Raw genomic sequence first — 121,295 nt, 5'->3', positions numbered from 1 at the left:
CAAACCACACATCCAACTACTTTAAAGATAAATAAAACCCTTTATTCAGCCTCTGACTACCTAATAGAAGACTGAAAAATAGCTGCAGTGTATATGCACAGGTGGTGCTCCACACAGCATACCTTGAAAGCACTTGCACAGTTAGTACAGGTAACCTCGTACTGCTCGAAATCTCCATCAGCGCGGTCCCAGGAGACCTGTATGGAAGTTTCAGTGACATCACCCTCTCGAACATTCAGGGGAGCTGCCAGACCTACAGATGAACAAAAAACACCTCTTTGTTCAATCCCAGGCATTGATCAATCTAATATTTTTCATATCTCCTGGGGAGACGTGAAAGTGGAGATAATCAGTAACAGACTAATAGAGGGCAAAATCTGATCTCAGGCATGCAGGCACACAGCAATTCCAAAATAGAGAAGGAAAAATATAGAGAAAGAAAAAAGATATAGTAATGCCTCTATTTAAGAAAAATTGCTTGTGTTTTTAATCTTAAAATTACTTGAGGTTGAAATCACATTTCTTCCTGAGGACAGAGCAGCCACTCCTAGATGGGAAAGTTCTCTAGAATGAAGTTAATCCCTCCAATAGCACTACCATAGAGGTAAGAATGCACCTAAATTTTGTCAAAAGGCTCATCAAAACTGGGTGGATCAGGCAAGACACATAAAATTAATCCCTTATTTATATAGTCTTGTATGTACAATTCAGATCACGTTACAGGAGAATTTCCACTCTCCTATAGATCTTTTCCATCCCCATCACAGTAATTTCTGTCTGGAATACACCAAAATTTACACTTTTTCTATGGGAAAGCTGTATACATGTGAGGTGTCAAGATTTTTATTTCTTCCAAATTTTTGAGGCCCCAGAAGAGTCAGAACAAGACTAGGTTTTTTAAGGCAGTTTCCCACTAAATTTAGGAAATTCTGTCAGAAGATTGATTAAACCCCAAGCTTTTATTAAAACTGTGTTTTAAGAAATATCAGCTTTCAAGGCTTGCTTTATTTGGGGATAATTTTTTCTGTCTTGCCCTCATTTTCCTCTTCTTTCTTCCTTATTTCTTTAGATCCGATCTTAACTTTTCTTTTTATAACATTTCTATTCTGAAAGAAAGAGATCAGAAAAATAATTTCAAAGGAAAATGATATAATGGAAAAATAAAAACATGTGGAAATATAAATAAAATAGAAAATAGGAAAGTAAACCCACAGAACTTCAGCAGGTATTTTTAAACATTTTTTAGGTTTCTGTTAAAATTCTGTTTCTAAAGGCCTTGCTAGAAGGTGTCCTGTCCACTACAATTCTTTTAATATCCTCGTGAATTAATTTATTACCTTGGAGAACCTGTACACATTTATTATTTGCTTAAAGATGCACAAGGAGGAATAAACTCAATTATTTCAAGGGACAGAAGTAACCCCATTGATACTCATCTACTTGTCCAAAATAAGTGATCAAAATGTGTCTTGTTTCCCACAAGGACAGTAATTCAACCTAAATTCCTGAAATGCTTGCCAGACGTTTTATACACAATACAAAAAACACAATTTAGTAAGTCAAGAAATTATGAGGGATTCTTATAGTTTTGTTTAAAAACCAATTAGTACAACTGCAAATTGCTTACATAAATATATCAAGATGATTTTTGAATAGCAGGTCTTTTCTATGCAGGTCTTTTCTATGCCACTGAAATAAAAATAAAGTTTAAAAGGTTTTATATTGTGCAATTTTATAAGAGCTTAAAACACTCACATGTTTTTACACCATTTATATGGTAAGAGGTGCTCAACATTTTTCCACTTTTTGTAGAGACACAGAAATCATATTGTCTTCCTGCAGTAAGGTTCTCAATTGTTATTTTACCATCACTTTTTAAAGTGAATGTTGCATTAGGTCCTTCTTTACTTGTGACATATATGCCATCAAACACTCCGAGGTCAGGCATGCGCACAAACAGTACCACAGCATTGCTGTGGAGCTCATAAGGAACTACAATTTGAACAGGCTTGGGCTCTAGAAGAAAAAAAAATATTGCCACATGTTTAACCAGCTGAAAATAAATTAAGTGAAAGCCACATAATCTGAAGTTGCATCTGAAGCAACTGCCCTGAGAAATACTCTTGCCAAATGCAAACAGCTAGCATAGCATGTCATTCCTCCGAAATAATAAACAACCTGATTTTTTAACTATTTATTACTGGAATTTCCTTCTCAACCACAACTGCACCAAGATAACTGGAAAACTATACAGAAATGTAGATGTGGACAGGGAGATAACCATGGAGAATGAGATGCATTTGATGGATACAACATTGACACGTTTAGTCTTCTTCCCTTACAGTTGGCTCTGACAGCTATGAAATATCCCATCTAGAATTTTGTCATCTGTGCCATGAATGAGGTATTAAATCTAATCCTATTTTAAAAAATCTGGAAAATAATTAAGACTGTTACCCTCCAAAATACTGTAATCATTTAGAAAGAAATGACAATGCAGCATTTCATGAATCTAATAACCTGACAGCTGCAGCCTTTACATATTACATGTATAAGTGAATCCTGCCCACTCCTTTCACATATGCAAAAAATTTAGACTGCACCAAAAGCATTTCAACATTTTGGTCAAGTAAGACCCTTCAATAAACCCTCCTCTATCAACGGGAAGGATGCTTTGAGAAACAATGCAAAGCTATTATTACTTCTAATTATTTCTTAGCAGCCTCTCACTAATGGTAGGGCAATTCTTTCTCACAGCTCTCAGAAAAAACTAAAGTATCTCCAAAAATCAATTCTCTGTTTCAACCATTCCAATATTTTTCTATTTCAGTGCAAATCAATGATTCACCCAGCTTCTTCTGCCAGTGGGAACAGGATTTCCAGCCGTGGTCCCCATCTCAACTGTTGCTACAACCAATATGCTTTCCAAGTCTGCATTGTCATTGCAAAAATTGTTAACTTTGTTGTTAAAGTTAGGATTGGATCTCTACACTTCATATTTAAGTTTTGATGCTTGGATGTTTAGCAAATTTACTTGATCTACAAACTTTATTAGATGACAGCAACAATGGTGAGACTAACATATTATTAACATATTATAGTCTGTAGTTTCCACCATAAATAATGTCTTACTTAAAGTGCATTGAATGGTCTTCAGTTCACTCAGAGTTCCATTTTTCACACTTGCCACTGCTATTTCATAAGCCATTCCAGGAGTTAGGTCATCAACCTTTAATTCTTCTTTATTACTTAATAAAAACTTTTTAGTTTCACCGATGCCTGCATGAGGTTTCACTTGAATGTAAGATTCCTGACACTCTTGTGGCAGCTTCCAGTGAAGGATCACACTCTCTTCTTCTACATCCTCTGGGTGAATATAAACAGCTGTAGGTGGACTGACAGCTTGATCAAAGAAAAAAATGTCAGTATAAAACCACACATCAAACTTACTATCACTTTACAGTCACTTTCCAATAATGTCTCTTGGCTTACTTTTTCTTCTAAAATGTCATGACTTTAAACCTACTGTTTCATTTATTTATTTCTTTAAATAATTTGCAGGCATCTAGCTATTAAAGGCAGACTCTATTTTCTGTTTACTCATAACAAATAAGGACTCATTTTGCAAGCATACTCCATTCCACTGGATATATATGGGGTAAAAAGATAACACAGTCTTCCCTAAAAAATTTGAGATATTATGGTAATGTTTTAACTTTGCTAAAATTAGAGATTTAAACTATAAATCAGAATTTCTCAAGCAGAGTATCACTTCTTTAGTTCATACTAATGTGCTGTAAGTAGGCAAATGAATAAATAAATAAATAAATAAAGGGATTAGTACTTTCAAAATTTTGGAAGGTTCTGAAGAATATCCCAACAGCCACAATCTGACATGGCTTTAAAAATACCTTTATGCCTTGTATTTTCATTTTAGACTCTGTCTAGTGAAATAAAACAACTAGAAAATGGCTAGATCACCTGTTGTAATCAATATAGGCTTCTCGTGGCAGCTTCGAGTTCCTTTCTCTGCTACATTCTGCAAATATAACTGATACTGATGATAAGGTTTTCTATTTTGTATGACTATTGAAGTATTGCTTTTATCAACTGGTAACTGTTCCCAGATGTTGGTTTCAGTATCCAATATGTTGACCAGGTAGTGATGAAAAGAAATGCTGTATGAATGCTGTGGAGGTTTCCATTGTAAATGTATTTCTGTAGATGAAACATATGTAGCCTCTAACTTCTGGGAGTGCAAGGGCCCTGTTGAATAAGGAACAGAAATAAGAGAATTGTTTCTCATTCCTTTCATCAATAACTGTGGGGTGCTTTATTGCATATTTTTCTTTGTTTTTTGTTTGTTTGAAATAGAGTCTGAAAACCTAACAATGCACACTTACATGCAGGCTAAATACTATTAGAGCAAATCTAACAAAGCAGCCTTGACAGTGTATCAGTGACAGTGAATATTGATAAACAGAGAATACAGGAAGCAGTGCAATTAAAGAGAAAATACAAAATATATATGGTTATCTGGTTTTTACTGCTATATATTTGTGTAACTTACTTGTTTCTACCTTCAGAACTGGACTTAAGCTAGTCTGTGCTCCTTCTGGGTTCCTTGCTACTAATAAGAAACTATAGTGAAGGCCTGGAGACAGCTGCCCAATTTTTGTTTGAGTTGTATTCACAGGCAAGTTCAAAATGTATGGTTTCCTCTGATCAAAGTAGTACTTAAGTGAAAGTGCAAAGCCTGATTTAAGCCACATCCCCATTCTGCTCCACACAAACACAGCTTCGGTCGTCTTGACATCATGAACATCAAACATGAAGTTTTCTGGTACCACAGGTACTGAAAAAAAAGCATCAAAAATGAAAAAAAATCTTTGAAAACCATTAAAACCCTTTTATTTTGAGATTTGCATTTTAAAATATAAATTTAATCAGGGCAAGGCTTTTAAGAATAAATGCAAAAGATTGAAAAGATATAGTTACATTCATATTCACAAATATATGGTAGCTGGACATAGCAGAAAAATCCTGTGAAGAAATAATCTGGGCCAGTGGGATCTCTCTGAAGGGCATAGCAGTCAGTTTGATTTTCTGGTATCATTGACAGAGATGAGATACCATCTTTTAGAAGATAAGAAGATCCATCTGTCCACACAAGCTGACCTTCTTCCTAGGTTGAAATAAATGAAATTAAAACCCAGACATTTTTAGATGATATTTATAAATTATTATGGTTTCCCTCATTGCAAGTGTTTTCCTAAATATCCAAAAATTATGTGTAAGTTAATTATATAGGTCTATTTTTAATAAAGGTTCCAATCTGAAACTCCACCCCTTCTATCACAAAAGATTACAAGATAATAATACACAGCATAATATAATATAATATAATATAATATAATATAATATAATATAATATAATAATAATATAATATAATATAATATAATATATATAATATAATATAATATAATATAATATCATATAATATAATATAATATAATCTAATATAACTATCTAATATAATATAATATCAATCTACTATAATATATCTAATATATCTATAATATAATATAATATACTATAATATATATATAATATAAGCCACATGAGTATGCTTTATCTTTACAAACAAGACTTTAAAAATAATTATTACTCTAATAACTTAATAATCTTGTATGGATAGTTTTCTAAAAAGGGTATTCACTTAAAAAATCACTACATCAAAAATACTCATAAATTGAGTCTGAAAACAAAAATATTTAGCTGAAAAACCATGGCTAGATTCACAATCAGATGAGGAAATGCTATCTATCTTTCCCCCTTCTCCTGTTTGCTGGTTTCTCAGCTGTTAGGACACTCACTCACACCTCACTCCAGCTTTGTAACCTTTGTGGTACTTTCTGTTTTTCCAGCAGAGCTCTATAAGCACTAGGGTGGCACAACATGACATTTTGGAGGAAAGATGCTTGAGGAACCTGCTTACAGCATCTCAAGGCAGAGCCCTCCAGCGGGACATGGGCTTCAATCTGCACTAACTTACATATTCTAACATCTACAGGGGATGAATAGAAACCCCAGAACATTTAGGCACTGGGGCACTGTCCAGAGCTAAAAGAGCATGAGTGCTTTCAGACATAGCAAGTCTGTGGTCCTATGGGCTAAGTGAAGGCCTTAAGTACTCCAATGGAGAAAAGGTGAGGTAACACCATGATTTTAAGACTTCTGTTGTTTATTCTTTTATTAAAGATGTTCAGAAGAGGTTGAGAGAGGAAAAAACCAATCTTTTAAATTTCTCTGAGCAAATGAAAAGTCATATTTGTTGAGAATAATGCTGTTTTTCAATTAATTTGTTGTGATGAAAAAATGAAATAACATGTTGTGATATTTTTCACTTCCCGAGAGAGCAAAGAACATCTTCAATGATATGAAATATTTGAACTTGTCTTTCAGGAGGAAAGACAAGTTGTGCACATAGTCTGCCACTTCAAAAATGCTACACAGATCAATGTCTATCTTTTTTCCTTTTTTATGTACTGGTCTTCCTAGACACTAGAGTTAATGACAAGCACAGGAAACCACAAACCTCTGCAGCAAGGCTTGCAAGAGAAAGCAAAGCAAACAGTCTTTGGCTGCCTTTTGCACTTCCTAACTGAAGAACTGCACCATGTCTGGACAGACATGAGCGTGTCACCAAAGCACTCCATTCATTCATGCACTAACCTACACCTCCAGGGCCTCTGCTGCATTCCACAGAGTGACCACCCTCATCACAGAGGGTTTGAATTCAGATACAGATCAGAGTAGCGTTAAAGAAGGAGAAACTGTGAGACAACAAATGCTACAGAACTAATCCTGCTCACAGGGCTGCTATTTTTATCACAGGGCTTGGCAGTTTTTCTAAGGCTGCTGAAATCTTCTGAGTAGGTTATAGCCCCAGCTTCTTTTCAGCAAGTATTTTAAGTTCTGGGGCTCTTGGTGAAAAAAAATAGAAATTTTGGTGGGGTTTTTTTGTTTGTTTTTGTCTTTTTTTTTTTAACAGAGATTTATCTTCCTGAGTCTTCAAATACAAATGAGAAAGCAAAAATAATTGAATTTGCAACTCAAATCTCAGATTTTAAAGAAATCCTGCAACTTTTACTGTATGTCCCATGATATTTGAACTCCAGATATAAGTGCAATTTGGTGCAAGTACAATTCAGAGTTCTCATAGGATAAGAACAGATGACAACAATGACATTTCAGATTGAAACATGTTCAGACAGCACTTGAACACACTAATTAAGTACAAATATTTAGGAAAGAAGTTCTTGTAAAACAAGCATTTTATTATTAGACCTTGTTATTCTTAAAACATGGTTCTCATCTAGTTCATTTAACTGACTGACTCCCACAAGCATAAAAATGCATGCAATGATTAAACAGTTGGCTAGCAGTCAAATTTCAAACTGACCATGGACTCTTTCCTGTGTAATCAGAGTTTAAAAAACCGATTTTCTAGTACTCCTTCCAGCTTGAAAACTTATAATGCTTCAGACAGCCTCTTACAAATATTACCTTATTTCTAAAATATCCAGGTGGTTACAAAGAATATCACTATGGTATAAAACTCACAGCAATTTGAGAAGTGACTTTGGAGTCATTTACAAAATATTATTACATGTAAAGTGCATTTATTCCTGGTGCTTTACTAACCAGGATGGTTACAGTGCTTCTCTAACCTAGACAGAATTGTGTTTCCTCAGTCTGCATGCTATCCCACTCTGACTTCTTTGTGTAGCCCAATATTTAACCAAGTCTGCAAAAAGGAGTTTTTCTATCTCTGTGACATGTGACATGACACTTACCACTCCTATCCTTACACATAAAGTTTGCTTTGGTTTTACTATTTTCACAGTGAATGATTTAAAAATAAGTTCACCAAAACAACATTAAAATTAAATTTCAGGTGGCAGATATTTTAAAACAAAACCCACTAGCTTTCTTTCAACATTCTACACTTAGCAGAAAGTTTTCACTTAACCAAATCACAGAAGCTTGGGTCCCACATTTCTGGCACTGTGCCTCCATCTTTCCAAGAGCTTTCCCAATACTTTCATTTGTGTCTGTACTTCCTCCCAAACCATACACTGAATAATTTTGTAACAGCAGATGTGGCATTAGGAACTTTCAAGGAACAGGAAATATTTTACAGGAACCACCTTGCTCCATCTATACTGGACAGACTTCACTAAGCTCAACACTCAACAGTTCAGACCTGCATCAAAACTGAGAAAGCCAACCCCAGATTTCAATATCCGTGATCACAGGCGTGTAGACTGAGATCTGAAATCTGGTAATGCAGCACCACCTGCAGGCAAAAAAATATCCCCAGGAAATACACACACACACACACAAACACACACACAGAGACACACACAATATTACAGGTTAAGCATACACAATGGGGCTGGTTTCCCCCCAGCTATGGCCTCCTAAATATTTTCAGTATTTATAAATAGGAAGAAACAATAATTCATTGTCTAATTGCAAATAACTATATAACCATTGTACTGTTTAGTGATTTTTATTCCAAAGGATTGGCTCCTCTCTTTCAAAATGCTCCTGCTGCCATATCTGTAATAACAAAGATGATAAAATATACTGACCTTTAGGTCATTTAGACCTGTCCATAACATGATTATTCGACTATTTTTCTGGAGATATGACAACGCAAACCCATGTTCTTCTTCACTCCCTATGTCAAGAAGATGTGCCCCTTGTGAGGAGGTTTCACAGGTTTGTTGTGCCACTTTCCATGGCTTGCTCTCCTTACCCATTTGGTAGCAGCTGCTCTGGAATGCCACCCACCCTTGGGAACAGGCACCTATAGGCAAAAAAGGACAGGATTTTAAAGATATGTTGTATTACTCATGGAAGGGGTGCTGATATCTTATAATTAAACGGACATTTTGAGGACAATAGCCTTTAATTAAGTCATTATTTCAACCCCCAAAACATTCAGTGATTATAAACCAATAGTCCTTCAAAGTTTTGAGTGTTTAAAAGAAAACTGACTGAATTAAAAGCTATAACTGCAACCCAGTGAAAAAAAAAATAAAAATGAAGAGATCCACTAATCAATGTCATACTCTAGAAAAGAAATTAATTTTTAAGTTTAGTTTCTGATTACTCAATTTTGTTAATTATAAAATTTAATATAACAAAGAATTTGCTTTTAATATCTTCTTGCATTTAGGAAAATAATTTTCCTTGAATTTGATTATATATAATTCCTTCTCTTGTGTATCTACTTGTAAAGATTCTAGGTTGCATTATGAGAGTAGCACATTTAAAGGAATGAGGATACACAACCATGCTATAGCATCCTCAGAATCTTGGCTCCCTCACAGCACTTCTAACAAAGCAGCACAGCTAAGCTTGCCACTCAACAATAAAAATCCCATCATTTTGAATGCTTCAGAAAGTGTTCCAAATTCTTAAAAAACTCAGGATTTTCTCTGCCTTTTCACTGAAACTACATAGCAAATTCAACCCATACACTCCAATAATTCACAAGGCTTAACTTCAACATTGACTTCACTCTATTTTAGACTGCAAAAATAAAGTTAAAATATTTGCACATGCAAATTCGAATTCTTGCACTTACAATACTAAGAAGTATTGACTAGAAATAACCTTCCTATGTCATTAATATTCAATTTACTTCCTCTTTCCAGAAATAACATCCATAGTTACTAAAGTACATTACATGGAATACAGGATTTTACAATTTACTCTTAACCCTCCTAGAAAACATGCAGTACTAACTTGCACTCACTGTGACTACAAGAAACTCTAATATATACCTGTTTCAGCTTGAATATCCAGTGACTGAGAGACATTTACAAATTCAGGATTTAATTGCTCAAATATAAACCTAAATGTATAAATGGTTGCAGGTGTCAAATTTCTCCATACAAAGAATCCACTGGGTCTTTTTATAATCTGAGAAGTACCATTCAGGGAAAGAGAAACTGAATATTCTTTGGTCATCATACTCCAATTAAAAGACACTGTCGTAGCTGTCACAAAGGTTTTGATGTCATTTTCTGAAATTCCACCTGGTAGACAATGAAAAAATAAATACTGTGTTTGCCACAAAGAAAAAACTCAAAGTTTTATTTTATCAATATTATTACTTTTTTCTTTTGAGAAGGGATGAGGGATAACCCCAAAAGATAAGGAAATGTAGCATAATTTAAGAAAGTCATGTTTTCCTTTATCTTCATGGTATGTTAACTTATGTTTGAAGCAAGCAGAGATAAAAGTGCACACTTTCAGGAGTGTTTTAACTGTAAAACTACATATTTGGATAGAATAACAGTTAAGAAATAGATGCTAAGTGCAGTAACACATTAGCAGCATAACCATGTTTTGTAGCTTGCTGAATGTTCTTTCATCCATTGATGGCTCCTGCAGTGTTTTTACTATTTTTTCCCCAACTATGTTGTTTCAATTCAGATATAAAGCTGTTTTCCAAAGATATGCAATAGTATGAGCTTGCAATGTGTACAAAGGTAATGTTATAAACTATTCTCATTGACGAAGTTAAGATTGGAAAGCCCTTATATTCTAGTAACCAGTGGGACTTGTGGTCCTGAACAGATTTACAGCTATAAATGATGTTTTTTATAAATTCAGTGGCTAAACTCATGCAATCTAGTACTGAAAGTCTGTTCCCAGTTAGTCACAACGCTAAGATCTTCAAGATACTTATTAACCCTTTTTAAGGAGAGACTGTTATAAAGTTAGAATTTTTTTTTAATTTATAAAAGAAAATCACCCTATGTTCTTATGAAATTGCCAGGCTTTAAGTAACTTTTTCCATGGTCCTCTTTTATAAATTTCTTCTTCTAGAATTATTGTAGTATACCAAAACCTGTAATATTTAAAAATCTCACAAACTTTTACATCAGTCTCATATTTTAATATTTTTACATGAACCAAACACATCATATAGAATTATTCCTTCAACACTTCATGGTTGAAAACATACATCAATGCAAAGTTTCTAAATACATCCATAACTTTGGGATCTGAACCCCTACTTTTTAATTTTCAGTGTTAGACAAACTATAAAGATATCAAAAATTTTTGGTGCTATTCGACTTACGTGTTTTAAATGATTTTACACTTAAGACTTGGCTATTCTTCAGGGATTCTATTGTAATATCATACTTCCTATTTTCCTCAAGCAGAACTGCAGTACTGACAGGTTTCCGTTCAACTTTGGAGATGTTTCTTACATTCTGAAAGTTAGAAGTAATTCTGAATATAGTGAGAGTAATAAAAATACAGTTTATAAGTGATCTATGAAGCTTTTAGAATGAGAGCTTATATTGCTGCCCATCAAACTGGAGGCTGCAGTTACACTGCAAAATATCCATTGTATTTGAAACAAAGCCTTTTAGAAATCACAGAAATAACAAACACCTCCATATTAAAATCCCTATATTTTCTTTCAATTCCAGGACATCCTGCACTCAAAATAAGAATAATGTCTTCCCACTGAGATCTAGGGGTAGCATCTGTGCATCTCCAGGAGAAGTTAAACTCCTCCTTCAAACCACAGCACCTTGAAGAACTTGCATATTCTTAACTTTGAGCATACAACTATCCAACAGGATACCCAAGGGTCATTTGAGTCCCACTGGCTTCAGTAGGACTCTGTAAGAGTACATATAAATGACATGAATTAAAAAATCCAATACATTTTTCCAAACTTTCTTTTTATGTGCTATTTTTCTTTTTTCTTTAATTAGAAAAGAACACCAAACCAAACAAAGACACTAGTAATTACTGCTACCTACAACTTAAATAACATGGAACAACTTATTGCTTAGATTGATAAAATATACTTTTTGACTGAAAGTATCTGCTTGCTGGTATGTCAGAATATAATAGTCTGGATCCTCTTCTTTGGGCAGTTCAGTCCACTCCATCAAAACTATTCTAGGAGGCTTTTTCACTTGGTCACAGTATACACACTGTGCACCCTGTAACACAAACATACATGAATGCAACTTAGTGGAAAATACAGCAAACATACCTCTAACTAAATCATTAAATTCTGTTAATTTTAACTAATTTTACCTAGAACTTGTCAGCTAGCAACAGTTTTTACATGGACCAGTATCACCAGCTCTACTGTGTGACACACAGAGACTTCCTAATAATTTACAAGTTCTGAAGGTACAGATTCTCATTTTCTTTCTCTCTCCAGAGGTGGAAAAATCATATCAGCTGACCCAAATATGACAGAAATCTGTCATCATTTTATATTAGAAACAATGTCAGAGATTTCACTTGCAATGTTCATAGTGCAACCACAGTTACAGGCAGTCAGGAACTGGAGATCTCAGTCCGTCTTACATTGCATGTTAAAAACTTTAGTGGCTTCACTTTCAAAATTTTCTACTAATTCAGAATAATAAACAATCACTTTCAAGAGGTAAAGAAAGAATTTATTAAACACCTCCCTAGAATTTATTAAACACCTCCCTAGCAATGGAATTTAGCCATGGCAATGCAAATTTCATTCAGCACTTCAGCTTCTTGCAGAAGGGAGCTCATTCTAGACACAAGTCTTCTGCATTTTTGACAGTACTTTTTTGACCTGCCTTCGAAGGACTTGGGCTTAAAATTTCAGAGAAGCAGCTTCCTTCTCTGAATTTCATTTTGAACCAGAAACTTATAGGTTGCTATGATCTAATTTAAGATAAACCTGAATCACATGTAACATTCAAAGAAATTAATGTGTGTGATGCCCATCCTTATCAGAAAACATTTATAAAATGTTACAGTTCTGTCTTTTGTGGTCCATTTTTGCTTTCTTAATGAACTGAGATAACAAACAAATGCCATCTTGGTAATGAACTTAAAATCTAGTTTAAAAGAGTAAATCAAAATAAAAATCAAATACGAATCCTTAGGAGACTAAAATAAAAGTTAGGAGTTGTATTATTATATTGCTTTGTGTTGTCCTGTAAAGCAATCTACCATGCAAAAAAAACCCCAAAAAAACTAAACCAAAAAACCAAAACCAAAACAAACAAACAAAAATCCAAACCATAAAAAGTAAAACACTCACTTGTTTATATTTTTTAAGTATATCTTACTCTGGAATTTAGTTTGGCTTAACATAACTTCCTTTAACTAATGAATAACTAACATCAGTCTATCAATATCTCAATGTTCAGGGTTTAGATTATACATTGTGAAGTATAAACTTTGTAAATCTTTTAAAGCCTTTAAAGTCTCTAAATCCTTTACAAGAGAGTATATACTGCCTCTGGAATTAACTGACACAATGGACTTATAGTACTGATGGCATACACAAAAGTGTTTAAGGAATATTTTTCCAGGAAAATTTAAGATTTTTAATTCAGTGTATTACGTGTATAGCTGGCTTGCATTCCCTGAAAACACAATCTGTCTAGCCCAGACAATTCAAAGGGTAGGAAAATCTGATTTTGAAGATAAAAATATATATTTGGCAATAATTGAATTACCCATTTTTGATAATTTTCCACCAGCAGCAATTGTGTGCCTTTTTACCATACATAAATACATCCTACTTAGACCTAAAAAACAAGAAATGCATTTTCAAGTGCACACAAAAATTGTCCCATACTTATACCTAATGAGAGGGATTTAGAATGTTCCTTTTTGTTGCCAGCACCTTGCCATCACATTTTAGGCCCTTATCTAAAGACTGAAACAATTTTAAAAATAAGAACAAAATTATTAAGTTGACCAAAAAGACTTAAGGTTCAAATCTATCTTCAGGCTAGCTACACAGGAACCAGGAGACCTAAACAACAAACAACAACTTATTGACTTCTGCTATCAGCTGTGTCTCAACATAAGACTCAAGGAGGCTTCTCAGTCTGAAAAAAAGGCACTTGAGGGGAAATACAGCAGAGATCAATAAAATCTTAAGTAGCCAAAAGTGTGCAGAGATTGATTTTCATCTTCTCTTCAAGTACAAGCACTGTGATGGATGAAACACAACTGGCATGCTCCGGATTTAAAGAAGAGGGGAAAAAAGACAGTTATTGACAAAATCAGAAGTTTATCTGAGAAGAGTACTAAAGTGAGTGCTAAAAGTTTCAGGGGATGTCAGAGGAGGCCCATTCATGTTTGCAGAAGTTCAAGTTCACAGAAGAAACTACAATGAAGTAGTAGTGGCACTACACAAACAGCACTACAAATACACCCATCTCAAGAAGTCCTTAAGCTGCAAATGGTGAAAAACTGACACAATATAGGTAATTTTCCTATGGTATTCTTACAGTCCTCTCCAAGGGTCTGCTTTTGACCACTGTCAGAGGTATGATAAGGAACTCATTAAAGCTTTTAATTCATACCATGCCTGTCTAAGAGGTGACCTAAAGATGCTGGGATCTCTTAGTTCTGGGGAACAACATTAAACCCAAAGCATCAGGCAATAAAGCAGATTAAAGATCTCAAAAGAGCTTCCAATTACTTAAGTAGAAAGAAGACTGGGAACATTCAGTAGCACTAAATGAGAGCTCCCTGTGAACAGAGAGCTAGAACAGTGGGGAAAAAAAACAGTCTGAATCACAAACCATCAACTTTGACTAGTTATCCACCCCCAAAAAAACAGAGTATTTTCCTTACCTTAAATAAATATTTTAATAAAAGCAGAAGAAGAATTGGTTGATCCATAGAGAAAGAAATTTTATACTCCCAGCATCTCTTAAGTGCTTGCATCACCACAGCTTCAAAGCAAAATCATGTCAGAATATCCTAAGGGAAAAACTAGTACACACATTTATACTTGACATGGACACAGAGGCAGCCAATGGTGCACCCAAGATGTGTGTCTTTGCCCTGGCCCTGCCTCTCCCCAAGACTCATATCAAGTTTCCTGAGATCCTTACATTTCAGTGAACTGTGAATGTGCCTGTTGTTCACTCGTTATTTAAAGATCCCTCAGTATAAAAAATTATTTTTAATTTCTGTGCAATTACCAGATCAAAATTCATTACAATCAGTGCTACCCTTCACTTATTTCCCTTTAGACTTTGGTTGTTATCTACAGTACACCTTTCTATCCAGATGTTCTGTGCTCAGTGTACAAAATAAGCCTGAAAACACATTTCTGCAGAACTACTAAGCACTAAGCACAGCTGCAGAACCATTGGTATGTCTTATGACCTTACAGAGGTCCCACACAAAGTCACCAGTATAAGCAACTATAAATAAAGAATAGACAAGAATTCATAGAAATAAGACCACTGAACTATTTCCCAAAGGCTGCTGAGCAAGAACTTGGCTCAGAAAAAATGTACTGGGTGACATTCATCTTTGGACACATCTGAAGCAACAATTTCACAGTAGAACTTACCTCAATATAATTCCCAGTGCCCTAATCTTTCCCCAAACAACATTTTTAATAAAAAACTTATTTTTCACTGTGTTCTTTAAAATTAAATCAGTTTAATAAGCTGATAAAAATTGTTGACTGATTATAAAATAAATTTAAAAATCAATGCCATGGTATACATGTACCATAAAAAAGAGTAACAATCATGTAATATACTTTGTATTTTCTTAGGTGCTATCATCACACCATAATTCTGTCTTGAGCTACTACCTTGGTTTTCAGTGGGCTGTTCCTAATTTTTCCTAAAACCTGTATCCCACTGAACTGTGAATTGTGAAATAAGGAATAAAATTAATAACTAAAGCTTTATTTAGAAATTGTAGTAAACAAGGCAGGCTTACTTTCACAAAAAATACAATTTTGTGTTATCCAGACTCAAAGACACATGAAGTAAAACAAAAGCTGCTGCAATGAAACCCTGGATCTCAAAACACTGAGTCAATCCCCCTGTCAGAGCAGCAGAGCACATGGGTCTAATCAACTGAATGTTATTTTAGCTATCAATGACAAAAGTAAGCTACTGCCTATTCAGCTGTTTTGCACACACATGTTCTTTTTTTTTTTTTTTTTACAGAGCAATTTGTAATTATCAGGCACACAGGGAGACTTTATTAACAAAGTGATTTTCAAAACACTAGCAGGAGCCCTCTCTGTGTTAACCCTGATAAATTAAATGTGCATGGCACATTCCACCTTAATCAAAAGAACACTCCCCAAAACATAAATACATTCCTTTTATTCAGCATTTCTAGTGATAAGCCATGACACCATTCACTACTGCTTTTCTCCAGAGTGTGGAGTACATCAGTACAGAAGCAGCTCTTCAAGCTCCCCCATAAAAAAAGTACTCGTAAAACTAGAAGATTCATATAGAAGACATTTTTTCAGACTATCTCCTTGAAGCAAGACTCTCAAATCTCTGATCTTAGGGAATCATTTACAACTGATTCCAGCTAAGGAAGGGACCACCTAGTTGGTTTATATGTAGAATTTTTTTTCCAAATAGACAAAAATGGCAGTTCCTAAATGATCAGTACCTTGCTGCTAAGATCTAGTCAATGTATCTTATTTGCTACAGTCCATTGTCCTTCAGCTCTGAAAATATGTTTCCTCCCTAAAATCTGGTGACCTGTTAATGAAGAGGTAATTTTTTTAAGTGTTTTTATTCTGTAGACAGGTTGCACATTCCACTTGGCATTTCAAGAAAGTTTAGACAAAATTTAGTACACACTATTATGCACAAACCATCTCCACCATAACCTTTTCTCAATAAAACCTTTTTTTCTCTTGCATTAATGTGCTGAAGTCTACCCTTCTAAAGATTTTTTAATTACATGTTGTGAATTTTTTTTTGAAAATATATTCCAGAGAATTGTTGGGTGTGTGTAACTGTACAAATTTTCTGCTAATGTTCTGGCCTTCATGCTTTCCTCCAGGGACAAAGCTATGGTCACATTTGACAACTCATTCATGTTTGGTCCCCTGGAAAACACTCCTATGGGATTTTTCTTTTGTACATATACCCAGCAGCATCTCAGGGTAACATCTGAAAAAGGCTTTGATGAGACAGAACTTGAAAAAATGAGTTCAAGTCAATGTTTTCCATTGCCACAGCATTCCCAAGCGGCATCTACATGTTTATTTGTTTAGTAAGTTTTCACACAAAGGTGAAGCTCTGTATTTTATGGAAATTGAGTTTGTCCTTTACATTCTTGTAAAAGGCAAGATGGAAGAAAAAGAGATGGGAAGAATCATACAGAACTAATGAATAGTAATAAAATAATTATTAAAAATAACTACGATTGCTGTAAGCTAAGTTTTTCAGCAGGGCAGCAGTTCAAGAGAAAAAAATGAGTGTCAGGAAAAATGGATTGTGAAAGAAGGGGGAAAGGAGCCACATATGAAACAGAATTTTGTCACTACTGAGGCACTGTAAAAAACTCAGTGACCATTTGTAATCCCAGACTGGGTTGCTGTAAATGCCTCTGCCTCTCAGTACATTGTGTGGCTTGTAACTGTGCTTGTAACTGTGTTCAAACACCAAACCTCAGGCCTGATCCTGCCCTAAAATTTCACCAATTTACAGGTGCATGTGCTTGGGAAGAACTCTGTCTGCAATGTGGAAATAAATCATGCAAATGAATTATGTTTTACCCTTTCTTTTTAGTATACAGATTTGGCTAGCTAAAAATGGGAATATTAGCTGCCTTTATAGCTGTACTCTCAGATTTTATTAATGAAAATACACAGTGAGTGCCTTATACCTAATATTAAAAGCTGTGCTTCAAACTCTAATTGTATATTGGGGCTTAATTGTATATATTAGTCTTAACAAATGACCTGGTAAAAAGGCAATGGAATTATAAAAGTCTAAAATAAATAACATGGCAGAGACTTACCATTTTATATGAGCACATTCAGTTACAATCTGATTCTAACTGTAGAAATACTTCTATGTTAATCCCTAAAATACCTGCATAGTTTTATGGCCAAGACTTTATACTGTATGAATCCTTTCAAGCACAGGTAGGAGAACAGAACAGTGGCAATGTGGGAGCAAAAGGCCACTGGAAGCAGTTACAAATGGGACAAATGACAAGGCATGGTGGGACTGCAGCACAAGGCCTCCAATGCATCGTGCACAGCTCCTTGCGTTTTTCAATGGCAGTGTGGGAGCTTCAGGAGCATGCCTTCCCAACCTTCCTTTTAGGGCAGTAGAAATTATGCAAGCCTTAGTTTCAGAGCAGGTAGAAGGGAGAGGACTCTGTGGGTGTTAAAGCTCTTTTGGTCAATAATAAACAGACTAATTAATTTTGGTATTTAACTCAATAAGATTTGAGTTGGATCAGCTTTCCAAAGCAGCCCACAAGACACCTGTGCAGACAGAGTTACACAAAATTTGAGGATAGGTCTTGAGGCAGGAATTCAGAATTGAAGAGACATAAGAAAGCCAAGACAGAACCATAACCTGCATATGTGGTTACATGTAGGCTGCAGACAGAGGAAATGTGGAGCAGAGCTGTCCTGCCACACTGCAGGCTCATTCAAACCTCGCTGCTGCAAGGCCTGAGAGGGCTCATTCACATTACACAAAACACATCACATTCTGCCAGTGGCACCTTCCTGGAGGCAGAAGGGGTGGGTGACCCTCCAGGAAATGCTTCCTGGCTTTTAACAGATGTTTGCTTTCTGACAAAGCCAAAGCAGCCCAAGTTTGGAGTTTAACTGTAAAATGAAAGACAATCTTAGAGCCACCCTATCCAGCTCCACTGAAGATGTAAGATTTTGCTCTAGGCTCCAGGGACAGACAATCCTGACACAGTCCCTACTGATTGTTGCATTTAAAAAAACAAATTATCTAAATGGGAAAAAAAGAGTTTAATAGCATTTATCTTATTGCAGGTTTTCATGAAGTTAATTTTAAACATAACTGCTTTTATAATTTCCAGGTTTCCTCAGGTTTTGCATTAGCATTCATCTTAGTGGCAAAGCTTAATTAATTGCATCAACACTGATTTATTATTACCCAGCAAAATAATGTTTATTAAATTATTTTCAATTACAAACACAGTTCTAAATCTTAGAAAAGCAAATGGCTTACATGGCTTATAAAAGGCCACAGCTGTTCAATGAAAGTGTTTGATGATGATATTGAAAAGGTCTATATTTTGACAGCTTTCTTTTTAGCAAATACTAAATTCATTAAGTAGATTTGGGCCAAAATCTCTTAATACAAGTATTGGTACCCACTTCTACCTCAAAAAATCAAAAGTGTGTTGTTAGTTTTTTAAAGTTGTTCTTTAATATGCTGTACAAGTACACCAACATTACAGCTATGACTATGATTAACTTTTATTTCTTGCCTGCATGGAAAGTTTCTATGCACAAATTTTAGTAGCAGTATCAGAGAATATTTTGGTTCTAGGCCCTGGTACATAATACAACTTGAAATATCTGCCTTACAAATATAAAAACATGCAGATGAAGCATAGGCTTTCTCAAAGTGTCCCTTTATTTTGGTCACTAATTAATCATTATTTCTTTATAATGGTTAAATGTTTTGCTGATATTTTACAATGGATTGTTATTTAATTTTTGAACCAAGTCACTATTTTTGAGGATAGGGATGAGTAGACAAGTCTTGTTAATAAGGACAGATTTCTCTGAATAAGCTATTTGTCTTTATTAGCCATCAAACTGAATGTAGCAAACAATTAAAATTTGTCACACAAAGTAGAAAAATAGCCTTGGATTTTAAGGTAGTTTTAATTGCTTATATTTCACTGTAATAATCCATGTGATAATCCAACTTTTTCATCATTAATTGATGACAGCTTGAAATCAAAACTGTCAGAAGATTTTCAAATTTATAGACAGAATTTCAATTCTGACACAATTAAAAGGAAAATTGATAAGGAAAATACTGTCATAATTATTATAATTTTCATTCAGTGAGTTTATGAAGCAAAGTAATCTTCTAAAAACAACTTTAAACTTGTATCCTTTATTTTTAAAAGTAGGTTGTGCAGTATGTTAAGTAAAAGGGAGATGATATTCACCTTAAAGTTCTGAATCATGGATATTTACAGCTTGATTGAGCATGAATAACTCACCTAAGTTCTTCAAAACATTTATTTTACCTGACCTTTTTTCCAGGACTCAAAAATTCAGGCAATAGTCTAAATAGTTGTATTGAAGAAAAAAATTTAAAAATATATTGAACATGAATCTTCAGAGTGGAAAACAAAGACAAAACCCATTATGAATATTTAAAATGTGCAGTATTTTGGGTTTTTTAATAAATATATATACATATAATCTTGTTCTATACTAGCAAACAGCCAAATTCTTTTCTGTGAAAAGTGAAAAAATGGATATGAAATGGAAACCTTCATAGCAGAAATGGCTTTCACATATTTGTAACACACAAAAGGTATCACTCTTCAGCCTTTGCCTAGTCATGCTTCATATTTATAATATACATAAAAATTAAATATGTCTAAGATTTTAAGATGTTATGATTCTGCTATATACTCTGGAGACTTCCTGCAAGTACTTACAGATCACAGTTGTGTTGTTTCTCAGTGGCTTACAGTGTAAGCAGAATCCAATAATTGATAACAGCTTATTGGACATAAGATAGATTTTTGAGCAAAGTAAAAATGTTACAGTTGAACCCACTATTTTTAAAATAAATTAATTCAGTCATTTTCAAAATCCTAATATGCTTCTTTCCCATTTAAACATAGGACTGGTGATGGTTTTCAGCTGGAGGCCTCTAAGTAAATGAACCACTGAGAAATGGTTTGAGAAATTCTCAGCTTTGATAGGTAGCCACAATCCAAAATTTTACAATACTGGAAATACTAACAAGCTTTTTTCACCAGCTCATCAGAAAGCCACTGAGTAGAAACAAATGATGGATAAGCTACACCTTGCTCAACAGGATTTACGTTTTTCTTTCTATTCTTGCCAATATTTTCAAAGACAATTCGAAGAACAAATAACATCTTTGCTAAATTTGGGGGAAGTTACATTATAAAGCATAACTGATGCCTTTTCCATTTCCCTGCAGAGTACTATACCCATCCATGACCAACCAACTGTGTCTGGTGAAAGCCAGATGATGTCCCCAGCAAGGTTCAGTTCCACTGGCACGAGCAGTCTATGGGCTCTTGAATGACGTACATAATTTCCGTGCCGTTTCCTGAGCAGCGCAAGGGCACAGTCACGACTCGTGTTCCAATTTCTCGACAACATTTACAGAATCTTAGATGGTTATCAATATTGACATTGAAAATTGTTGCAGATGGGCATTTTCCATCACAAGAAGCCACATTTACCTATGAGTAAAATAAAAGAAAATAAGAATTAAAACTAGAAATCTCAAATTTGATTATAAAAGTAATACATTTCAAACTTCTTTTTGATTAAAATCCATTTTTACATTTGAAAGGGACTCTGGACTTAAAAATTATTTTATCTTCTAAAATTAATTCATTCTAAGTTTAGCAACATTTAAAATATTCTTAATTAAACTTTTCTTTATTGTTTAATCATGTGTTTTGTTTCAACCTTGTGCTATGGATACCAAAATTTAATCCCCATTTACAAATTAATAACTTTGGAACAGCACAGCTGAATCTATGTCCTTTTCATGTTTACTGATTATAAAGTTAAATTCTTCTAAGTAAAATGAAGGGAAGTTTATCTTCCTCCTTGAAAGAGCAAAAGCATATCAGTGCAAAAGCTCTTCCCTTTCTTATTTATACTGTTTGTGACTGAAGGCTGTGTTATCACTCAAAGAAATACCTCCAAAAAGTACATGCAGTTACAAACCAGCTAGGGCACAAGCTATCTAGAAAATTATTTGTGCTCTAGACTTGAGCAGAGCAAAGCTTTGTCTCACTGTTACATTATGTGAAGAATTTTCTTAGCTAATATGTGCTGACAGAAAAAAAAATACAACTTTTAATTAAACTTAAGCAGAGTTCAAATGCTGGGAAATCAAGGATGGCTGTACAAGGTCTAGTTCTCTTTGTGACAGACTTAAATCTGATTTCTTCTGCAAGTGTGGCATATGAAAGATGCTTTGAACTACTCCCTTCCAAGCCTGTGATGAAACATCCCATACCCATACAAATTAGAATAAAAGATTACTCTTATAACTTTGAAGTTTCCTGAGATTTGGCAGTAGTGAAAAAAAGACCTTTTCCTAAGCACTAGCAATCTCAGTTACTAATTTAAAAATATAATCATGCTCAGCCCTATCCAAAGTTTGACAGCAGTAATCTGGCCAAGAACACATATGTAGTTTCTGGCCAGTCACAGCAGATATGCCCATTTGATGGGCCAAAATCACATGATGAAAAACGAGTGCCAGTGGGGGGAGCTGGAGAGGAGAGGAAGGGGAGTTTAGGGTATGAGGACATGAAAATCTGGAGGTACTTCTGTGGGAAGGGTAAGGGAATCTTGACTGTGTGAAGGATGTGCAGCTACCAAGGAAATTGGAAACAAGGAGATAATGGGAAAAGGGGACTCTAATAAAGGTGGGATGGTGGCAGGTGTTTTTGGAAGGTGGGTAGAGAGGGAAGAAAAGATAAAAGAGTTTACAACAGAAAGGTGAAAAGGAAGGCTTCATTTGATGAACCATTTGAGACATGACTTGGCCAACATTCTTGTTGCTCCTCTCTGAATACTTTAGTTCTGCAGCAATGTAGAGGGACCACAGCTGAACAGAGCCTTCTCTCATACTTTTATTCATAAAAGACAATTGAATGAGCTTGTTTCTACTGCCTATCCATTTGCTTAAATGCCATAGCTTTTAGCCTTTTTGTCTGCAGCTGAGCAGAGCTTGTCATAGAACTGGAAGAAAGTGCAAGGATCTTTTCACCTGGCTTAAAAATCCATGAGGCTTGACTAAATCTTTCAATTTAATATTCTTTATTTAGTCAATACCATATATTCATTTTGTTGTATTACTGTCTCTTGCCCTAGGCTGTTCAAGTAACACTGAAGCTCTCCAGACTCATCTCTAAACTACGGCAAATTACTGTAATTTCATCTATTTATACTTCCTCATTATCAATCCTTCTAAAACTAAATAAATATGCCATGCACTCCTACAATTAAAATCTGAACATGTCACTGCTGACCTTCTATCAGGATGGCTTTTAACATGTGATGACATTTGGCCTCTTCCCTAATGTCTGCTTAGGCTCTCCAATGGAATCTTGCCAGAGGCCTCTTGGAAGTCTTGAGATACTTAGTCAATTGCTTTCCTTCCAAGTGCTACATGAGGAGCACATTTGCTGCTCAGAAATTTCCTGGGGTCTGTAGATGGGGCCACACCAAAGCTAAGAAATAAGGTGTCTTCAGCAGACCCATGAATAAATGACATTATGAATTTATGATATGGAAGGAAACCCATGCTATGTGAGGGAAGACAGACAACACAAAGGTCTTCAAAGAGGAATGCAGCAGTTTCATCACATTTTAAGTTGGAACATTTCTGCTCCTCTTTTAGAGCAGGATATTATTTCATGCTAAAGAGTTCAGTGCCTCCATTAGTTAAAGTAATTATAGCCATTATTTTTCATCTGAAGCCAGGTGCTCCTCCAGGTGGGAGGGCTCAGTTTTCAGTAATAGAAAGAGCTAGTTTTACTCCCTTTATGGTAGGATAACATTCCTAGAATCAAGAGTCTGCTTTTGAGGAGAAAGCAGCATTTTTGTTGCTTGTTGTTAGCTATAACCAACTTTCTAATGCTTGGTTTGGCATGCCATAGGCCCAGCATTGAAATTTTATGCTTACCGGGCTTTGACTTATACAGTCATTTTTTCTTATGGTTGTCCTGATTGTCATTTTTTGGCAAATCCTTTCTTCCTTTTTGCCTGATAAAATACAAAAAGCCATATTGAATCAATACATCTTCTGTAATATATTTGCTTCTTAAAAAATTAAAGATATTAACATAATTTAAATAGTTATACTTTGTTTTCAATAATGTACACACAGAAATTATTACTTCCATAATTTTCTTTTCAAACATAATATATTAATACATAGGTGCTGTGCAGTATTACCCATTTTTAGGTGGCACATATGAGCATCAAATACCCCAAATAAGCTATACAAATTTTTTAAAATTAAACTATGAATATGCTCCATAGTTTATAAAACTATAAGCTATAAACTATTAAACTATGAATATTTTTTTAATTGCACATATGGCAAGAGAAATATAAGCAATTAGAAAAAGTGTATTGAGTAATTTTTAATAGTATTAGAATTAATTCTGTTTTATTGGAAATGTTGAATGCAAATAGAATTTTAATCCTGCCTTTTAAAAAATGATCAAAACTTAATAATTAAGAAGGTGTGAATGTGATTACAATCTTCATGCTATTTTTCATGACTAAAAATTAAATATAATTATATTATTTCAATATATTTTTGAGAAATATGTCCTTTTGGGAAGCTTGAAAGAAAGACCTGCATTTCTTTGCTACATATGGTGTAGTTTTTGTCATCAGATCTGAAGCATTAGGCACATGAGGTCAGCATACAGATCTAGGACAAGAGAAAAACTGAATTTTTATATTCAGTCTTGGAGATATTGATAGGAGTGTTTTGGGGCTTTTTTATTTGAAAAATAAAGCTGTACAGTGAAAAGCCATTTTTTAACATAGTCAAAGTCATAATACAATACTGAAACAATTAAACATAATTTTTCATGCTTTACTCTGTATCATACCATGATTACTATCTGTTTAACATCAGTTATTTAGATCTCCTTATCCACTACCCATCAAAATGATCTGTTAGTTTTGCTGTGTAACCATTCTGGACATACAGCATAAAAAATAATAAGCACTATTCAGTAGTTTCTTGACCTTCCTTCAAGGTTGAGGGTACAGAAAAACAACTCTTTTGTTCCCCAGAAGCTTGAGAGCATTTTTATAAGATAAATGATCTCTGAGTAACCAAAATATTCTGCAGGCACAGCTCCATTAAGTACTGAAAATTAAGCTGACTGCAGAGTACAGCTAGATTTTAACAGGTGCATTAAAGAATCAAATAAAATTCTATTACTGAGCTAGCAGATCACTGTAGGAGAGAAGTTGTTAGACTATAGCATCTCACTTTTCCTCCCTCAGAAACACTTAAAAAATTTCTGTGATGTTTCAATCTGAAAGTGTTTGCCAGCTTATATGAAGACAGTGCAATCCTTGTACTGCTACAAGTCATATAGAGATGTATATCTAACATTTCAGCATGAGAATGTCTTACAAAAGCTCTGCTGCTATACTTTCCTCTCTCCAGCCTTGAACTGTAAAGATCTGCATTTCAATATCAGATGTGCTTTTTTACTCACTCCTTATTAGAGGAAGGAGTTTTTGTGACTCATCTATCCTAAAAAGCAAAGAATTTTGAGTGTACTGCAACAGTTCTGTAACATCCTGTAATTTCTGGTATAAAAAGTCTGTATTGCCATGGGGTTGTAATTGGATGTGTCGTGTCACTCTCCCCACCCTGGCCTCAATATTTTTGTAACTCTGTAAAACATATTATTTGTGACAAAGAGGAAATACAGCATAGATCCATATCTGCAAGGTGAGACTGGACAATACACACATTCTTGCTCTATTTTAAGGCCAAAAGATTTCCATCATTAAACTTAGAGACCTGGGATCAGATTTAGAATCTCATGGTAACAGTATTCATAATTATGATCTTTTTTTAAGTAACATTTCTTATTAAAAGTATCCTGTAATGTAAGTTCATGTGATAGCACCAGTTTCAACAATGAGCAGCAGGAATAACCATCAACAGCATATACCAGAAATGGATGAGCCTAATTCTGACAGGTGCTGAGCAGTGAATCTTAACCAGGCTTTAGAAAACCACTGATTTGGGAGGCCAGCAGTGGATCAGCATCTCTCAGTATCAGGCCCAGAACCATTAACTGCATGATAATATCCAATAATGATGACAGCTATGACACATATATCAAGCAGTGCTTATATTATTTAGAAAAAAAAAAAAAAAGAAAGAAAATACATTATTAAAAATAATACCTGGTTCACAATTAATACTATCAGTAGGCACTACTGGACTAATGGCAAAGGGTAATAGACCCAATCCAGAACCTGGCAGAATCATTAGGAATAGAAGATTCTCATGAAATAAAAACATTTCTGTATAAATGATACTTCATTAATTCTTACACTGCCAACTGCAATTTTTCTTTTAGCAAAAAGTGATGAGCTTTCCTGTTAGTCTTCTACAATTTAGAAATTCTGCAGCTGCTTCAAGTCTCACTAAAGATGGCCTGACTTTATTATTCTCCTGGTTAACACAAAACTGGAATGCTTACTTTGAAACCAAACTTTTGGAATTAGTCTGTCTATGGCAAGGTAAGAATTAAATATATGCACCCACTTTGCATGCATTAAATCAAGCTCTTTCAGAAAAGTTATTTGCTCCCATTAAAATCCCAGTGTGCTGCAAGCTCTATTCATAAGTACTCTTATCTTAACTGCTTCACCACAGGGCACATGCTTTTAGTTAAAAATAAAAAAAAATAAAATAAAATAGCATATAATTGTATTAATGATATCTGGCAGTTTTAGCAGCCACCTCAGCAAGTATTTCTGAAGTATAACAATGCCTTTCCTGAGGCCACAGAATATGGCCAAAATTATAAATCTTCCTGGTCAACAGAGAACCAGTAGTCAATAATTTTAATAATTTTTAAGACTAATTTTCTAAATAATGATAACCTAATTTTTTTTTTTTTTAGTGGGGGGGGGGAACGACGACAGATTTTTTTCCACAGTTTATCTCATGAGATAAAGATTATTGATTATTAAGATTTTGATACAATTCTGTTGTGCTACTTCTCTATGGTGATTCTCAATAATAAAACATATTCTGTTGCATTAAAATACCTTTAATTTTCCATGTTTTGGTTGCAATGGAACAACAATATTTGCAGTTTCCTTTCTAAACCTCATATTGCTTGGAAACTTGGCATTGTTCTGTATTTTATAAATATCACTGCTTCCCCTTATTTCTCCAAATTATTTTCAAATTATACTGCACTTCTGTTTTACATAATAACAGTGCAATATATGGTTATAAGTCTGCAACTTGCTATTTAATTATATTATGTAAATGTTTGTATACAAAAATTCCAAAGACTAATTTGCTGTTATTCTAATGTTAAACACTAAAAAGGCCAAAACAGAGGGTTTAGATTTTCTGTCCTTTCTCTACAAAATTAGTTTTAAAAAACATAAACATATATATATACACACCCACACGCATAATTATATAAGTAGATAATAAAAATTTTTCTAGTCAAAATAACAGAGAAAACCAGTTAGTTCTCAATCTATTTTTAAAATTGCATAAATTGTGAAACCTTAATGTCATTTTGAGTCACATTTAATCATATTTTGAAGTTACACACAGAAAATGTGAATGTATTACCAGATATTAAAGGGCTGATTTTACATAAGCATTGCTATCATCAATATTTCTCTAATTTTTCCTCATTTGGGATTTAAGAAAAAAATTCCAATATTTTGGACCTAGAAAACACGTGTTAGGGATACAGAATAATTTGCTAAGTTTGAAGACGCATTGCAAAATGTCATTGAATCAAGAATCACTTTTAAGAGGGAAATTCTTGTCTTTTAAGGTGAAGATCATATAGCACTATTTGAGAGCCAAATTTAGAGAATTTTTTAATTGTTTTAATTGTTTTAATTTATATAGTTTTAATCTTCCATGGGTTATATTTGGAGAGATTTGATTATACTCCAGAACAATAATGTTAAAAATCACTAAGTCAGCAGCCAAATTAAGTAAGATCTTTTAAGAGTTGTTAGGTAACTACAACAATTTTATGAGATTTGTAGGGGGAACTGCATGCTTTTCCCCTCTTTATGTCCCAGCAACAGAGGTTAAAAAATAAGCCCTCCAAAACCAAAGCTAAGCTAGCACACATTGCAGCCTTCATCACTTACAGGTCTTGCAGCAGCCATCATTATACGTCTGCACAATTCCTCCATTCTAGGAAAATAAAAGCAGAATATAGCAAAAAGTCTGGGCCCAAAGCAAAGGGAAATTTTATCTCAAGATATTCCACATTTTAAAGATATCAAACTAATACAAAGTAGCACCACTGAAATCAACAGAATTACACAGACATGTATGTGCTGAAGGTTTGTTTCATGAATTCTTTACAGCCTGTGACACTGAAAATGAGCTCATCACTGATGAAAAGTTCAGTTGTGTTCAGATGACATCTAATCTAGTTTCCTTCAAAGAAGTCACTTAGTTTCTATCAGCATGGTTTTATATCATCTACTACCATCTCTTTCCCCACCAAGGAGTTTTACTAGGATAGTTTCAAAAATTCATGTGAGTAGCCCAGATCTGCATATCAAGCAGACTACAGAAGATAAATAGATGCTATCTATTGCTGATGTTATCTTAGGATAAGAACAGACAAAACACAAACATTTTTCAGCTTTTATCTTTTTATGCAAGCATATGATTTTTACCTTGCTACATTGAATAAGTTGTTCAAGAATTTCTTAAAAGAGCACTTAAACTCAGATATTCCTGAATTATCCTGAACTGCCTGTGAGAAAAGCTTTCTTCTCAGCTACTGGCTCAAGCCTATGCTCAGCGTCTCTCAAAAACAAGTCAGACTGATTAAGAAAGTTAATTTTAGGGATCCATTCTGTAAAATCTTAACCTAATAAAAGGTGTCAGAATGGTTCCAAGGAAGAAATTCAAGCATTAACTCAAAGTAGTACAGGCATTATTTTTAAATAGAATACTTTCTTCAGGACTGGAAGAAATAAGAACTTTTCTAATAAAGGGAAAGGATAAGTAGGACTAGTATTAAATGCATAATCTGTAGCCAAGGCAACAATGGTACTTATCCTTTCTACATATATATTTACTATTATTTATAGCTCATATTAAATATAAAATGTACTGCAAGTGAAAAATTTGACAAATATTATAAATTCAGAGAATTATTAAATTAGAAATTAAACTGTAAACAAATATGCAATCTTTGTGAAGAATACATGTTCCTCAAAGCAGTTTTTATGGATATGCCACCTTTATATTTTTAAATATATGATGTAAGTAGATACCCTGGATATTTTTTGTTGGCTTTCACAAATTTTAGTTTAAGAACTAATAAAGTTTATTTATACTCAATCTCCCTAATCATTGCACAACTTAAGGGCTTTTTAATATAGCTGACATTTATATGGAGCATTTTTTTGATTTATTGATATGATTTATTTTCTGTGTGTGTTCTATGAACTTGGCAAAGTATTATTCCAAAATAAGGGCAAGACATAGCGATTTTTTTATAGCGGTATGTCAAGCATGATTCCAGTTCTAAAAGCAGTCATCAACAATACCCAAGCCAAACTTTTTCACTCCTCACAGATACTTTATCAGTTGGAAAGAAAACAGGAGTATAGGAAATGACTGCAAATTTCTCATTTACATGTTTTTACTTACCACTTTTTTAATTTAAAGAAAGTGCATGAAGTTTGCCTGCATTGTGGAATGTAAGACAAACTCCAGAGCAATTATTGTCACTTACCTTACTCAAAGTACAAACCTTTGTGCACTCAGTGTCATTAAATGGGGGACAGACAACACTTGACCCCAGTACAATAGCCCCTGCAGCAGTCTTTACACATTTGTAGTTGGTACAGTTGGAGGTCCAGGTACTTCCTTCCTGAATGTATAAAACAAAGCCATTGTTAGGAATGCCAAGACACTTCAGCTTTATCTCCAACCTGAAATGCCTGTAAAAGTAGGGCCCTCATGCTGTAGCATCTACTGGAGTGGAAAGTACGCTGCAGACCACCTGTAGGTGGTAAAAAGGAAAGACCATCCTCTAATTACCAGAGTCTACTCCTTCCTGGAGCCATGGCTCTACTGCATGCTGAGCACACTGTTGAGCATGGGTGCCCTACTGCAGAATGAAAGGATTTTGTGCCAGTTCAGTCATTTCTTTTGCTCTGAAATCAATTGGAAGTATGAACCAAGTGATGGTCACATCTAAATTTCTGTGTATGTGGATGCTGGAGCACACCATCAAGATCCTGAACCCCGGAGCCTCAATTTGCACTTTTCCTTTCTGTAGTAACTAGCAGGAAGAGAAGAGTGGCCCTCATAAGAGGGGGACTAGAAGTCCTGATGTAGGCTTAGAAGCTCTCAAAACATCTAAATCACAGTACCTAACACAGAGTTACAATTTGAACCCTGCTCTGCAGTTAGAGCATATCCAGCCTTAAGTGATTACATTTGCAGATCTTTGCAGCAAATATTACAAGCTATGAGATATTTACATGTGTGAAATGGCAGGTTTTTAGATAAACACACTCATTTCCAATCATGCATCATAAATAGTCTCTAAGCATGTAACCAGCAATAAGGAGGTGTGAAGCTACAATGACAGCATGAGTTAACTCAGAAATGCGTGTCAGACTCCTGTCTATTGTATCATTACAGTTACTTCTTATCTCTGTTCAGAGGCACTTACCTCATACAAAATCAATGTTCCATTCTCTGCATGAAAAGAGCAGGACACATTTTGACACGTACCACAACAAGTATGGAGACTGAAGGAAGGAATATATACTTGATGCTGGAAAGAAAGGAAATGGAAATGGACAAGCTAGCACTTTTTAAACATCCATTATATGAAAATTTTTTGATTTCTGAAATTAAAAACACCAAGGAAAACAATGGATGCATGGATGGATGGATGGATGGATGGACAGACAGATTTGTTTACATAGGCTGCTAGAAACTGTTTCTCAAAATAATTGTGTAAACACATGATACACATCATTGCTGCTAAGTTCTCAGGTTCTTGCTGAGTAAACAGGACTAGTAAAAGTTTTCACTAAAACTTTTATCTTAGTTGTGCAGTTGTGTTCACAAATTGCATCATTCCTGTATGTTTAGAATACTCACAGCTTCACATTGCTGGGAGCAGTTCATCATTGTGAAATGCATGGCATTGTAGCCTGTGTTCTGATCTTTTTCTTGTAAACACTTTACAGTGTAACAAAGGTCTCCATCCAAGTACTGGATCACTGACTGTCCAGGATTCAGTACTGTGACCTCTTGGAAGATGCACACATCATCCTTCTCTAAAAGCAAAATAAATAGATGTTACCAGAGGGGGAAAAAAGAATCATGACACAAATAAACAGAACCACTGGTAAGACAGAAGTAGGGCAAAATCTTATTCAATGCAAAAGTATTCTATCTTTTAGACTTGATTGGTTTGTGGTTTTAATTACTAAACAAGAGCAGGAGGAATGATAATTTGGTTTTAGAAAATACAGCAAAATGCAAAATTGCCTAAAACCGACAGTGTTCCTACTATCGAAGTTAAAAAGTCTGTTGTTCTTATTTTAAATGTGTTCATATATTTAACATTCAGCTAGTCTGCAGATCACAAAATGTGGCTTTTCTGTCAATTAAACTACCCTGTCTGCAAATACCTGTGATCCAGTAATCTGCTCAAGCTGTACTGTAAATATGTGCATGGCTCCTGGAGGCAGCTCAGCCTGGGCTGCTGCCAGGACTGCACCTTGCCTCTGCAGCACCATGCAGTAGATTTCAGTGCAGCTGAAATCTACTCTACATGGGTAGCTGAGTGAGGAAAGGGAGTAAAGCTCTGACCTTGAGACTGGCTACCTCCTCTTGTGCTGGCTGAACAGGTCTGTTGCTCTGTGCAAGATCTCGTCTCATTTGTGTGGAAAGCAGACTAGAAGCAGCTGCCCTGCTCACACTCAGCTGCCATTCACAGCCTGTTTCCTACTTGTCTCTCACCAGAGAGACTGTACCTGACTCTGAAAGCATGGGCAGTCCTACAACACTGCCACACTCTGCCAGAGCAGACACAAAATGGATGGGATAGCAGGCAAAGCACCATATTCAGAAGAGACTATCATTGCATAACTAGATAGACACACATCAAATTAAGATAAAAGAGCATTTACATTTGAGAAGGTGACAATGACCTTAGTTCTGCTTTCTTTGCACACCCTTTTAGCTAAAAAACAAAACACAACAATGAGGAATATAAAAAGTTACCACAAATATAGTGAGTGCATCCACAAGCACTGGAAACACTGCTATCTATTTTTTTAACTTCTCCCTGAGTACAGAAAGATAAAAGTTTGCAAAATCATACACAATTAAATGCAGTGCTACACAGACAATTTTTCTCTAAAAATGTAAAATATTACTTTCATCACTTCCACCTTTGGTTTCCTAAAAGAGGAAAATTGCAATGTACTCAAGAAACAGAAGCATATTCAGAGTTATTCAGTGTAGTTATCTCTTAAAGCAGAAAACAACACTTCATTTTCTGTAGAGGTACATAGAATAGCAGAGTCAATAAACAGTATTTATTCCTGAGATACAAAGTTATTTCTATAATAAATATATTAGCAAAAGATTGCCTCCTAAGGATTTTCTTCCGAAAGATTGGTGAAAGCTATTTAAATCTAAAATTCTTCAATAGACTTTACATTATGCTGTCTTCACATGAGGAAAAAACTTCAGGCGTTGGATAAGGAAAATATGGTCACTATGGTATTGATGGGAGTTTGAACGTTCACTCATTTTTTTTAGTCCCTATTATGAAAAATTACATGAAGAGCAAAATATTCATGACTTCTCATATCAGCAAAATTCAACAAAGTTAAATAATTTTAATCAAAAGCATAAATTATTAACAAAATGACATATTTCTTCAGATGATACATATAATCATATAGCTCAAACCTCATTAATTATTTTTTAAATGTGAATTATTTATGTGGAAAGCCTTACTAGCATCGTTTCATGTCAACACTAAACAGGATAAAATTACCATTGCTTTTTTTCTTTTTCCACCTTACAACACACAAAGTGAAATTTCTCCAAGGAATGGTTGACAGAACTATGCAAACACTTGGAATTACATGCTTGAGCTGGGACTGCAGGTCAATCCCACCCTGTCCCTGTCCACTCTTTACAACTAACTGAAACAAGGAGTGTAAAAGAGAGGAGCAAGACAGCTCAACACCATTACCAACAGTATTTAAAAGACACCACTTACCAATTTACAGGTCAGCATGGTAGCATTTTCACAACTACATTCTGAGGAGATAAAGAAATCCGTGTTAATTAGCTAATTGTTAGTTTTGGTTAAGAGTTGACTAAGCAATAAAGCAGTAATTACCACAGTGCCATTCCGGACAACATTGCCCAAGTATTTTTTCCTTCACAGGTGTCATGTCATCTGTGCAAATCATAGGAGGCTCAGAACAAAGATTTTCATCACAAACTAAATGAGGGGAAAAGACATTTGAGAATTTATTCAACTTTCCTTCATGTTTTTCAGCTTACATTACTTTTGATAAATTATTTTTAAAATAATTTCATTTTATATAAATGTTAATGTGTTTCTTAAGTATCTGAACTATACTTGGAATGAAAAACAAAACACAAATTTTCAAAAGTGATTTTAGTTGTCTTAGAACATGTTTAAATTTTCAGAGAATATCAAACAGGAATCATTTAATATTCTTCCTACTTCAAAGTTGCTTTACTCAAGACAATAAACAGTACCAAAGACAACTAAAACCATAGTATTTAAGAAGCATGGACTTGAAATGTACTGCAAAGTGCACTCTGTAACATAACTCGAGGGAACTGCCCTCCAGGTATGATGCTAATAAGAAAATACTGCCTGTGAAAGAAGATCGTTCACTAAGATCTAATTTTCTCCCTGCCAGAAGTGGGAAAATAAATGCCAAAGGCCTTTGCAGAAAATTTTATCTGGGTAAAAGTGTTAGGAAAAGGAAAAGACCAAAGTACAGAAACAACTGAAGCAAAAATTACTAAACTCCAAACTTAGTGGAAGTCAATTTAATTATGTGAAATTGCCCTGAAAGACTGCAATAGGATGAAAGTTAATCTTAATTAAGCAGTTGTACTTTTAGATGTTACTTTAAAATGTATAGCAAAATGTATGTGTTTTATGAGACTAGGAAAAGGACTAGGTTATACTGCAAATATTTTTCTTGTGCCTGCTCATTATTTGAAGAGTTGTCTACCCAGCAGTATTTGAAACCCTTGATCTACTCCTTTCCCTAGGAGCTAAAAGCGCAAGGAAACTGCCTAAACATTAGTGAATTGTACAACAGAGGAAAACCAGCATGGAAGCTGTTTTATTAAATGTGTTTTAATATATGAAAAATTGTATATTCGTACTCCAAGGATGGGATTCAATGCCACATTAATATATTGGTATTTAAATCACTGTGGAAATAACCATATTTCTGTCTAGTGAACTGAATAACCTCTCCAGATTCCACTGACTAGGTTTGTTAGACCACTACTGGGCATACCAAGAACTTTGTGTCAAATCCAGCACCTCTACACCCTCATTTCAACCTCTCAGTCTATACCTGAAGCCCACTCTAATTGCCAAACCTAAACAAATCTCTGCACAGCCATGCACTGTCATTTTTACTGGATTTGGTGACAGATCAAACTCACAACAGTTGCACTCACCGCAGTAGTAATGAGGACAACAGTAGTGTATGGTATTAAGGTCTACAGTGAGAATCTCCCCTTCACGACACAAGGGAACAGGTTCAATACAGGATTCACAAACTAAATAAATTAAAAAAAAAAAAAAACAACAGATGTACAAAGTTTAAAATAATAAAAAGGTAGCACATGTGATTTCCATCTAATGAACTATATGAAAAGTAATACTGCATTTGTTATTCAGATAATAGAACTATTAAGGATTTTATGGATATTAAAGCTAAACAAAGTTCAAATATGATGTTCAAAATTATGTTGGAAAAAAAAAGATCCCCAAACACAAGAATAATTATGCTCCAGTCCATCAGATCTGTCTGAAGTCTCACTCTAAGAATTCCTGCCTAGAGTTATTCATTTTAGAATTATAGTCTGTTTTTGTAAATACTTGACTATTCCAAAAATATTAGAGGCATCTTACCACAGAGATGAGAGAAACAACAGGGATCTTCCTGTTTTGCCTCAACAACAAACTGATCTTCTCTGCAGTCAGGCTGGGAGGCATTAAAACAAACTGAAGGATCACATTCTGTAGGATGTGAAACAAGCACTGTTTTAAAAGGAGTCATTGACGGAATATGAAAAAGATAAATAAAATATATTCTTCATATGCTAAGTAAAATAAAATACCCCAAATTGACTGTAAATCAGAAGTAACACAAAAGACAAAGACAAAAAAAAATACTGGAGAATGTTAAAAAAAACCATACATCATTGCCTGGTGCTATTTACAGTGCCCCATTCTATTAACAATCAAGACAACTTGTAATGCAGATTTTGTTCTAACATATAATACAAGTATGGAAAACTTTCCTCTAACTGTGGTTTTGTATTTCCCTTACCACATCGGTACTGTGGGCAGCAGGACAGGGGCTGGTAGCCTACCACTAATTTTTCATTGGGTTTGCATGTTGGAATAATGGCATCACACAAAGACATGTTACATTCTGTGGGATAAAAAAACAATTTTGATGTCTTTAAACAGATACTAGCGCAAGTCCTATAGTTCAATCTATTTATACCATCTAATACAGAGATCCACAAAACAAGAGCAGGCCAAGAAAGATTAAAGTTCACTCCATACCATCATGTAGACTTTTGAGCTCCACCCAAGCAAGCAGTAATATCCCTCTTCAAACTGGTATTTACTTCCTCTGCTCCCTATGCATGAAGTCAGCTATAATGTCCCACTGATATTCCTTGAGCATATTGACAATACAGCATTGGTTACAGGCATCTAATAAGCAAAAGCACCACATCAACTGGACCATATGTTCTCATTTTCCTTGAATATGTTATGAAGAAATTAGTATATTTTGTTTAATGTTTTAGGAGCAATAAGCTTATTCTTTTTCTTAACAACCATGGCTCGGCAGAATATTAGTATTCAGTGATCAGCTCCCAGAAAACAGCTTCTGGGAAACAGCAGTAGATCAGAGGATGCTGCTCATCACACCAAAGCACTAGAAAAAAAGCAAGCAATCTCTGACGATATCTAAAATACTTTTATCACTGGATATAAATCAATTCATTGTTAAAGTCCACGCAAGAGCTTTAAAAATATTTTTAACAGAAGTTCTGTTTAACTGGTGTACTTCTAAGAAAAAAATTATTTCAGTGAATAATTCTTATAAAGAATAGAAGCCTCAGTTGCTGGCCCAACCCGCCACAAGTACTTGAAAATTAGTTCTAAAAAATGTTACCTTGAATCTAAAGTTTGTCAGCTGCCTGTGAATGTGAAGCACTTGCTTTATACTTCTGTTACAGAAAACAAGTGTGGTACATACCACAAACTTTCTTGGGACAGCAAGCTCTCTCTTCAATGACATGGAGTAGAACTTCCCCTTCTCTTTCACAGACTGGTGGTGGATCCTCACTGCACTCAGGCTCTACAGCAATAATGCTTCCATTTTCTAGACAGCCATACATGCAGCACCCTGTCATGGACCCATTCCAGATCTCCCCAGCAGAGCGGGGTTGTCCTTTATTATCTGTACATGCTGGAAGAGAAAAGGAACCCATTCTATCCCTTCAACAAGCAGACAGCTCCCATTTCCTGCAAGTAGCTCAGGTAGCTATGACTTGCATAAAATTATTGCATAAAATAATATGGCTGCAGAACATCACTATAAAAGAATCCAAGAACGGCTGATGACCTTAAAAGCCCCAAAGGAATAAATACTTTTCTGTGGGTGAAAATGGGTGAAGGCAAAGGACAGAACCTGCCCATGTTATTCCTTCCTAAGTTCTCAAGAGAGGAAAGCCTGGGAGCTATAGAAGAATGGCCATCCCTTTTCCCCCAGCAGAGGTATACATCAGCCCTGGCTCTTAAAGCCAAGTTAAATGAAAGCACAAACTGCTAAACTTGAGAAAAAGTTAGGTTCTGTTGAAGAGACCTTTACCAGATTCACATTCACTGAGGATTTACACAGAGCTTAAGCTTATCTCTTACCATGAACTGTTGATATGACTGTAGTTAATATCATCATAAGTGCAAAACTACTTTGTCACTAACATGTTTTATGAAAAATCTTTTTTTTAGGGTTTTTTTCTTCTCAAGAAGCTGAGAAGCCTCAAGAACGAAATGTAAACAATAATTATCTGCTCCTGTAAAATGCAACAAGTAGATCTGTGATTAGTCTTTTATAGTTGTTTCTAATTAATAACTAATTACAGTCCGACTATCTAAACTGTCTCGGTCAGGGACAAACTTTTGTTATTTATTCTTTTTCTATTCTTAACTAACTTTCTAATGAAGTCCTTTCTTCTATTCTTTTAGTATAATTTTTAATATAATAAATATCATAATAGATCAAGCCTTCTGAAACATAGAATCAACTTTATCATCTCTTCCCTCATCCTGAGACTCCTGCGAATACCGTCACACTACTCTGTCCTACTGTACTTACTACATTTTTCTTCTGGTATACAGAGGTCTGAGTCTGTTCTATGCAGAATGGTGCCGTTTTTACACACACAGTCTTCCCTTAAATAGGAACAGGGAGAATATTCATAGAACCATTTATTCAAGCATGTCTTGGCTTCACAAGGTTGCACACAAGGCTGGTATTCCTTGCCCTCAGGACAGCTCAATGCTGCAAGGAATAAAAAAGGATATTGAATGCTTCTGTATTCTTTCAGCATTTCTTTGGTTAAATAGGCAGTAATAACAAGTGAGCACAGAAAGCACACATTTATACTTTAAACAGTACTTTAGGTAAGCAACTAATTCAATGGAGATTAAAATTTATTCATGACTAAATGATGTATTCTCATCTTAAGAACTTGTACCCTGATTTAACAATACTGTGATACAATGAGATGTTACTTACAAGAATAATAGAAAGAAATATAAATTTAACTTATCACTAAACAATTACTAAAAAACGTCATCACTAAAGCCATGTAAGGGTACAGAATATGGCTGTCTGCTTACAACAGTAATCAGGTGTCCTCCATTTAATGCAGATGTTGTGCTTGTTGCATAAAGCCACATATGCAGAAAGTGCATCACACTCATAGTCCCAAAAATTAGTACTGTTGACCCACATCTTCTCACAAAATTCCTTTGGTGACACCTAGGAACATATTGAAATTGAGAATTAACAAGTATAAGGACTTCCTGTAACTAAAATAAATTGGCAATGAAGAGAAGCAATACAGCCACAAGGGGGAAAAATCGCTAACAGTGTCTAAATTTAAAAATATCTTTTTTGTCAGAACACTCATTCTGCAAAACTTAGACTGTCAGAATTTTTTATGCTGATCAGTCATGTGACAATCTCATTAGGACTGCATTCTCTGTCTACTGATCAGCATAAAAAAGTACTGATCAGTACTTAGAAGAACTTTTCAGCATGGCCCTGTCAACTAAAAGTGAACAATCTCAGCTAAACATTGCTGCTATACCTTCAATACAGTCCTGCTGTGAATGAATTACTTCTTACTCTGTTTCTGTGCCTGTAGGACCTGATAACCTATTTCACACATCTATCTCTCAGAAAGAAAGGGCCCCTTGAGTAATTAATCCTTTTTATTTTTAATTAAGTCAGAAAAGTCAGTTAGACCTCAGAGATTTGGAGCTTCCTCATTTACTGTTCTGGAAAGCAGCTGTGCTGCACTACCCATCTCTAGTGACCTATAGAGGTCTACCCACCTCTATAGCTGCATGATACAGCCACATCCCCATTAGAAAGTACAATCCCCATTACAAAGTAGAAGCAAATGATAATGATTTCTATAAGAAATGCTATAAAATTGTCAGCATAATATTGACTATGTCAAAATATTTTAACTGGAAATCTCTTTAGTCCAATAAGCCTGCAACTGCATGAATTGCCATTTTGTGGAGCAGAAGCATTAAGCTTTCTGTTCTAGTGATCCTCATCAAGCATTTAATAAAAATAACATCTCTGGAATGTGTTTATCTTGACATGATGATCCAGTGTGTTCCCTTTGTGAAATGCCCATTAAGTAATTTCAAAAACAAGCATAATAGCTCAGGGATCAATATAGATGTGTGTTTTCAATGGACAACACAGCAGGGATGTTAAAGACACCCATTCCATTGTCAAATCATAAAAATAAGCAAAACATTAAAAATGTGCATGTAGCAGTCACTCTTTTCTTAATTATACAACTATTATATGATTTGGTGCTGCAAATTTTCTGATCCTCATACTCACTTTCTTGTGACAAGGGATGAAAATGCTTCTGTTCAACAGCTCCATACAGTATGTGCAGTTATCTTCAATGCAGTTTCTTACTGGCCTCCTGGTTGTTACATCAAGTGATTTCTCAATTTCCCAGCTCTTAATGAACATTTCAATTTCCTCCATATTTGTAATTATGGTCATGTTTTGCATTTTCAGGTCATCACTAGGATCTCCATTACACACCCCTGGGGACAGAGCATCATATTCAAAGCACACACAAACATTCCTTCATTTAGGAAAGAAAAGCGACCTGATAAGTTTTGATCAACACTGCATCAGGGTGACCTGTGAAACTCAGTCACCTGAGCAAATAAATTAAAGCAGCTATATGTCCACTGTAGTTCCAACCTCCTGCATGTGATTTTAGTTCTCAGCTCAATGGCTTGGTAAAACAAGAAGATCATACAATAGAACCCATTGTACCTTTCACAATTAACTTTTGAGAAAAACTGCTACCAAGATGTGCTGTTGAATGTATCAAATTCACTGTCATGGTGCTAAATTCTGATCTCATTCTACTGAATGGCAGTCAGCTCCTTGGGAGTAATAGTAGATGGTTTTGAGATTAATTGCTCACCACCAATGATTTCACACTGTATTTAGATTTAATTGAACAGTCTAAGTGCAAGGAGATATTAAAAGAATTTTTGATTAACAAATTGCTTTATCTAGAGAAAATATTGTCCTTATTCAAGTTATTAATACAAAACCACTGTAAAAAACTACCTTCCCAGACCCCTGGCATTCATTGTCTACCTGAATTCATTATTTTATTGATAAATAAATTAAAATACATGATCTCTTTAAGCACATAACAAGTGAGTAATGCCAAGACTTTAATCTTCATACTAGTTTTACATCTCAGGAACTGATCAGGCAAATTCCTCTCTTGTTTCCACTTTCCATCTGCACTGTTAAACACACTCTAAGCCCTTGCCCTCATTTTCAGCCCTGCTCTCCAGGGTCCCTTGCTACAACTGGACTAGCTTGGTGTGGCAGGCTATTATTCATTCAGGCAGCATGGAGAAATACAGAAGATAGCATTTAAATGAGAAGTGGTTTACAGTAGCACCACTTTCCAATATTCTTAGCACTTCTGCTTCTTGCTGAAGATCACAAACTGCTGGCACTAGAATTTGTAAGGCCATACTACAGAACTGCAGAACCAGTATAGCTTTAAAAATGAAGCAAATTTACCACATAGTCCCACAGCTTTTTCTGGTATGAGAGGAAGAGGATTGCACAATCCCAAACAGAGGACAGGAAAGAAGCACTAAAGAAAACTTCTGACTTTACTGCAAAATATCAGATAGTGCAACATTTTAAGCTAAATTTGGATTTGTCTGCATAGTCTTCCTCTTTTTGTATTCTCATAACACAAAGAGGAACTATTCTATAATTCTTTCTAGATTTGCCCTCGTCTTGTCCCATTCATTCAGCATGCATAGAGAAGATAGCATGATACTGGGAAAATATGCAGGGCTAGCCTTCACCTTCTCTCAGTAGATTTAGGAGAACTTTCCTTTTGTTCAAGCAGAAGACAGCAACTGATTTTAAAGACTTTATTTGTTTATGCTTACACATAAAGCATATCTGAATTACTTTGCTTGCTTTTAAAACTAAAATCAGTTTAAAAGACTTTAAGTTAATTTTCCTTTTCAATATGAAGTAGATTATGTAAAATTACAAACTACTAGAAAGTGAAAATTTATGATGAAATTACACCTCAGTATTGAACCCTAGACTCAGCCTCAAAAGGTCCAAAATCAGATTCTTAATTTACTGTCCTCACAAGACTTGGACCCTTCCCAAGATAGAACTTTTGTCAGTATTTTCATAGCAATAAGCTGCAACTGCTAACATCAGATTTTTCTCCATATTCACTGAAATATACTATCACTACCTGAATTTCTTTAGCATCCACTTCTTCACTAAAAATTGTCTTTTTATTTATTTGGCTTCAGCAAAACACTTAAAACAGGCAGAAATAAGTAAAAGAAATTAGTAATTATTTTAAAAGTTATTTAGATACAATGTGCTGATCACTAGCTGTTCTGGAAAGCACTTTATTAGCACACAGTGCTTTCAAACAAAATGATTAATTTATTATTAATTAATGAATAGTATTTCACAGGCTCTTACATAGGAATGTCAGCAGAGTTAATGAGGGTCACAACAAGAGCTATAGGGACAGCTGGTCACAGACACAAAAGGGGGTTGCAAATTTCAATTGGGAAGTTATTGAATGAGAAAAAAATTGCCACAATGGCCTCACCACAAAGTCCTTCTGTCTTCCTCGTTGTGTTAGAGTGCAATCCATACTGTATATCTATGATGCCTGTAATATGAGCCCACTTGATGCTAATCCCAGCTGGGGTATCAACCACATACATTGCACCAGTATCCTGAATACTCAGTCCTTCTCTTGAAAATGGCAATGGTTGAATTTCAGAATCCACAACTACCTAAAAGAAACCAAACACATTTTAGAGACAAAGCCAGACTGAAATGATGCATTTTATAGGCATTTCTATTTTATAACAAAAGACTACTTTAACAGCCTCTGCACACATATGACAGTCACAGCCCTTAGAGAGCTTCCCACTTGTGCCACTTCCAAAAACTGCAAATGAAGTAGGCATGTGGAAAAAAAAATCTTTTTTAATTAGGGAAAGAATAAATCTTATCACATATCATATGATGAAACAAAACCTCATTCCAATAATTGAAAGTCATCTGTTGTGACTTCTTACTGACTAGCAAGAAAAGTATCTCAAGCATTTATCACTTCTAGGTTTTCTGGAAATATAGTCTCAGGCATAACTGATTTTGTAGCTTCATTAAAATCTCAAAAGAACTTTAAAGTGACATGGAAAAATGGCATTTAAGTGAAGCATGTTACCAGAAATGTAAATTGTTTGTTTTGCCTCTAATATACCATGAATTATTGGGAAACTAATCTGCAAAAGTAATCCTAATCCTGTAGTGTTTTGTTTTAAATCTGATTTATCACATTTTACAACAGAACAGCTCTCCAGCTATCTTTAAGAGTACACATGCTGTTGATATATACTTACTTTTCTTGCTAAACGATTGATAAGTATTTGACAAGTGTGTGTTGTGACATTTAATTTCTTAAAACAGAGCCCTGAAGTGTTTGCAGGTGGCACCTTGAAAGAAAAGTGACAAGGAAATTTAGTTACTATTATTTTTCTAATTCAGTGCCAGTGCTATTGGAATTTTCTATATTAATTAATTTTTTTTATATTAATGCATTTTAAAATCAGCAAAATAAGCAAGTACTTACTAGTTTTCTTATTGAATTTGCACTCTGGAAAACATTAAAAATAAATTAGAAGTTCAATAATAATCAGCAGCATTTTTATTTAGCAAAAATAAGTTACCATTTTCTTTGTCTTTAACGTTCTTCTACAATCATCTAAATAATTAAACTAATATATTTTATTACAAGTGATAAAAAATACACACTTTCCAGATCATTTAGTGCATATGCTGAAAGGACCTTTCAAATTATATTTCTTAAAGAACCAAAGTTAGAACTAAAACTACAGACTTCTAAAACTCATCTGCATATGTGTTCTGCATTCCCACCTCTGGACTGCAACCTGGAAATGAGAGCAATTTAATAGAAAACATCTAAAACAATGCAAGACTGTTGCCTTTAACTGTTGCCTCCTGAAAGGAGACATGCATATTGAGAAGTAACCTCACCTCTGATAATTTAAAAGGAGTCTACATTTGAATTTCCTTATAACACAACAATTATTATTTATCTCAAGATATAATTCTTTTATCTAGACAGCATTATTAAACATGCTTCTGGAAAATTAAATAACTGGGTATTTTTCACTGAGTGTGGCTTTTATGTATAAGTTTTAATTGACATATTTTTGCATAATTTCAAACCTATAACACAAAAAAATTCAAGGAACAATTATAAATGCAAGAACCTTACCTGATTAGCAGGACATTTTTCAATATGAGCAACAATTATTTCTCCTGGTAACTTGACTAAAACATAGGAAGCCATATTGCAGAGGGCTATGTTGTTTCCATCAAATGTAATAACACTCAGTTCAGACAGTACAGAACACTGACCTAAAAAAGAACTGTTATTTAATGAGGTTACCACAAAACTGAACACAGGGCATTTCTAAAAACTTTCAGTTCTAGCATTATTTGCTTTTGCAGATACATTCATAGATAGACAGATAGATGACCTTGTTCTGCAGACAACATACTGAGCCAGAAGCCTAATTAAGTGTTTAGGTTAATCAGTCGAAATTCCTTAACCTGCTTCTGTGTGCCCAGGGTAGGGAAAAATGTTTAAATTGGTGAACATTTTTACTTAAGTCAATGTCTTACAGGCAAGGTTAATGAACCTGCACAATGTGAGATAAAATATATGCATTAAAATATCTATATTTTTGAGATACTGACAAGGGACTTGTCTGTCTTATCTTGAAAAAAAATATTAAGTGCAATATTGGTTTCATTGATGCTGCAAGGTTTTAAATATTACTTTTCTTTAGCCTTTTTGTTCCCTTGGCAGGCTTATCCACCAGTTTCTGCAGTGTCTAAGCATGAATAAAAACTGAGCTAAATGAAATATGGGGTTCTGTCTTTCAGAAAAGCTTGTATTTAATTTACTTTTCTTCATAAAATGTTGAAATCTTAACATTTCTACTGATAAAAATTCTGAAAAGTCTCAGCTGAAAAATACTGGTGTTCATGCTGGAGATGTCATTTCAATGTTTTCATTAAAAAAGAAAAATATTTTCATTCTCCAGGACATCAATTCAAAGGTACCAAAATGTTCCGTATATTTCATTCTGCTTTGCTGATGAATACCTCTTTTTAATTCATTCCAATATTTAACCTCATATTCCCATTGTAATAACCCTTTAATTTATTACTTGACATTTACAGATCAAGGCTCTATACTTTATTTAAAAATAAAAGAGAGACTTACAGGGACATTCCCACTCTGGACAACAGCTGTCAGTGTTAACTTGAACAGGCATTCCTCGAAAACCACAATCTGGCTTCTGCACATCCTTAGGGCAGTTCCTTGAAAGATTGTATAACATCCAAGCTGTATTCACACATACATACTGGCTACATTTGTCAACAGGTTCCAGGTATCTTGGCTGTCATATAAAGAAAAAACAACCAGAGTCAACTTTAACTTCATTGGCCTTATGAAGTCCAAGCCATTACTTGTCCACCCCCCAGCTCTGAGAGAGAATCAGCAGATCTTCCAGCCCCTCATCAGTTATTTTGGAATGACTTGCATTTGTGTGGTTGCAACCAGTGACAATGGTGCATGTCCATTCACCCACACCATTCCTTTTCCATCCAGATTCAGTGGAATACCCTATGTAAAGCATTATGCATTGAGGGTACATATTATAATCAGTTATAATCTGAAGCATTTAAAGAAACATGCATAAAATCATGCATTCCCATAATTCTAAACTCTATGACAAAGAAACAATTGGAAGAAGGAAAGACAGGGTAAGATTACTCAGAAACATCAAAGTTCCAAGGATTATGGCTTTTTCAGCACCTCAGAAATATATTTAGCTATGCAGAAAACTCATTTTTTTAAGAGCAATGCATCCAAGTTGCAGAATATACCAGGGCAGTGTAAGAACAGTAACAAAACTATCCTCTAAGAACAACTGAGAATTTTAAAACAGGTAAATTAAAGAGAAAATATGAACTATTTTAAATCTCGGGTATTACATATGTAGAATAACAGAATAGACTGAAAAATATATATGTTAACATAGAGGGGAAAGTAAGACTGATCATACCACACACTCAGAAGATGTAGATATCAGTGTATGCATCATCGTGCCGAAGTAAGCCTTGTCAGCTACAGCCATGGTTTCTGATGAGGATGGCAGAGCCATTCCACCACTAGAAAGAGACAAATCTATTATAGCTCTGGTTTGCAGCTCTGTGGCCTCTGTTACACTAAAATAAGGTGTAATGGGCTCCTGTGTTGGTATTTTGGATCTTTCTGTTGTCGTTACATCCAGGACTCCAGAAATAGAGATGTTTTTGACTGAGGTTGTATTCCTTGAAAAAAGTAGACTCTGAAGTGCAGTTACTGGCAAATAAGACAGGGAAGATTTGTCAGTTGTGTTTGTCTTTGTCTTGGTAGCATTTTTTTGCTCATGTGACATCTGACCATTTTCTGAAATATCCACAGTTTTTTCAAATGAAGTTGTGTATTTAACTTCTGATGCCATGTATGAGGTACTCTTCATCTGTGATAATGGATTCATAGTACCAGTTGTTTTCATTACATTAATCTTTGGAGTTTCTCTAGTGCTCTGTGAAGCTTGAGTTACTGCAGTTGTAAATAGAGATTTGTGTGTTTCTATGGTGGTAGGAACTGAAGCTGAAGCCATATAAAAATCCAAATTTACAACAAAAGAATCAGCAGTTTTTGTCGTAATCCTAGAGGCTACGGTGGTGGTGCCTGAAGTAACTAATAAACTGGCTGAAGAGCTAGGTTGCATTTTTGCATAAATATAAGGTGCTTTTGAGGATGTAGCATTCACTGTTGTGGTCCTGATCATTGGCGTAGTGGATTGAGTGATGATTCCAGCTGGTATGGCTGATATTGCTCCATCTTCTTCTGAAGAACTTATCGAAGAACTCTGTTTTCCTAGAGAAACATTAGAGATATGAGTGGTCTTAGGAGGAGGTGAAGGCATAGAGGGCTGGCTTTCTAAACTGATCTCAGAGGTGTTAAGTGTTAGTAAAGAGGGCATTACAATGGATGTTTTTAGTGCTGCTGAAAAGTTGGTAGAGAGAGTTATTTTTAAAGTGCATTTAGAAAAATCCACAGAAGTTGCAAGGTCTATAATTGGAATTTTTGAAGTTCCTTGTGTATCTAGAGCTGAAACTGATGCTTGGGTAGCACTTATATTTTGTGTTAGTGGTGATGTGCTACTGACTATGGGAATCAATGAAGAACTTGAAGTCTGAGGTGTCACATAAGATGGTTCTGATGTTGATAACAAGGTTGTAAATAAAGATGATGACCTTGTAAAAGAAGGATTTTTGGAAATGGAAGTACCTGAACTTTGAGCCACAGGGTCAGTTTTCAATTCTACATCTGAACTTTTTGTGTACTCTGTAAGTTCTGAAGCAGTTATTGATGTAGAATTTAGAGGTAATACCAATGTCCTGAGAGGGAAGGCTGTAGATGTCACAGATTTCTTTGGCTTTTTAGAAATGAATGACAATGAAAAGAAATCAGTGCGCATTATTTGCTTATTTTTTGTTGAGGCTTTACTTATTATAAACCTATCAAAGATTGTTGAATTGATTAGAGGAGTGGAGGCACTAGAAGGCACTGTATAAAAACTTTTGGAGGCAACAGTGGCACCTGCCATAGCTTTGGGCTTCAGGGAGGTATACAGAGAATGCACTGGTGTAGAGACTGTGCATGTTGCAGCACTTGAAATATTTTTAGGGATTTGAGAAACAACTTCAGGTGAAGATGTAGTCATTATTGGCAGAGCAGCAGAAATACTGCCCTTTTTTAATGGAGATGTCTGCTCGGGAACAGTCGTTGAAGATGAAAGTGGCTTTGGAGAAAAACATCTTGAAGAGCTCACATTTAATGATATCAGAGAAGTTTTAGACAAGGGTTTTGCTGTTTTGAAATATGAAACTGGGATTAATTGAGGAACACTTGTCTCAGAGCTAGAAAATCTAGTAGTCATAGGAATTTGAGGAGCGGCTGAAGTCAGTGCAGAACTGGGTGTTGGGTACACTGCAGTTCGACTAATGCCAGACCTAGTTCTAACAGACAAAGCAGATATAGGAGAAGTAGATGTGCTTAATGTCAGTCGTGGATCTAGAAGAAATACAGATCTTGTGAAAGTTTCTCTGTCAGCCCTTGAGGCAGACAAAGACACTTCAGAGTATATTTCTGCTACCTTAGAATGACTTACTGAAGGACTCCTACTCTTCCCAATCCCTGCAGGCAGCTCAGAAGTGACCAAAGATATCTTGGAGGCTAAAGCTGTTAGTGCTGAGGAAGGTCGAACTGTTCCTAGCTGAGTGGTTGATGTTTCAAGTGAAAATGGAACTACCATTAGGGAAGTGGGTGTTAATAATGCAGAATGTGTTGGAATAGGACTTGCACTGAGCAGGGATGTTGCAGTTGTTATTGTAATGGGTAAAGTTATAGATGCATTAGAGCGGGCAGTACGTGATGTGACTGCTGAGGCTTGAAAAAGAATTGGAAAATCTGTTGAAGGGATGGGTTTGGAAAGGACAGTAGGGCTGGCTGTTCTGTGAAGTACATCAGAAGGCTCCACTGTACTTGGTAATGAAAATGTTGAATAGGTGGCGGCATTAGAAGCTTCCAATGAATAAAAGTCTGTAATGGACTGTGCCGACATATTCATTCCCCTTGAAGCTGTGTTTGCATTTATGGTTATTTTGTCTGTCACACCGATGAGAGTTGATTTATTCCTTGAAGTAACAAATACAGGGAGTGTCTGAGGAAATCTCTCTGTGGTAGGACCCATGTGAGAGATTAACAGTGAAGGCTTCAGTCCAATGTCTGATTCTGTAGGTGTCACAGGTATGCCTAAAAGGAAAAATGTGTGTTTAATTGTCTTTTATGGATTATTAGTATAGAAAAATAGCAAATGAATCTCTACTCAAATCTCATTTAAATATTAGCAAATCAGATCTTGCCAATGGTTCCAGGTTGTCTGATGACTTTAGGGAACTCAGCTGACTCAAAATGTTTTCTAATTTTCTCTGCAAACAAAGTAGTTAATTTTTTTTATTGGTGAAAATCTTTATTTTGCAGAGCAACAAGGCAATTCCATACAAAATTCAGTAAATCCAAAATAGTAAAATGTTGAAATAAGTACATTACATCCTTAGAAGGTATTATATGAGATATCTTTGTACCAGAAAATATCAAGCATAACATATTTAATTCAAAATTTGTACAATAAGATACAGTATTAAAACTAAATCTGAATGTTAATATAACTCTTTATCCTACAGAATGAGGAAATATGGTATCTTTGCACACCAGAAATTACAAAATAGGGGAGCTGAATTTGTTAGTGGTGTGTCATCCTCTGAAAAGACTGAACATTTTGCTACAGCTGTATTTTTTCATTTGGAATACCTCCCTTATAGATGTGTAATATACTGGCATTATATAATCAAATATAGTTACTCTGAGTATAGCATAATCACAAAAGGTTATATATAACCCACTATTTGAGAAATATGAGAATTCAATGTAAAATAGAACTTTTTGAATGCAGAAGCTGTAGTTTGGATGACTGAGAATGGAGCCTATGTCCAAGAGAAACAATCTTCAGCAGAAATATGTTCTGAGAAAGCATTTAACTTTAAAAAAATTACATTTGATTAATCCTTTCCTAGGATCTTGGAGTAATTTATAACAGTAGATCAACATAATAAAGTATACTCACAGTCTTCTGGATAAACACATCTAAGTGTGACCTCATCAAGGATCATGTTTTTGGGACAGTATGGCATGCATCCTTCAACCCTTTAAAATATTGTATAATCAATTCTAGAGCCACAGTAGAAGTATAAGTTAATTTTAAATTGTTTTACTTTCTCTAAATAAACCATTAGAATGCCTTATCAGAGTTCTGAGAACTTTCCAATGAAATTATGAACATAGCATTTTGAGGCATTTCAAGGACACAAAGTTATTGAGCAGCATAATTCTATTTCTAAACTGTTAATAATTATTTGCATAGGCTGATGAATATGATAGCTTTGGACCATTTATCTTCCACAACCAGATGTAAGTTTAGATCCCTAAACAGAAAGGATTTTCACAGAATTATGAACTTGTCTACAAGACTTTTGTTTTATCCAAATATGCTCATTTGAGACATTAAAATATATAGATTGACTCCATAAAGCCTTTCTCTTGCATCCTTTCAACACAGGAGAATCAGACAAATCACTATATTCCCATGTCTTTTTCATTCTGGGGGACTTTTCAATAAGAAAATCATGACATTAACAACGAGTGTTCCCATAAGGAAAAAGCTAAGAATACCAAGAGAGAAAATTAGTCATATTAGTAGTATTACTAATCATAAATTGCATATGCCTAGAAAATCTGAAATCTAAAATATCCTCTATTTTCCCCCATAATGTGCCTTGAGCTTTTAGGCATTTTTCCTTTTAGTTTGCTGTGGTTGTTTAGAGGCCAGGGGAGAACCACTGAGATAGGAAATCTGTGTACTAAATCCCAAGCTACCATCACCCCTCTGAAATCCCTCCCTTCATGCCAGTGGGCATCAGCCAGTATAAAAGTTCCCTCTTCTTGCAGGAGAGGGCGTATTCCTCCCTTACTATTCCTACAATTTTTGATCTCTGTCATATAAACACAGAAAGATGTAGTTGTTTTAACATCATGGTGTGCTGGTTTAGGATGCAACTATAAATCCACAGAAGGAAATAGCCTTCATTTAATTTAACAGCTTTCTACTTAACCACTACCAGAAGCTAATCCTCTGGGCTAAATACAAACCCTCTTACTCTTGTGTTGGAAAGCACATCTAAATGGGAATACAAACTGTGGGAAATGGGAGGCTTAGAACAAATGTTTTCACATGACTTTTGAGAGTTTCTCATAAGGATGATATTGAAATCTGGATAGTAAAACTAAATGGAAATTGCAGCAGCAGTGATTTTAAGAAAGCATATGGTATGCTTATTACAAAAAACAATACAGTAGTAATATGAGATTAATTTTACTTACAGAGGAAGAAATTTGCATGCTATTCCTTCAGGATCACTGCATGTCTTAAAACAAGGATTAGCACAAGATTCATATCTCCATTCACACATCCTTCTGTAAGGCACAGAAGCACTGAGTTCTGAGAAGGAAAGAAAGGGGTTTTTAATTGATTCAATAGTCAATAAACAATTTAAAAGTACAACCTTTTCTATAACACACATTGGGATCTTTAGATAAATGAAAAAATGAAAACCAAACAGACAAATTTTTCAGAACTTTCTAATAGGTGAGATTTTGTTCAGTTTCAAGTATTTTAAATTTGTTCATGTTAAAAGAAACTTCAAGATTTGACAATAAAAACAGCTATTCATTTTTACAATATACTCTGTTCCGAAACCTAAAAGATCAATTAAACATATTGAAGATACTGTTAGTTGCAGATGCAATACAATTACCCAATTCATTTAAAAGAATAGATATCTATAGATTACTAATGAGATATTAACATACATCTTTTTGTGATATGCCACTTTCATTTTGAAAAAGCAAGCCAATGAAAATGTAGTTCAACAATAAGGTGACCATCCTATCTGCAAAAGTTAGAAAATAATAGCATTTTTAGATAGAGTGGAAGACAGAGAGAAATTAAAAATAGGAAAAAATATTTCTTACTATTGCTGATGAAATACAAGAAAGAAAATGCTCTGAAGGCAAACAGAAAAAGAATGTTTATCCCTGAGGATTATGTAAAATTTACCTTCAATACTAAAGCTACTGAAATGTTTGAATTCTTCTGAACCATCATACTTTTCCACTTTAACACTGGATGAAGTGAGAATGATGAAAAAGCCTTTTTTACTGTGCAGCTCGAAGGCACTGAGCCCTGGACTCCAGAGACCCTGGTGGTGGAAGAAGGTGGCTCGTCTCTGAAAGGAGGCATTTGCCTGCCACTGCTCCAACCCGATGGTTTCATTGTCATGTACATACAGAAAGTAGTTTGGTCTTTCAGCAGATTCAAGGGAAACAAGAGACAGAGCTTCCACATAAGAAAAAAAAATAATTAAAATGGTGAGATTTTCACAGAAAACAACTTATAATTGAGATTAAATCCTATATATTGGCTGTTAAGTGGCTCCTTTTAAAAACTGTCTTTTCACCAAAAAAAAAAAAAAAAAAAAAGAAAAATCAGCTTTATGTTGCACAAAAGAGAGCTAGAAACGGAGTGCAAGGTCTAAAAGAGACTCCAAATGATCATATAATCCAGAACCACCAAGGAACTTCAGTTAGACCAAAATTGCATTCAGCCAACTGCTACTAACTTTCAAAAATAATTCCTAAGCAGTCTCAGACTGGAACTTGCATATCTTGGGAGTTTTTCTCAAGTTTGGACAAAAGTCTGACAGCTTAGCAGGGCCAAAATTTCATTAGTAAATAATATCACATGGTAAGAACATTGAGGTCAGACTTTTTTTTATATGCAGTCATGTCCTGAAATACTGTAAGAAAATCTATGGCCAAATAAGAGACCTGACCTCTATTTGCTCTACCCATGTCACAAATCAAAAGTGATAAAGTTCTATGAAAATGTGAGGCTTTATAAGAAGACTGACTTCATACTTGATTTTCAACTTTCAAGAATACTGTCTTGAAGTTCTTTAATCAAGAGGAATATAATCTCATTCCTCATTTCCATATGTGTACTGCACAGATATAATGAATTATTTACTTCCACTTTACATAGGGATTTGACAACTCTGAATTGATTCTTCTGTTGTATGTATTTTTCATTTTCAAAATCACATCTAAAAACCTAATTTTCCCATGGCAACAAACATTCAAATGTTTGTAAACTTAGTTTGAAATTTTTCTGTGGAAAAATTTTCTTTATGTTGATTTTTGAGGGTTTGTGATTTTTTTCAACACATTTAATTATTTGAGAAAGCAATGACAAAATCTTTATTGATTTAATTGGCACAATCCTCACATATGTGAAGAAAGAACAATATATGTGAAGGAAAAATATTTAAACAGGTTTATTTTTGTTGTATAGTTAGGGTAAATCTCTGATAAGTAAAAAATAGAGCTTAGGATTAGCTCTTCACCTTCTATGTTGCACAGAGATGCTGCTTGTTAACAATACAGAAATAGATTGATCATTCTGAGATGCACATTTTCTAGGTCAGGAAAAGTAACAAATAATGTGGAAACACAAGGTAGAACCAATTTTACTGGAGACAAAAATATCCTGCATTGACCTTCAGTGTTGATATTTGCTAGACACTTGTGAAAAATTCACCAGTTTCCAGTTGTACAAACTAATTGGATTTTTTCACAAAGTTACTCTATTCACTTGTATTTTGCAATACTTCTAAAATAATTTTTGAAAATTCAGCTTTAAAGCTGGAAGTGAGGTTTTTCTAATATTAAAAAAATTAAAATTTAAATCCCTCCTTCATTTTGAAATTGGCCACTTATTCCAAAACCTAAAAATATCTAGCCTACTTTAGGACATTTAGAAGATGCAGCAAAAATCATTCACACAGTTTGATATATATATCTCACCATTAGCAAAACTGCTGAGAGCACTTACATAAATCTTTATCTTTGAAAAGACCTGGAGTTATCATGAAACTGAAAATTACATTTCCATGTGCTCCAGTTCTAGGCAAGGGAAATATCTTTCTGCTGGATACATTAGCCCCTATAATTGTGTCATTCACTCCAAAACTTGCCAAAATATAGGGTCCTTCACCAAGACCTACGGGAAGAAAAATTTTTATTGCATAATATACAAAACTTAAGTCTTGATTTTCCACTTGGTTCCACTTGGTAGTGGAAACATGCATAATTCTGTCCTGGACTTTAACCCTGGCAAGCAGCTAAGCACCACACACCTGGTCACTCACCACACACCTCACAAAAGAACCAGAGGGGAAGAACTGAAAAAAAACTCAGGGGTGGAGATAAAGACAGTTAAATAGTGGTTTGGTTTGAGTTTTGTCTATAGAGAAATAAGGAAAAAGAAAAGGAAACCAAAGAAAACAATTGCAAAAAAAACCCCAAAGAAAAGTGATGAAATAGCCAAAATTCTTTACCATCAGCTGACCAACATCTGGATGAACCCTAAGCAATGCCAGTCCCAGAAAACTTCCCCTCCAATTTCTATTGCTGAACTCAACATAATGTGTTCTACAACATCCCTCTTGTCAGCTGGGGTCATTTGTCCCAACTCTGTCCCCTCTAACCTCCTGTGCAGCCCCAGCTTGCCTACTGGTGGATCAGCATGAGAACTGGGAAAAGCCTTGATCTATGTAAGCAGTAGCTAAAAGACCACTGTCATTACAAATACAAAATATATTATTAAATTCGTGTTAACTATGAAGAAAATTAGCCAAAACCAGTACTCCTTCCTACTTTTTCATACAATGATTAAGGTCAGAAAAGACCTTTAAGACGCCTGCCATGATGTTCACCATTAAAGCCATGTCCTCGAACCTTTTTGAGAAAGATAAAATTCCCTATTACAAAGTAATTGTGGGAAGTGAGCTATACCTAGCAAGATGTACATGCTACTACTGTGGTAGGCCAGACTGAAGGAGAAAAAAAATTTCTATAATGATCCTCATTATAAGATGCAAGTCATCCTTGTCATCAAAAAGACACATTAAAATTCAGATTCATTCATTCATGGCAATTAGTCAAGCTTCCCTTTTCAGTATCTATTGCTCCCTATAAAGTATCTGCACAGTATCCAAATATTGGATGACACAGGAATTCATTCTGTGAAATGAATACCACCCTCATTCTAAGGTACTGTTCTTTTTACAGTACAGTATTGTGAGACTTGTGCACAAAATCCCATAACCCATCAATGTCCAATTATTGTCGGTCCCAGCTCTGAAATTTACAGTACAAACTCAAGGAAATATCCTTCTAGAGCTTCTCCCTGACTGCTACCATATGTTGTAGGATGATGGATCAATCCACCCCCCCCCACATTGAGCATTATGAACCTATAATGGAGGCACTAGGGATTACTAGGATCATTCAACACAGCAGGGCCACTAATCTTCACTCATTAAAAATAAAAGTAATGTTAAAACTACATACATCAAGTCAAAAACCCCATAAATTAATCGAGTTTTTTAAACAAGAATACAAAATAGTACATACCCTGGTTGTAATATTCACAATCATAAGCTAAAAGAAAAAGAAAACAAGCATATTATTATTATTACTATTATAATTATTATTAGTAGTAACAAGAGAATCTATGTATTTCTGCACCCTAAAAATATAAAGCTCACTTTCAGGAGAGGAAGTTTCATGTCCCACAAGTTATTTCAGCCAATGACTTTATTTTCTTAGACTTTTGTCCAGTGACAACAGAACTGAAGCAGGAATTATTTTATTGCTAAGAACCCTTCTTGCTGTCAAAGAAAAGAACAGACTGGGTCTCTTTGGAGCCCTACACAGAAAAATTGACAGCCAGCAGTGCCTTTCCCACAGTCTCTGCACTAACACACCCTAAGCACAGCCAGCCCTTTTCAGCAAGACAGTGAATTTGGGTGTATAAGGATGACACAGCTAATACAGAGACAGCTTGAGAGATGTGAACCATGTTTATCATCCACTTAATTCTGTCATATTTGTATAATTGGGCAGGAAAAAGCCAGAGATGCCTTTGAGATGAGCTCTGGAGCATGGCCAGCCCAGGTACATACCACAGAGCAGAGGAGATCGCCAGTGAATCGCTGCTCCTTGCTGGCAGCACTTGTGGGCATAAGCTGCAATACTGGTACACAGACACTCACAGTCCCCACCAAGATTGCAGTTGCATGTATCTGTGTGACAATTTTTGATAAAAGAAGTCACATCAATCTGGGAGAGGAAAGAACAAAAACAGCTTGCTTAATTGCATGAGCTGTACAAATTCCAGTTGCAGTAGGAGTTTTACTTCTGGACTGACTGAAAGAATTAAACTGACTGAAAAATAATGTGTTTTCCAAGTTTGGGCATATTCCTACACACTTAAATATAAACTTCAAATGAACAGCTTATTACTAAGTTAAAGGTCAAAAGAAAAATTCAATCAGTGATTACAAACAAACATGCTTGTCCACACACTTGCTGTTCATCAATTTTAAAGAATTATTGAAGCTGGCAGTTCTGCTTTTATAAGGCAAATACTGCCATCTGTAGTCATCCTATCAGTTTTGCATGAACAACAAAATCAGAGCTGTGACTCCTGATTACCAAGTTATTAAAGTAATAATTTATAGAGGGGAGATTCCCCAAGGGAAGAAACCTTGGGACCACTGGTGATATTGTGCAGAAAAAAAATAATATTTCTGCACTTATCAAGATTTTAATACAATTTGCCCACAAAACTTCATTAGATCAGAAATCCACATTCTCTAAAATCCTATCACAATATTTCATGATTTTACATGATACACTATTTCTTGAGTTTAAATCATCTTTTTTTGTAATGTTGAGCAACATTTCCAAAACAGTGTTCTTACTCAACACATGGAATGTTTAAAGCAATGCTTCTCTTCAGTTTAGTCTCTGGTCTAGCTCAGCTGTAAAGCACTCAAATGGCACATGTCAGATTACAGAAATACCACCCTAGTAACAAAGCACTACTTATCTAAGACGAAGACAGCTTTTCAGCTGGCAGTTGCTAGAAGCTGGCAGGGACTGGATCAAGGGCAGAGAGATGTTATTGTGCTTTCATTCTTTTTCTTGTTTTGAAAACAGGGATACCACTGGGGATGTGGGGGGCACACATGAGAACTAGCTCCATTGAAAGTGACAGTAGTAGCTTTGTAGAAATCACCTAACAGCAAACTGGCTCCAAATATCTCAATCTGTCTCTCATGCCTGCAGAACAGCATCTCTCCATGGGTCAGCAATATCCTACTCTTGTGACAAACTGGGAGCCTTTGGCCAAAGTTCCTGCTGAGGTCAGGAATTAGGAGGAAGGCCCTTTTTTCTCCTTCCACAGACCCTGCTGAATTCAGTACTTATTCGGGCAACTATAATCCATCAGTTGCTGCCAGGCAGAGATGCAAGATTTTGTCTCCCTGCAAAGTGGTATTGCAGCCTGAGCTGAGCTGCAAGGCTGCCTGTCCCCCAGACAGGAGCTTGCCTGCATGCACTGCAGGATCTTCCACCCACACACCAGGAGCAACAATAAGCGTGTTGGAAACCCCCATCCATGTTTTCTGTTCTTTCCCTGCCCCCAGTGTCAGTCTCTACTCGAGCTTTTTTCTTGGCACTCTGTTCCCCACCCAGCAGTCAGCTGCACATGCCCTTGATAGGAGGTCACTCTACATTACATTTGCAGGAGCTGTACTTTCACATGCTGATTAATGGGTTCTAAAAACACATGAAAGATGTTTGCTTTACAGACTCTCCCATACAAGATAGATGCATACATGCAGAAATACTTGACTACTAGTTAAATCACATGTTTTGCACCTGGCATAGATTTTTTTACATAATTATGCTAAAGTTCTGGCATAATATTTGCAAATTCTAATCACAACATGGATAAGATATATAAAATGAATGTTCAAGAGAAAAGATCTTTCCAAGTTGTTATAATAATACAGTTTCTTAAAGACTCTCAAAAGTTCCATTTTTATTTATTATTTGCCACTTTGAAAATACACTCATCACTGCGTTCTCAGGCACATGCTCAAAAAATTCTTTACATAGTAACTTAAGTCAACATTAATAAATCTCTTGGGTTAAGCTACTGCAACCTCCTTCACAGGCAAATTCCTAACCATGTTGATATCCAGCTTCAGTCCTGAAAGTCAGGAGGTTCAGCTGAGACAGGTAATGATCTCATTTGGTATTAATAATCATGAAGAAATTAAGAGACTGAGACGAAATGTCATAGTGGTTCTTGCTTGTTCAGGTGTAAAGAAGCACTTAAATACCATTGAGAGGCTAAAATCAGAAATAGGGAAAATGTATAAAGCATGTCTTGCATTGATAATGGGTGAATTAAAATGGAATAAAAGGTTACCACACAAAATAGTATTGTCCCCATCTTGTCTAGACTGAACTGAAGGACATTCTTGTAACTCTTTCATACTCAGCCACGTGTTGGGAAAACAAAGATACCAAACCTCAGAGTTTTGATAAAACCAGACGATAAGCTGCCAAACAATTAAAAATACCAATAGTTCAAAAGCAGAAATCTTGTTCTCTCATTATTCTTTCTATACAAAGCAGGACACAACAAAATAAAACCATTTTAAGTGAGCTGTAGGTGCATTACACATACACTTACTTTAGAATCCCTCAATTTTACAAATTTACAATTTGTAAAACTCAGCTACCTATATAGATAAAAGGTATAAATAAAAGCTAAAGAGGCTAGAACTTTGATTATTCAGTAGAATAACTCACAACTCTGTTACCACTTTTATGTTTAGATTCCAGTCTTGAGAGGAACAAGGAGCTCTGCACAAATACAGCCCACCCACAAGGAGATACTTGTAGGGCTTTACTCTGTATCCTCACATTCAGACTGAGGACACTCTCCAGAAGAAATTAATTACTGGAATTTTATTATTTTCATGAGAGCAATCTTGGATATTTAATAAACTTACCACATTGCGACAAGGTGCAAAAAGATCACTGTATAAGATTGAGCATTCCTTTTTTGCATAAGGGAACTTGCTCTGATGTACTTCACATGGTCTCAGTGTTTCATTTGGGCTCTTACACTTGAAAACAAACACAAAACCCACAAATATTTTATAGGTAGGTGTGTTTATCACAGACTCAGGTACACCATAGTATCATATAATTCAATGCTTTCATAATCAGAAAATAAAAAAAATCAATTCTATCTTCTTCATCTTCTTTCCTTGATTTGTTTTTGTAATTGAAAATATTTGCACCAAAAAAGAATCTTTTTGTTTTTTTCTAAAGCACTAAAATGTTCCTGCTGTCTGCTCAGTGCATAAAGACAAAATGTTTTCTTTGTGACACATTATAATCATTACCAGAGCAACCAAGTGTAACATCACAAACAAATACGTGGTCCAAATCCATCCTGGGTGGTTTTCACTGACTTTAAATGGAGTCATACTACAGATGGCTTTAGCCCTGTAAGTTCAAATAAAGAAGCAGCGGTAGGAAGGGAACAACTCATTAAAATATAAAGTCAAAGATCATCATGATAAGTCAAAAATGGGTGAGATACAACTATATCTTCTAGGATCTCTGAAAATGAAAAAAAAGAACAGAAAAATATAGGAAAGGGACACTCAGATCAGAAAACATGAGTTCATCTGAAATAATGATGTGTTGTTGCAGCAGGCAAGGTGGGTGTAATGCACCAGGAGGGTGTGACAATGAATGCACAGGCATTGTTGGGGTGTCCCACAGCAGCCTCAGCTGCAGTGCAGCCACCCATCTATGCTGCCCTCCTGTGCAGGTGCTCAGACACTACTGAGGATATGTGCTGCCACCCCAAGGAAGGAGGATCCCTGGAAGCATCTCCTGCTTCACAGTGCTAACACAAGCACATTCCCCAGTAGCAGAGCTGGGTTCTAGGCCTCCAGCTATCAAATACTCCTTTACAGTATTTTGATTTTTCAGAAATGGTGACCAGGATACATCTTTACAATAGACCAAAGGTCCTTTCTGAAAAAATCCTGAAGGCTTACTGCAGGGGCAGATAAGAGCCAAGTCTGAGCACATCCAACCAGCAAGAACAAGGCTGAACTTAGATCCTGAGGGCTCTACAGACATAGAGATCAGGAGATTACATGAGATTTTACAGATAGGTATCTCCACCAAAAAGTAAGGTGCAAATCTGAGATGCATAAGCAAAAGTTATAACATCCTACAAGTCAATGTGCTATGCAAACACCATACAGCTTTTTAAGGGAGCTGCTGAATCAATGAAAAAGAGAAAATCATTAACTTGATATAAAGTATTCACACATTTGTTTATGTAGGACCTTCAAGATGAGCAGTATAACTCTACACACTTGCCTTGCTTGCTTATGAAATATAAATTTTTTATGTAGAATAAAATATATCTGAAGGGAGATATTGAAGGGAGATATTGAGGCAAAGAAGCCTCAAAATCTTTATTGCAAAGCATTCTTCCATGAGGTGAGAGGTATTTGGTCAATTTCCTGCTGTGTCAAGGAGAGAACAGATTAAAACCTGGTCCTGACAGACATCCAAAGGGAGCAGGTTACAAATAATGAGTTTTCAGGAGGTCCACAGGGCTATAAAACTTTACATCTTCTCAGCACAAATTAATGAAATACATATTCTCCTCTGTTATAAACCAGAGTTGCACCATAAATGTGTGTTATAAACCATTTATACAGCATTCACTCCCTACAGCATCCTCCTACCTTCTCCTCAGAAACCAAGTTTCCATACTGGGTTGTGCCTGTTTCTGTTCTGAGCCTTTTCTGCCCATCCCTTTGCTGCCTCGACTTTGTCAGTTTATTCTGTTTACAAAGTGCCACTAAAATAAATCTGAAAATAAATTTTATTTTCAGTGTTCAGAAAGAAACTCTTCCAGGCCTCTTTTTTCCAGCATTCAGATTCTGTTTACTTTCAGTATCCTGATGCCTCCAACCCCAGAGAAATTACAATTGTTTTTAAAATTGGGGTGAATCAAAAATACTAAAAGTAGTGTACCTAACTTTGGAGAACACTGAAATGCAGACAGCTATGATTGTCTTACACAGGGAAAATGATATCCTTCCCTAAAGAGATTGTTTGGTATCATTTAAAATTTTGTATCTGTTTGTTATAACATACGATATTATTAATAAATTTCATATCTCTAGAAACAAAAATTAAAATATCCTCTTATACAGTGACCTTAATTTTAGAAAATACCTGCACATCATGTGATTATAATGTGCTCATTTACAAATTAAAATTATAATCTTTATCCTCTACATTTTTATTGGACATGGGACTTACCTGTCCCAATACCCAGCTGTCTCCAAATACCTGCGCATTTCTCACCTCCATGTTGTTTGATGTAGTCAGATCATTTGAAGTATATTTGTCAAAATTTCCACACAAACCTGCCAGTTTTCCCTGAAAGAGAAAAGATTTTTTTTCATAAAATTACAGTCAGTAATTGGCACAAGTCACACACATGGAATAGAAATTTTTGTACGTAAAAAGGGTGAATGTAAATCTGACTTATTCTTTGAAAATATCTGCTATGCCTGCAGTTCCATATTGCAAATATCTTTTAATAGAAATCAGTGTTTTTCTTCTTATTTTCCAGAACTTCTTCTTACTGCCTGCCTGTGAAAACGGACTGGAATCTAGTAATATTTTTTTCTGAAAACTCAGTAGTGATTCCAGTCCAAAAGTCAAAAGTTCAGGTGAATTACCTCATGATTGTGAAGCCTAGTTGTTGTCATTAAAACTTGCTGTCTCTAATTTTAGTTCACAATAGCTAGAGCGTTTGTAATAGCAATTATAAAAGAGACAGCTGCAACTTTCTTTTCTTGGGCATATGCTGCTGATGGAAAAACTATATATACATGCATACATATATAAATATATAGGAAAATAGACCTTCCTATGCAACAATAAAAAGTAGACTTGGATTTTTAGGGTGTTGGGGCTCACACTAATGAGTTCTTTTTTCTTAAGGTCTGCTGCAGACACCTTACCCGCCTGGAGGCTCTGGAAGAAACAGTCATTGGAAACAGAAAGAACTGGAAGTATTTGTGTTCCTAAATGCAACCTGTAGAACTCAGCTCCCTGCTAGCTTACTCAAAAACAGACAACCTATTTTTTTCTCTATGTGTATTGATGGCTGATAAATCAACTTGTTGGTGAATTAAGTATTTTATGGCTATTTGGACAAAAGCTTATTACAATCTTTCTTTAAAACCATATTAGATGGTCATTATAGCTTTGACTTAGACTTCAAAAAATCTGATACTTTATCCTAGCTTAGCATAATTTTTTTTCTTTTGCTGAATAAGCCCCATCTTCATACATGTGTTCATGTTTGAGACAAAGAGTAATGTAATTCTGAATTGCACTGATATGGTTACTCTGCTAGCACCCAATGACTGAGTTGCAGAGACACCAAATTAGATGATTTAGAAATGGAAAAGAGAAGAGCAACTGGGAAAAAAAGGAGCCTTTAATTCCTCCTTGCATCATGACTGAATCCTGTCATGATATATTCATTAGGTTTAAATGTAAGTTTTTTCTAGCTCTTTTTCTGTATTTTGTCTTTTTTAATTAAAGCCAACATGTGACTCCATCTGTTCATCCCAGAAACCTCTACTACATCCCAGGTTGCAGTTCCAGCATCAGTCTAATGCAATCTGTAATACAAACTTGCCATCCTCCAAGTCACTGGGCATGAAAGCTTCTTTTACATTGGCTCTAGCCAATGAAAACATGCAGTGAATTGGGTAACTCAAAAACTACCCCTCCCTTCCAGCCCCCAAAGTTATCTTTGAGTCAGAGCTGAATCACTGCATATCTCCAAAGCTACATGTATCGAGCAACAGAGTGAGGGTAGGTGTTGAAACCACGCACTCCTTCTCTTCAGAAGATGCTTTTTCCATCTCTTCTTACCTAGGAAATACTAGCAGCTGAACAAGCTGTATCACTGGGAAAGCTAGTATTGAAGAAAAGACTATCACAGTTATTCAACAGATCACATCAGGAATATAGAGAATCTACACGAAATCTTGGGTTTATATTTCGGCTCACCTTCCATCGAGGTCCAACTTTTACATGTATCATTGTCTTCTTATCCCACAGAACTGTAATGTCCTGTTCTGGAAAGTGTATCACAGTATAATATCCAGCCTTCCAGAGCTGATAGTTAGATTTGTTTTCTTGTGCCCCTAGGGTCTTCTGACACAAATGAATATTAATTAAGATCTACTAAAGTAATGCTACCAGAAAACAGCAGAGTATATATTGAAGAATACTTTAGCATACAGCTGAATCAATAATATTAGTAGAACTGTTGTTTAATACTTTGATATTTTGTCCTTTCAGCCATTGAAGTTTGCTTCATACTTTGGTTTCTCTTTCAAAAACAACTGTAAAGAAACTCATAAATGCCAGTATGTTTCAACTTCTTGAGACTTTTGGGCAATCTTCTTTGCATGACAAATAGAACTTGAAAAAAAAAAAGGGGGGGAAAAAAAAGTGTGTCCTGGGACCTGCTGCTTTATCCAGGCCTAAACATTTGTACTACATTAACTCAGACTGAGAGATGCTTTCCAAAAACATGCTCCTTTAAAGCTGTAAATTTGCAGTGCTTATCTTAAAGGGCAACCAAAAAAGGAAAGAAAATAACTAACCTGCTTCTCAGAAGGTTCGCTAAAATAAATCTCAGTGTCTCCAACAGTGATGAAAACATTCTTTGAGCAAACAATATCATTGTCAAAGCACTTTTTGTTCTGAGCAATTATAGTTATATTTGAGTTATCTGTGCTCTGCAACATTAAGAAGAAATAATTTTACTGATATATTCAATTGTATTTCACTCCTGCAGATTTATTCTATGCTTACCATCACCAAAAAAAATTTATACAGACTTTATAATTTACACACATTTGAAATTAAATTTAAGCAAGTTACCAAGTCAGGAAATGCCTTTTTAAATTCAAAACTGAACCCACAAACTTTGGAGTTGAACACAAAGAGCCATTATGTTCAGCTGTGATTCCTCTTGTTGAAGACTTCACAAACTCAGAGGATCAAGCTATCCCTAAAATAAGAGTCTGGTTTAGGCTTTTAAAATATGCTTATACTTGGAATCTAATATTTATGGCACAGTGTGGTTGTCGAAATTGAGACATGCTATAAAAAGAGCTTTATTTTTAAACCAAGGTACATGAGATCAAGCTGTTTTCATGTTTTTAAAACCAAGAAACCTTCCATCTGTCAGTAATAGATAGAACAGTTTCTGTGCCACACACCAAAATTCACAAAACCATGAGTCATACTTAATGTTATTGGAGGGGGTAAAGGTTTCTGCCAATATTTTTGTTTGTAGGATGGGGTTATTTTAACATTTAGAAGATTTGAATACTTTGTTGTCCTGATTTATTGGTGTTTTAGTACTTCAAACTCAAATGTACTGTCTTCTCAATCCCACACCTTTTGGCTCTACAGCCCATTCATTACTTTTGCATACTAGGCACAAAAAAAATCACCTTTGCACCTTGGCTCAACACATCTGTTTATTCACCTACAGCTTCTGTGGTTCTTCTGTATCCTGAGGGAAGCACACACACACCTTGTAATTCCCTTGTTTTACTTGAACAAAGGAGATGAACTGTCATTTCAGTTGCTAACACTACCACCAAAAAAAAATGAAGTTGAGTTATTCCTATTATTTCTTATTTTAATTTACTGCCCTGTTCTTTTCTGTACCAATCCTTTCAAGTCAACAAGCAGCCATAACTGTAGAAATTACTTGAGAAAGTTAACTTCATAAAATTCATATGAGCCACTGTTAATATTAGCATGAGACTACGTTTCTGAATCTGGTTCAAAATTTGAGTAAATTCAGTCCTACAATCATCAGAAACCTGAGACAGACATGAAATAAGAATCTTGGAAGTGGCAAGTAGCACCCACTGACTAATCTAGTCTTATATGGGACACTTGGGTAATGCTAGGAACAAAAAGGTTCTCTTCTTGTTAAAACTCTTCTGGCTCCCACCCTTTTTTGAACACTCTCTGAGACTGTGATTAGATGAAACCAAGTGGAGGTGCTAATGGGCATGCTGTGCAAGATGGAAATGGTGGCTCTCAGCATCTCCCCAGTCCTGGGAACTACTCTTGGCTCCCAGCAATGCTCTTGAAGAGCTCCACTTGGCCACAACAGGAGGCATCGTTTGCTTTGTTGTTTGCCCACAGCATCTCCTCCAGAGCTTCACTCCCTCCTGTGGTCAATGTACTATTGCCCTGCTCAATGTACCCCAAGAAGTTGCTGGCTACTTACTCTTAACTATTTCTTGCCTGTCTCACATTTTTACCCTTATTTATTCTGTGCTCATCAGAATTCAAGAATTAAAAAAAATTAGTAATTTTTCCTCATCAGTGAGAAATACTGCATGCATGCTGTAGGAAGCAGTTTGTGTATTTCTTTTAATAAAAGTCCTAGTGACCAAACTCTTTAAAGAATGCTTTTAATCTAAAATCAAAAACAAACCCAAACCCAGATGATGGAAAGCATAGAGGTATTTTTTTGCCACACAGAGAGGGTACTACTGTTTTGCTACCCTTAGTCTAGCATGGCCCACAAGCCAGAGGATGCTGCTACCTGGCATAGAAAACACTCTACAGAAAGCGAGCGCTTGTGAATGTGATGAGCACAAGCTGTGGGATACTGCCTGCAAGCTCTATGTTACCCTAATGCCAGGGATTAGGAAACAGATGGTACTTGCCAGCAGTTAGCTTGGAAGGCAACAGCTACAGTGGGTAAAGTTATTCACGAACTGCTTAGTTGTAAGGGGGTGTAGGAAATCAGATCTCCATGATTTAGCAAGGGAACTCAGTTTAAAAGTATCAAAACTTCAAGGTAAAGTAAAGTTCATTTGTTCCATTCTATTGAGAAGTTGTATTAGGTTGAACTCAAAATAAAATTGGTCACTACCTTATTAGGAAATACACTATGTTTTAATTAAACCAGGCCTGCTGCTGAAGTGAGTACCAATTGTTCCCCTCCAAGACAGATAACAGCCCAGAGCATTTTTTTGATTTATTGGATGCGATGTGGTAAATTAAAAAGGAGACAATCTCATTAGTTTGGTAGATAGGATGCAAGCTGATGGATTGTGTGCTGGGCAACTGAAAAGTGAGAAAAGGCATTACACCCCACCACGGCTCTGTGCAGAGAAGGACTTTGCTTGCAGTCTCTGGGTCTATTTGATGCCTAGGACATTGAGGGCTCTTTTCATTGCACAGGTCACTCCTTTTCAGTTACCTTAGTCTCAGCAAAAAGGGACACTCTGAGTTAACAGGGAAGAAATGTCTTCCCTGTAAGAAAAGAAATTAAGAGCTTGATTTTAAATTAGGATAGTTAAATCAGGCAAATTATCCCACAGTAAAAATACACCTTTTTTGGCAATGAAGACAAGTCCTTGAGGGAGCAGTGGGTAGCTATATTAGCTATGCTAACTGAAGCTGCTGCCTGTGCCTTCTGACAGTCCAGGCCAATCCCTTCAGCCGGGCAGCATCAACATACTCAAGTCAGAAGTTTTTGTATATGGTTGGGATTTGGGCCAAGAGCACAAACTGAGTTATATTTCAAATTAACTCTGCAGTACAGAGAAGCCTGGAGCCAGGAAGTATTTTGCTGACCAAAGCCAGAACAGGGAGTCCTGAAGACATGTGAAGTACTTCCTTACTTGTAGGACTGCATGATGGTATTAAATTACTACAAATTATGCAAGATGGATATGCAGAGAGCCTGTGCTAGTAGCTCAATAGAGTTATGAGTAAATCAGACATTTAAGAAAAAAGGGCTTTGTATTAAATCCTGAATCTTCTGTGCTTTCTCTTTTTCTAATTAAATCTTAGACCTAAACCCAAACTTAAAAATATCATTATGGATTACATGTCTCTTTTGGCTCTAAGCTTTCACAAATTTATTTGCTTTACATATGTTTACAAAATTATTTCCTTGCTGTTCTCTCCATATAGCTCAAGAGACATAGAGCTATACAATACTAGACAAATTCAAGCCATACAATACTAGACAAATTCAAACTTGAACAACAGTTTCTATCACAGTCTTCAAATTATTCTGTAGCTGCTGCATATGCAGTGTCTTCTTTCAATAAAGAAGAAATAAAGTGCAGTTGAAACTTAGCACCTAATTATTACAAAAGAAAAGACTATTCAGATTAAACAAGGATCATGTTCTGATGTTTATATAAGACAGGGAGGTCTTAAGCAAATCTCAAGAGTTCTTAGGGAATGTGATGGTATAAATGATAACGATCAAGTTCCATCTCTGTAATCTGCACTAAATCCACACAAATATGAAAACAAGCTTTTGTCACTACCACTAGAAGAAATGTCCGACTAGACACTAAGAGCAGGTCTAATGAATAACAAGGTGGGGGATTTTTTGGTTTTGTTTTTTTCTGCAGAGCCTCTTTCCAAGGCAGAGTCACTCTTTACCTTTTTAGGTAAAATGCACCCAGCAGGGGATGTACTACAGTTCATCATGTGAAACCTACTTATGCTGACAGAAACTAGAAATAAAATGGTTTTCCCACTGCAAGAGTATCTTCCCACGTAAATTACCATATCCAGCCTGTTCCAACTTAATATCAGTTTCTTTGTGATAACATGGAGTTGCCAAGCAACAGAAAAGACAGAGTCACAGCTCTGGGCAGTCAGTCAAAACCTCATTGTCAGTCCCACTTCTCAGGACATTCTTTTTCTAGACTTCACTGCACTTTTTTCCATATTTCTTCCTAGTCAAAAAAGCAAAGCACTGCTTTCCTTTTTCTGGTTTGGTGTTGCTTTTGGGGTTTTTTTTAGCAGTGCTTGGGAATGCTAGAGTTTATTTTTGTTAGAAACTTTCTATTTCAATATCCTGTTAGAAATTTTCTGTCCCTTTTAACCAATAACAATTCTGAGTAGTGTGCTTATATCATCAAAATGCAGCCTGGGAGAAGACAATTTAATTGGCTATATTCATTTATTTTAAAGTTTCAATAAAATCTCTGTCTGTTCCACATAAAGACTCTTTTTTTTTTTTCCTCAATACCCTGATTTACCCATTAGTTTTGGCTTATTCCTCACAAAATTGCAAACTAGGGTGGCCATAAAAGCATATAAGGACATCCTGGGAGTGGGATAGAGATAGATTAGGGCTATCTTCCTGTTGCTTTAATGATATTTTAGGTGTTTTCATATATAGTCACAAAAAGAAGTGCAAAAAGCTCTTAAAATATTGAAAAAATATAAAGTATTTTAAAAAGTAGAAAAACTTTCTCCTTTGTACATATTTGCAGAGAGATTCCTTAGCTCTGTTCACACCTAATATTTCAGGGGATTTTATGGAAAGTCAGAATTAGCTTGGTCATGGTTTATTGGTTCTGAGTTTCTTCTGAAGGAACTTAACATTTGAAACTATTACTTCTAGGGAGCTTGATCTAGGAGAAGTAAAACATCTTAGCCCAGATTTAGTGAGCATTTGGGCATAAATATATAAGTTATTTTGGGGAGCAGACAAATGCCTTGGGGTATAACTTGTTCTTGCTCTATCAGCTTCCTGTGCCATTTTTCTATGGACTTGATCTCCAGATAATCAGTGAAAATGCATTAATCATGCAAAACTCATTTTAATTTACACTAAGAAGCATCTCTTATTGAAAAGCTTTCTTTGTTTTGCTGCTGCACCTAATTTCTTCTGCACCTTGCCAGAATTATATGTACAGTCCATGTAGCTTTATTTGATCCCTGGTTCTGCATACCATACTAATTTGTATCAGCAAATGTTCTTCCCCACAGCTATTAAAACAATGGAACAATGTTGCTTGGAGTCAACAGATGGCACTGAAACACACTGTCTTAGTTTGGGAAGAAATCCACATGAAAGCTGGGAAAAAATATTGTGGGAAAGATGGTGGGTGATACTCTTACACGAGAGAGAACAGAGAGGAAAGGAATTGTAATAGCACTTTTTTTCCAACCACTGTTATGTATTTTTATACAACTATTGAAAAAAAGAACCAAAAAACCCATTTAGGAATTAAGAACCTGAGAGCAAAATTTCTTATGCAAATGCACATTATTTTCACTCAAAATATGACAGAGAGGCCTGCAGTACACATGTAAGATATAAGATATTTCTAGCTTTGAAGCACGGTTGAGTAGAAAAGGAAGAAAGCAAAATGACTGAGTAGATTCACTGATGAAAATTCAAGAGAAGTGAGATTATTCCAGCTACTGACTTTTCCTCAAACTTCCAGATGTTTTCTAACGCATCCATGATAACTCTTTCCTATTTCTTTAAAAGTGACTTCTGAAAAGGATACATCTCAGGCAGAACAAACTCTCAAAAACTCCAAAAAGATGCAAGAAGTATGCGTATGTGTATCTATGTGTGTATACAAGCAACAGGAAAAACATATAATTATATAATACTTTCTTTAAACATTGAGTTTTCTTCTAGTAGATTTTGCTACAATACAGAGCTGTTGGGTGTTCTGAAGGTTTGTCCACAATAAAATTCATTTTTTAAAATCTAATAATAATGAAAATACATTACAGTGAATATTTTACTTTATCTACTTAAAATAGAACCTTGTTTTAGCTCCATGTTTCTTAATTTTGAAAACACTACAGAGAGATTACTGAAAAAGTTTTGATTTTCTTTTTTTTTTTTTTTTTGTATTTTAAGAGAACTATATTAAAAGGTTTGAGAAAAAAAATCATTTAAAGCAGATTTCCATTTGTTTCACTTATTTAACTTTGCCTGCTTGTGTACCAGATTTAGCTTTTGCACAGGTCATATTACTGCAATCCCCTTCTAATTAAAAATGAGACCTTCTGAAGACTGAAGATTTGGAAACATTTGACTTTTTGTTTCCAAGTGACACATTCTGTAATATGAACTATTCTGAATTACAAATCAGTAGCACAGTTCATGGTGTTAGTTCTAATATCTAAGCATATGTTTACATGTATTTACATGAGACCTGTTAGTGTTGTTTTATTAATAAGTGCATAGTAAATGGCAATATTTTGTTATTGTTTGTAATGATAAAGTGCAAAAGGAAAATAAAGGACAAAAGCTCCAGCAAACGATTGCAGAAGCTTGAAAGCTAAAACTGGCACAAAGCTTTTATGTTTTTCAATATAAAAAAAAGTTGTGTGTTCATTTACACTGCTGAAGTTTAGTTTTTATATATTCAGAAAAAACAAACGTCATATCCTGACCTTAATCAGAATAAATTGAATTCACAGTTCTCGTATTTCACCGACACCCAGAGTCAGAGGCCATAACTAAGCAGCACCTTCAGATGACTGACCCAAGCATCCCACCCCTCCAAACACAGAGAAGGGCTGGGTGCTACTGCTGCACTCACAGCTCTGAAACAGCAGCACATCATTCAGGGCTTTGCTCATCTTCTTCTGTGCTGTATCATCAACAGTCCAGGAAACTGAACCCACCAGGGGCCCTCAAACTCAGGCAGCCATTCTGTGAACTGACTTTTCAGGCAACCATAAGAGTAAAATATTCTGGAGTCAGTAAAGCCAAAGGGCTTTTGGATTATGAGCATTACCCAAAATAGGAAATTCAAGGTAAAAGGTCACTAAATAACAAAGTCCTCAGTAAGGGAATCCAGCTTCTGAATCACACTATGCACACACCACCTCCAAATTGCCATTCTCATGGTAAGAAAATTTTCCCCAAGCCTTTCCTGGAAGCCCTCCATGCTAATCTGCACAAATTGAAAGAAATCTTTCCTTTGTTGGAGAATAAAAGTGATTCATTCCCTGCATAATTTAATGGTCTGGAGAATCAGGTGGTGGAGGCTGAAAGGCATGTAGAGGTAATTGAGTCTGAAATCATTGATCTGAAGAAAATGGAACCAGAGCATAAATCCATTGTCAACTGTAATCAGATCTTTTGCTCACAGAAGGAATAGAACAAATAGAAAAACAGGTACAGCTGAAGACAGGATGGAAAGGGATGTGTCCCAGAGGGAGCTTGCTATTCACCCTTACAGGACTTCCAGAGACCCAGAAAAAAAGAGGACATCCAGAAAGGTTTCCTCTGAAATCATGGGACTAATGAAAAGCAAACTCAAGGAAGGCAAGGTATTCACAGTAAACAGTTTTTTCACTGAAATGTAGGCTCTTTCTTTCTTGGGCACAAATTTTCACACAACACATCATTATTTCTACACAGTTACTGCTGCTATAAATTATTTGACAAGTGTTTCAGGTGGAAATATTTACTCATGAAACTACACATAGGAATATGGCTTGAGGATTAGATACGTTAATTAAAGAATTAAAGGCACTCTGATTGAAACACCATATACAGTTTTATTCCCTGAAAAAAAGAAAATTACTTTTTTCATGTCTGGTGTTCAATTTTAAACACTTGTAATTTCAAATTCAACATTATTTACTTTCCCAATAAAATCTCCAGAATCTAATAAAAGAAACTATTTGTCTTAACTATGAACAGTGAGCTTGACAATGTTGATTAACCATGAACCTGCAGCTTTAATTCTCTACAGGGTGACTGACAGCAAGAAGAATGTATTCATTTTGCCAATAGGCTATCAGAGAGACCATGCCAAATATTTAATTCTACAGCTTTGCCTATTTCATGGATCTACAGCCTAGCTACCTAGTACAAATTATGCTGAAAAAAGCTGCACAAAAAATTACAGATATTCAATAAGGGATCATAGAATAAATCCTACTTCTGACTCCTCAGATGTGTCAAACAAGTAATTGAAAAATTGTTGCTTTCTGTCATTGCTCCAGCTTATGTCCAGTCATCATCTAAAAAATTTACCACTCAGGATAAATATATCAGCAAATAATGGTTAAAAATTTATCAGTACATGAAACAACCTCTGTAATAAACACTCTAATAAAAGTTTGATTTACTAAGAGCTTTGAACTTGCTTCAAGTTACAAAAGAAGAGGAATGCAAGAGAAGAGTTCCCTGGCTGTATTCCCCAGAGCAGTCCAGGTATCTAGTTCTGGGGACTGTTCCACATAGGAGAATCACTTGGGAAATGATAGTGGTGGTTCCTGAGCTGATGCTTGTTTTGTTAAATGAACTCAACAAATGGGCTCTTAAGTAATTTATGCTGACCCAAAGGAGTTACATTTGCACTTCCAGTTGGCATAGTGGTTTGATTATTTGATCAAATGGCTCAGAATGGTTGTTCCTTTCATAATCCTCCAACTTTGACTTCAAAAGAGTTTTCATTACTGCATCAAAAATAGCTTTAAAGGGTCACTTTAAAATATTCAAACCCCCAATGGCAGGTGAAAAGGAATGAAAATATTTTTACCACATACTTTGAATTTAAGTCTAATCTATTAAATAGTAACACTTGAGGATGAGGCCTTAGTTACACTGACCTTCATCTTTCAGGATATAGGAACAAAAAAGTCCATCCCTTTCTGTGCTTTAGGACCTTCTTGAACACCTAAGGTTATTGGAAACCTAAGGTTAGTGTATATATTTCAGTGGGGATTTTGGGGTGTTCTTTGAAAGGCAGACGAGCATTGCAACAGAGCGCCCTCTCATTTGAGAATATTCTGATGGGTAGCTTATCCCTCTGAACTGCTGCTTGAAATCTGCCCCAATGCAGAGAACATTTTTTTTCTGAGAAATGCTAATAATTTTTTGGGGAATATTTTTTCTGAGAAAAAATTTTCTTCTGTTTCACAGAAGAGAACATGTCTGAGGGGCTACAAGTGTAGTGACCTTACAAGCCTTAATAAAAATGCTGAGCTGCAGGACTGGAAACCACCACAGAAATAAAAAAGGCCAACACTTGTCATAGAAGGACATTAATTTTATCATAAGAGCAGAAGTCTATGAAACAGGTAAGTGGAAGAAACAGACAGCAACTAGTAAAAAGTTTGCCAGAAAAATAACCCAATTTTTTTGAGGAAAGAATGTAGCATAATGAAAGACAGTAAAATAGGACAATAGGCAAGAAAATGGAAGAAAAAAGATATTTAAGTATTTTTAAGTAAGAAACTGTTTGACTTTAATTTTATCATTCATATTTAGATTAGCAAAATCAAGTGTTTACATGACCTACACTGATAAATGAGTTTGTCTGCTAAGATTTTTTTTAACCTTCAAAATAACTGAGATTTTAAAATGTTTAAAAAAAACTTGATGTCTTCTCTGTGAATGTCATTCATCTATACAGAGACTTTACATCCAGTGTATAATGCAACTCGTAATTCCTATATAAAAGTGAATTTATCTTTTCATGAGAACTTACTGCCCTAATATTCTTAATTGCTGATCTAAATATTTTCTGTCATTTTCTCCCCAAGTTGATAAATCTGTTGAACTAGTTATAAAGGGTTTTTTCATACACTTACGGTCACCTTAAACAAAAAGGCCTGACAGGAGACAATGATGTTGAAAACAAGTAAGTTTCATAATTGGCTGAAAGCTTATACTTGATTTTTCTCCCACAGGAGCACAAGGGCTCCTTATTAAAAACATCATAAAGGTAAGGATGAGTTCTTTGTTTGGTACAGTAGAATATGATGACAAATTAAAGAATAGTGCAAACAGATCAGATTTAGGAAGGCCAACAGCCAAATCAAACAGTGAGGGTTGGTAACATGGATGGGAACAGCACATTATCATGCCTCTGGGGATGAAGATTCAGATTATAATTCTTGCACTCAGTTCTATAACTGGGAAGAGCTCATATGCCAACAAACTGATTGTAGCAATAACTTTTCTTATTGCCCTGCTACAACACCTTTAGGGTACTTCTGTTAGTAGAAAGAAAGCAGTCTACTGTTTACAGGAAAAACATTGAAGGATAAAAGATAAAAGGAAAAGAACAAACTTATTACAATTTTTTATATACAATACTACACTCACTTTAGCTGCTTCAACTTCAGGAGTCTGGTGAGAATTTCATGTTATCCATAAAAATCAACCTCTCAAAAGCTCTGCAAACTAGCATTAAATCAGTGGAATGTGTATTAGCAGCTGTGAAATCCATGATCTGTGATAACTTACAGGCAGAAAACTTGAAGTACACAGCACACACCCTGATGGCAGGGGTTTGGACTAGAGGACCTTTAAACTCCCCTTCCAACCCAAAGCATTCTGTGATTCTGTGATTGTGCTAAATAAAAAAAAAAAAAAAAAGATTGTTTGTAGAACAAGTGCTATTGCTTTGGATAGCTGTGCCTGCCAAGATGTTAGGCAAGGAATTTAAATCTTCCAGTTGTATATATACTTTTCCTCTTTTCATCTGGCTTCTCTATTTGGATAACAGGCTAAAAGAGACAAGGCCCTCTTACATGCCTTCTCAAGGTAGTAGCTCAAGGTAGTAGCTCACATAGTAGCTCAAGGTAGACTCATATTACTTATATACTACTATTTAAAATGTCACAATATATGGGAAGAAGATTATACAGAGAGAGAGACATGGAAACCCCGGCTCTAGGAACAAAAAAGCATACTTCAAACGAGAGCAGCCTCAACATGCTATCATGTCTGCATATATACTGCAGCTTAACCACATCAGGATGTGGTACTAGTGCAGTGTAACTGTGTATACACAAATAAAAGCAAATGTGATTATCACTCAGGCTGCCACTATGAAGATGTCAATTACATGTGTTTAATTTCTTTTCCTCACATAAAATTCCATTCCTGCATAATAGTAGCTAATTTAGTGCGTAACTTCATGATAATGCAGTTACAGGGGTCTTTTCCTGTTCATTGATTTGCATTTCCTTGTTGTTGAAATTCCTCTTTTATTTTATTATGCAGTGTTTTCTGCCATAAGATCTCCTGAAGCTTTTGCTTCAGCTGTTCAGACTGAATTTTTATCATCAGAATATTCAATCTCAATCCTCACATCACCTTTTCAAAAGTGTTTCTGCTGCTGAGTGCAGGTCTCAGCATGGATCCCTGCAGGATTTCACCAGGATTTCTCCCTTCTTAAAAAAAACCAAACAAACAACAACAACAACAAAAAAAAAAACACCCACCACTTATTTTTGTGTTTCAACCTCTGACTTGTAATAAGTTCAGCAGAGGGAAAGAAAGATGATGAAGGGACTGAAGCATATCTCCTACAAGGAAAGGATGAGGAAGCTGGGCCTGTTCAGCTTCCAGAAGAAATGACTGAGAAGGAACACCATCAAAGTTTATAAAAGTCTAAGGGAGGGTGCCAAGGGGATGGAAACAGGTTCTTCTCAGCCAAGGAACAGGGCAAGAGGCAATGGGCAGAGAGAGATGCATTGCAAGTTCTGCTTAATAGGAGGAAGAACTTCTTTACTGTGCAGGTGACTGAGCACTGGAACAGATTGCCCAGGGAGGGTGTGGAGATAATGAAGAACTGTCTGAACACAATCCTGTTCCATGTGGTCTAGGATGACCCTGCCTGAGCAGAGAGATTAGACCAAATGACCCATTGTGGTCCCTTGCAACCTGACCCATTCTGTGTTTTTGTGAATTTGTGTCTCAAAGAATATTCATTCTCATTCTATATGAGAGTAGTTTCAAAAAATATTTATTGAAATCTTTCTCCAAAAGGTCTTTGAGCTAAAATACACACATATTAACTTGATTATCCTTATCCATATATTACCTTCACAGAATAACTCAGAAGACTCATCATGCATGAATTTCTTCTATTAAAACAAAAAAAAAAAAAAAAAAAAAAAGGGGTGGTTCAACACTTCCCCCATTGCAATTTCTCTTAATTAAAATTTCTGTTAAGTCCCTTTATATATAGATCAGATATATTGCTCTGTTCCTATAAAATTCAGCCATTAATTCCTTTTAAAATATTCAGTTACCCTGCCATCTTCCATTCCTCTGATTCCAGGGTTGCATATCACATATTTCATCAGTTGTGTTTTAGTTCCCTCAAAACTCTGGAGCATCTGCCATAAAATCCCATCCTTTGTTTCTTTTTCTTTTTTTTCCCCTTTTAAAAATTCTCTAAACGTTTTTCAGTCAAAAATCAGCCCACAGATACATCTTCCGTTCCAGACACAATTATGCAGTGCCTAATATGTACTAAAGAATCCTTAAATATAGGCCATGAAAGCTTTCCATATACTAAAGAAAGAAAAATTGTGGACAAATTAGACTGTACTTTCTCACATTAGCTGAGTTTGGGAAAAAAATTAAGCTTGAAAAGATGAAAAAAGTCTGAGAAGTCTTAAAAGCAGAGCTTTGTAGGCAGCATTTTCATCATTTGCGTCATGTTCACCTGAAGAACGGCCCATTGGCAGTGTGCCAGGTGCCTTAATGATCTGCCTGCCAACTTTATTCTTGGATGCCAAATGCTCCCCATGGTTTGTTTCCAGATAGGTTCCTTCTTACACAGTAGAGTGACAGGTGATATTTGATTGTAAAAGCCAAAAGTTCCAGTATCATACTAAAGTTTGAAAAAGGAGCACAGATTTGTCTTACAAACCTATTTGAATGAATGGCACAATAATTAAGAAATTACAACCTATCTTTCCACATCATCATACAGGCAAGATGATTTTACTGGTAAGGTAACCCCTATTTTTTTCATCTTAAAGGAGGAAGGCTTGTACAAAAGTTCATACATCTCTAAGAGTAAGAGTTCTTTGATCATATATGATACATGACAGGAATTTGTTGCAAGGTATTATTCTTTTAAAAATCTCTCTTTTTTCTTGTTAGACAAACAAAAAAATCTGGAACCAATGTATTTTATTTCACAGATGTGAATACTCTTCTAAAACATACTTGAAATAAACTATTTGCAGTAGTCTTTGCTGAGAAATTATGCTTTATTCTTAAGCTTAGACAGTCAGGAAAATGAGTATTCTTCTAAACATATTACAGTATCTGAGAAGACAGACAATCTTAAAATAGCAACAGTTATAATAAACAATAGTGGTTTTAGTAATAGACTATATTTTTAAATGTCAGTAATGGTATTTTTAAACAAAAAGCTAGCACTTTTTTCTAAATGTGTGCTATGAGAAACATAAGCATATAGCTGCCAGACAATCTCAATGAATGATTTCACTGTTGAATTATGAAATCATTGTGTTTGATATTATTATACACATACAATCCATATCTGATGCAGATCATGTTCAAGAAAAATTCCAAGCAGCCTGAGCTCATCCCTAACCCTGGGCCAAGCAGGGTTTATAGATAATTGTTAAATAATTATATGGATTATACCTAGTTTTTACAGTTTATATAGTGTTATTCTTCCTCATTGTGACAAAAGCATGGTTAAGGTAGAACGGAAAACACTGATTTTTCTTTTTCTCTTAACCATAGAGATACACAAGAACACACCCACATACCATTTTCAAACAGATGATCACAAAATGCCATGTACAGGTTCTTCTTTCACATCTGTTCTACAACTGTTTTCTTAACATTTGTTTCTATAGATCAACTCCTAATGTTCAAAATACTTTTTTTCTTGAGGACACAAGAAAACATATGACTTACCTTTAGCAGGTAAGTTTGGCAGTCACTGACATAATCATACTCCAGCCCATCAAAGGTGTAATAGTGTCTGTCTCCATAAATGGTGCACACAGCAGGGCAGGGGTAGCTGGTGCAGTTGAAGACACCTCTCCGACAAACACTGCAAGCAAAAACCAGCAATCAGTATCTCCTCATAATGGCAGTCTTAGGCTGTATATTTTCAAGAAAATGCTTTCTTATGTTCTTTATTTCAAATCACACAGAAATTCAGGAATGGAATAAAATTCCCAAACCTTGAAACAGAGAGCTATACTGTGAATTGCTTCTTGAAGATACTGGTGATGCCATGGCAAGAAAATGCTGAACATTTTGCCATTAGCCCATCTGTACAATAAAAATACATTAAAAATAAATGCCAAATCTCAAACTTTGCAGGGCTTATGCCCTCACTGCCTCCAGGCACATTGCCACAAGATACTCATAAGATATCAGTAGTCTATTTTTTCTAAATTTTGATAAAAGTCTGCAAATTTTCAAAGGAAAATACCTCCAGTTGCTGCCTGTAAGATTTCAGGATATCAGACAAATATGGAATGGGTTTAAGAAATTAATGCTGATATTTTGCAAGATTACTTTTCCTGTCAGCTGCATTCAGTGGTTTATACAAATTTATATGAAAGTAGTACTGGCAACCTCTATTTTTGCTTGTGTACGTGTAAATCCTCAGTTGATTTGCCAATGTGGTTTTTAACTGATTAAAACTGCCATGCCAATTTTTTTTTCATTAGTAAATATACACTTAACTGATTATAGATATTTTGGCTAGAAAAGTAGCATATCTCTCTTTTTCTCCTTGGTTGCCTTTCATTATATTCTATTCCACAAAATGCCACGTCTTCATTTCAGAGACTAACAAATATGTGTAGAATTAAGCACTTGTTCTTGACTGCTTTTTAACTTCTATATCTTCAGCTTCCTTTTCAGATCTGAAAAGGCAATGACCCCAAAGTCTTCCTACTTATCCAAGCCTATCAGTAAGCCTAATAAAAGATATATCCTCCAACTATCTATAAACAAGCGTATGTATTTTTGATTTTCAAAGCATGCAACACATTTTCTGTATCAGTTTCACTTTAGGTCCAGATCCAGATGATTTGAAAGTATGCAGAATGAACTCACCAGGTGTAACATGGAGTAGCTATCACTTCTCCTGACAGAAATTCTCTGTCTTTCCAGGTGCATGGGCAACTGTCAGGAATGTAACATTTCCCTCTGTGCTCAGCCATCCTTCAAAATAAAAAAAGTATTTAGATGAAAGAGTAAATCCAAAAGATCAATGTAACTGAATGTGCAGTGTATTGTTGAAAGAGTAACCAGTCTTCCACCCAGCTAAGGAAAATTGTTTCATCAGCAAAAGTTGCCCACATCAAATGATCTCCACTGTGCACAACTGGAGACTTGGCCAAGCCCACAGCTGCCGCTCTTCCTCTATCTAGAAAGGGATATGTTAGTGTGGGCTGCAGCTCCCATGCAGGAGTGTCAGTAGTACAGGTATTCCTCTCTGAAAACTCTGGAGCATCTGGCTACCATGTGAGCTGCTGAGGCTGTGGCCAGACTGCCCTTCCATCTCTGCTGCTCTCTCGTCCTGCTGTGCTGGGAAAGCAGCTGGCCTGGAGTGCTCCTGCTCCTCTGCACGGACAGCGCCTGTCCTGTTCTGAGTGTTCAACAGTGAGTTGACCAATGGCACCTGCTGCCCAGTTTATGATGAGCAATGGTGGAGGTTGCTTGCCTACACAAGGGAAGCTGAAACAACTAACTAAGTTAAGACAAAACAGGCATTTAATGCAAAAAGCATCAAATCTAATTAGGTCAATAAGCAACCCAGATAAATGGTCAACCACACATTTGCTATCTCACTTCCGCCTATTTAGCAATTTTAACTTTCTTAACAAAAACGTTACTGACAGTCCTCTCCTAGTGCTGTTCTTTAGGAGAGCAATTTCTGGAGTTGTCATGCAACACATGGCTCAAAGTACAATCTAGAGATTGTTTCACTGGAAGTTGAAAGGAATACACAGTTTTGTTTTCTTCACACCATTACTAGTTCATTAAACAGTAATTGGCTCTAAGTAGAAGAGTCAAGTGCTCAGAAAATTTCTCAAGGATAGGAAATTACCAGAACAGATGGCTCGGGAAGGTACTGAGTCTCTGTCAATAGAAGCGAAATGTCTCCCAGAAATAACATTGGTATTGCTGGTGCTGCCTAAAGGCAGGAGATTAATGTAGCCCCATGGAGTCCTTTTCCGCACTACTCTGTGCTCCTGCAACTCAGTTTAGCCCCATATCTCCAGCTCAGTGTAAGGGCGACTTTCAGTCTATCTTTGAAAATTTGGGCTGTTACATTATGAAACTTCTAAAGACTTCCAGCATTTCTAATTCTTTTTCATCTCTTCAATTACTGACTAAACAACAAACTGTTGTGCAAGAGTTTTAACAATAGAAAATGTAAACCATTTTTACTTTAAGAGGACCATTCTTTTGCATACTAGAGTCCATCATTTCATGGTTTTCCAAGGAAAGGTTTTCAGCACCACACACAAACAGCTTCACTTTACAAGCACCATAAATACCCAGGGTGCTAGAATAAGGTGCCAGTCTCCAGGAGAATTCAGGATTCCGCCCTAAAACCTTAGGTCATTCAGTCAAACAATGGGTAGTAGTTGAAATAAGGTGGAAAAGGAGAATCGAGGAGAAGAAAGGCAACTTAAGAGAATTCAAAAAACCTCACTACACACAACAAGTTTTTAATGACTTGTCCACTTAGATTTAATAGCAGAAGAAATATGTTTAACATTTTCTTGCATAAAAAAGAGACCTTTTGAAACTAATTTTTAAGATAATACAGCTGGCTCCTTCCTATTTAAAGCCATACTCGCTTTTTGGAACCATGAGGCTGAAAGTCATAATTAAGTGCAATTTAACAACAAGGACATTACTAAATGCACTGAGTTTTATGCACTTACTTTTCAACCTCATAGCAAAAAGACTGCTTGTTCTCTTATTTAATACAAATAATTCATGTGTTTTACTCTATTATTTGACAGAAACTAAGGATTTTGCTTGTCTGTACTCCTGCTATATTTCAGAAAAGAACCAAGAAATACTAAATTTGAAATGGGATGACTGTGAAAGCAAGGCTTTAGCTCTTTTTTTTTAACTTTTATTTTAGTTTCTTCAAATATTCAAATGATTTTCAAGTCAATACTGCTAGTTTAATTTCATGTAAATATCACAGTGATGTTTCAGTTTGTTACCAGTTTACTACTTTTTCAGTCATGCACTTTTTGTGCTAAAAATAATTGTTTATTCCCATAAAACTAATGGTCCTGAAAGCTAAGTTCTTAGTTGAGGCAGAGGTTTTAGAGGACTACAGAATATCAGACATAAGCTAGTGAAATCTTAAATAGCTCTGCCTGAAATCTCTACCTTCACCAGTGCTTAGTCATCTATGAACAACACAAGGTGCTGGAAGGGGAATGGTGACAGTCTCATTTATACTCTGATCTGTGTACAACGATACACTGTCAGAAGACCACTGGCTACACACACAGTGAAAGAAAAAGGAAAGCTGAGAAAAAAAGGGATCATTCCACCTGAAATGAGCAGCAATTACAGCAACTTGCACAGTATATTTGAGTCCTCAATCTGAAAATGCACACAGGAGGTGTCGGGGGAAGAAATGGAAAAAAATGGAAGAAGTAGTGATTGATCCTGACACAAATAGAAGTTTTTAGATTTTATGCTTGGATTTGACCCCTCCCAAGTTCAGCAGACTGTTTCTGGGCACCAAATCCAAACACACAAGCTGAGAAAACAAAAAGGGACAGAAGGAATGAAGGGAAATAGGGCAGAAACCAGTCCATATACCTGCCCTCCCTGCCCCACGCTGGGCACCGGCAATGTAAGCCTGAGTAGAAATTTAGGTGAGACTAAGACTTAGGCAGCAATAAGCAGGAGCACAAATGGTTTCCATCAAAATATTTTGTCATGTTTGCTTTTACATTCAAATAAACTACACTGTGCAAGTGGTGGGAGTCATCTCCTATCCAGATAGTCCCAAATACCAGCCAATTGGAATGGTAGCAAGCTGTATATCTGATGGCCTTTTAGCTGTTACTGTGCATCTGTGACAATTTATAGAACAATAGTTTCAAAATTAGAAGTGTGATACCACTGGAATTTAACAGGCAAAAAAAATTTGCAGAGTTGAACTGTGGAAAATATGCATTTGGCTTGTGCTCCAGGTTGTTCCATCAAAGCTTACCCAGGGGGGCAAATGCAGCCACTTGCACAGGGTGGTGAGGGGACACAGGAGAAGTTCATGGCAAGGTTTGCACAAGAGATCCCACAATTCACACCCGCTGTGGGTAAACCAGGCACAGGAGATCTGCAGTCATAGTAGATTTTTCCTTCAGGGCATATGGGAACTTCAAATGCAAAATGAAGGTTAAATAAGATCAACTGCTCTTTTACACTGAAGGTTTTCTATTTGTTTTGGTTCACAATCTGTTTTTTGGGATACAAAGGCAGGTTACATTACAGTTCATATAAGAATGCAATTTGAATAACAATCTATGATATAATCTGTATTACAGACACATAAAATTCATATGGCTTCTAATGTAAAAAACCAATAATATTAAGCATCTGGATATATATGTCCTGGATCTCACACATAGTCCATTCTTAATGACGGAGTCCTTACACCTTAGGCAGAAAAAACCCTTAGAAGAGCAATAATTTTCAAATTACTGTGATACTTCTAAATCCATTAGAAATGCATTAAGAATTTACTTTCTAGAAATTAAGATCTTAAAGCTTCCTAAACATGGACAGTGAGCCTAATTATAGGTATTCCCATGAGAACACATTGACCTGGATTTCACCTGCAATTATTTATTTCTTTTAATTTCCCAAGTGACTGAGTAGTACAATTTGCATTACAGAAAAAGAGGTGAAAACCCCAAGGCTATTCATGCTCCTAACCTATTTTAAATATTTTGTGATATAAAGTATCTCATCATTTATATACATATGAGGAGAAAACCAAATTACTATTCAAAATCAAATTCTCTATTTGTGCAACTTTTATATGAGATAAGACTGTAAATTACCTATGTTTTCTGTAGTGGTTTCAATACATTTCACTGTTCCATTCAAACATTGACTAGAAAAGAAAAGGAAACCCATGTTTATTCAAGGGGAAAATGCTTTGTAACCACCATGTTAAAAAGGTTATGCAATTCAACCTAATTTAAACAACAGAAATTAAGAGGACAAAGAGGATTGAAATCCAAAACGTTGAGTTCTGCTCAATATTTTCACGGTAGTTTCTAATTCCTGATCTGTAGAGAGGACCTAAATTCATAGTTTATGTACTATGTAATTTCCTAACTTCCACTGAAATAAAAATAAAAGCTGAGTATGTCAACCCCTGTGAGAATGGAGGGCCAGGTGATTTAGGATGCAGGCAGTATAACACGAAACCTTATTCACCATAGCTTACAAAATTTTCCAGATATTTTGTTAAAATGATCAGGTACATAATCCAACTTATACTAGGCTCTCTATTACTAAGTATGCAAAAAAAAAAATCTTGATACAATAAACTTTCAATCTACATGAGAATTCTCAAACCACTTAGAGATGTGTCCAAACTGTGATACAAGAGAGATAAAACTCTTGCACTCAAACCTACCAGGAGCCTGTTGGTGTAGGAAGGATTTCTCCAGGCTGGAGGGCTTTGCCTTTGTAATGACAATGACAGCCAGATCTGTAAAAAGAATATTCATGCATTCAGGTAGAAAAGCAAGATGAAATGGGATTTAAGGGCTCTCTATTTATCAAGCTGTTATGATATGCAGGTCTCATCATAACATTAACTTAATTCATTAACTCAGTCTTTATATGTACAATATTCATTGAAAGACAAAAACTTAAAGATGGCACTCAGACTGTATTGAAGTCAGTGGCAAAACTTGTATCATCTTCAACAACACCAGGATTTCCCTCAATCTCTGTACTTTTTATTTGCTGTTTCTGTGCATTATTCTAACAGAAAGGACTTTTTCTTCTCAGTTATGGGAGTAGAATGAAAATATGCAGTTTCCATTCAAAGTACTGTTAAAATCATGAGGTAGAGCAATTATCATAGCAAAATCCATTAACTCTGTGAAAAGAGCCAGACAGGCTAGAAGTAGCAACAAAATTACTTATAAACCATGAAAAATATGTGAATAAGAAGTTAGTTCACACTCTTGAATAGTTTCAAACAGTCTTTATCCTTACAGTATGAACTTCACTGATCTTTCCAAAATATATTTTGCAATGAACAGAAATAATTCTATAACTATCCATGGTGGTAAGCTGTAAAATTTTGGGTGTGCAATATAAAAAACTGTTTCTTCTCACTGGCTATTTCCTCCCATTTAACTGAAAAGCTTTGCATTTTGAGACAGAAAAAAGACACTTCTAGACACTCTTCCCATACTATCCCATTCTTTATGAATTGTTGCTTTATGGATTCCTTCTCAATATTTTTTTCAAGTGCTAAAACCAAGATTTTCATATGAAAATGCTATCACATGAATTTAAAATGTTTCATGACCCTTCTCTAAAGCAGTTTGGCACATCTGCTCTAAAGTGAAGCTGATGTATGTACACACAGTAACAGATGAGGCCTCACTATTGATTAGTACAACAGAACATTAAATCACACATATTGTTTATTGTTTGTTATCTTCTCTAGGCAGTCTGCATCTTGAGGGAAAAAGCAGAAAAGCTACTTTAAATCTTGCTGGAAAGAGGAAAATGTGCCCATACATATATTCTATTTTTTTATTACTTACATTGATACACAAAAGTTGACTGACTCTTCAAAATACTTCCCATCAGGACAATTACATCCTTCTGCACAGTCATCAGCACAGATATTTGCCATAGAAAGTGAAGCACAGGAATGTTTACAAAAAGAAGAGCACTGATGATAAAGCATACCACTGTGACACATCACAGCTGGAAGAAAAAGAGGGGGAAAGAAGGGAGAACAGCATACTCTTAAAATGTGAAAAATAGAAAACAATGTAGTGTATCATGGAAGTTCAAAAAAAATCAAAGCAAAGTGGTCTCTTGTTGCACTGGGCTTAGTTGAAAAACATGAGGAAAACATGCCTTTTTACCAATTTCTAAAGTTAGAAATATTTAGATTAAGGTGGGGTTTTGTTAAAATAATTCTTTGACTGGAATAATCTGTTTTGTAAACAGTAACTTTCTGTTCTTTCTATATGTCAAATAGGGCATCTATCTAGTAATTCAGGCTTCCAAGAGGTGAATGGTTTAGCTAAGACTGAGGCATTGCTATATAGAAATACAGCAGTTGGACTTCAGTAACCCTTGCAGGTCTCTTCCAGTTCACGATACTCTCGGATTATGTGAAATGCTTTGTTTCAAATTATTACTGTATCACACACCCTGCCCTGCCCAATCTAGGGAGACTCTGCCAGCCCAGCTTGCCTTCCCTTAGGGAATGGCTTCACTCCTGCCACTCCCTGACTCCTTTATCCTAATGGGGGCTTCCATATGACTTAGGGCTTCAAAGAAAGAATTCCATTTCTCTCTGTGACCAATAGATAGGGCAGACATCCCCATGAGGCAGCTCAGAGCACCAACTCTGATGTCTGATGTAAAGGCTGTTACCATTCTGCCCTAGTACATCATTGCACCATGGCACAACTCTAGTTTCCAGGAAAAAGAAGCCAACCCTTATATTTCGTGGAGTGATTGAAATTTGTAGAGTTTTACACGTTTCTAAAAGATATTCCATTATGGAACTGTTACTCACCACAGTAAGAAACATGAGCTCTGAAGTCAATGACGACACCGTGCTTGCCACAGACATAGGCATAGTGCGCCAAAGCGTTGCACAGGCAGCTGCTTCCACATTTGCAAGCGTCGAAGCGGCAGAGCTGGTAGTACAGCCCTGGACTGATGTAGGCATGGCAGGGAGCAAACACGTCTTGGTTGATGATATCACAGTGAGATGCATACCCAGCTAAGAGAAGGTGACGTTGTTTTAGCCAGGTCCATTTTAATATAACAGTTAGTCAAATGAATAGCATGCAATATTAAAACCAAACATAGGCAGGTGTGCAATAAACACTTGCATACAATCTCTTCCTGTAAAAATTCTACAGTTTAAAATAGATATTACAGGCAAATCTCTCTACAGCAAACCCCACTTAAGACAAAAATAACTTTACTAAAACTAAATACTAAGTTATGTCTTCCTCTTATAACACAGGAAATTTAAATGCCAAAATAATATATTTCAAAAGAATAATTAAAAAGTCCCTCGAAGCTTGGAACATGGTTTTCCTACTTGACATTCATTTAGCTTTAACATCAACAATGGCCATGTACTTCCTGGCATGTGGTCTCAGGAAGTATTACAAAGCAGAGCTTGAGGGCATGCAAATCCCAAACTGGCCATACACCTTCCAGCAGCAACAAACCCTCCTCCAGCCCTCCAGCCACTGAAGCAGACTACCACCACAAGTGGTGGAATAGCTAAGGAGCTCTGTGATGTGGGTTATATTGGGTTATATTTAAGCCACTTTTGCTGCTAGAAAAATGCACCTGTCCTTCAACTTCCATGTTCATTTCCACATACACACATTGACAGAAGAATTTCACATTATTTGGATTCTCAGTAAACTAGATTCAAGGACTGAACTTAACTCAATTGAAAATTAACCTGACAAAATAAGTAACCAAACAAACAAATTTTTGTTGTTGTTGTTGTTGTTGTTGTTGTTGTTGTTGTTGTTGTTAATCAGGTCACTATCATCTCAGACCTGGAAATGATGGCTGTGTTTGTAGTGTGGTGTGAATCACTTCATTCTCCACTGCTTTTTCGCAGTGATTATGAGAGGATCATAAGCTGGATTCAGGCTGGAAAGGACCCTCAGAAAGTCATGCAGTCCTGCTCTAAGCAGCTCAAATTTATGTCAAACTCTACCTTCACTGAGCTAGCACAGAACTGAGGGTGAGGCATGAAGGCGCTGAGCTGATCTGGCTGAGAGATCTGGCTGTCTTAAGGAGACGGACGACAAGGAGGGTATAAAAGCTCCTCGAATTCCCCACATTTTTAGAGATTTATTGTTATTCTAGCCTTGCTTCGACAGGCTTTAAATATGGATAAATCCCACATCCCTAGTGAGATCTGATGTCTGAAATAGTCAAAATATTAGACTACATTCTGTCAGAATTGGCAACTACAGTCTACCCATTGTCTTCATTAATAGAAAAGAACAGCAATGCAAAAAGGAGACAGTGAAAGTTCAGCACAAACCATAGGCATGCCAACCAGCCAAAACTAAATCTTTGCCCAGGAATTTGAACAAATTCAAGGCTCTCAGATTGTCTGCAAGATTTTGTCAGAGAACATAGATGGAGGATAAAGAAATTTTTAATGCAATAAGCCTGGAGAAGCCAGAGACAGGACTTTTATTCTCATCATTGTCTCCTGTACTTTCTTTAACAATCATGCATCAATCTTCCCTCTCAACTGGCAGAATTTACAGGACCATAGATAGTGAAAAATCTGCATGTATAGTAGACAGCAGAATTTAGTGCTCATATCCAGTACACCCAGCACTAAATGACCAACTAGCTTTTATTTATCAAGTACTTACTTCATTTTACATAAAAAATGTATGAGGAAATGGTCATTGCCAACGCAAAAAAAAAAAAAAAAAAGTGTACCTCTAAACCTGAAACTGAAATACACGTATGTGCATCTTTTTCACAGAGAAAAGAAAAACTGTCCCATAATAATAAAATACAGCTAAGTCCAGACTCCCATGTGAAAATATACCATTTTGCTGATTCACGTTGCAGGGATCAACCACAGGAATATTGATAGGTATGGAGCAAGCTGAGGAAACCTTCCATGCATTGGCATGAAGTTGTGGGGTCCCTTCTATCATCCCTGCTGGAGATCTGAAAAAGAAAACACCAACACTGCACGCATCCTGCTGACCTCAGGGTGTACATGGGTGAGGATGCAAGCTCATTAAAAAGGTTTAGATGCATAGTCACATTAAACAGTCAACATGCCAAAAGAATTTCCATCTCTGAGGTATTGAAAAAAGAGGGCATATGAAACTTTTTCCTCAATATTTTATTCCGGTGAAATGTTCCTACATTCCAAGTCTGCTGTGCAGACAAATTTTGTGACATTGTATCTTGAGGAACTTTGGAGGAAATACGGTTAAAAAGTAAGGAAAGTGGGCCCTTCTAATTAAAATATTCCTGTGGTTCAGAATTACATTTTTTTACATTAAAACTTGATGTGGGGAGGAAAATCAAGGGGTAGTAAGTGTCAGGCATGTGTGGATGATACAAGTATTATCACCCACTCTTTTTCTCAGTGCTCATATATTTGCTCTGAAGATAAGGGAGCAATAATTAAGGGAAAAGTACATTCAAATAATATCATCATCCAGAAACTTCTACAAATAATAGGGTAGCTTTCTATAATTACTTAACAAAATGTCTTAAAATGCATAAATTTTTGACTTTCATATTTATAAAAGTGACTACCATTTTAATTAAGACATCTTATATTGGTTAGTTTAATAAAATTTGAGCATGTTAATGAAATTAAATCATCAGATGATTATGTTCAACAAAACTTTTCACTTGTTATTAAACACAATATAAATGCACAAAATGAAACTTACAGAAAATCATCCCTTAAATTTCCATTGTAAGTTCCACATAGTCCTAATGTTCTTCTCTTCCATCTGACATCAACTTGAACATAGATCCTCTCTCCATCTTTAGCAAACAGTATCTTCAAACCAAAACTAGTTTTCAGTTGAACAAAGAAAGAAGATATATTCTGAATTTCAATAGCCCCTGAACATAGCAAAAGAAGAAGAAAAACAAAGTCACTGAAACCCAACTTCCAGGTTGTACTGGTTTACCCATTACGCAAAAAAAAATGTTGAAAACTTAGACATAAAATGAAAAACTATGCACAAACTCACCATCAGCCAAATATCCTTACCCATTCTCTTTCTGAGCTTACTTCCAGTAATAACACAAATCAGGAATTTCACCTACTGTTAACATTTTAAAATGTCACACCTTTCTGTACCTGTGAGTTTTCTAGAAACCATGCTTGCGCCACTCTTTGTTTGTTTTTTTTTTATTTTAGAAGTAAGTAATGCAACTGCCAGCCTCTGGCAATGAGAAGGCAAGACAAGAAATCCCTTGTTTTTTAGTCTCCAGTGATATTACAAGAGTAAATAACAGATGTCTGTAAAGTGTATTGAATCTTTAGATGGCAGGTTCTCTCTTACCACTATTGACATGACATCAGTATAGCTCCTTCCTTGGACTGTATGTGAACTGAGCCCCAATCAAATTCCCAGCTTTCCTTCTCAGCAAATCCATTATGTGAGGAAATGGAAATTTCACAGTCACAGCATTCATTTGCTACTCATTGTTGGTCTACTTGCAGCTGAAGGCCTAAAGTAGATCCACCTTCATAAGCAACCTCTACGCATGCACACACAGAGACTCAGGTGCATAAACCAAGAGAGGAAAATAAAACCTTTAAAGATGTCCTTAGGGGATCAGACTTACTAGATACACACAATTATCAAGAATGTGACACTTTTCATAGATTTCACACTTTTCAAAATACTTTTCATAGATTATATTTGTTGCAGACTGTGGAAAGAGACAAGAAAGTGAGTAGGGACTAATTCAAAAGAAATAAAATGAAGTTACCAATCAAATTATGAAGCAGAACTGTCAACACAGAGCATAACTGAGCTATGAAGCTCATTGCCTTAGGAAACTGTGAATGCCAAAAGCAGTACTGTGAGTAGACAAATTTAATGAAAAAAAGACATATCTGCAATCACCAGCACAGGACTCCTTAAAATCTGTTTTGCTGAACTCTGGGTAAGAATTTTATTCTCATTTTACTCTTTTAGAAAGAGACTAAAATTTCAGTAACTGGTCATTATAAATTTCAAAATTTAGCAATATCATTTCTACCTTCAGTGCTTAATATTATAACATGCTTTTAAGCACAGTTTCTTTTACTAGCCTTTCCAAAACCGTGAAGTAACCTGTCTGAAATCACAACAAAAGTTAGCAGTGAAATCAATATAATTGATCCTATGGAGCACATGGATTCTATTCCATCCTATTTAGTCTAACAAGCTTAAACAAGCTAGACGTTAGGATCAAGGTCTCTTCACTTCCTTTCTTTTTCTTACTTCTCTCCCCCTAAACACAAACAAAATGAGTGGAATTTCTAGGTACTCTGTAAGATAAGAAATGCAAAGAAATGAGGGCATAATGAAGGATTGTTTTACAGATGATAAAAGTAAATTTCTATAACTATTATTAATTTTCTGAGAAGCAAGTGATTGTATGCTTTTATAAGTTATGTTTAAAGAAATACCTTCTTTTAAAGAATTTCTTTTTTATTATTATTAAAAAGTTTTGGAGCATATAAGAGACAGAATGTGAACTTTGGTAATATTCTTCTTCATGCACTTCTTACCATTGAGGTTAAAAACTTGGTTAGGGACAGCCTGGATTTGACCATATCTTGTGAGAGTTACTTGTTTCCTCACATCATCTTCAAGAACCAGTGTTATAGACTCGATGCAGGCGTGGTCAAAGTTCTAAGTAGAAACAAGTTTCACCATCAGAAACAGGCAATGGCATTAAAATTATCATGGAAAACAGAACCAAACAAGCAGCAGGCGGGGAAAAAAGCAAACAGAAAGGAAATATCAGAGCTATCATCAGGTAAATCAGTTATAAACTATCACTCAAAGCTTTAAACAAGGCACTCAAAATTGTATGTACAACATCATATAACGTTGCTTATGCATAATCTTCATAAGGTAGGAGAATGCATTTTAGCTTTTATGGCAGTATTATAGTGTTATAGTAAGTGGACAGAGGTCCCCAGGTACTGATACTGGGTTGAAAATTCCATATTTGCACGGCCACCTTGGGTACAGCTCATTGATGGGTTAACCATCGGTACAGCAAGAGTCTGACCTGATCTAAATCAAGCTGCTGCAACCAGAGCACATATGCAGCAATGCAGGGAAAAGAAACTCTGGCACACATAAAATGTAGTGATGATCTCTGATTACAGACAAAAAGGACATAAGTTCTCCAGTATTATATTACAATAATTTATAAATATCTGACTATTGAAAAATTGTGGCCTGTAAACCATGTCAAACACATTATTTTAGTGTACAATCCAGGCAGAATTTATGAACCTAAATACAGGACAAAAGCCAACACAGAATTAGCTGAAACCAAGCATCTTATGCTCCCCAGGGACCCCTCTGTTTTCATCCTGAAATTTTTCAGGGTGCCTAGAGCTCTACAAAAGGTTATTACCGGTGGCAACCTTATTTTTCAGTGGATACCTAACCAATCATTTCATGCTTGAGGCCACCTGAAATGCAGAAACAGCTGTCTCAACATCTCTGCAGGAGAAGGAGGTCCCCAGCTCATAATCAAGCTTTTGAAAGGAGGACATGAGAGACAGTCCCAGAGTAGGGCATTGCTTCCTGCTGAGATGTTCAGACATCCCTGTCCTCTGCACATGGTCAGCTGTGAGTGACAGTCTCAAGGCCCCTTCTCCTGAGAGCCTAACAGCATCATGAAATCCACTCTCACAGGTAAGTACACTTTATCAGCACCTTTATTCCTAAAGCCTGTTGTTGAATGTCTGCCAAAATATCTTCAAACAAGTATAAGTGGTGCCTAGTCTCATAGATAGTTTTCTAAAAGACATTGTTCCAACAAATTAAATATGTTATAACATATCAAATGAAATCTAAAGCTAAAAAATTCTTGCCTAAATAGTGATGTATTAAACCTATAGTTCTGCCAACAGCAGCTTTTTCAAAGCCTGACATGTGTTGGTACCATAACTAAAGGTGTTTATACAACTTCAATATGCATAAATTAGTAACTCTTTAGACTTTAGACCCTCTAAAGTTGCAATAGTTTTTACAAAGGGCAGTATAACACATAGCATAACAAAAACTAAAAGTTGTTAGATGGTTTCAGTTTATATTTTCTATTTAACATTACCATGTAGTTTACAGTAGAACTTATAGAAGATTGCCTGAAATATGGATGGACCTGATTGTTTCAACATTTCAAAAAAAATGTATCTTACCTGTCCACAAGGTGCTTTTTGTAAAGTGATTGTGAATTTGTTTTTTCCAGTGCCTTTTACCAAAATGTACTGGCAAATCCCAAGAAAGGTAAAATGACGTCCATCAAATGTCGTGAAATGAGAGCTGCCTGTGATGGAGCACTCAGCTTGAGAGAAAAAGTACAAAGATGTTCAACAAAATAATAATGCAACATTATTCTGCAAATTATGTAAGAGAGGAATAAAAAGAAACTTCCTCCTGATTTCTAGGAGACTAATCTATATAATAGTAATGGCATTTAGAAAAAGTTATGCTAGAAACATCTATTTCCAACAGATACCACCTCATAAAGAACACATCCATGTGCAGCATCTCTTGGTTCTAACTAGGTGAGAGGCCTATGACTAAAACACAAAAGATTTTTCTCTTTATTACAATTCAGAAGTATCCTAGAATCTTTTTCTCATTTTTTCCCATGACTCAGTATGAAAGAGAACCTCTTTCTCCATCCTTCTAGGTATTATGGAACTGCTTGCTACCACAGGTATGAAGGGGATGCAGGTGTCATTAGGGCACATATTTTGGGATTTTTTCCAGTTCAAATCAGGAATGCACTGCTGAAGCATGTCTCCAGCTCATCTCTACTCACCACACTTTCATTCACACCATGGGATAGCATCACTGCACACAAACTAGATCCATTTTGGCTGCCGGAGGTGCTCTGTTGGAGCACATCTAACCTGCTCCCACTGCTAACAGCAACTCTGTCCCTAGGACCAGGCAAAGTAGTTATAATAAACCCCTCACATGCACACACAACACACATAAGACATAGGGAGTGCTTCTCAAAGGCAATTGTTTTCAATTAGAGATCCACACTGTCAAGCCTTGTTTAACAACTGTTAAGCTTTATTACTTCATTCAAAGAGGGCTCCTTAACTTGTAAAAAATATCTCACTTTCACAAGCTTCATACTATAATATCATGTGAGATACAGAACTATCAAGGGAGTTTCACCCTCTGCCTGCTCCATGTTCCCCTGTGTAATTCATTACAGAGACATGCTATCTTTAAAGATAAGAATGATTAGTCAAACATAAACTGCTATTACAAGAGAGAAAATGCAGCCCACAGTATTGTAATGGTGGTTTTCTTATTACTCGCAATAAAGTTGCCCCTGAAAGTGAGGAGATTCTTATGCCTGGCCTAGGTACTGCACCGGCAATAAAAATACACCACATGTGGCAAATAACACTAAGCATAAACAAGAGATAGAAAACAACATGTGGCTGTAGCACAGAGGTAGGGGAAGCACGTGAGAAAATGCAGGATGAGTATGATCAGGCAAATAACAGCTTCATTCTAGCTGGCCCACAGCTACTGTCAATATCCACTTGCTTAAACTTTCTGCCTAAACTGGCAGCCAAAAGTCTTGGATCATATAGGGTCCTGTTGTCTTTAGAAAAGTTTATCATTTTTGTTATGAAGTGAGAAAAGAGTAATGAAATACAAATACCTGGACAGTCATGATCAGTGCAGTTCCAAATGCTACCAACACAAATACTAAAAAGGAAAATCACAAAACAGAGTAATAGTGTTCAGATTGTTAGCAAAATAAGTAGTTTTGAGTTAATTAATATGTCTTGAATTCACACAAAATAGCCTGTATATTTTAGTGACACACAGGCCTCCGACTGTAAAACATAAACAGTATCTTTTGTTTAAAATTTGAGTGTGACTATGTTAAACTAACTATGGCCAGTAGCCCTTGAGAGATGAAACACATGGGCTTTCACATACCAGTTGCTACATTCTTGTTCAATTTTTGAGCCTACAGGGAAAGCAGTTCCATGATAAATACAAGGACAATTCGACAAAGAGATACAAGTTCCATTTTCCATAATGAGACCTGTTGGGAAAGAAGTTAATTAATGGGATATAAAACAAATTAACCTACCCAGATCACTGCTCTTCCCCCATCTGACTCAAACTTTCCAGTCTCCCAGGAGGTGATGTTATCAGTCTTAAACAAGGACCAGCAAAAACATTTGCCCAGTGGGTGCAGAGAGCTCAGAGCTCAGCTCCCTAATAAGAAGTTGTCACTCTGAATCATTGCTTTATGAAAAATGTCTGCCTTAAGCATGTAAAACTGTACAGACTCAAATATGAAAAGGTTCTGAAATCTCACTATCTTTAGTCTGTCTAGAACTAGAATGGTTAATAGTCCAGCCAATATATTTTGTCCCATACAGGTCTCCGAAAATTTGGTTTCTTGTACAGAGCATGTCAAAGCAAAATTTCTATAGATCTTTGAATAATTCAAATAAAGTGGACTAAATCTGTGCAATATCCTATTGTAGGAAGAAATAGTAACATCTCCAGATTTTAACTGATATTGCATGCTGAGACACCTTTTTATTCTAGATGAATGTTTATCACACAATAAAGGGCAGAATCACAGTGACAATAACAACATCTAGGGCAGAATTTACAATATTCATAGTTCCAGGCACTAACTTAAACCACAGTCTATTTAGACATCATTATGATGTTGGATAGTAGCTTTACACATATTTTTGAAATAACATTGACAATATTTACCATCTGGACAGTAACAGCCATCTAAACAGTGCAGATTGCTGCCAAGACAATCCTTTTCAAATGTGCAAGTTGGTGGGCAACAACTGATACAGTCACGGTGAACAAAGGTGTCTTCACACTTCTCAGCTAAGAAAAAACCCATGGTATACTGAACATTAGTGCAATTTCTCTTTCCATGCTAGAAAATCCATTTCTGTCAAATAAACATTGTGCAGCTCTTCTGGTATAGATAGGTTATCCGATAAAGTAAAATGCATGTTTTGGAGGAGTTTGAACTGATGAGCTATAGTGAAGCTCTTGTCAATATTTAAGCCTTACTTTAGCAAATCCTTGTAATATCTCTCCGAAATAAGTTATAGCTTCTGTGACATTCTGTGAATGCTTACATATCTCAGCTAGTTCTAAGCCTTGTGCATGAGAATGAGCTGCAATTGATGGGTGGTAATGATAACAAGAAGGAGCTGGATTAACTACTTTAATTCTGTTATAGGGCCAGTAGAGGTTGAGAAGTCTTCTGGGACAAAGATCAACAGCAAATCTCCACAGATATTTGCTCTTTATCTTAGAATATGATCAGCATACATGATGCTTCAAGAAATCCACAGAAACATGAATTCTGTATGAATCTAAATCATAGCACAAATAAAATATTCCTCAAGCAAGTCATTGACTTCATTGTTTGCCAGCAAGAGTGAAACTGGCTGATCAGCTTGAGTATCAGGTTTGAGTTCTACAAGGAAAAGTGTTATCAAGGTGGAATATTTGAACTGAATACATGGGATATCTCAAAGGTTCGTGCTTTATTGAAGAATCTTACTACAGGCAGGAAAGTCATCCCTCCAGTCCCGCACCGGAGACCCAGCGTGAGAACATGCTCTAGCGTACTCTGTCACCGCCCTGCAGTATGTTTCATCATCATCCACTCTGAAATGATAAAATAAGAGAATAATCAAGGAACACAAATCCCATCTAAAAATTCCTGCCATGTGACATGGCATGCATAGCTGACACCACTCGGTCATAAAAGCACACAGGGAAAATATAAAATGGAATAAGCTATACTGAATACACCATTGTGGTTTTATCATTTGATATCACTAAAAGTTATTTCACTTTAACATTACAATAATGAATAAAACCACTAATCTATTATTTTTAAAAAGAGCTGTCTGAAGTGAAATAGAAACAGGACTTTTTCTTGAAGACAATGGACAACTCAACAGTCTCAAGATCCCCATATCAGACTTCTCCATCCTGCATGACATAGAAACTCTGACCTACACTTATAAAAGACATTCTGGTTCAAGTGAGAACTTCAAGTCTCCAATTGCCTTGAACTTAGACAAGAAGAACCCTATTAGTGGAATCCTCCTGACCTTGTGCTGAAGTTCTCAGAGGCAGAAGTGTTATCCACTGAATACTGTGGACAGGCTCAGGGCAGCAGAGCCTTGGGCAAAGTCAAGATTTCTGCCTTAGTCCATACAGAAGAAGCTGTACAGTGCATTTTTACCAGAATCAAGTAAAAAGATATCCGTTAATATTCAGGCAAGTTCAAATTTTATTCAGATGTAAGTCACATACGGTGAAATACCACCCAACTTTTGTTTCTGTGAAAGTCAAACAACTCAAAACATTAGCTGTGGAAGATCTGATGCCAAAACAAACTAGTCACAACATGACATTTCTATTATAAGAATGTTTATGACAGATCAACTGAGTTTGCCCCTTAGCACACCGGATCATGCTTCCAAAATTAATCGTCTTAAGAATATCTTATATTGTATTTGTATTCTGCTTTCAACACATCTATCATCAAATCAAACACCACAGCACTCTTTGTTACAGTGATCAGAGTCTCTCCAGCTCTCCTTATCTAATCCAATTAAATGGGTCTTAATAGAAAGAATACCTGGACTATACTATGGCCACACAAAAAACCTTCATAAACTGACACTAAGCCACAAGAAGAGAGGTCTCTTTTAGAAACAAAATAAGCCTAAATTAATGAATTTCTGAGACTTAGAAACTTCAAGGTTTTTAACATCCACAAAATTCACATCAACACGAATCAGATTGTTCACAAAAAATCCAACCCTCCTTAACACCATGGCACTGATTCAATATCCGACTTGAAAAAAAATGGCTTTTGTTATTCTTCAAAAGTCACAGTAAATTCCTGAGTTACATAGAGACCGTACAGAGGCTCTTTTCTGAGCAACACCAGTGTTTGCCTAAAAACACAAATTTTTCTATCTTGACTCTATGGTAAATCAGAAAACTAAACATTAATCAAAAATTGAACTAACAAGTTTTAATGGATTATACTGAGGGATCCTTATGTTTAGTCTTGTGATCCTTTCTGTGTCCTTTTGATTAAACTGATGATACTCTGAGAATTATATACTCTGGAAAAATCCTCCTATTTCTGACAATTACTTCCTCATTTGAAAACCTTACCAAAAAGAAAGTGGTACATTGCCCAATTATCTCTTCAATTACTGGAGTACAATTTTAACTTGAATGACTAGATTAATTAGGATACCAGGTTGCCTACACTGCCAGCAGCTGACGGGGTGTGACTCCCATCAAAACAAATGAGTTCAATTTCTTTTGGCAGCTCTGAATTTAAGTAAATGGCACCATTTTGTAAAAATTCTACTAATTTGAATGATAGTGGTTACTCATAAAAAAATAGTCCAGCTGTGTCTGACAAATGGCCCAGCTCTTCCAGTATTTTCATTTCTTCCTAGTATCATCTCCACATAGTTCTGTTTCTGCACCCCCAGATAAAAGTTTCATGGATTTTTTGTGATTAGCAACTCATTTTTTGTCATGAGTGATTCTCCATGAATTTACCTTACACTTACTTGTCTAATGTTTCCTTGAATCTATGTAAGCCCTCAGCAATCAAATATCCCTTGTCAGGCTGGTTCTGTACCTTTTGTTCCCACACAAATTACCCCCTGAGAAACCCCATCTCTTTCATTTTGAGCTTGGTTCTTCCCAACTTCCCACAATGTTCTTTCATTCTGGTCCCACACAAAAGACTGAGCATTCATTTCATGTGTCAAGATTAAATATACAAGAATTCCAGTACTTACCTGCAAAGATCATTCATGCAGCTTGAAATATAAGAATACGGATCTATACTTTCATGACAGCTGAGAAAAGGAAACTGTAGGAATATTTGGCACTTGAAGAATATGTCCTGTGCATTAAGGAGAATCAGTAAATGGAAGTTAGCCAACACTTTCTGAACAGGCATCATTCTTTTTAGCTTTGTTTCCCTAGTCTAAGGTCCTTTATATCCCCATTAAAATTTGAGCATGGTGTCGTCTTAATTTACTTATATACCTCTTTCATTATTCTTCCTAAAATTTTTCCTCTGTGCCTAGGTTTGTTTGACTGCGTGCTGGTCCTAAACCACCTGGGATGAAAAAGTGTGAAATGGTAAAGAAAAGAAATTTGTGTCAATGCAGTAGCTGACCTGCAACTATTTCTGCAGTATTTCACAACTGGTAAAATAATGAGGTGTAAGATGCCAGAACTGGAAACTGAACCCAAGTTTAATGCAGTAATGAAGAGCTCTGCCAGCAGACTGGTGCCACTTGGCACATCCAATCTGAGCCTTTGTACTTCTAAGCTAAACGTATGAAGAACTTCAGCAACAGCCCTGATCTGAATCTTTCCCAAAGATCTTTTCCTAGCAACAGCCCTGATCTGAATCTTTCCCAAAGATCTTTTCCTTTCTTCAATGCATTTAAGGCTTTTTCAACATTGTGTATATTGTTAGATTCTTGTACCATCAGTAGGCAGTGAAGATTAAGAAAATACATGTATACATATGCATGTATCTATGTATATACATAAAATATAATTAATTTACCTCAGTGGATTCTGCAGTGGCTGAGCAAGGACTGGGAAAATCTGAGGCAGTAGGAACACAAGCTACATCATCTGAGGCTTGCACAGCCCAGCTATTTGCAAATTCAGCAATGTCTTCTGTATGTTCACCTACTGCATAAAAACATTGGGAGAGCAATAGTAAAAAATTGTCAACGCAAACACATAAGACAAATTTGAAAATTTTAGTCATTTTTCAATGTGTTCATTACCTCAATTACAGATGATTTCAGAGTACGAGTCATAAAGAAACATAATATCTTGCCTTTTTTACTTCAGGTTGTATTTTATACTACATTTAAATAAAAATATTGAAAAAATACATGACAAAGTGTCTGCTTTGTCATGTATTTTTTCAATATTTTTTGGGGTTATTTTAAGCACAATCACTGATAATTTCATAATAAATATACAAATAATCACAAGTGGAAGGCATTGAACACTTAAGAAAAAATACATTTCTTTGAAACAATTTAAGTCTTTCACCACGTTTCACAAAGGTCAGTTAGTGCTAATATCTCCCTCCCTTTCCCTTATTGCAGAAAAGCCCTACAACACACAGGCACAAGATGCCAGGCTCTCCTCACAGCACGAGCATGGGAGAATGAACAAGATGAGGGATTGGAAGTCATGGCAACAGGCTTAGATACAGGAACATACAAGAATTTTGGCAGTAAAAAAACAGACACAAAATTCCCATATACTTGCAGCAAGAACGAAATATTGCATTTTCTCTACATTCTTTATTGGGTTAAAAAGGGTATATTGCCTCCACTTTGAAGAACCTGACAGTAATTGTCTATGCTATGGTTATCTATATCCATGCATGGCTAGGAGACAAGATATTGAAATGAAATCAGCTAGAGGGGTTTTTTTCACAGAGCTGTATCATAGAAAACTTCATCTAACTTCCAGCACAAGAGGTACAAAGTTGGACACTGCAATGTGGAAAGCCACAAAGCACACTAATGAGATACTTGGACCTCCACAAATAAATTACTAACCATCAGTCTGTTTTGCTTCAGAGTAAAGGAGACATAAAATATTTCTTCCTCTCTGACAGAGTATTTCTTAATGCAGAAGACCTTTCCAAAATACAAAAATCTGGGGTTTAATCTAGAGATGAACCTGCTGTTATAACTCTGATTCTACAAAAACATTAAAACTACTTTATGTACATTTTGACATGGCTTGAAAAAAACTTCTAAGTCTTTGAAAAATATCACAAAATAAAATCATTGTTCTTGAAACAGTTTTATACACAGACACAGTCTTTCATATTAAAGCAACACAAAGATGGCATTAAAGGTGAAGGAAACAGAAAATGGGTTTGCTTTTTAACTGTACTTTGAAATGATATATCATATGCTTCTCAGCAGCTTATTTATTTAAGCATGACAAATAATGAGCATTTGGATTCTGGAATACTCAGGATAGATGCAAGGGTTACCTTTACACTACTCAGGGAAGTAGTTTAGCTGGGAGAGAGAAATCATTATATCAAATGATTGATAAGACTTAAAAATTCTTAGGAAAATGTTGCAGCTTGGAAGGTATCTGAATTATCAGTCTATTCTTGTGAAGATCTCAGAATCTCATGCTTTGTATTTGCAGAATCAAAGCACCATGTTATACAACTGGTTCAAGATTAAAGTAATTCATTTGGCTCTCAGTTGCACACTGCAATAATGCTATCATTTCTGATAAAGAAATATACTAGATGAAATGATCATGGTGAAAAAATTTAGCTCTGAAAATGAAGACAGGTATGAGCTGGAAATCTTTTATAACAGAATACATCTAAACATAATAATACACCCAAAGGTACTGAAATTACTGAATTATAGAGATCACATGAATTCATTATTTCCTCCACATATTTTTTTTGCTATTATTACGCATCAGCATACTAAACTGGTTATTAAACATACTGTACTCTGGTGTGCAGATGTTACTGCAGAAAACTTACTGCTTTTATGGCAGAAAAGGTATGAAAAATGTATACCCAGGCAGATTTTTAGAGATTTTGCAAAGATATGTAGAGTGAGCATTCCTTCCCTCCTTTAAAGCTCCTCTACCAACCATAAAAAAAAGGAAAAAAGTTACTGTGCATGCAGAGCCATGGGACTAGATTCTCTCAGCAGTTAATGGTAACAGAAAGATAATCTTATTTTTTTTGTATAAGAGAGTGAGAGAAATCCTCATATTTTCAAGCTCGTTCTTGTTCCTTTTTTTTTTTTTTTCCCACATTATTTGCAAGTAGGACAAAATTCTACTTGGAGTATTCCCTATCTAGGCTACAGAATACAAGTTTAAAAAGTCATATCTGCCTCAGACACAGCACAAAGCAGCTCCTCATCTCAAAAAGTAGTCAGAGGCCCTTAGTCCACCATACCAACAAGGGGATACAAGGAACTCCCAGGAAACGCCTTTGAAATTTACTTATTTTAACTAGGATTTTTATGATGCTGCTATTAAAGAATAACTGGAGATGCTGCTCTTCCCTTCATCTTTAAACACAGAGAAAACCATAAACATTTGTTTATGCATTTATTGTTTGAGGCATTTTCATCAGCTAGGATAAACATACCCCAAGTACTTTGCTGAGCAAGAGGTTTAAATGCACATATAAATACTTTCTTGAACTAGGACCTTTTCCCTTTCCATCTTTAATGATGAGGAGAAGTAAAAGTAGAGAAGATATACTATTTTACTGAAATAATTAAAACAGGACTGCCTTTTTACAGCATTATACTTATACAGCAGTGTATTTAAAGTGAACATGGAACCTGTTCACACAAAGTAAGGGTAAGATATTTACTTACTGTTTTGAAGTATCAGGTCATCATATTTATTGCCATTAAAATTTCCACATAGGCCACAAGATTTTCCCTTATGATTTTCTGTCAGCTTAATATAAATACCAGAGTTTCCATCCCAAGCAAGAGAAAAACCAAAGGTAGTCTTCACCAGAATATAGTCAGCTAGTCTCTCAATGAAAGCATTTCCAACTGTCTGAGGCAATATTAACCTGGAAAAATATAGTCTACATCAAAGATCTCAGATGAAATGAGGTTCATGCTAGAAAAATACCACATAAAACATTACCCTCTGACTCAACAGGCACTTTTTCCTGGGTGTACACCATCACTCCATTCAATTCTTCATCATGGTTTTATTATCTTATGTTTACTTCTCTATATCAACCATCAAGACTGAGTGCTTTCTGCTGTATAGACCTATCAGTTGTATCAATTATAGGCTTGAAGAATAATGCATCTTTGCTTTCAAAGCCTGGCACACCACATTGAGGAATACTCGAGTTCATAAGCACACTGCATTAGGCATGGAACCACCAGGAGCCCTTCTGGGCACTGGGTCATCACTGGGTTAGACATCTGCAAAAGGAGGAGCTTGCAGTACAGAAAACACCACTGACAAAAAAGTTGTACCTCTTCCTCCTTTGGTGAAAGACCACTGGACAATAATAAGCACAGATGTAATCCTAGTCTTCCAAAGTTGCTTCTGTTGGGTCAAACACATCACCAGAGCTACCATTCTCAGATACTAAAGGCATTACAAAGGGGATGGCAAAAGCACCTCAACAACTTTCTTAAAATTTCTGTACAATCAGTAAAATACACCTATGGTAGCCTTAGGCACATATTTTACTTACAAAAAGAAAGGTAAATTTGGAGGTTCAATGTACCTCAGAGATATTTTGTGGAGTTTTTTCCCCAAAAGGGCTTAAGGTCTTTTTTTTTAACCAATTCAGACTCATCTAGAAGACGATCATGTCTTATATTAGCTATAGCTACCAAGAATAAATAATGATTGACTTGTTCAAAATGCTATCAGGATGCACCAGGGATTTGCTGGGACTGCCTGACACAGACTTTGTCTGTAAAAAGAAGGAATAAGTAATTGTTAGGTTACAGCTGAGAAGCTGAACACAGTAAATACAGTGTATTCTATCCCTCCTCGTGTATTACATCAGTAGTGTCACAGCTGCTCACATTAGAGCGCTATCAGCCCCAATATAGAACAGCAAGGGATCAGTAAAGGTACAGATCAAATTATTTTATCTGGATTGTGCAAGAATCATCATTTTCCCAAACTCCACATTATCTTTTTGCAATAAAATATTAAAACTCACCATTAGAACACTTACCTGATTCCATTTTTTCTTACTTCATGTCCTGAAATCATTATTTCTTCTTGGTTTGAAAAAAATAAGCTGATAGACCTACGACAAGTGTATACTGAACCATAACAGTGGGGACTGTTATGAATCTTTCAGGGAAAAAATAGAGACACAATAAGAGTAAATGCTTGTCCTCAATAATTTTGCACCATTTTTATTAAATTCATACATGATATTTTACATTTTTATGCTCTAGTTACTGAAATAGCTTTAAAAATAAATACCTAGAATATTGCAAAGTCACAATTATAAAGATATGCAAAACTCAAAGTTCATACTACATAATACTACTGAGAAATACAGCAACTGTTTAATAGTGCATAGGATCACAGGCCAGTGGTCTAAATACTGGATAAAGGAGTCAGGTATTTTATACTGACAAACTTCAGAGACACTGTAGTGAGTTAGCTTGTAGAGGCCAAAGGTGGAGCTTGTTACCTGCTATGAACAAACACGCCTATTTCTCTGTATCTAGAGATCTGATCTATAAAACAGGATTACAAACTGTACAGAACCTCTGTAATAGCAGCACTCTCCTGCCAGCTGAGACTGGTATTAGCTGAACTACAGCATGCCCTCCTGAACCACTCATGATTTCTTGAGATTTTGAAGAGCTCCCACAGATTACAGCAGGCATCTAAGCGACATGGATCTGTTAAAATCCATTTTGCACTGGCTTTCCAGCCCTGCTAATGGAGAAAGGTAGACTTTTCTGAAGTGTGCTTCTCTCCAGTACACATATGAGCCAGGGAATTGGCTTAGTTGCATATCAACTTATCTTGCTTGAATACAGTACTCTCAGGATTGAAAACTGTGGGTTTGTGCTTGAGCAAAACTTATACAGTTTTCATTAATCTTAGGGGGAATGAGCCACCCAAACCTGTAGGATGTCCTAATGAGCTTCAAAAGCCCATGAGCTTATTTTAGACACCACTGAAAGGAGAGGGGAATGTGTTTTGCATCTTAGATGCCTATCATTAGCCAGATTAAAATATAGACAGAGTTTAGATAGCTCAAATATGACTTATGTTACTTTTGTGTGTCATCATTCTCTGAGAAGGATGGGAATTTCATTATCAATTCACTTGACAGTGCTGTAAACTAAATAAATTTGTAATTGGAAACATTTTATCAATATAGTGGTGGAAGCTGTAAATATAACTGTTGTGAAGAAAATATCTTCACTGTATGTAAGTAAATACATACAGTGCTCATGAATACTTGAATTAATCTTCCTTGACTGACACTAAATCTGGAGGTAAAAACCAATTACTCTTTCTTTGGGTGAAATAAACTAGGTCAGGAAAATCATTAGGAGCTTGTACATGTATAAAGATAATCACAATTAAAGACAACATAAAAGTTATTAGTCCTGGCAAATGGCTTCTACATAAGCCCTTCCCAAGACAGAAACACAATAAAGGAAAATCAAAATAATTCTTATGTTTTGTTCTCCTCTTGAGGGGTGGATTATTAAAGCCAGAAGGACCATAATGTTAGGATTTGGCAAGGTTTTTGTCTCTCCATTGCCCAGTCTGTCTACAGTCTCACATTACTTATGACTTTGCTGAGTAAACATTTTCAGTTTTTAGTAAAACACGACATTTGTTCCAGTAATTGAATAGAACCTTCCCTCTTTCCAGAGCCACTGGAATCCACAGACATATTGATTCCAGATTTTAATATAATCTTGAACTTTGCTACAGCACTTTCTGAAAACCTTTAAGAGGTCACAGCTGCATATAGAATCCAAATAATTAAAATGAAATTGTGAAAGGCAGGTGTAACAGCATCTCTCTGCAACATGAGTAGGTAGAAATGGCAGTTTTAATGGTAGCTTTATCTTCTCTAAGTGCTGTTATCTGAGGGAAGGAGAGGTCATTTGTTTGTAAATGAAAAACAGCCCTCAGAGCAGAAATCAGCATCTAGATCCACTCTCATGCCTACAACCACTGTACGTACACAGGCTCAAAATGAGGACCTCTCTTGTTACTTCTTCCCTGCCCAATCAGCACCAAATCCCAACCATTGTGAATAAGGTAATAGAATAGTCTTGTATCCTCTCCCCACAGTAAGCACCAGCCTGACAAATAGGGCATCTCTTGTCAAAGAAAGTATAGATTTGAACTCTCCCTGACCCACAGTCATTAACCATGGATACTCAGCAATTTGAAGAAATTACTAAAAAGAGTGCCTTCCATACATAGGTCAAGTTGAAAGCCTTTGAGCAGTTAATCTTCTCTGCATGACGTAGAGGTAATCCAAAATTAGAATGCAAATCCCTAGAGCGGACAAGATGGGGAGCAAATCCCATAGCCCAGGGAAACAGATCCTCACAGCATGCCAATTGCTGTGAATTAGGGCCTAGCACATTGGTGTTCCTTGCTATCAGGCAAGTGATAGCTGTTTGCACTTACTCAGCAATTCAGCAACTCAATATTTTTTTACAGCCTGATGGCTGAAACTTATTAAAAGTTTCTGGGGTCTTGTTTAAAAACCACTTTTGCTCCCAGAAGGGAGAGAGCAGATATCCCATTAAGGATCGGAGGAGAAAGAAATACTATTTTTAATATACTGACTCTTTTGACTATAACTTCATTAGTATTTTGAGTTACTGCACATAATTTTAAGCTTTTCCAGAAGTTTTCCACATTTCCACAGTTTTATATTTAAGCAATTAATGCTCAGATTGGTACATTGATAATCTCTCTATTTATTTTACTTACTTATTTACTTTTATGTTTACTTACATACTTACTTCTAATGTATGTTAACACACTTACCCAAACAGTGTACTGGGGTTCCAGAGTACTGCAGTCTTTTGCAAATATATAGGAGCAATTCCCTGGGAAGTAGTAGTAGATGCCATCAAATGTTTCAAAATTATACTGTCCCCATGATTTGCAAATCCCTTCTCGGTCCTTGCCAGTGTTAGGTACTGAAGAGAATACACTGAGTTTACAAGAAGCATGGTCATCAAAAATTAGCAAGTACAAAAGATAAACTTACGCCTTCAACTTTAAATAAAGTCACACTCTTTTTTAGTCTTAAGTCTGCAGTTTTAGCCATGTGCAATCATCATTAAGTTTTTATTTATTTCAGTGGAGACATTTTAATTACAAGTAGAGGCAAGGGATTTAGATATTCTGCACATCCTGTAAGACAATTCTTGTTGATCCCTACACACAGCAGATTCCATAAAGTAGTGTATTTAAATAGTAGGTAATTTAGTTTGCAATAAACCACTGCTTGTTAAAAGAAATGCAGTGGTTTTTGCTGTCTGGCTACTAGACAATACTAGTCAATGGTCTATCTGTTATGGTATCTATATATCATTACAGCCCAAGTGCAAAATGTAGGCATTTCTGATGTTGTTTTCTACATGTCCCTAATAATGCATATAATTTTAATCCTCCTAGCTACTGGCCGAATTAGAGTCCTGCGACAGAATAATCACAAATATGCTGGTAACAGTAGTTTTTCAAAATCTGTATCCTAAATCTTCCTGAAAGCTGATGCTAAACTATTTTGGCCTAAAAAACTTACCAATTTGGCACCTGCTTCCTTGAGCCTGAAATAACTGACAGTCACAGTCACCTGCCTCTGTGCAGGCTGCTCCATTAAGGCACTCCTGAGGACATGAGCCTGCAAGGAAGCATTCCAGCCTTTTAGTAGATACAGTATTTTGCAAAGGGGTTGAGAGATCCCAGTCGTCTTTTTATTGTTAAATCATGAGCCGCTACATTAGCTGAGAAAATTAACCAACAACTATCTCAATATTCTAACATATGCTTAATTTAATCTTTCATGTTCCTTAGTTAAAAGAGAAGCAAGGTTCTCATTTGGTTTGAGACTTCCAAACTAACAAAGGAGCAAAAGGTCAACCTCCTCCAAGCAAACAAAAGGTCAAGTTCCCATGTAAAGAAATCAAATCCCAGTCCTGCTGATCTCAAAATATACAGGACACACATCATTCTAGTTCCCTAAATTCAGCATAATTTATACATATATTCAGTTTCTCCCTCCTAAACATTACTGCAAAGGGTACATTCAGTTTATGAACAGGCTAGAATCTATATTTTAGAGTCAAAACCAGTCCTAAACAACCTTCCCCACATTCAAAAAAAAAAGTCAGCTAAAAGGTTATTTCTGCTTCAGAGGTAACTGGAGTCAGACTTTATATTCCATGGGAATGGCTCGTTTCATGTTATAATTAGTAATTTCCAAAAGCATTAAATGGTTTTATAGTCTTTTTGAAAGCTATGAACTCCTTGTCATTTACTAGTCATTCATTGAGTTGGGTCTAAATCATCATTCCCCAAAAGTGGAGAAGAAAGCTAGTCCAAAAGCAAAACTGCACCAGTTTTTTTGCAGATATTTACTTGCCTTCATGGAGTAGGATTAAAATTCTACATACATACATACAAAACTCCCATTGTTGCTGATGGAGATTAAAAAAGCATTGCACAAGGCAGGAAGTAAGTTAAATAAATAGGTTCTTCCACTCCCAATGAGGCACAGCAAAGCTGCTAGTGACATTAAATGGAGAAAAAAATGGGACCTTTACAGTAAAGGGACATAAAAGCTACCAGTGGTTAGGAATATCATCCGTCATTGTGAAAATTCCTTTCCATGCTTAGCCTTGAATTTTTTCCATTTAAGCACTTCTTTCCAAATATACGTAGATACTCTGAAAACACCAACAAAGCAAAAACCATTGTTTCTATAACAGCACTAATGGGGAAATCTTTTGCTGTTTACAGGATTTTCAGTTGTAAAATTGCATATATTCCTTTACATAGAAAAATGCAAAAGAAGGCACCTGCCTGAGCATTTTCCAAGAAGGATACCAAAATTCCAAATGAAGTTACCTACAGTGAACTTTTCTGTAAAACAATTTCTGTAACTTGAGCCTGCTTTACATATTTGCCCAATGCTTAAATCTGTACAGGAGCAGCTTCGTGCTCATTGCCTGGGCACTCTTTTCCCTTTGCACAACCAGTTATAAGCCTCTCTGATATACCTACATCCTCTGACAAGGCCAGAAAAAAAGTGGCAGAAATTAAAAATTGTAATAAAACTAAACTTTAAAAAAAACCAAAATCTCAAAAGATTGGCTTCCTTAGCTGTTCAGATTTGGTTGTAAGGTCCTATTTTCAAAGTACAATTTTAAAAGATTTTTTTTTTTTTTTTAATATTTAACATGGATAAAATGAGAAAATGAGACAGGACAGAGTTTTGTAGTGGCATGGAGAAGAGGGCTTCCACAGCCCATGGTAACACAGTGGAGGAAGACAGCATTTTAGAGCTCTCTCCTCCTGCAGGTGAGGGGCACAGCACTGACCTCCTGGTGGACTCCGCATCAGGGCCCCATGATGGTGCAACCGAGAGGCAGATTGAACCTGTCAGAGAAACATAAAAGCAAAATCAGGGGTTTTGTGGTTTACAAATCAATTGATAAAACCTGAGGCCTTGCACTCAAACACTGGGTTGGAACTTTAAATACAGAAGAGCAATTTGCATCTCAGCCAGTGCATGGCACAGTCATGGGTGCTGCTGGAGGGACTGGCAGCCTGGGAAGGAGAAGCACAGCGTCTTTTGAGGAGACTGGGGAAAGATACAGCAGCTATGTGAGATTACTACTGGTTCTTCATCCATGCCAGTGAATCACCAAGGTTCCACATGGGAAGTTTTGCATTTACATTTGGAAGGAAAAGAAGGGGAGAGAGTGCAATCTCCCTTTTTCACTTTACTCAAATGCCCATAGTTGAAGAGCTCCCTCCATTGCTTCCACTCCCCTGTCTCATACTCCATGCTGCACCTATTATGGCCAGTCCAGCTGCAATGGATTTTGTGTTCTCCTTGACATCCTTCACAACTGCATTGTGGTTCATCCCAAAGAAAAGAGAAAGCAGATCTGCCTGATCTGCCTGTTTAGGAACACACTATGAGGAAGCCCTGCATATCTGGCCCAGCACTCTGATATAGCAGCTTGTCACATCACATTTTCCCTTCCAAGAACTGATCCCACTCCAGACTGCAAGTACTCTGAGGCTTCTGCCCTCACTAGTCTGACTGGAAAGTTTACCACGATTGAAGTGCTGAGCACTTAAATGTTTCCCACTTGCATTTATTCATGTCCAGTTTCAATATCTTTCTTTATAAATCTGGTCCTTTTTGCTTAAATAGCTCTTCTTTCCTCTGTTTGTTATTTATTTCTTATCTGATGTTCTATGAAGAAACAAGTTATCTTTCTGCAGTCCCCACAGACTTAAGTGCCAGCCTTCAGCTGTAAAACTAAGTAAAGAAATTTTTTAGTCTTTGCTTGTAAGCTAATTTTTCTTCCCTCCTGACTCCACTCATTCTCCACATCTCGAGTTTGAACTGATGGATCTCAAGTTAACAACACCGTGCAAGGAACGTTTTAAGGTTGGTCTTGCCAACACCTCTTACAGCACCCTCTTCCAAATGGAAATATGTTGTGGGATGCTTCCAAGCAGTACAATCTGTTTAAAATCAACCTGCAATAGATTTCATTGAATCACCACCTGGAAGGCCCCCTGCACCAAAATGATTCCTGGTGCCCATGATCCATTGCTAGGTGCAGAGGGTCCCTTCCCTCCCTGCACAACAAGGCCCATTTCCATTTTTCCGACAGCAACTCCGAGCCGCCCGCCTCACAAAAGCTGCTTTTGGCCTTTGTTCCGCTTCGCAGAGCGTCCTTGGTGCAGCAGCACTGCCCTGCTGAGGGCCCTCCGAGGACACCTCCAGTCCTGCTTCTCCCAGAGGCTCGGTTACCCTCAGGGCAGGGCTCCACACCAGCTGCCTTTGACTCCCTAGCAGCACACACATCTCAAAGGGTCTTGGAGAAAATCACCCTGCTTCGGCCGCGGGCTCCCTGGAGCACCCTGAGGCGGGACGGCCTCTGGCGTCCTGCCTACCCCCTTCAGAGGGGTTATAACCCCTGGCTGGGCTCCATAGCCCAAGTCTGTACAAGTGGGGGAACAAGATTCCTCCATATAGGATTGAATTTCAGCACAACATTGCTGGGATGCAGCACTGAGGCAGCGTGGGGCCAGGGCGATGGGAACCTGGGCTGGGCCGGAGCCGCTGGGGCACCATGTCCAGGAGGGAGCCTTGCCAGCGGCACGGCCATTGTGCTTCTCACAAACACAAACAGCTTTCCAGGTCCTGTTCAGCCCCACAAAACACAGAGACACCCTGGGATTATTTCCCGTGGTGTTTGTCAGTCGGCTTGGCAGGGTAGGTGGCCCACTGGGTGCTTTGCTGAGGGAGAATGAAGGCATTAGGCCACAGCTCAGGAGGGGTGAGCAGGTGGGGAGTAGCTGCTCCTCCTCACTGTCCTCCTGTTACCGCAGCCCATCTCCCCACAAAGGGTCATTTGTAAGGATGGCAAAGGCCCAGAGCAGAAAAGGGAGGAGGGTTTCCCCACCCTCCTGCTTTTGGAGGTATAACCTACCTCGGCTGTTACAAGATCTCTTTTCTGTCGAGTTGCATTAGACTCAGTTCTGGAAGAAAACAAAAAGGATCTTGTATTATCAAAGGTCCCGGGAGCAACCTGAATAAGCAAGTCCCCAGAGTGAAGTGTTTCTCTCTGATTACCATCACTTTATCAAAGAGGTCTTTCTTGGGTTAACATTTATAAAGGTGATTCTTTTTTTTTTTTTTTTTTGTCAATGTCTCATTTTACAGAAATGGGAGGCACTCCAGTCTCTGCTTGGACAGGCAGGTACCTGGAGCTTTGGGGAGACATAAATAGGCAAAACAGACTTACACAACAGGATACAAAATTGTAAACCAGCTTCACATTTACTTCATGCTGCATGTCAGTGGCTACAAGTTCCCCAGAGTGTTGCTTGAATATACTCTGATGGTACTTTTGATAGCAAGAGATGACTCTCAAGCTGGAGCCGACTTTAATTTGTGATTAAGTTTAGAAACAAGGGCATCAAACTATAAAACACACTTAGTTCTATCAACACTTCATGATGGCATATCATTTGACATGCCTGTGTGTCCGCTAGATGTATTAGAAGTCATAAGACACACAAAGCTGCGTCCAACTTGATGCTTCCATTGAAATTGATGGCATAGATCCCATTTAATTCAATGGGATCAGGAACATTGCCTAGTTTGGGTTTTGTTTGGATTTCAGCTTCTATGTGAAAATTAGTATTGAAAATGTTTATTTTAAGGCTGTATAGCACTTACTTTTCTGTGCTTCAAATAGCAGCTAGGATTTTATCATGCAGTTAAAACTGTGGATGGATACTCATTTAATGTATTTTTCCAGTCATGAAATCATGATCTCATGCTGTTTTCATTCCATTATTCCTCTAAGCTTTCTGGAGACCACAGAAGTATCATTTTTCATAAGGACCTCCATTTTTCAAACAGAGGACCCATGCCCATTATGTAAATACTTGCAAAAGAGTTGTAAACATTCTGAAAGTGTGTTCTACATCCAATCTACATGCAGATGACATTTTACACATTGAATTCAAGGCTATATTTTACTTTCTAACTTTCACTGCATTGCATTTGCTCATTCTTGTTCTGTTTGTAGGACTTGACAAATAAGGAAAAAAAACTTACCTCAAAGTTCTTCTCAAAAGAGGAAGCTTGCAATAAGATCCTGTAGATTAAACAATCACAAAGTAAAACTTTTTTTCTACAGCATCACTCTGCCCTTGGCAAGCAATGTCAAGTTTAAAACAACATTATTGAATTTCCAGGTTTAAGAATCCTGAGTTTTCCAGGGCACTTTTGTAGAAGCTCTGTATCCAAGGAATGTAGCACTATATGCACTCCTTCCTAAGAATTTGAATCTCTCACACAGTCTTTACCTGCAGTTTTCATGGTGGTGGTGCCAGTACCTGCTACCATGAAGAAGTAAAAAGAGCTCATAGCTCTTTAGAGGCTCAGAACAAAATAATAGAAGAAGTAAACAGGTAAAGTAGAACAGGTTCCCAGCGCTTTCCAGAATCAAACCTCCAGGGTTATAATACTTTTCTGACTGTTGCTTGTAAGACTGAACTGTAAATAATTTTAAATGAGTCCATGGCTTAGAATAAGCCAGGAAATAAACAAAACCAAACAAAACCACAAAAACCCTTTTTATATCATATTAGAAATATTTATAATTGTAGCAAGGAAACTATATATAAGATCCAGTAGCATTATATGGAAAATACAATAATTTCTATAACCAGAAGAGCAATTATTTACCCTAGCAGTCTAAAAACGTTTAAACAAATTGCAGGTGCAGTCTGTTCAAATAAAATCTTACTTTATTGAAAACCATTAAATGCTACTCATCTGACAATAATAGCAAGAAAGGGAAGAAAGTTAGACTTTGTTCATAAATAACTGTTTTCTAACAAATTCAGATGTAAAAATTGACTCTTTAAAAGAATTTATATTTTGATTTCTGCACCTGTGAGAGAGAATGATGATATGTACTTGTTTAAATTGCATTTACAAATTCCAGCAAGGTAAAAAAAAATATAGAAAAAAAAACTAGCTGTAATATTAAAATATTCAGAAAAATATTTGTAAAAATTAGTATTACTACAAAAAAATAGAATAAAATTCTTACCTTGCAAAGTGGACAGCAGTGAATGAAGCAAGAATATACTCCACGGTATCATTAAACTGAGCTTTCCTACAATGTTCATTTCAGTATAAGTTGGAAAAAGGGAATTTATCCAAATTAATGGCTTTGATTATAGGGCATCTTACTACTATGTATTTCTGCAGTGTATTTAAATCCTTTAGAGGTTAGATAATTGGATCCATTACTTAAAATAATGCAATGCAAAAGAGGAAAAGAGCAGGAGACATCAAGCATGGAAGCTACATACAGCTTCAGGAGCCTTGTGAGTGTTGCGTACAACCTCCTGGCTGCATGTCTCTCATTAGCAATGCATCGTAGCTCCTCAGCACAGTCTGTATTAGTTACACTTCCACCAGATCTGCGAGTATTACTCTCCTGTTGAGTTGAATTGGCCCTTTATAACACAGCAGACAATGACAGAAATGTTGCCGTGTCATGGTGGTTTGAGCGATCCTTCTGTCGTCACACACCTTTGTATGCATTGAGGCTTGAGATGAGGGATATTCTCTACTCCTTAGTACAGCAAAATTTTTTTGCAAGACCCTGAAATAATGCCATTGTATAATTATAACTACATGGTTTTAAATATTAACATGTTAATGTTTTTCTCTGTCCTGAAAGGAGAGAGATAAGCTTCTATGAAATCATACATCTGGCTTTTTAAGAATATTCTGGATGCCTTTCTGGGTATAGTTTGCTTATAGCACAAAAGAAGGCTTCACAGAGGGTAATTATATTTTGGTCTTAATAAATCATGTTATGAACACATTAGGAAAAAGGAGAAAGAAGTCAACAGGGCCAAAGGGTTTAATTTCTAATTTTCATTAAAACATAAAATAATAATTTTACCAAAATTAAAAATGATCATGTTTTAAAATAAAATTATCTTACTTGCTTTACCATAATGTAAACAGAATCATCAGAAAGCACAGCTTTAAAGACACTTTGAATGCTACTCAAAATTGCTGATAATCATTTTATTTTGCAAAGCCTATCTTTTGCCTACTCTCTAGTCTTCCTAGGAGGTGCTTTGAGAGACCCTCTGAGCATGCTACAGAAGGTGTGGTTGAACCCAAACGAAATTTAGAAGTTGATGACCTCTCTCTTCTCCCATCCTTTCTTCTAGCCCTTTCTCTTTCCTGCTCACCAGATGGCCCAGAGAAAGCAAATGAAAACTTGGCCTCTCCAAGCACAGAAAAGAACAAAAACCTGTGTCCACACAGCGGCCAACAGCACTGGTGAAGATTTGGGATCACTGATGGCACAAGGGTACTTATTGGAAACTGATGTGTAACACTATGCCCTTTGTGGAGTAACAACAGTAAGAACTGTTTTATTTTTAAGAGCTATGTTGGATCTGAGAAGCTGACATTCCCATAGTTGCATTTCAAGAGAATTTTTTGCTTTGTTTTTACCTCTATGGGCATAGCTATGGTCTGTTCCCATGGGTTGGCTGTTTGTCTGCAGCAGGACTGCATCTCTCAGCTCAGCTGCACCTGCAGTATGTGATCCAAAACCACTCCACACCACAAACAGAAGCAAAAAAGTGAATTCCTAGGCCATATGGAAACAATGATATAGTCACAGATTTTTCACTCATGTGAGAACTTACAGGAAATAGACTTTCACCATTGCATAAACCTACTCTCAAGACTGCTGTCAAGATGAGATGAAACCAAGAATTACATCTTCCAAATTCCATTAACAGTATCTCTGTTATCTTACTGTCAAGCTAAGTCTGGTTTAGAAACTCTTGGAAACTTAAGCTCCTTTGAGAAATCTGATCTGGGATTCCTCCCTTTCTCAAGAGTGTATTTCTCACTAAGCTTCATATGCAGTTTCACAACTAAATTAATGTAATATTAATAGAAATGGACTGTTTTGGTTTAACAGGAAAAAATAAAAGCTATCCAAAATAGCATTTATGGGAGTTTGGTTTGGTTTTGGGATTTCTTTTAACAATTTTTCTATAGCAAAGTTGGTAAATGTAGTCTTTCACAGTTGTTTAACTTCTAATATTTAAAAATAGGCCAAGCCTTATTATCTGCAAAGGAACTTTGCAAGAGTTAAAGCAATAGGCTTCATAAAGTTTAAGCATCTCAGCCCAAGGCAAGGAGGAAAAAGCAAAGTCCCAAGCACATTAAGGATGTCAGCTAAGGCAAAAGAATTATTCAACCAAGTACTCTGAAGGACTACATCAAGAAAGAGATTAAAAATCAAATCAAATTTTATCAAGTCAACAACACTTAATATCTACACAAGTATTAGAATACTAACAGACTGGCACTTTTGAAAAACTTGAAATAAATGCACTAGAAAATCATTGCTTTTGTAAGACAACAAGCACAATACAGAACACACTTGTCCACACTTTAAAAATTCCAGTGTTACATTTTTAAGTTACAGATTTATTCTTCAAAAGTAAAATTTAAACGTTTAAGCAGTAATATATTTGTACATTGAAGTCAAAATAAATTTTGTCCTAATTTTCCAGCATAAAGTTTCAGAGGACTCAAATTTATATACAGATCACAATGTTCATCAGGATTATAAACAATGGATAAGGAAATAACTGCCTTCTGTGCCACAGGCTGGCAAGCTTACCTTGGTTTGAAAGGGGGTCCACAGTCATTGTTAACAAAACATGGTATTTTCAATGGAGAATTCAATTTTGTTGTGCACAGATGATCTTCCTAAGGATCAGTATGGGTAAAACTAATGAAAGAGACGGACTATACAAGTTGAGGGCCATTTCCTCTTTTCTGAGAACCATCTCCCCAGCTGCTCAAGAACCTTCTAATGGTTTGAAGATCAAACTCTTGCTGTTTCTTGTGGGGATGTGTTTCTCTGGCCAGAGCGGGTGCTCAATAACAAGTGCTTGATTACCCTCCCTGAAGACTCAGGGCAGGAGGAAAGGAGACATTTTTACAAACACCTTCGAACTTTACAGTGGTTACAGTTTCCCAAAGAAGTTAAGCCATCTAGTGGGTGGTCAGTAAGCAACCTCTCAGAATAAAAATCTTCAGCCATCCAGAAGACAGCAGTCCAATTCTACAAACACTTCTCATTTATAAAGCAAGTGTGTGGGAATGACATCACTCTGCAGGATTAATGGGGAATTTTTATAGGATCAGAGTTCTGTTCAGATAGCATTTTTATTGCATTAAGAGTCTTCTGGTTGAAGAAATGACATGCAGATATCATCTCTGAATATATTAGTAGCAATGCAAGTTTTATTTTCAGCCTTTTCACAAAAGAACAGCGAAACAATAATCCCCAATTGTTACAAGCTGTCCTGTGAGCAGAAAAAGATTCATCAGGCTTCCTCATAACTGTGAAATCCAGTCCCAAGGTTACTGGCATCAGGTATTCCATCTCCCCCTGCCTCATTAAGTTTCACACCAGCACAACTTTGCATCATCTCTTTTCCCCTCCATCCCACAGATCTAACAGCCAGACAAGAATCAGTTTTGGACAAGCCACAGCATAGGGTATGTATGTGCCAACTGGCAGGTCTGGAAGCATCTCCTAAGCAATGAGCGAGCCATTGCTTTTCAGTCAGACAGCCAAACAACTAGAGACTTTATTTTCCCTCAGCTGAAGCTAATTAACACCAAGACACAAGTTTTCACAAAACTCATAGGAATTCACGCGATCAAACTCAAAGTTAGCCCTGCATAGCATATTTTCCTTGGAAAACCAAGCCAGAAGGCTGAGTGTGGCAGTTTTCAGCAGCCCAAGAACTTAGAGTGCAGGAAAGTGGAACTGAAGAAAGCAGATCATGCATCTTGCCAGACAGGAGTCTGGGATGGAGTATCCCATTTGCTTTGTAAAACCAAATAGTCTTGGTCTGTAAATTGGTGATAGAACATTCAACAGTCTCCTCCGCTTCAACAGGAGCATGAGAGGTTTGAATACAAGCATTGCACTTCTATTCTAATAATGGAATGCAGTTCCTTCGTGGCAGAAACTGACAGCTAAATGGGGAGATGGATGCATAATTCCTTTTTTAGAAGGAATTTGTTTGCTACGCATTTAACTCTTGAGTAACTGTGAGGATACCTTTAATATTCTTCTACGGAAAAAGCAGAGACCTCATGACAAACACTTAACATAAATAAAAAGCTGTAACCCCTGATAATACTAAACTAGAGCAAAAGGGTGGATTTTACTATTCATTCCAATTCCCCAACACACAAGGGAAGCTGGTTTGTGTTGACTGAGCACACTGAAAAAACATTTCCCATTAAGCACATTAGAATAACTTGCTAAGAGAAAAGCCCAACATTTAGAAATCTCAAGCCAAGGTGCTCCTATGACAATTCCGGTAATACCCTACAAGCATAGACATTAAAATACCAGGCTTGGAGAGCAGTAGCTGGGCTCTCAGTGTCCTAATCTCCAGTATTTCTTCCAGCTCCACTCCAAACTGCTTTACAAACACATGAAACAACAGCTCAGGGCTGTACTCACACCAGTTGGGACAGTTTGTACCCATAGCTTCATTCTATCACTTGCATCTCTTCCAAAGGACAGAATGAGTCTTTGTAAGACTCCTGTTGGCCCATCCCACATTTACTCAGAATTTACTTTTTGTCCTTGGGTAAATGGACAGGATCTGAAACTTCTCCTACATTTAATATGCACATCCTGTAGCCAAATTTTTTAAAGTTACTTTCCAACTCACTTTTTTCACCCTTTCTTCCTTTAAGGCTTTTAAATTGCCTCACCTAGCTCCTAACATCAGCAGTTACTCCTCTCAGCTTGTACTGCATGAACATATGGTTGAAGGACTAATCACTCAGACCAAATCTTAAAATATAAAAACTCTTATCTATTTTTACAAAACACTATAGGTATTTTTAAGTTTCCTACATTTAGATGTACTAGTCCAGGACTCAGTCTCTGCATTATCTGGTAATGCAAGAGCTCAACACACTTCCCTCCCCTGCCCCTGTAATTACTTTGGTTTTCACAACATAAACTACCAGAAGGGTTAAGACTGAAATGGTCCACGAACCACAACGTTGTTCCATGTGCCTGCAAAATCCAGGATGCGAGCCCTCTTTATGTTTGAATAACCACACCTTCCTCAACAGAATAAAGATATCCTTTATTCCTAAAACCTTACCTTATCAGAATTACTATGAAAGGATAAAAAAAGAACTACCATCAACCCTCTGATTCTACTGTAATACAAATCCCTTTCTGTATCAAACACACAGTGAAAATTTACCCACTCCAGAAAAGGCAATTTAGAAACATGAAAATTATCAAATTCTTTCTGTTTATTGACTGCCACATGACTAGAGATCAATTTTAACGGTAAGACTTCTGGTAGCGTGCACGAGCACCAGGTCCTCCAAATTTCTTGGATTCACAACGGCGAGGATCTGCAACAAGCAGAGTCCTATCATACTGGATTAGAATATCCTTGATCTCTTTCTTGGAAGCTTCATCAACATCTGTTCAAAAAAGAAAAAAAATATTCAGTTTAAGCAGTTTCACATGGAACAAATTCATATTAATACTTTTTGCAATAAAACAAGCAAAAGCCATACACTTGCACTTAAAGCTAATAAAACAAAGTTACTTACATTTTTGATAGTAAGCCACCAAAGCTTTGGAAATAGCTTGACGGATAGCTGTTAAACAAAGATAAAAAATCAGGATACATTGCAAATCTATTTAAAATCTAAACACAAAGTGCCAGTTAGCTGAGAAATTTGCTATTTTGTTCACTGCCAAATTGTCCTTTCTCTCTTTAATATCCCCTCCCACATAGTCCACGTGACCCTTAGTTTGGCAAATCTTAAGAAATCTGTGCCAAGAGGCCACCCACAGCTCATTTGTCGATTTGACAGCTGCCAGCTAGCCAAGAAATTGCACAAGGGCTGTCAGATCACCTTCTCTCCCGAGTACTAATGTAGGTTCATCTTCTATCTACAAGCAGTCAACTTTCAAAATCTTTAGCAACACAGTTCTCTGAAATGTCTATACTTTTCAACAAAGATAAAATTGTGTATTTAAAAACTAAGGATGCAAAAGGGACAACAGGATGGTCTGAGTGCTAGAACACAGCAATAGAACCAAACTAACACAGTAACAGTAATCAGAACTCAAATCAGGAGAATGGGAGAAACTGTCAGGATGTTGTAACACTTAACTGTGAAAATATTAACACCAAGATTTTGATGAAAATATGAATGTTCTGAAAAACAAATGGTACTGAGTTTGGGCCTGAAATTCGCCTGTTTTTATGGTGCCTCAGCTCCACTTCACTAACTACATTCAAATTAAGAGCAGAACAAATCTATCTTTTGTAAGGAGGAACTCATAGGAACAGCTAATGCAAATATATTCCCAGCCTTCCCTGCAAGGAGAAAACTGCCTAGCTTTGCCCATACTGGAAAGATGCTTCTGAGCGACATGGAAATATACAACTAAGGATATAACTTCTAATGTTAAACCCTTCCTAAAATCTTTGTGCTCAGCTGCCCTCAAATGATCCTGTCACTTCACAGTGTAAAGGTAGTTCCCGTGCATTTCGTCAAAACTTCATTTTGCTTCACAGAGCTTATCCCATTGCAGCTTTGCACATAAAAATATTATCAACTACATTTGCACAGTGGACAAACAGTTTGGCAAGTCACTGTTCCAAACTTAAGCCTCATAAATACGTGGCTGCGTTGGGTCTGGCTGAGATGATTTTCCCATGACAGCTCTCAACTGGCTTGTGTTCTGGCTACAGCCAAGCAGCCCTTGCACACCATCAAGGCTGTGCTTACAAGATATCTCCATCACCACTAGGCTAGGAGTGGGCAAGATCTTGAGGAAACATAGCCAGGACAGCTGATATCCAGCCTGACCGGAGGGGATATTCCATACCACAGGATGTCGGCTCAGCAGCAAAACCAAAGGAAGAGCAACTGCCACAGGTATTGAGGCCCTACTTCCCGGGAAGTGGCTGAACACTGCCTGCTGATGGAAGCCTTTAGTCTTCCTTTGCTTCAGTGCACAGCCTTTACTTTTACTTTATTAATCTGCATTCATATTGACCCAGAAGGTTTTTCAATCTTATTCTCTCCCCATCAAGATAAGGAGAGGAGTGATGGAGCAGCTTGGTGGGCATCCAGCCAGTACCAACTCACCACAGTGGCTTTACCCATTCCAGCCCACCCCAGAAATCCCACCAAAAACCTTACCATAGATTTGTGCTACATGGCCACCACCCTTCACACGGACTCTGATGTCAACACCAGCAAACCGTTCCTTCCCCAGGAGGAGGACAGGTTCAAGCAGCTGGGAAACAAAACACAAAGAAAATTCATTCATAACGAGGATCAGAGCTTGTAGTAGCTTTACCAAATGTGATGTCATTGAATCTTCTGAAAAATGGAGCCTTGATTTTAACAGCGCACACCCAGGTGAAGTACACCTCTTGTAGAGCTCTTTGACATCTACTAGTGCTGTCATAAGACATATTTACTGAAATCTTTAGTTTATTTAAGTTTCAAATATCTTAGTAGCAAAGGATATGTACATGGGAATTAAGAACAAGAGAACAGTGTAACTAGAATGCCATAACTACATACAAAAAATAAGTTCATTAAAACTTGAGTAGTTTGTAGGTAGTTTTCTTCACTATTTATTATATCTAGACAGTTTCAGATTCTGTCAGCACCGTTCAACAGCTACTGTATAAAGTTCTAAATAACCTTTTTAAAATGAGAGCTTTAAGTCACCCATTTTTGTTTAGGAAGTGGATAGGAAGTACAAAAGATACTTCACATTAAGTGAAACCTGCTAAGCAAAACCCCCATCACAGAAGTGCAGTTTACTGAATTTTCGTAACACCATTTGTATTTTAGGTAAGCAACCAAAAATTTGTTATTTTCAGTAGGACAAGCCACTTGTTTCCAGTGTGAAGATACTACATGTATAAAAAGGGATGCAGGGCAGAGGCTGGGTGGATGCTTACTTTATACTGCAGAGTTCTGGGCTCAATCATTTCCAGAGGTCTTCCATTAACTTTTATGAGGCCATTTCCTCTCTTGCAGTGGGCAACAGCCGTTGCAGTTTTCTAAAAATCCAAAGGTGTATGAACACAGTGTTTCATTTTTACACAAGCAGCAGGAACGTAAATTTAATTTCAACAATCGAGCACTCCTAGTCTTATACCCCAGACTACCATTATGCACTAAACAGTATCTCACCCTACACCACCAGGTATAATCAGTGTTAAAATAAAATCCTAATAAAGTTTCAGTGTTTGATTTATAGTTACAAGACTTAGTTGTATACGAAGACCTCTCCGTTCTACAACATGTAGTTTTGTGGCTCGTTTTCTCACAAGAGACTGGTACCGTGAATTATTCGAGACGCTTCATCCCAACCAACACGGCGAACTTTACCTCTCCTCACAACGTGCGCCTCAGATATTGGTAATGGTAAGCCAGGCCGCTGTGGACTGGGGCGACAGCGGCGGCCCCTCGGTTAAACTCGCTGAGAGGCCGCCCGCGAGGGGAGTAAAGCCTTCCCCACAGCTCCGCAGCGGACCAGGGACACGGCACGCTGCGGCTGCCCCGCAGCGGGACACGTGGGCTGCGCGGCGGGACTCTCCCTGCTGGCCTTCCCGCGGCCAAGCCCCGCCGCACGGCCCCGGCGAGGAGCTGCGGCCGAGACACCCCGGGCGCGAACGGCCCAACGGCGCGGGCCAGCCCGGCAGCGAGGAGCAGATGGTGCAGGCCGCCATGCCCGCGCCTCACCTTTCGTCCGAAGACCTGGACGCTCTGCAGGGGACCCTTGGCCGGCATGGCTGTTCCTGCAAAAGAGACGGAGCGGCATGAGCGCGGACGGGCGGGGAAGCAGGCGGGGGCGCGGGCGGGCGCAGGAGCGCCCCGACACTCACCCGTTCTCGGCGGCGGCTCCGCGAAAAGGCCGCACGGGGCTTCCGGGCCTCCGATCAGGGGCGCCGCGCCGCAAAGCGCAACGCCATCACTTCCGGCAGCGCGACAGAGAGCGCGGCCGCCTCGGCCCCGGCTGGCGCGCTTTGCGGCCCCGCGGCGCGCAGGCCCGGCGGAGCTCGGCCCGGCCGCGGGAAGCGCTGCGGGAGCGATGGGCCCAGAGAGCCTGGGCACCCGCGCTGCCGGCTTTGCTGGGTCCCAGGCACAAAGCAGAACCCGGGTGGGCTTCTGCTGTAAGGAGAGCAAAATGATGCCATGCCCGAAAGGCATACAGTCGCTCTTTGAAGCTCCTAGAGATGCCACAATACAAACTCCATGGCTTTTATAATTCTGAACTCTGGGAAGCTGGAGAAGATGAAGCAGTAAGCCCTGTATTCGCTTCTAGCACTGTACACTGACACATATTCAGAAAATTCCTTATATCCACTTAAAGTGATGGTTATATTTAAAATCAACTCAGAGTTCTCTTTAGATTTAGTGCACTCAGGGAACCCCATCAAATTTATCTTCTGTCTCCGATTATTTCTTGTTTAATATCTGTCATAAAGCGTGGAGTTTAAGTCACTTTCAGACTGAAAATATTTTACTTCTAATGCAGTAGTATATAGTATGCGAAATTTTTTATAAGGACAAAAGGAGAATCTGTTGATGAAGCGAGGTCATGCTTCTTAGACATTTTAAATGATAGAGATTTAAATTACTATGATGATTACAAAGTTGACTGTTCAAATGAAACAATCAGTTCCTTTGTCTTTAGGCAGGATTTGAAATACTGAACATTAGTCATCAGTCATGTGAGGATTTAAACAAGCACTTAGCTTTATGCAATTTGAATGATTAGTTCTGTTCAAATGAATAGGACTGTGCAGAAGGTGTAAGATTTAGCACATCTCAAACCCTCAATTGTACAAAGCTTTAACATGTGATCCAAACAGCGATTTATTTCTTTAAGGCTGTTTCCTAAGGAACACTGTTTATGCACTCACACATGTCTTTCCCTATCATGGGAGGAAGGGGAATGGTCACCTCCTTGTTGGCCAGTTTCAGTTAGTTCTTGAAGATGAGTGGAAATTTCAGAACCAAGACGGGTTTTGCATGTTTGCTGAAAATAGGTGGCAAGGCACGAGAGAGATCTTTAACTTGCGCAGTGAAAGCAGCTGCTGGAGCTGGAATATTAAGACATTATAAAACCTTTATTTAGGTGAAAAAGAGAAAACATAATACCTAATTAACCCAGTTAGACAAAAAGGTTCAGCTAATACTTATGAATAACCCAAAGGTAAGCCATTAGTAATTCAGTTTTGTTGGATGTCCAGGGAACTTTCAAAGAAAA

General features: G+C 36.4%; 2 protein-coding genes across 2 annotated transcripts; both read right to left on the bottom strand.

Moving 5' to 3' along the window:
* Positions 1-20,246: 20,246 nt before the first annotated feature.
* On the bottom strand, positions 20,247-111,057 carry OTOGL (otogelin like). Its single transcript, XM_050969903.1, has 59 exons — positions 110,979-111,057; positions 109,976-110,015; positions 108,840-108,888; positions 108,237-108,726; positions 108,041-108,195; positions 106,704-106,761; positions 104,906-105,004; positions 104,143-104,297; positions 101,327-101,448; positions 99,981-100,186; positions 97,139-97,266; positions 96,354-96,460; positions 94,070-94,176; positions 93,253-93,378; positions 92,452-92,560; positions 92,168-92,214; positions 90,672-90,817; positions 89,019-89,142; positions 87,175-87,352; positions 86,307-86,431; positions 84,273-84,482; positions 83,281-83,446; positions 82,131-82,205; positions 81,547-81,599; positions 80,697-80,859; positions 77,552-77,659; positions 76,394-76,532; positions 62,517-62,651; positions 61,915-62,061; positions 60,142-60,261; positions 57,789-57,905; positions 54,882-55,038; positions 54,331-54,357; positions 52,748-52,915; positions 50,915-51,193; positions 50,179-50,296; positions 48,866-48,945; positions 45,191-47,994; positions 44,344-44,521; positions 43,327-43,469; positions 42,658-42,681; positions 42,428-42,520; positions 41,626-41,815; positions 39,321-39,535; positions 38,072-38,213; positions 37,545-37,730; positions 36,423-36,635; positions 35,478-35,582; positions 35,057-35,164; positions 34,600-34,701; positions 33,263-33,367; positions 33,140-33,180; positions 32,128-32,191; positions 30,997-31,175; positions 30,560-30,664; positions 29,630-29,749; positions 28,002-28,047; positions 23,779-23,858; positions 20,247-21,310 (listed from the first exon to the last, which is right to left on the bottom strand). Exons 1-59 carry the CDS (start codon positions 111,055-111,057, stop codon positions 21,110-21,112), a joined length of 10,356 nt encoding a protein of 3,451 aa, XP_050825860.1. The 3' UTR covers positions 20,247-21,109.
* A 5,207-nt stretch (positions 111,058-116,264) lies between these two features.
* Positions 116,265-120,019, bottom strand: RPS16 (ribosomal protein S16). The gene is made up of 6 exons (XM_030238099.2): positions 119,908-120,019; positions 119,765-119,820; positions 118,978-119,079; positions 118,202-118,298; positions 116,594-116,641; positions 116,265-116,461 (listed from the first exon to the last, which is right to left on the bottom strand). The coding sequence occupies exons 2-6, from the start codon at positions 119,810-119,812 to the stop codon at positions 116,316-116,318; spliced, it is 441 nt and encodes a 146-aa protein (XP_030093959.1). The 5' UTR covers positions 119,813-119,820; positions 119,908-120,019; the 3' UTR covers positions 116,265-116,315.
* Positions 120,020-121,295: the final 1,276 nt, after the last annotated feature.

Source organism: Serinus canaria, chromosome 1A (assembly GCF_022539315.1).
Source record: "Serinus canaria isolate serCan28SL12 chromosome 1A, serCan2020, whole genome shotgun sequence".
Lineage (NCBI taxonomy): Eukaryota > Metazoa > Chordata > Aves > Passeriformes > Fringillidae > Serinus > Serinus canaria.
Note: the sequence above shows the minus strand (reverse complement) of the source record. Positions and strands in the feature narration are given on the sequence as shown.

Coding starts and splice junctions, on each gene's coding strand:
- RPS16 (XM_030238099.2), bottom strand. CDS start 119,812: ATGCCGGCCAAGGGTCCCCTGCAGAGCGTCCAGGTCTTCGGACGAAAG. Junction 118,299..118,977: donor CCAGAACTCTGCAGTATAAA/GTAAGCATCCAC, acceptor TTTGTTTCCCAG/CTGCTTGAACCTGTCCTCCT. Junction 116,642..118,201: donor CCATGTAGCACAAATCTATG/GTAAGGTTTTTG, acceptor TTTGTTTAACAG/CTATCCGTCAAGCTATTTCC.
- OTOGL (XM_050969903.1), bottom strand. CDS start 111,057: ATGAACATTGTAGGAAAGCTCAGTTTAATGATACCGTGGAGTATATTC. Junction 54,358..54,881: donor GCGATCTCCTCTGCTCTGTG/GTATGTACCTGG, acceptor TTTTTCTTTTAG/CTTATGATTGTGAATATTAC. Junction 33,181..33,262: donor TTGTCCGGAATGGCACTGTG/GTAATTACTGCT, acceptor TTATCTCCTCAG/AATGTAGTTGTGAAAATGCT.